We start from the raw sequence: 144,179 nt of genomic DNA, 5'->3' as shown, positions 1-144,179 counted from the left end.
GAGGGTGGGGGGTACAGCAGGGAGGGAACCAGATCTCGGCGACGGGGGTCGGTGACCGGCGGTCAGGTCCGGCGGTCGGCGTCGGTGACCAGCGGTCGGGTCGGCACCGTAGGTCGGCGACGGCGACGGGGCCGGAGGGCCGAGGCGCGGGAGAGAGAGAGGGTACGTCGGTGACCGACGGTAGGGTCGGCACCGTAGGTCGACGACGACGACGGAGCCGAAGACTGGCGACAGTGACGGAGACCCGCGACGAAGCTGGAGACCGGCGACGGAGGTCGACGCCGGGGACCGGTGGTCGGGTCGGGTCGGCGACGGCGCCGAAGGCTGTGGACCGAGAGAGAGAGTCTAGTGAGAGAGAGAGTCTAGTGAGAGAGAGAGCCGTTAGAGATAGTATCCTATTGTACAAAATATGTACAGAATATCAACAGCTGGAAACCCAGAGCACATAAAAAGCCTACAGACAAATTATGAGAGAAAGAGAGCCTAGAGACCATTGTTAGCATGTCTAAGATGATTGATATTAAAATAAGTGTTCTTATCCTCCTTATGTAACCACATGTTATCTCTCTCCTTGACAAAGTCAAGAAAATAAATATGGCAAAACCACAAAAAAAAGAAAAGATTAAGTACTTCTATGACTTTCCTAGAGAAGCTTTAAACACTAATCGAAATCAATCAACTGATAAGAGAAAAAAAGTTGGGATAAATTACACATTAGCAAGAAACCTGTTGCCCCAGAAACCAATTATGTATTGATTGACACCCGCCACCTCTACAGTACCAACCACATTCCATCTCGTCAGCATCCCATGACAGAACAGTTGTACGCAAAGCTACCTGATTGCTTTTGGCCGAGCAAATTCCATTCTTGAGGTCCTTCACTATTTACCACGAATTCACCTCAATAAATCCTTTCTTTGTTATGCTTTTCATACTTCCTAACCAGCATTTCTGCATAGTCAGCAGCGTAAATTGATTATTTACAGCAGCTACCAATGGAGGCGCTGCAGATGTAGCAGGTATGCCATTCTTAAGGTTAGGTGCTGTCACGACCCGAACCGAGGCCCTGGCCGTGATGAGTATCCCGAACCGTGAAGGCCGGGAACACCCTTCTCTATCTGATAATCATGCACAACATTCATGTAATAGAAGATAATGCGGAAATATAAGTAACAACAGAACCATGGTCATCAGTCTAACATAAATCAATAGTGGAAAAGGAAATCCAACTCCATCTATCAACACCTGGAAACCGTCTGCGAAATCTCTACTACATGACTAAGGCATCAACTGTCTGAAAACTGGGACAAGGCCCCCAGTAGACCAAAACCATACTGAATAATGAATGTCTAAGAGGCTAGGCCTTCCGAAGCAAAGAAGGCTTACCAACTGAACTCTGCGAACTTTGTCTGAAGACTCTACTGAGTATCTGGACCCTAGACTGTGCCTCAGAACCTGAAAGGAGGGGGGTCAACACAAATGTGCTGGCACGCAGAGTAATCCAAAAACAAATAGTGATTTTTATACAAAATAAATGAGAGCCGTCATAAAACATATTATTGCAAAATGGTTCAAAGCGACATAGGCATAGTATAATGAATTTTCAACAATAATGCAACATTGCTGAGCTAGGTGGTACACCCTACAATTTTCACCAACTGTCAAATCCCGATTGCCGTCAAGACTTGAGTATCAGTGAAGAGAGAAGAAAACAAGGTCACACAGCAGGGTGCCTTCATCGAAATCAAATTCGTGTGTCAGGGTTGGGCTCAAAATCACAAAGCAGGGCTCCTAACCACTTGTCCCGAATAGGGAAGACACAATACTAGGCATACAAGATCACACAACATGGTACCAAGTTTCCCGTGTCGGCAATCCACGATTTCCAGCATAGATTCATTTGGCTTGTGCTTTCTTCAGGTAACCACCTATCTCACCTAAAATCAATCACATATCATACTCTGTGGGGTATCATCATACCCGACTTGCAAGTCATCGGTATCACATCAATTCTTCAACTTCTCATGTCATTTACATCATGCACATATACAAGACTTTCACCCATAATAATACATGCATAATGATTTCTCAACATATAATAGTTCAAGAAGTTTTATCATTTATGTGTAACATCATATCAATTGTAAAACTCCTGCTCTCAATAGTTTAACATAAGTATAATATGGGGTATAATACATTATCATGGGGGATTTAAAGAAATCACAATTCATACACATCACACCCTTTTGAAGTTTGGATCACATGTTCACAATTCAACCATTAGAATACATTCAAACAAACAACCCCCCGATATTTCAATATTTCTTTCAAAATCATATCTCAAAACATGTTATTCATATCAAACGAAAACCCCACTTGTAAAAACATATATATGCTTGTATAAGTTTAAAGCCTTGCATAAATTATTTTCAAAACATGCCCATGAAATTTAGGACAACCCCACGTACCTTTATATATGAAATTAGCGGGTGGTTCTTGAAGCCTACGATCTGGGGATTCCAAATCTCCAATTTGTTACGAATTCCCACGGTTGAATATTGAGTTACTTGAGATTGTTGTTTGAAGCCCTAGAGAGAGTTCTTGATACTTTTGGTGAAAAATAGGGTTATGTTTCTCAAACATACCCTAAATCTATTGTTTGAACATTTTAAGGGGTTTGGAAAAGTCAAGAATACACCTATTAAGTTCTGTACGATGCTGAAAAAAATTAAAATGGAAGACGATTTAACGGGCCACCACGATGCGCCACTATCGCGGTGGCTTGCTGGAAAAAGACGAATGGGAATTTGATGGCCTCCGCAACGTGGAGCCATTGCGTGTCCCACTGGATGGGACATGGAACTTCTCCGTGATGTGCCACTATTGCGGAGTCCCACTGGAATTTGAAAATTATAAATTAAGCCCTCGCCGCGATGCGCCAAAAGCCAGAATGGCGGTGATTTACGACTAGAACTTAAATTAGTCATAACTTCTTGCCCGGTCATCCGATTTAGGCAAATCTTACATCGTTAGAAAGCTAATTCAGTCTCTACAAAATAAAAAGTTGAAATCAAAGTAATTCCATAGGAATTAGATATAAATCATTCTAGAAGCTAAGGCTTGGCATTTTAGGGACGAAATTTAGCTAGGAAAAACTTTGGGGTGTTACAGTCGCACAGGAGACATGTTCGGAATTTTAGTCCACGTTCCCGTTGCCAGATCATACTCCCCTTCTCATGTCAACATCTTTGAGTCGGCTCCTCCAACGCCTCCTAGAACGTAAAACTTTCCATCCATGAATACACTAGAACACATCTTACGTGGCTTATTCATGCTTCTCAAAGTCCTCCATGTGGCTGTCTCCGAATCGTAAAGTTCAGCGGAGCTATGGATTTTACCTTGTAAGTCACAACCGCCAGAAAAAATGGCAATTTCCCCAAGGCTTTTACCAAAAAAACATCGTGGCACATTCATCTGCATCCCAGTTGACCACGTATTTGTCAGTAAGCTGTACTGAGAAATGATGTGGGCAAACACATCCTTTCTGAAAACAAGAAGCTCCGTACCAATTGCCAAAGATTCCTTATTGGAGAACACGAAACAATAATTGGGAGTCTTTCTCGGCAGATGCATCCAACTCAGCCTAGCAGGGTCAAAAGCTTCCCCTCAGGCTGTTGACAGGAGAAATACACCCAGTGCTCCATCACACCATTTCGTTGCTGCACTGTATAAAGTTCACCGCTCCTAATTATTTAGAAGAAGTTGCGGTTCAAAGATGCTATGGCACCATAATGTGACCTAGAGAAATGAAGACCTAGAGCAATGAATGAGAAAAGTGATGGAGCTGTCACAGTTGATGGCAGGAAAAGACGTGCTCCTATCAGAATTATCCCCAGCATGATTCTGATTGTTAGCTTGCTCATCATGGACCTGACTGTCAGCATGCTCATCAGGGGATGCTGAAGAACCCCCAAGGAAAGATCCACTTCCACTAGGTTGGAATCATCAGACTGCTTTTGCAACCTGCATTGCACATTTTTAACCTCCTGGTCATCTTCCAATGGCCTTTTTCCATTCTGGATTTCAATCTTATTGACTGATAACTCATGCAAGCCGTCCAGTTACTTTCTGTACGATAATCCTTTGTAACCACACAGGACGGTACTTCTGACAAATCTTCCAGATTGAACCCTAAGATAAACACCAGTTCCGCTGCCTTGCTCTGATATGGATCCACAACCCCGTGTCTTCCTGATTAGACTGATTTAATTGAACAAAATTCGTTTGGGGTTATACACAAACACTTTTTCTTGCTTATCGGTTTAGCAATCAAAAGGTTCTAAATAGTCTACTTTCTTGATTCAAACTTTCAAGAAAAAATGGAAAGAAAAACAGTGATCAGTACCAAGAAACTTATCAAAATGGTTAGGAGATGGCAGAAGTTTACAACCATGAAGAGGAAGAGAATGTCACTTACAAGAAATGGTAGTGATGCAGACAGTTGTAGTACGTCTTCACCCTCAATAATCAGAATAGGTCATTTTGTAATGTATACAATTGATCAGACGCACTGCACGATTCCCTTGGATTATCTTGAAAATGAGGTCATCAGACAACTTTTAATCTTATCCGAAGAAGAATTTGGCCTGTCAAGTGCTGGCCCCATTATAGTACTTTGCGATTCATCCTTTATGGACTATATTATTTTGCTTATCAAGAAGGGTGTAGCTGCAGGAGATTGTTGGTTTAAAACCGTTAAAGGGAAATAACAAGAATTTAATTAGTCAAAAGTTGACTGCTGAAACCAAGATGGAGTTTGAAGAGAATATGCAGAGAGACAAATTATTTTCTTGAACGTCTGTTATTGATCATCAACTTAGTAACTTAAATAGTTGCTATTACAACTAAAAATAGGATAAAGAAACAACCTATTTCTACCAAAATTAAATAACTAATTAGTTTCCTACCAAAGATAGGACTCTCCTAATTTAAATAGGATTGTACGTAAAAAATTGGAGAAAAAAGAAAAAAATAACTACATTCTTAAAGCAACTTTCAACACTCCTCCTTGGTTTATGAAATGCCAACACCAATTCTTTGCGTTGGAAGCTCGAACATGCATAACGACCTTAGATGTAACAGCATAGCTCCCACCATTCCTGGTACACTTGCCAGTGTTTCCAACATCATTGCACGATAACCGTATCTTTTCTTAAAAAATAAATCAGTTAAAATCTTGAGAAGTTTCACTGTTCAATAAGAAACCTTATCAAGGAATGTCTTCGGCAAATGGTGCTTTCTTAGATCAATCGACAAGTCAGCCTAATATGTCTCACATGGAGATGCGAAATGGTTAACGTCTCTATGATGAGCTTCATCAGTACGGATGACAGTAACAACATCTTTTAGAATCACATCCTTAGGCAGTCTTCAGTGGTCAATTGCTATCGCAGGAGCAGGGACATTTTCAATTTTACTAAGATCAATATCATTAAGATACAAAGTATATAAGTGTATAGCCTCCTCTTCCAGATAACAAACAACTCTGTGTGCAAACTTGTGGGACAACAAGTAAAGCACAAAGTAAAAATTGAAAAACGCTCCCTGCATGGCAATAACTAACAACTTCTCAAATTGCCTTTTGGAAGAGACAAGAGGGCTCACATACTGCATAAGATATGACAACTCATTCTTTAGTAAATTCCTTTAACCTTTGCCAACTTTAGCTTTTTCCTCTTGGGAAGCCGAATTAGGCATAATTTTATCTACTGAACTAAAAACTCCTTGCTCATCACCTCGTAACCTGTTAGTATCAACTATCAAACTAAAATCCTCAGAGTCGGATATAAAATTATAGCTTAAACATTTTGTTTTAACCAACTCATCCTTATCTAGATCATCAAGATTAAAGTCATCATCTTCCGAGTCTTCAGAAGAAAGCCCCAAGATCCCATCATCTTTAGGAGGGGCTTCTGCCAAGTCTTCAGATATTGAGAAAAAATTAGATTCATCATAACTGGCCTCAGCTTCAAAATTATTTTTTTCTACATCTGGATTTTCAGTGTTGTAGTCATCATCCTCTGAGCCATCCGATGGAAGTCCAGAAATATCATGTAGCTTCTCCTCAGACGCAACAATAGTTTCCTTGGAGTATACTTTCTCCCAGCTGTCAGTGGCAGAAAAGTCTATTCCTTGAAGATTATTAAGCAAGTCAATGCAGTCAAATTTACAATCGTAACCAAGACAAAGCCATCCTTCATCTTCAGGTCGAATGTCTTTTTTTAGCAGAGGTGAATCCACACACAACTGGTGAAATCTACGCTCTTCTTCCAATGGATTTACTGAGAAACTTCTGCCTCTCATTTTGATTTTAAATGGGTCTTGTCCAGATGCTTCCTTGATCAAGCAGTGATTATCTTTGAAATACAATTTGAAACCTTTTTCTAATAACTGACCACCAGTCAATAAGTTCTGGTCAAAATCGGGTACATAAAGAACATCAGAAATTGTTTTAGTGCCTGATTGTGTTTCAATTGTAATGGTTCCCATTCCTTTTGCTGGAATATAACCACCATGGACAATTATAAATTTTGTAACTTTAGTAGGCCTCAAATCTTTAAAATTATCTTTATCACAAGTCATATAATATGTGCATCCGCTATCGATCAGCCACAACTCGCTTGAGACACTGCTTGTAAAATATGATGCGACAAAGAGTTGATCTTCTTCCTGTTCATCAATAACCCGATCCTCTGCATCTTGCTGTTGATTTTTTTTCTTGTAGATGATTGCTTCATGCCCAAGCTGATTGCACTTAGTGCACTTAGCATCAGACCTCTTCCAACACTTGAAAGGTGTATGTCCGAGCTTGCCGCAATGCTTACAAGGAGGGTAGTTTCCTTTAAAACCACCTATTTTGTTTTTGTTGTTGTGCACTGCACCTTCTTTATCAGTTGTTTGGTACTTATTCTTCTTCTTCTTCATAGAATGTCCATCATCGTGATGCTTGGCTGGTAAGGCACCTTCGACAGCTCCTTCTTGTCTCATAACACGCCGTTGCTCTTGCGCTTGAAAAGCACTTAAGAGCTCTGCAAGTGTGATCTTAGACAAGTCCTTAGTATTTTCTAAAGTTGTTATGGTAGACTCAAATCTTTCAGGTACCGTTACTAGGATTTTTTGAATGATCCTTGAATAATGAAAGTGAAACCCAACAATCTGATACGATTTGCTAAATTAAGAAGTCTGTCAAAGTTCTCCTTTATGGTTTCACTTTCTTTCATTCTTTGCATCTCAAAATCACGTACCAGATTCATCACTTGCATCCCTTAAATCCTTTCATCTCCTTCATACTCAGTCTTGAGATAATCCCATACCTCTTTCTCTTATTGTAGAGACATGATACGAGTCAAGATATTAGATGAAATTGTAGTAAATAAGCATGCCATTTCCTTTTATTTCCTAGTTTTCCTCTCCTTGTGAGTCTTAATTTGTGACACCACGGGATTGTCGGAAAGGGAGCTATCTCATATTCTTCTTCAATAGCTTCCCAGAGATCCAAAGCTTGCAGATATATCCGCATTCTAATTGCCTAGATTGATAAATTTCTCCATCGAAAGTTGGTGGTGCCATTGAAGAAAAATTTGTTTCTCCATTCATGATATCCACTGGATCAGGTTGATGCAAACACTCACAGGTCTTTTAAGATTAAAGCTCTGATACCAATTATTGGTTTAAAACTGTTAAAGGGAAATAACGGGAATTTACTTAGTCAAAAGTTGGCCACTGAAACAGAGATGGAGTTTGAAGAGAATATGCAGAGAGACATATTAGTTTTTGAACGTCTATTATTGATTATCAACTTAGCAACTTAAATAGTTGCTATTACAACTAAACATAGGAAAAAGAAACAACCTATTTCTACCAAAATTAAAATAACTAATTAGTTTCCTACCAAAGATAGAACTCCAAATTTAACTAGGATTGTACGTAAAAAAACTGGAGAAAAAAGAAAAAAAATAGCTGCATTCTTAAAGCAACTTTCAACAGAGATCTTCAAAAGGTGTTGCTCCTCTCAATTCCTTCGTGTTACTGTTCTTCAGAGAAGTGCCAAATGAAATAAATAAAGAAAATCAGTTTTGGAGACGTTTGCAATGCAAATAACTTGGAATATTGAAATGGACCACATATACATATAGACAGTTGTTCCACTACAATTCAAAAGCATCCACAACAGTAAAAGTTGTTCTAAACCAAATTATCGCAGAGACATATGAGGAAAGCATAATACCTCGAGGAAGTAAGACAAACTAAATATCTAAACTATCTCAGCTTTTATTCGGATAGACATTTGAGACTTGAAAGTTGCCCCCCACAACAGTTTTGAGTGAGTAAAAACTTGGAAGATATCTAGTCGCTACAGTTGCGATATCTTAAAAATCTCGTCTTTTGGGTTGTAAGAAAATAGCTGTGAGCCTTTTTTTCCTTGCATCGAGATTTCTCCATCTTTCCAGATTAGGATTGGTAAATATTTATGATAACAAATATCAAGCCCAAGACCAGCCGGCCCCAAGCAAGTCAAAATGTGTTCTCTAGTCCAAATTTTGGCTATTCCATACTCTTTCATCCACCATATATCAATATACCCAAAAATGCTACCACTATCATCAGTTAAACATGGACAATTCCCCAACTCTACTAGCGTCAAACACAAGGGTGGACATGTAGATCTCTGCAACTTTGCTTGGGTTAAATACTTGAATGGAGATACTAGACCAGGTGGACCTGGCAGAAACTTGAGCTTTTCAGTCTCAATATCGAGGAGTAAATGCTGTCCTTATTGACGGGATCCATCCAATGAAGAGCCCCATTCACAGAAACCTGGCAAAAATCATACCATACAGGATATGGAACTTGACCCAAATTTATCCATTTCTCATCAAACCCAAGAGTATAAATATCCAATTCTGATACTTCATGATTATCCCTAAACCTTCTAGTCATTGATCTCACTAGCTTATGCTTTCCAGAGACTTCACTAAAGTAAAATCTGTAAGTAACACTGCAATCACTTTTCTCTAATTGGGGCAACTTAAGTTTGAAATACTCACCCAAAAGAGCATTACTAATGTAAACTGAAGTATTTATATCATATATATTAGTCATCAAACCAATAAATCCATTACGTGAACCAATTAATCTCGACATTGGGTAATCCTCAACTGGAATGTCCATTCCCCGTTTCACTGGAGTGTTAAGCTCGGGGCAGCTCAATAAAATAGGTCTGTTACGGAGTTTAGAAGAATCATCATCGCAACACGGATCAAGTTCAAGAAGCCGACTTATACCGTGATCACGTGAAAACAAAATGCAGGGAGGAGGTGATCTTGATCTATACATGGTAAGAAATAAAAGATTAGAAAAAAGATTATACCAGAGTTTGCAAACATGCCTAGAGCTTAAAATGGACGCGATTGGCAATTTTGAGAGTATTTGCACCATAATCTCCCTTGGAAAATCTATAAATCTGGTTTTCTATGATTAGGCTTGAAGAAGTTTAGTATTGGATCAAAGAAAATTAAAAACTTAGAGCTTCTAGGTCTAGGGTTCTTGGCCTTCATTTCTCTCTGTGTACAAGCAAGCGTTTTTTCCTAAGATATATGTTCGACAGAAGCAAGAAAATAAGCTTCTTAGTCAAAGTACTTTAACTTTATACACAAAATATATACTCCCTCCATTTTGTATTTTTTGACCCCATGAAAGTTAGATCCGGAACCTAAATGAACCCCAAATAGTTAAAAGTGACTGAAATAGGACATTAAATTAAAGTGATACCAAAAGGGCTTAGCGCACTATTTTATAAAGCGCTATGCTGCCTTTTTAAAAGTTAACCCGTTAACTTGTGGGATGCTTAAAATATAGCCTATTTTGGTATCACTTTAACTTAGTGTCCTTTTTTGAAACGAGCCACTACTAGTTTGTTGAATCAACTGTCATAAGTTCTGCAACAGATATTTGATACTCAACGTGTACAACATATTGTTATCTACTAATTAATCAGAAGTCCATAGTTGAACCTCGAAATTGTTCTATACTTTAATAATTTAGGAAAATATGATATAGTTTCTGGTAAAGGCTATTCATATCTAAATGTTCAAATTACAGAACCATATAGAGTGTAGTAACAAAGCTCAGTGGTTAGTCCTATGGCACACGAATCGGGCTTCCACTTTGATTCATATTTCTGGTAAAGGTCATTCATGTCCAAATGTACAAATGGATCCCACAAGTTTATCTCAGGCCACAATACCAGAGCTCGCCTTGAGAGATGGAGACACCATCACAGATATGTCAAGATATTTATATTTGTAGTTTCAACTAGCTTATAACTCAGATATAAACAAGTCATAATATCAGGATATGTTGCAAGACAAACTACCTATAGAGAACAAGTGGTTTAGCAAGTTTTAATGAATTAGGAAAACTTTATATTTCACATATCTGTAGACTTATAAAACCACGGTCTACAATATGCTTAGATGGAACTGGAGCAAAGCAGCCTCAAGTTTAAATGAATGGTGGAGCGCCTTTACAATAGCTTATCTTGCCAATGAAAGAGAACTTGATATCTTTGTAGAACAACAAACATTTCGGTTGCTTCTATGATAGGAGATATTGGATGCTTAAATTCAAAAATTCAGACAGAAAATGTAGCAAAAGAAACTAAGCTGAACATGCCATTTTCTCAAATTGAACTCACAATCATGTAATTTCACATCTCTTTTCCAATTCTACAAGACACGGTATGAAGTTCACCTGCATAGAAGCATGCCCTTCAGATTTATCATTTTCAAAGAATGGAGTTTTTAGTTGTTAGATTACTTTATTTTAGCCTAGCTGTTGGCTAACAATGAAATAGATTGACTGACATGTTTCAAACTAACTAAAACAGTAAGTAAATAACATAGTGAATTTTCATGTGGAAAACTGATACGAATCGACTCACGAGGACTCGAATCTAGATGCGGAAAAGTAAAGATAGAAGGATAAGATAACGATGATAGAAACATAGATACAAAATTGATAATGAAAGGGAGATCAAAGGGTGTTTCAAACCCTAAAACCTCCGTTAATAACAATCAATAAGCACCTAACTCTTACGTGACTGCAATGGGGATTAGATCGCCCTTACAACCAACGTTTCTAAGAAAGGTTCAACATCGTCTTTTCGAAGCCCTCATCACTCCCATGGAGTTCTCATGAATACATTATGTAATTTAATCAAGAAAAACTTACTAATGAAATGACTAAGACAAGTATTTATAGTACTTGCCTTTGCACAACTAGCCTATTACAAAAATAGCCCAAAAGTGTCTATTTCGAAAATAACCCACAAGGGCTCTCTTTATTCCTGGACCTTGGCTTTCCTCGGCTGCAAGATATCATCCAAACATGACATTGCTTTATTAGGTGCTTGAAGAAGGGCCTTCAAGAAAATTCTTGGATCCTTAGGGAGATCAAGGCTTGGACCTCCTTATGTTTGCCTCAAGTTGTGTGATCAAAAGCGTTGACGCCCATTTGACTTGAAGACAATACTCCTCAATTATTTTATACTTCACTGAGGCTAGAAATAGATAAAAAGTACAACTCAAGAACCAACCAAATACATAAAATCCAGAACTCCTTATCTTTTAGTAATAGGAACAAATCCAACTATGACTCCTTCAAGCTTTGGGACTGCTGAGATAATTTGTCGATGGATTTTATCTTTGTAAGTATGTGCGTAAAAGTCAGTGTCACCTTCTTTATTTAACAACCACTCTTCAAAGAGTCCTTTGTTTCATTAATCTTCTATCTCCAGTTGGACTCTCCAACTCAGATGTAACACCTCACATTTTGGGCTAGAATGAAAATCGTCAGTTTAGTGCTTGGCGCGTTGTGGAGGGGGTCTATTTAGCAATTGTCAAATTATAGTAGCCTATCATGATTGTGGCGCATCGCACTGAAGTTCCAAGTCCCAACCAGTGGGACAACGCGATTGCTCCACGTCGCGGTGACTCCAAGAATCCTATTCGTCAATTTCCAGTGAGCCACCGCGATAGTGTCGCATCACGGTGGCTCATACAATTGAGCTCCCAGTTATATTTTTCCAGTTACGTTAAGGGTTAAAAAGAGAGTATTTTGGAAAATTACCCTATCCCCAATCCGTCTATAAATATTCAATCAATGCTATAATAAAAGCACTTTATGCCCAAATCTTCATTCTCTACAAACCAAAAACCCTAAGCATCCAAAAACCTCTTCCAGGAATCTCAAGATTCAACTGTGGGTTTTCAAAATTGATTGAAGATTTAGAATCCCTAAACCGTAGACTTCAAGAATCAGTCTCTGATTTCTTATTTGAGGTACATGGGGTTTATCCTAAAAATACATGAGCTTGTTGAAAATACTAAAATATGATTTTAAAATATCAAGCATCAATTTTGTAAAGGGGTTTGAAATCCATGATTTTATTATGCTTTATGCATGTTAATGATATTGTTGTTTTGGCCTTTAGGCCTTATCCTCTTAAATTGATTTACACATATAAGTATATGTATGAAACTTGAAATTGAAGATTTGTTTGAGAGCACAAATAATGAAAATCTCTCTCTTGTGATAACCTTATATTTATGATCTTGAAATGCATAATTTATGGCTTGAAAATAGTTTACTCAAATATCATAGTATTTTGAGCATGATTTAGAGATTTAAGAGAGGGAGTTTCTTGATGTAAATATATTTTGTTAAAAGAGAAAGATTTGTATGAGATTAAGAGTTTTGACATGGCCACCTTGCATCATTGAAAGTTTGACAAAGAGAGTTGCATATATGTGTTTAGATGAGTTTTAGAGAAAGAGTTCTTTGAAATGATTTATTGATATGGTGGTTACGAATTTATATTTTGAAAATAAAGATTTTAATATGATAATAATGGCTTAAAGATGTGACTCAATGGTATGACGATACCATAAGTATGTATGCCATAACAAATAAGATATTTTAGAGTATTTTTTCAGAAGATGCATGAATTTAAAAGAGTTAAAAATGGGCTTAAAGAGGGTTAGGTGGTTACTCAAAGAGGGCTTGAGTTCAAGTAACTCTTAGCCTAAAACCGTATTTGCCGATAGGGTAGATTATTATTGTATGCTGGCGACGATCGGGTGGCATAGTAGATTCATAGACTCTGACCTTTGTGGCACACTTAGGTTGGGGCCTTGGATGCTAAGTTAATGACAGCTTCCATATAGCCTATAGAATTTCAGAGTTATAGGGTATACCACCTAGCGCAGAAGTAAAACAAAGAATGTCTCAGAGTTCAGATGGTTTTACAGAGTCTTTTGAAAATTCCTTTATGATTTCTTATCATATGATATGTTTATGAACTATTTTAAATTGCTCTCATATATGTTGAATATAAATTATTATTTTGAATTTGCTCTGTGTACCAGTACATTTGTATTGACCCCCTACCTCTCAGTGTGTAAAGATCAGTTTAGAGGTCCTGCTAAATAGTAGAGTTTTCAAACATCAATGAAGTGTGAAGTTAGTGAGCCTTCTTAATTCTAGAATTCCTGTGTCTTTCAGATTATATTTTTTATTTTGGTTTAGGTCCGCTGAGGGACTTGTCCCAATTTTCAAAATAGTTTTGAGATGTAGTAGAGATTTCACAGACTATTCTAAATATTGTTTAGTTGATTTTGGATTTCATTCCTTATTGTTAAACTAAATCAAAAGTATGACCATGTTTCCGTATCAGATTATATTTTTGCATCTTCTTTTATCATATGAATATTGTGTATGATTACCAAATAGAGTCGAACACCCGAAACTTCATGATTTAGGATGTCCATCATGGCCAGGCCCTAGTTCGGGTCATGACAAACTTTGTATCAAAGCACAGTTCATGGTCCTAGGGTATCTATAAAATCTCATTGGGTCGAGTTTTGTTTATGGGTGTGTAGCGCGCCACACTTATAGGCAGGAGGCTACTAGGCATTTAGGAATATTTCCATTTCTTCATGTTCTAGTTTGTGCTATGGAGTCAAAATGTTCCTGTTTCATACTTGAACTCATGCTATGGTGTTGCCCATACGAAAGTGAAGCTATCCCAATTCTTTCTTTACTTTGATGTGCTCAGATATGTCTCATTATTGAGGTAAGTCAAGTCCAGAAGTTTAGAATTTAATTGGTATGGTCCTTTCTAATTGAGCCAAATAAGATTTTAAAATTGTGCAAGGGCTTGAGAAGAGTCTGTTAGTGCTTCAGAGTGTATTGACTCTAGTGTGAACCATGATCTTGATGAAATCGTACTTTTCAGCCTGCAGTATTAAGTGTATTCAGTTCTTTTCAAAATTTATGTTGCAGATGTCATGCCTAAAAAGGGGAATGATGTGTAGCAAAATTTTGGAACTGTATTTCCACCTGATAGTAGTATAAGTTAATGTATTGTTGTCACAACCTATTGGTAGTGAGATTAGACCAAGAAGCTGGTGATATGAAGTCACAAGGTTAGAAGTCAGAGTAAGGGTGACTTTTATGTAAATAAATATTTTAATTGAATAATCGATGTTTGAGGATGATTTACCCCTTTATAGTGATAGACTAATATGGTAGCTAGTAGCATATGTGGATTGTATGGTAGTCTGTGGGGGAAGTGTTTGAGTCAGATTTTTATTCATACAAAGTAAGATACGTATTCTTATTTCATTGATTATTGTGTATCAAGTTTTTATCTCTTGTAATCTTGTTATCATTGTGTTGTTGAAACTCAAAGTCTAGTGAAGTCATGTGAGGCTTATTTTGATTCACTAGCAACTTGTTGTTCATCTTGTTTTTCTTATGTTGGTTGGAACTGGGAGTTTAGAGATGTAATGGCAGGAAAAGTGGTAAGGGCGATTTATTGAATGTATGTATAGCCGAATCTTTTGGCATGAGATTGAGTTGGTATTAAAGTGATACATCCTTGTGTGTTAGTTTAGTAGAATGTAGAGAAGGAGTTATTAGCTAAGGTGAGTTGTTGTTTGCTCGAAGTATGAAAATGGCTAGATTAGCCAGTAAGTTATAATTATAGACACAAGGCTATTTGTAGAATTTACAGGTAGTCTAAATGTACGCTTGGGTAAGTAAGTGTGATGTGAGAAAGCCGTATAAGTAGATAAGATTGTATGGGGTTATAATATAAGATTAAGTTTGACCATGTCTATTATGTGACTCTACCCCCTTGACCTTCTTTTCTTTGGTAGTTGTAAACTAGTACTACTTGTGAAAAGGTATGTAGTATATTTTGCGGCATAGCAGTGATGTCATGAAGGTGGATGTAGTTATTTCTTGGTTAATGATGCTAGTTTTATGAAAGAGATCTAATAGGCTTGAATAGTGCATGCAAGAGCTTAAGTTTATTTGATTTGTAATGAAGTATGATGTTGTATTTATGAAGTAGAAGTATGCCAAGGTGATATGAGATTGTGGTATTTTTATAAGGCTATTACATGTTGTGTGGGGCTAGTGGTGCCGTTAAGTTTCTAGGTAGAGAAAGACCAGTTAGATGGTATATGGTGTTCTAAATAGCCCTGTTAAGGAGTTTTGATTGATGATGTTGAGCGTTTTGATATAATCTTGACTCTCATTGTTTAGAAATATAAGTTTGCAGGCATGATGCTGGTAGACTATGATAGAAGTGGTATGGTCCGTTAAAGGTTTATAGATATCTATGTTTAGTGTTAGGAGAACCTAAGTTGGTGAATGTTTAAGCTGTTATATGATGACTTTTAGGTCTATAGAAACCTAAGGGTTAAATCTTAGAAGGAGGTATTAGCATTGGTTGCTATACATAAAGATATCATCTTATAGGGTAAGTTTAGTTTTATTTGTATTGTTATATCCCTGACTCTAGAGTGAAGTTATTTCAGTTTATACCAGAGTGTATATAGTGGTTCACAGACTTAGAGTAGGGGCTTAAATCTAAGGGGGAGATAATAGAACGAGTAACCAAGTCAAGTTTTCAGATGATAATAGATGTGCTGGTAAGTTGTAAAATTGGCTGTGAGAAATAATAATGCTCAATCCATTCTTATTTGAGCAGTTTACTTCAGTTATTCCGATACATACTCATACTTTATGTTTCAGCTTCATGATCATAGCTAGTGTTCACGCATATGATAAGGAATCATGTCCTCTCCTAGTTCCTAGTATGATGAGTTCCTAGTTTGTTCAGCAGTCAGAATCACTTTCCATAAGTTATGAATTCCAAAAGCAGTTCATGACTCTTGTGCACATGTGATACTTTTAACGATTAGTGAAAATTTAGATTTTTATCAGGTACGTCCTCAGATTAGATCTCTTTAATGAGTCCATGCCATGAGTGCTCTATTCCTCATGCCTCGATAGGGTATCAAGTTATGCTTAGTACTCTCCTCATGTTCCGGATTCTGGTATTCCAATTTTTCAGTGACCTTTTCCCCTTAGGTCGAGATAGTGATGATGAATAGTTGTTTAGATGGGAAAGAGTAAACATTTATTTTTGATAAAACATGGTAATATGCTTATTTGAGTTAAGACGGTAATTGTGGAGTAAGTTTGAGGCCGAGTCTTTGATACGTGTCAAATTTAGTTGAAGTTTTATGTGTTATATTTTGGAAAAATTGTTGTGTGCTTGTTTTATGTAAGTCCTTAAGTTAAAAGAATTTTGAGGTGATGTTTCTTGTATGGCCTAGTTAATTGAGAATATTTTATGTGTATTATCTGAATAGTGCAGGGAAGTTGTTATGGATAGAAGTATTAGAGAATATGAGAAATATGCTTTATTGGTTGTTTAGAAGTGCATATGTCGGTATGAAGGTAGCGTTGAATGTCATGTTTGTGTGCATATAGATGGATGCCTTGAGTGTTTGTAAATGTCTAATACGAAGTTGAAGATGGTTGCTGGAGTGGCAATAAGAATTATGCATGAGATAAGGAATTATGAAAGGCAGGGTGTATTGAATTCATGATTCAGACTAGTACTACTGTATTATGTGGTGCATCTTATGATTTTGAGTTAGGCTTGAAGATGGTGAGGGGATTGTAACGCTCCGCATTTTAGGCTACAATATAGACCATGATTTCGATGCATTGATAATCCCGAAGCATAAAATCCTATGCCAATACAACATGTTAATTATTTGTGTAGCATGTGAATCCATTCAAGTTTGAATTTAGACCATAGAGGTCCTTCAACTCATGAACGATTTGAAACTATTTCTATCGACTAAGTTTTAGTGGATGTTGTAAAGTGTGTCAGCTTCTATCGACCATAACTCTCTGTATATGTCGAATTAGAAAGCCTACTATGTGTCAAATGATAGTTATTCGAGTTAGCTTTCCAATGATACCAATTTTGCTAAAATTCGAAACCTAAGCAAGAAGTTATGGCCTTTCAAAGTGATATGTGTCGCCTAACCAATCGCCAATGGCCATTGGAAAGCATAGGCAATAGCCTAGGCGGCGTATATGTAAACATAGGTGATAGCCTAGGCGGCGCCTATGTAATCATAGGCAATGGGATGGGCGGCGCCTATGTAAAGAATTCAAGTGACTTAAACACTTCGTTTTAGGGACAAAGTTGTCCTTTTCCACCCTTACTTAGCCCTAAAACACGAAATTCAGTTCCAAGGACCCCAAAATACACCTCCATTCATCAAAAGCGCTCAAATATTCTTCTTAGGGTTTCAAAATAAAAAACTAAATAGTTCAAGATTCGACCGTAGGTTTTCAAAGATAATTATATATTTGGAATCACCAATCCGCAAGCTTCAAGAAACATCTATTATCCTTGGAAATAGAGGTACGTGGGGTTATCCTAAAATCTCATGGGTGTAGTTTTTATGAACATGCATGCTTTTAAATGGGGGTTTTCAATCAAATGCTAATAACTTGCTTTCAATATGATTTCTAAGTCATTTTTCTTTATGTCATGGGAATTGTTTGCCTATATACTTTAATGGTTGAAACCTTGCATATGTGATTTGAGATTTTCCATGGATGTTTGATAAATATGAATGATAAATTGCTTTCAAATTCCCATGATAATGTCTTGATACCCCATATCATATTGTGACCAACAAAAGAGAGCATGAATTTGAAATAATTATTGTTCACCACTTGTAAATGATGAAGCACCTTGGTTTTTAAATGATAATGGATATGTGAAAGTGATATTGATGACTTGAAAGTCAGGTATGACGATAACCTACAAAATATGATATGTGATTGAATCAGATGAAATTCAAATGCATTGATTTTACATGAGATAGGTGGATGCCCGAAGAAGGCGTTTGAGTCTAAGGGCTCCTCGCTAGAATACGTGTTTGCCGACAAGGAGATTTGGTACCAGACTAACTGATCTTGTGTACTTGACTTTATGTCATTACCAAATTGGGAATATAGGTAGGATCCTGGGCTAAGTGATCTTAGGCACTACCATTGGCTCGAGACACCCTGCTATGTGATCTTGTGTGTCTCTCCCTCACTTATACTCTATTCTCGGTGGTAACCGAGGTTAGACAGTTAGTGTAAATTATGTAGGGTATTCCACCTAGCTCAGTTGCATTTCATTGTTGTTGAGAAACTATTGCATTACGCCCATGTGTTTTCAAATGATTTGATACGAAATTTCTTTATAATGGCTCTCAACTATATTTTGTAAAAATATTATGTTTTGTTTTGATATCTCTGCATGCCAGTACTTTTGTGCTGACCCCTTCCCCTTTCCAACCTCTCAGGTTCAGAGGCCCAGTCTAGGTGTCAAGAGAATCAGTAGATCATTCAGACAGAGTTGCAGAGACAAGTGGTGATCCTTCTATGTTTCGGAAGGTCTTATGTCCTGCAGTCCTTTTATCTTATATTCAGTTTTGGGGTCTACTGGGGGCCTTGTCCCAGTTCATATACAATTACTTGACTCATTCATTTGTTAGAGATTTTTACAGACAGTTGTTTAGAGGTTTATTGATGTTGGGGGAAACCTTATTTTCCCGTTAATGTTCCTTTTCATATTTATAACCAGGTTTCCGAATTATTGTTTTTCTTCCGCATTACTTTGATCATATGAATTAGGTGCATGATGACCATATAGATAGGGGTGTTTCGGGCCTTCATGGTTCAAAATGCTTGTCATGGCCAGGCCCTGGTTCGGGTCGTGACAAGGATTTAGTTCCCTTTAGACATTAGTAGATGGAAATATCAGCGGCTATGTGAGAAAAATATGTAGAATTAATGAGCATAGTGTTTAAGGGAAAAATATAGTTGAGAGAGTATTTTAGAAATATGGCTAACCTTGAAAGTAAGAAGTTGCATTGCCTAAGGCCCAGAAATTCTATCCTAGCTTATGAGTTAAATGTCTATATTCCATGCAATAGAGTAGTGCCAAGGTTGTGATTCCTTAGTTGGATGTCTTGCATAAATCATGCCTAAGATTTCTTGATCCCTAATGCTACCAGGACTTTTTTAGAAAGAGTGATGAAGAGATACTCTAGTTAAGTAAAAGTGTTAAGTATAATTCATTTTATGTAGCCAGTAATTCAGTTTAACAGTCCGGTAGACAAGTTACTGTGGTTTTTCAACCTTTTCACCCAGTCGTACTATCTGAAGTCCAATGTGTATGACCATTCCAAAAGATAATCTATTCTATCCGTGTAAGTTGTGAATTCAGTTCAGTCCAAGTATCATGTTTCAGATTCAGTTATTTAGTCATGACTCAGTTCATAAGAGTTTAACACATAATCTTAATTTTTTCCAGCTATTTTAGCTCAGACAGAGGGGGGAATCCTAAACTCTCAGCATGAATCAGCTTCTTAAAACAAGTAAGGGCAAGTCAGCTAAGAATTTAGTTTCATGATAGAAGTTTAAATGTTTCAGATCAGTTATATCCTTTCTTAGAAGACGCATCATAGCTGTGTTATTCTATACCTTTAATATTTAATGTTCCTACCTATCATTCGGGTATGAATGATCCCAAGGGGGAGATAATGTAACACTCTGCATTTTGGGATAGAACGAAAACCCTTATTTTAATGCTTAGCGCATCACGGAGGTGGTCTATTTAGAAATGTCAAATTCCAGTAGCGTAGCACGATTGTGGTGCGTCGAGCTAAATTCAATGGCTCCACATCGTGATGACCCCACAAATCCCATTCGTCAATTTCCAGTGAGCCACCGCGATAGTGGCGCATCGTGGTGGCCCATAAAATTGGGCTCCCAGTTATATTTTTCTGGTTACATTATAGGTTAAAAGGGGGGTATTTTGAGAAATTACCATACCCCCAATCCGTCTATAAACATACAATCAATGGCATAATAAAAGCACTTTATGCCCAAATCTTCATTCTCTACAAACCAAAAACCCTAAACATCCCAAAACCTCTTCCAAGAATCTCAAGATTCAACCGTGAATTTTTAAAACTGATTGATGATTTGAAATCCCCAAACCATGAGCTTCTAAAATCAGTCTCTGATTTTCTATTTGAGGTACGTAAGGTTTATCCTAAAATTAAATGGGCTTGTTTAAAATACTCAAATATGATTTAAAGATTATCAAGCATGAATTTGTTAAAGGGGTTTGAAATCCATGATTTTATGATGCTTTATGCATGATAATGATATTGTTGTTTTGGCCTTTAATCCTTATCGCCTTAAATTTATTTACACATATAAGTAAATGTACGAAAATTGAAATTGAAGATTTGTTTGAGATCACAAATAATGAAAATCTCTCTCTTGTAATAACCTTATGTTTATGATCTTATGGTGATTGATTGAAATGCATGATTTATAGCTTGAAAATAGTTTACTCAAATACCATAGTATTTTAAAGATGATTTAGAGACTTAAGAGGGGGAGTTTCTTGATGTAAATATATTTTCTTAGAAGAGAAAGATTTGCATGAGATTAAGTGTTATGACATGGCCACCTTGCATCATTGAAAGTTTGACAAAGAGAGTTGAATACATGTGTTTAGATGAGTTTTAGAGAAAGAGTTCTTTGAAATGATTTATTGATATGGTGGTCGCAAATTTATGTTTTGAAAACAGAGATTGTAATATGATAATAATGGCTCAGAGATGTGACTTGCAAGTCAATGGTATGATGATACCATAAGTATGTATGCCATAGCAGATAAGACATTTCAAAGAATGTTTTCAGAAGATGCATGATTTTAAAAGAGTTAAAAATGGGCTTAAAGAGGGTTAGGTGGTTACTCAAAAAGGGATATAGTTCAAGTAACTCTTAGCCTAAAACCATATTTACTGATACGTGTAGATTATTATTGTACGCTGGCGACGACAGTGTGGCATAGTAGATTCAGAGATTCCGACCCTTGCAACCCACTTGGGTTGGGGGCTTGACTCACTTTCTCACAATTTCTCTCAAAAACAATCTTTAGGGTTTTCAATTCAAGATTCAAATATAAAAAATTTTACTATTAATCTTCTGAAAATCAAGTATCAAGGTATGTGAAGTTTCATCCAAGGGCACCTTCCACCCTTGGAGTTCAAGAATCTATTTTTAAAATTAAATTGTATGAATTTCATGAATTCCATGTTGGGTTTGATAATATTCATGTTAATAATGATTAATTGGGTTCAAATCCATATTTTATGATAAGTTTCATGCGGGGTTAATTGAGTTATATGTGTTATCATGTGAAATCATGATAAAGCTTTCAAATTTATGAATTTGGTATATGAAGTTGTGTGCTCACATGTTTATTAGTATTATGTGCATGTTCCATGCCTTTCAAGTGTTTGTTAAACTAATCATGTGAGTTAAATAGTGAAGTTATATCATGATTAGTATGTGTACAAGTTCATGTCATGCAAGTGTTTGTTAAAATGCCCCAATGAATGAATGATGATCAAGTACTTAGCCTACATATTTCAAGGTTGTGCCATGTCTCTTATTTTATGCTATCGAGTCCTGGGGGTACTTGTCTCGACAAATTAGCTGCTTACCTAGAGCCATGGTCAGTCATATAACAATGTCAGTCACGCCACAATCAGTAGTACTCTCAGTTAGTTACAAAACTTAGGAAAACTCAGTATACTAAGTAGTAGTCCAGTCTAGTTCAATACTATCTCAAAACTCAGTAGCACCCTACGCTCAGTCAGCTAATAAAATTCAGTAGTATTCTGTCAGTCTACAGAATCCACTAAACTAAGTTTAGTTTAGTTAAACGATAATATCAGTAATAACTCAGTCCAGCCTAGTATAGAATAGAAATTTGTTCTATGTCTATTCAGTTGGGAGTAGGATTCAGCACTGAGTTAACTCAGGGATGAGGGTATTCCAGTCAGCAGAGGGTTTGACCCTTAGTAGCAATTCCTGCATTATAGAACTACGTAGCTAGCATAGCTTGAGATATCTTCCTGCCAGATATTATAAGGGTTAATACATATCACTCACTCAGTGAGGGTTGGCATAAGAGATTCTTGTCAAAAAGGGTTAACTCATAGTTTGTCCTTACCTATGGCATGGTATTGACACCCTTCCAAATGGGGTTACAGGTTGACCTCAAATCAGTTCTAGAAGGGACATGTCGATTAGATGATTTCCTACCACAGTTTCAGTTATAGATTCAATCTCAGTATAGAACTCAATCTAGTTCTACGGATTTAGGAATATCATATATAGTCACTCAGCTCAGTATGGAACTCAGTATTGTTCCACAAAAGTCAGGACTTTCAAATACAGTAATTCAGATATCAGCAATATAGTGTCAGTAAACTTAGTAATCAGTCAATTAGTACTTAAACTCAGTATTTAGTATTATCACAATCTCAGTTACAGTTTATGTATTCATGCATGTACTCTTATTTAGTCATATTCATGTTATTTAGTTAGTATTGTTCATGCATATAAACCCATGCATACCATCCTACCTCACTGAGCATACCAATACATTCAAAGTACTAACACATTCTTTCTTTTGCGCTATGATGTCTTATATCATAGGTTCAGACTCATGAGCTGCATATCATCCTTAGTAGATCAGATTCCCAACATTTAGAGTAGTGGCGAGTCCTCATAGTTTGAGGACATAATTTTTTTTCGTAGTCAGAGTTGGTTGGGGGTTTGTCCAATCAACTCCTCAGTTCAAAGGCTTCCTAGACTAGAGTATTTTTAGACAGTATTCCAGTCCTTTAGTATTTATGCTTCAGTTTTGGTATTTTGATACTATATTCAGTAGGATTATTTAGTTTTGAACCTTATGGGAGATGTTCCATCTATATTCTACAAATTAGTATAGTATTATTATTCAGTTACTACAGCAGGTACCAGACATGGGTTAGCCTATGGTCCTTTGCGATTATGAGCACCGTGTAGCATTCGAGGTACAGACTTGAGGTGTTACAAATTGGCGGTCCATCAAATGAGAGAAATCAACCAGCAACACAGAGTGGAGATAATTTAGGAGCACATCCAGTGGCAGCGGTGCCTAGGGTAGATACTTCACCAGCACTAGTAGTACCACAATCGGTAGTAGCGCAGCCAGTAATGTCTTCAGTGGAGCAGAATATGTTGGGCCAATTTTTGAGATTGAAACCACCCAGGTTTGTTGGGACTCCAGGAGAGGATAATAATGAGTTTCAATCCAGTTTCGAGGAGAGATTGTGAAATTTGGGGTTGGTTGAGGCTCGAGGAGTGGACTTTGTTGCTTATCAATTAGACACAACATTGAGGAGATGGTGGGGAGGGGGGTTATCTTTGATTCCAGGCTATTTGGATCTCCACCGGTGACTTGGACTTAGTTCTCCGAGGCTTTCTTAGGGAAATATATGCCTCGCAGAACCTATCAGCATCTTTGGGATGAGTTTATAATATAGAGACAGGGTTCTATGTCTGTGGCTGAGTATAAGGAAAGATTCCATGAGTTAGCCAGGCTTTCCACAATTATTCTGCCTACGGAGTATGAGTGAATTCGATGCTTCCTTAGGGGATTGAGATTATCACTTCTAGGGCTACACAGAGTTTAGTGACTTCAGGAAAGTCTTTTTCTGAGATAGCTGAGCATACTTATCCTATAGAGAAGATGAATTGTGAGGCCTAAAGGGGCAGCGATAAGAGATCACATTACCAGGGCTACTACAATGATTAACAGTTCACAGGAGGATTTCACTATAGGTATCCCTAATAACTTCCTTCTCAGTATCAGCATTAGCCTAGTTAGCTAGTCCAAGCATCGCTTCAGATATCAAATAGGGGTCATCCTAATTTTAGTAGTTCTTGTGGTTAGAGAAGCATCCATCCATAGAGGCATGTTTAGTCTGGATAGTCGAGTTAAGCTAGCCATTTCAGATTCACTGGATCTTCTAGACAGAGAGGGGTGCTCAGGGTATGTTATAGATGTGGGGTGGTTGGTCACATTGCTCGTAAGTGTCCTCAGCGTAGGATGGTTGAGCCTTTAATTTTGATAGCATAACCGATCAGGTTAGTGCCGCCATTAGGTAGGGGTGATATGCAAAGTCGTTGGGATGGTCCTCAAGATTCTATAAATGGACGAATAGACACCCAGTGCAGTAGGGGACAGGGTGATTTGTGTGTTGTATTAGGTAGATCTGAGACTGAGGCTTCGGACGCTTTGATCACAGGTAAGATTTTTGTATGCCATAAGCCATCTTCTTTTTTTGATCCTAATTACATATTCTCATATGTTTCTACTTCTTTTACGTCATGGTTGGGTTTATGTTTTGAGTCTTTATCTGTGCCATTAGGTATCGCTATCTCTGTGGGTGATTCTTTAGTAGTGGATTGGTTATATATCTTGTTTGGTAACCTTTCGAGAGTTTGATACTCAGATTTATCTCATTGTCCTAGATACGGTAGATTTCTAAGATCGTTTCTTTAGCCTTTCCTTGCGTACCCCTGGTTGTATGGCAAGGTTCTATTAGCTGCGCGGCGATGGGGATTATTTCTTATATTCAGGCTAGGAGATTGATATTGAGGGGTTGTGAGTTATGTCTGTCATATGTTTGGGATGTTACTGATGAGAGTCAATTTCTTGACTCTATCCTTTTGGTTCTTGAGTTTCCTGATGTGGTTTTGACTAACCTACCCGGCCTCCCTCCCAGGCATGATATGTGCACCTAGTATCCCTACCTGTTTAAGTCCTTAAGTATGTCCTTATGTTTTACTTTCGCTGACGAAAGTCCTTTTAGTAGTGGATTTTGTAATGATCCTCATGGTTATTTGTCTGTATTTTCATACATTTTTGGTATTAAGGAATTTTCTATAACTGTACCAAGATATTTATGACTTTCTGGCACTGATAGTTTGTTTTTCAGGCAGTTCATCTGATTAATTTTAGTAATATTAGTATATTGTGGAATATTTAATTTAAATTGAAATTTGATAGAAATATAATTTATTGCCTTCGAAAATATTTTTGATATTCACTAAATTCCTCAAGTTATGTTATATTTATATCACTTTATAGTAGCTTTTATAGTCTATTAACATTTTAAGTGGAGATAGTAAATCTAGAAATGTTAAAATGTTATTATATAATAGAGATTTTGTTAGAAATAATTTTCTATTAATTATGATATATTCAAAATATTATAATTATTTTACCACGAGCCTACTCAATATCCGATTATATAAGTAATGAAATTAAATTTGTGAATATGGTTGTAACCCCACCACGTGGAAGACGAATAGGGTAGGCAGCATATAGCTAAGGCATGCTGCCACTTCAAATTTAAGTTACCACTTAAGGTAACAACAGTTACAATTTTAAGAATGTGTTGGCATGCACTAATGATAATAAATATATATATATATATATATATATATATATATTGTATTGGAGCTTTATTTCCTTTGTTTTTTCTCACATATGAACCTGCCTACAATTTTCTACATAAGACCATATCTACCATTATTCTCGCTCTTACTACTTCTCTCTCTCTATATATATGTACGTATGTGAGTTGTGAATGAATTTAAGGGAAAAATTAATTATCTACTCAAGTTATTCAAGTCTGATTCTACTAAGGCACTATCCTGAGGCTTTACGAAGAGATATTTTAACTTTTGCATCTAAGTAGGTTAGGCTTACCCTACCTTTTGATTGAGCTTATTTACTGAAATTATGGACTATTATGCTAATTCAAGACAATTACTATTATTACGCCCCGAGCCGAGGCCCTAGACATGGCACGTACCATATACTATTGCTAGTACGAGTGAACGTTTTGGCATATCACATGAGGATACAGCTAACATAATGAATAGAGAGGAAACAAAATAGAATAAGAGTTCTTAAAGGATAGTCTTTCATCAATGTTCACTAATATCACAACGTCTGAAGATACAATAGTCATGACAAATAATACTAAAAATTACAAGACCTGTCTAGCAACAAAATCAGTTTGTGATGCCTCTCATAAGTACCAATACTAAAAGGAAAGAAAATATAACGAAGTCATCATATCCCATACAACCTCCTGATAGAAAAGAGGCTCACCAATAGAAGAAGATAGAGATCCTAATGAGGCGCCTAGCCACAAATATGAGAGCCAGAACCTACATCATAAAATGATGTAGCTCCAAAGGCGGTCAATATGTAGAATGTATTGGTATGAAAAATCATTTTAGGAGGGTAGTACATCAAGAGATTAGAAGTGACAATAAAATTCAAACGTAAAAGAAGTCAACTGGAAAGGAACAAGAATATAAGCTAAATTTATAATTGACCAGGTAAAGTACATTTAATTTCTTTGATTATTTATGGGAGAAAGTAGTGAACGGTGATAAACCACCATGTAAGCGCATGGAGTCTGATCTCGGCCGGATCAACTAAGTTATCCTATACCTTACCGAGCATAGGACGTGACATGGCATAATTTTCTAGCAAGTATGCATTGTTATTCCCTTTTCGGGACACATAAAAAAAGAGTCATCCAACTTGTGAAATAGACTCTATCCTATATCGGCAAACATAGTTTCGGGCATTTGTCATTTCAACCTATGCCTTCACGATCAGCTAACTAACTCCCTTATGCTCATCACGTTATCTTATTTATCTGATTAGGTTTTGACCAAAAATATTAGTCTTGTTGTGTTCATGTTCATAGTTTAAACTTTTTAGGCTCATGCTCATGGTTTAGCCTCTTTAGGCTCAAAATTATGTATAACCAATTTAGGCTCATATTGAGAGTTAACCGTTATAGATTCATATTCATGATTTGACACTATTAATATTTGAGAGTCATGATTGGTAATTTCATGGTTCAATATGATATAATTCATGAACATGATTGGAACCATTCTTGTAAAAATATTCATATTAATATTATTAATTATCTATTAACTAGGTCAATGGAAAAATTCCTTAGAAATTGGTATTATTATACTAGGGCTTGCAATTTCATAATGTATAGTTCATAGTGCAAAGAGTTTTAGGCATGTTGCGAGAATGTGACGTTCTTATGGATTATGGAATTGGAATCATACTTTAAGAGTTTCATAAAATTTTATCGTATAGCTTTAATAGAAACATTCACATAATGGCATGACTGAGATTTTGACATGGAGGGTTGGCTAGATATTGTATTACAAATCATCTAAAACCATAGATTTTGCAAAACAGATTAACATGAGATCCCAGTAGAAGATAAAGCAGTCCTTCCTACTTGTTAAACTTAAAGAATTTCAGCATGCTAGCATATACTCAAATGGGATCGAACATTAATTTAAGAGATAAAAGGGATGTTCTTAATGTTAGTTAATCCTAATGTCTTTTAAGGAATTTAGAAATAGAAAATACTTGTTGAAGACTATTTAGAACACCATATTATTGACTGGACAAGATTCAGGTTCTAGATTTTGGCCAAACAAGTCCTTACATTATGAATACATAAGCACTTGTTAAGACTCCAAGTGGAAATAAAACTTGTGAGGTTGATTTGTTTTTAATCTAACTGCTGAATACAAACACCTAGACACCATCTGTTTGGAAAGGATATTACAAAACAGATTTGGAGAATAAGAAAACATAATGAAACATGAGAAAAAGATGGTTCTATGTACCTCAAAATATTTGAAGAACTTGAGATCTGGAGAAGGAATTAGACTTGTTTTATTGAATGAATTTCATCAGATTCTTGAGATTTGAGTTTTAGAGGAGGAATACGGATGTTTATTTATGTTTATCGTATGAAAAACTGATGGGGAAAAGTGAGGTTTTATCCTGTGAAACTTGAAGAAGGCAGGGAGATTTGTATTGTAACGTGTAATTGATGGATAGTAACTCTAGGAGTCTTAATGTATAAAATTAATAGAGGAGTAGGTTTTAATAACTTGGGGTTAATGTAAAAAGGAAAGGACGAAATTAGACCTCCAAGAATATGAAAAGAAAAGAAAAAAATAAAATTTTCGTCTGGTTTAGTTCTTTGTAAAACATACGTAACTTTTTACTCAAGTATCAGGTTAATGAGTTACTGGTGGTGTTGGAAAGAAGACTCAAAAATCTTTAATTTGATAGGTAATGGGTCACAAAACCCTAAATATTCTAGGAGAAATGCTTCTTTAAATTTGGTTCTTGTGTGAACCTATATGAATACTTAATCATCAAAGGACCTTTCACTCAAATTTGTTTTAGAGATTTCTTATGCCCTTAATTCATACCCAATGCCCCTACGAAACTTAAGACTGGATCTTTGCACCTAGATACAATAAAATTTCTAGATTCTGGTCAAAGTACATATGAAGAGAGGTCCAATTGATTTTTATTTTATCTTGAACGTTCAGGGTGTTACAATATCTCCCCCTTGGGATTATTCATCCTCGAATGATGGTCATGGATGAGTACCTTACATTGGAATACTTGAATAGTCTAGTCTTTCTTGAAATATTTCTTAATGACATGAACTTTCCTAACATGTGAAGCTTCGTAACAAGCCATAGAAGAAACATGGAAGCACGTGTCATGCAATGCATTAGACTTAACATAGGCATCTCATAGGACATGTGTTTCGTGGGAAATGAACATAACAACGTAAGATATGAATTTAGGTATGAGCTATAGGGGTATCTTTGTTATCTAAATAGGGATTATAGAGCATGAATGGAATGATGAAGACTAGAACTTAAGTCTCATTTGATCTGAAGTTAGATAACATAAAATAGGGGTGCATTAGACATAGGAATACATGTATTTTCACCTCTAATACCGGTAGCATTAGATCTTAGCAACACCTTTTGAACCTACCTTTTTCCCGTAATATTACATTTCATTATTTCCAAAGTCCAATTCTCACATGGGCACACACAAGTACTAGTCTGATTCTAACACACTTTTACCATGTTCAAGCCTACTCAGAGGTATAAGTTGGCACACCTAAAATACTCATGCCCATCTAAATTTTAGGATCCCATATTCTATTTCCCTTTAGGAACCTTCATCTTTATTGTTGACTTGTTCTTAGGTTAGTTCTAAAACTCAAAAAGGTCTCTCCTTGATCTATAGGTATACCCAGGGACACTATTTTTTCTTATCATGAAAACATCCATCCTCGAACTCTAATCAAGCAGTCATAAATTTCATAGTATATTTTAGCCACATGATATCTAAGCTCATCACTGTAACAACTTCATGGTTTCTTCCCAGTTAATAAGAAAAATATTCTCCATCCACCCTAGAACCTCTATGAACCGTAATTTTAGGTACTCCTACCAGGGGACTCCTCATATGAATTCATCCAACTATTGCATATAGCTAATTTTCATCTCGCACTTCATCCATGCTTATGATCTTAGATGAAATAGTACACTGCCACCATCATAACTAGGAACATCTAGTCACTTCTATCCAACCATTACTCAGCTAATATTACACCACAGTCATGTCATAAAGAATACCATCGAAGGACTAGAATATGAGCATCAGGAATATAAGAGATACTGCTCAATCACTACTAATACTTATCGTCATGACCTTGCTAATAAAGATATGTCCCGGGAATAATGTATAATAGGCATGAATATTTCATATATCAAATACATAAAGAACAACTGAAGAATCATTCTGGATATAGATAATGACATAACATGAGTTCGAAACATATAAAAAAGTGTGAGTTCATAGGACTGGGCATACTGAAATTCATGGATTCATGGAATAAGTTTGGGATCATTGAGTTAAGCTTATTTTCATTCTAGGAACTTAGCATGAACGTGACTCAGTATGAAGTTCATAAACATAGATCATGGGCATGATGTTAATCGGGGACATGAGTTGAGTGTCATAGTGACTGAAGTACAAGGGATATTTTAGGATAAGCATGGATCACTTTCTCATTCTAGCTCTTTTTTTGAACTCATTACATTACTATTTGTATTCAAAGATATGACTTTGTTCTTCACCCAATCATCTTCCCCTTAGATAATTTAGTGTCCTAAGATTGTGGACCTATTATCTAAACCTGATCTATCATTACTTTACTCTGCATGGTCGGGGTATCACTATACAAATGAATGCTAAACTCTTTTTAATAGACTATATTTGTAGATACTTAATCTTTGCTAGGACTTCTTTCTGAGATACTTTTCTAAACCTTTTCTTGCCTCTACGACCATCATTCTATAATTTATGCCCCTATTGGTATACATGCCCACTTCCTCAAAAACTTAACAGGCTGGTCTTTTCTTATTAGTTTACAATCATCACACCTCTAAATTTATATCCACCCAAAATTATAGAATTAAAACTTATATTAAGAGACTTAACATTATACTTTCTTATTTATAATCCCCTGATTAAGACCGAAGGATTACCATATAATTCATACTTAGAATCTCTCCACCATACACAATATCAAGAATAATAATCTAGGAACACACCACACTTAGGATCTTAGAATCTCATCTACGATATGTATCTCTTCTGGAGCACACATCTTTCCTTATAATTCTTAAGATTTCCTCATCATCAAATGTTTTACCCTTCATTCACTTATTCATCTAGAGCCCAAATATATCACACTTACACTTTCACAGTTTTCATAAGTTAACATCTTTATTTCTCGCATACGTTTTGTCAATCCCACTATATCTAATCCTGACTAACATTATCATTCTCATGCTATCCTTCTTCTTACCATGACGATCATCTAAGGTTAAGCTTTACGGTCTAGTACTAAACATAGATGGCAACACTCATCCAATTATTCTACTTAGAATTATTGCTACCAAAGATAATTAAGAAACACTAGGTCATTGAGGGCTCATGAAAAAATAGTAAATTTTTAATCTAGTCTCATAGCCTATCTAATTGAAATCTATCAGTGTATTTTATCGCACAGCGCTATTGTCAATTTTCTGCTGAATACCTCTCAATATTGAGAGTGTTTTCATTAAATAGAAAATATTCAATGATTATATCCCTAAAGATCCGTCTTCCTATCCCTCAAGATCAGCTTTTCTATTCCTCTAAATTCGCTATTCTATCCCACCAAATCTGCTCTTACTAAAGTCACTATTATTATCTTTAACTACCAAATCAAATCTATGTAATTACACCAATATACAATAATATATTATTACATTAATCTACAATATTTACATCATGCTAACCTCCCCCTCAAATTGATGCTGGTAGATCAAGAAGTATCAATTTGCCGATGAGAAAGTGATGTCGTTGTCGTACCATTGATTTTGTTAATGCATCAGATATTTAAAGATAACTGGACATGTGCGGAAGAGTAATGACACCTTTATCTACAGCTTCTCGTATATAATGACAGTCTACTTTGATGTGTTTGGTCTGCTCATGATAAACCGGATTAGTAGCAATCTGAATAGCACTTGTATTGTCATCATGGAGAGGAGTAGGATTAGTTTGAGGAAATCCAATCTATGCCAATAATCCACAAAGCCACACAATCTCAGAGAAAGCAGTAGACATTGCTCGATATTCAGTCTCTGTTGAAGATTTTGACACGCGTTCTTGCTTTTTACTATTCCAAGATATCAAACTCTCCAAGAAGCATGCACAACCAGTAACCGAACGATGAGTTTCGGAGCATCCCGCCCAATCAGAATCACTAAAAGCATTAAGATGAATAGGTGAACCACTAGGAAAGAATAATTCACGATTAGATGTTCCTCAGAGGTATTGAATGATGCGATGGACAGCCACCAAATGAAGATGATGGGTGATGTGCTAGATTTTTGTGGCACATTTAAGACTTTTTAACTTGAAATAGTTGTAAGTTCTTAAGTAATTATTGGTGTTTTTGATGTTATTTCTTAAGATTTTGTAGGAAAGTCAAGGATTGGAGGAAAACATAGGAAAGATGAACAAAATAAGTTAAATCTAGTACAAGTGAGATGATATAAATCGGATAGAATTTCTTGCAAGACGTCAGAGATGAGGTAAGCTACCAGAAAAAGGTGTTAGGAAGAATAGTGAAGAAGAGTTTCTGAATGAAGGTGACAACATTCTCAATATGTCGTCACAAGTATGGTAAGCCGTCAGAAGATGCCATCAAGTGGGATAGACCATGGTGAAATAAGCTGAAGGTCTGACGACATTTGCTACACGCCGTCACTCATCTAGTAAACCGTCGGAGGACATCATCAGAGTGAGGCAGAATAGGTTAAGAAGGTACGGCTTCTCACGACATATCTGAGACGCCGTCAGAATCCTGACGATCAATACCAATATGCCGTCACCTAAATCCAAGCCCAGCTGTGATTTTATTATTTTATTACCTTAATTATGATTTAGTATAAATAGTAATTTTGAGGGTTTTTAAATTATCAAGTTTTCATTATTCAGAACAAGAACTTTGGAGAGAGAAACACGTATATGGTTCTCTTTCATCAATTATTCTTAGTTTTCTTTCTTATCAACTATTCTTAGGTTTCTAACTTGGGATTTAATTGAAGAAATTGCTTGTTTTTTTTTTCTATCTATACGTAATTTGATTATTATCATCATGAATTCATCTTATGATTTCTTTCATCAAATCATGAGCAGCTAATTCCCTTAGCTGGGGTTATGGGATCCAAGGATTAGGGTTTGATATGATGCTAGGTGTTTAACGGATTCAAAGAGTAGTAGAACATCTTGAAATTCTGTGGTTTTAACTGAAATCTAGCGGTTGCAAACATTAGATTATGCCTTAGATTTTATTTGCTTCTAACAGAGAAATAGACTAGAGGATGAGAATTATCAATAGGGACTCGGAAGCTACCAACCTTCTGTTTAATGATTAATGCCGTACTAGATTAATCTACCTGAGAGATAAGTCAGATAGTATCATATTCAGGGATATTCTGTTATTCTACTCATTCCGAGGGTCTCTAGTATTACCTAGTATCTGTGAATACCCAAAACCTTTGGTGATCATAACTCTGGTTTTCCATTTATATAGATTACAAACACTAATGCTAAAAACCTATTTTATATTTTTGTATCATTTGTTTGAATTTAACTTGTAGCTATAATTTCAAACTATTTTAATTGCCACTCACATAGTTCCCTGTGGATTCGACCCCAACTCCAAAGTTGGGTAAATATATTGATGATGACCGCCTTACACTAATTTGAGGTGTAAGTTAAGCGTTATCAAAAATGGCGCCGTTGCCGGGGAACAATTTGGTGTATTGAGTTGGTTTGAAATTTTACCTTACTTGCTTGAATTCGAACTTGTAAATACTTGTTTGTGATTTCCTTTATTTCGTGTGTTAGGTAGATTTTCTTTATTTTTGATTATTTCCTACTATGGCATCATGGAATGAATGTGAGTTTGATGGTTGTAAATTTTATCTGGATGATCCATGTCCATATTGTGATGGACCCCACTTTTGGTATGACTGTAGATATGCTCCCCGGAGAGAGATGTGTGCACTATCTCCATCCTACCGGGAGTATAATTGTTATTTATGTGGTGGTCAAGATAAACATTGGAGTGATTTCTCAAATGTCCCCTCCCCCTATTGTGCTAACCCAAGTTCTAGTTCTTCTTATAAGTATGACAGGTCTTATGGTCAAGAAAAGAAAGAACGCAGCACTGGAAAGAGTGACATTGAAGCTATTAATCAACTAATGTTGGATCATATAGATATAATGAATGATACAATATGTGACATATAACAAGACATTAGGGCATTTAACTAGGAAGAAGAAAGGATAGAAGAGATGGATATCGAGGTCAATCATCCAAAACACTTTTCTATGTTATGTTTAGATGATATCTTGTCTATGAAATAATTTAAAATAATGGAAGAGTGTGACGATGAAGATCAAGATTCCTATACTGATGATGATCTTGGTGTTGATCAACCCTTGGAGATTTCCCAACCAACTAAGCCAACCATAAGGGATGATGCCAATATTGAGGAAATAATGCTAGAGGCAAAAGAAGAAGCCAAGCCAATCTCTTATGAAGACTCTAGCCCAATTCAAAGTAAAAATGTTGAGAAGATGAATAAAAATGAGTGTGTAGAGGATAGTGTAAATTTTGAAGTAGGATTTGTTGGGCCACACTCGAAGCATTTTTCCATATTATGTTTGGATGATATCTTGTCTGTGGAATCATCTAAAATAGTGGAAGACTGTGAAGATGAGGAACAAGAATCTTATATTCTTTATTTTACACTTGATAAGCAACACAAAAACATACCTCACTTTAAACTTGACTTGTTTACCATGCATCAACCATTACTAGGCTTCTTAATATTTGTACTACCTCCTTATGAGTGAGGCAAGAAGATGGACTCTAAGTTGGGGGTGAAGTTCATATCCTCAAGATGGAGGAAAAAGATGAGTTGAGTCGTGCTGCGATACTAAATTAGGTGCTTCTTGGGAGGCAACCCAAGGTATTTTGTTGTTTCTATTTGTATTGTGTGATTGCCATCAGATCTTCGCACCCTCGGTGCCATAGGTATGTTTCTAACTCTCTTGTTTTGGATAGATGCGTTGGGAACACTGCATGATATTAAGTTGAGGGTGGGGCTACTTATGGGTGTGATGTCCTCCTGGGATTTTTGTTGTCATACCTCTTTTCCCTGTAGTCTTGTTCCTAGTAGAGCCAACATATTTAGGCGTATTATTTTTGTGTTGTAATGTGTTGTGGTTAACTTGGAGAAAAATAAGTATCTACGGCAGTTGACATATTTTTGTTGATATTTCTTGGAACGATAAATACTTCTCCAATTGTTTATCTATTAAGTGTGTGATGTGCATCTATATGCGAATATTGTGAATCTTTTTATGGCAGTAGTACTGGGGATATGATAATCATGCTAACAATTATATGAATTGGATGAGTAGTAGCTGGTAATATACTTGTGTTCCATGTGTGGGAGAGATCTTACTCAATTCCTTGTGTGTGTTGAATCTAGAACTTGCCCAGTTAGTCTTACCTTGGTTGAAAGATAGGAAAGGATCATAGGCTGTTTTGATTTTTAGGTCACTTTTTTTTTGCCTAAATGACCTTCCCTGTATGCATGATATCTCTTAATCCCTATTTTGAGCCTGAATTGACCATTTCTTTCTATGACACCTATCACCTTCCCGTTTAGATCATAATGAACCTGTTTTGGCCTTGGTTCTCCTTGGACACTGTGTACCTTGACTTGTGAAAATAACCTAAGTTGAGGGTGTGTAGAAAGAAAGGTAGAATAAAAGAAAAAGAATAAGTGAAAAGGAATAAAAAGTTGAGTGGTGTGGAAGAAGAATAAGAAAAGAAAAAGAATGAAAAAGAAAAGCCACATCTATCCTGAATAATGTGTGATCAAGAAATGGAGAAAAAGAAGAAAAAGATTAATAAGTGAACCCCAAAATTTAAGTTAGTGCCAAGGAGGCTTCGTCACTCTAAATGCCATTGAATATCATACCAGCCTTTAGCCTACATTTCAAGCTGAAGAAAAGAACTATAGTGATCCTAACTTACCTGTCTGGACACCTTGGTAATGAAAATAAGGGCAAGCATATGGTATTTGACATGCATTGATTGGAATTTCTTATTGAGAGTGAGTGTCTCTTGATCATCCCTACATTGACATGCTTGAGTTCATATATGAGTGAGGAGGGACTTCTTTGTTATAAGGGCACATCGGTTGCATCGCTAGCTATTTACTTGTTTGGGTAGTTTAACTTGTACATATGCATTGTTATTGTTGCTAAATTGATGCTATATCTTGATTCCTTAGGGTCACATTGTTAATCATCATTGATATGCACAATTGGATTTATAAGTAATTGAACGTGGAGAGTGGCATAAGTTTTGAGCTAAACTTGATAATCAACTGTGATAGGTATCTTATGTGTCTCTTGGTTAAGCATCATAGTATGGTGTTATGTAGTTTCTTGAGGACAAGCAATTGTTTTAAGTTGAGGGCGTTAATGTGCTAGATTTTTGTAGCACATTTAAGATTTTTTAACTTGAAATAATTGTAAGTTCTTAAGTAATTATTGGTGTTTTTGATGTTATTTCTTAAGATTTTGTAGGAAAGTCAAGGATGGGAGGAAAACATAGGAAAGATGAACAAAATATGTAAAATCTGGTACAAGTGAGCTGATATGAGTCTGACGGCATTTCTTGCAAGCCGTCAGAGATGTGGTAAGCTACCAGAAAAAGGCGTCAGGAAGAACAGTGAAAAAGAGTTGTTGGATAAAGGTGACGACATTCTCAATATGTCATTACAAGTACGGTAAGCCTTCAGAAGAAGCCGTCAAGTGGGACAGAACATGGTGAAGTAAGCTGAAGGTCTGATGATATTTGCTACACGCCGTCACTCCTCTGGTAAGCCGTCGGAGGACATCGTCAGAGTGAGGTAGAACAGGTTAAGAAGGCACTACTTCTGATGACATATCTGAGACACCGTTAGAAGCCTGACGATGAACACCAATATGCCGTCACCTAAATCTGAGCCCAACTGTGATTTTGTTATTTTATTACCTTAATTAGGCTTTAGTATAAATATCAATTTTGAGGATTTTTAAATTATCAAGTTTTCATTATTCAGAATAAGAACTTTAGAGAGAGAAACACGTACATGGTTCTCTTTCGTCAATTATTCTTAGTTTTCTTTCTTATCAACTATTCTTGGGTTTCTAACTTGGGATTTAATTAAAGAAATTGCTTGTTTTTTTCCATCTATACGTAAGTTGATTATTATCATCATGAATTCAACTTATGATTTCTTTCATCAAATCATGAGCGGCTAATTCCATTAGTCGGGGTTATAGGATTCAAGGATTAGGGTTTGATATGATGCTAGGTGTTTAACGGATTCAAGGAGTAGTAGAACATCTTGAAATTCTGTGGTTTTAACTGAAATCTAGTGGTTGTAAACATTAGATTATGCCTTAGGTTTTATTTGCTTCTAATGGAGAAATAGACTAGAGGACAATAATTATCAACAGGGACTCAGACTCTACCAACCTTCTGTTTAATGATTAATGCCGTAACTGGATTAATCTACCTAAGATAACATCCGTTTGGATATAGATAAATTATCTAAGTTCGAGAGAATTAGATAATAAATTGTCTGGTGAGTTTGAGAGATAAGTCAGATAGTATCATAGTTAGGGATATTCTGTTGTTCTACTTATTCCGAGGGTCTCTAGCATTACCTAGTATCTGTGAATACCCAAAGCCTTTGGTGATCATAACTCTGGTTTTCCATTTATATTGATCATAAACATTAATACTAAAACCCCATTTTATATTTTTGTATCATTCGTTTGAATTTAACTTGTAACTATAATTTCAAACTAGTTTAATCGCCACTCACATTGTTCCCTGTGGATTCGACCCCGACTCCAAAGTTGGATAAATATATTAAGGACGACCACCTTACACTAATTTGAGGTGTAAGTTGAGCGTTATCAATGGGGAGCTTGCATGAACTGATTAACTTGTTGATATGCAAAAGAGATACTAGGCCTGGTAATAGTAAGGTAATTTAAGCTCCCAACTAATTGCTGAAATATAGTTGGATCAGGAAGAAGATAGCCTTCCACTCAGCGATACTTTACATTCAATTCTAATGAAGTATCCATAGAGGAGGAATCCTGCCAAAGAAATCAAATTTTGGGTATATTTGTGTTGATTTAGAAACACACCGGATGAATTACGATGAACTTCCAAACCCAAGAAATATGTAAGAATACCAAGATCTTTCATATGAAAATAATCCTTAAGTTGTTGTTGCAGGCTAGTAATTAGTGAAGAATCAATTCCTGTAATAATAATGTCATCGACATATACCAAAATAAGAACACAACATGTGGATGTTTTCCGAAGAAGAAAAGATGAGTCATAGTTGCTCTGCTCAAAAGAGAATTGTATCAAAGTAGACCAAAATTTGACAAACCAAGCTCTGGGAGCTTGTTTTAATCCATACAGAGACCGGTTCAACTTGAATACATCTGATGTAGGTAATGAGAACAAACCTGGTGGAGGTTTCATGTAAATATCCTCTTTGAGATCACCATGAAGAAAAGCATTCTTGACATCCATTTGATGAAGCGTCCAGTTTTGTGAAGCAGCAATGGCAATAATAGTTCTCACCATTGTCATTTTTACTACCGGTGTAAAAGTCTCTTTATAGTTCACACCATACTCCTGCTTGTTACCAAGAACAACCAACCGAGATTTGTACCAATCAAGAGTTCCATCATAATGAAGTTTAATTGTATAAACCCATTTACATCCAATTGGATGGACATTTAAAGGACATGAAAAAATATCCCATGTGTCATTTTCTTTAAGAGCTAAAAGTTCTTCCTCCATTGCCTTCTGCCAACATTCATTCTTGGAAGCTTGTGAGTAATAAGCTGGAACAGAAATGGTAGATAATGTAGATGTAAAACCATACCAATTAGGATGACAAGATACTCTCGTAGATCGCCGAGGGGGCTCAAGAGGAGCTGGCCTTGAAGAATTATCAGATTCTAGTTGTGTAGCAGTTTCAGGTGGTGGATCAATATTAGGATGGGATAAAGTTGGGCACCGATGTTCATACATAAATCTAAGTTTGAACCTATTAGAAGAAGATAAAAAATCCTCAAAAGTAGGAAGAAGAAGAGAAGCAGAAGATGACTCAACATGAGTAGGAAAAAAATACTGATTCTCAAAGAAAACAACATTTCTAGAAACATAAAATTTATTAGAACATCGATCATAACAGAGAAAACTTTTCTGTGAAGTACTATAACCCATAAAAACACATTTAGTAGACTGAGCGGAAAGTTTATTAAGATGAGAAGGAGGAAGATGCACAAAACAAATACAACCAAATGTATGAAAATTATCATAGCTTGGATTTTTGTGATAAAGACGAAAATATGGAGATTCAAGATTTAAGACTTTAGATGGTAGTCTATTAATTGAGTAAACAACAGTAGACAAAGCTTCCACACAATACTTAGTTGAAACAGAGGACTCAATCAGTAAAGTACGAGTGACATCTAAAAGATGACGATTTTTACGTTCAGCAACCCCATTTTGTTGTGGTGTATATAGATAAGAGCATTGTGAGACAATTCCTTTTTCAAGCAAAAATTTTTTGAACTCATAAGACATATATTCTCCACCAGAATCAGATCTTAATAATTTGATGCAAGTAGAAAATTGAGTCTCAATATAGGCCAAAAATGTCTTGAATATGGAAAATACCTTAGATTTGGAATGAAGAAAATATACCAATGAAATTGACTATAATCATCTATAAATGTCACAAAGTACTTGAAATGAGCATGAGAAACAATTGGTGAAATTCCCCAAACATCACTATGAATGACTTCAAAGAACTTTGTAGCACGACTACAAAAATTAGGAAACGGAAGAATTTTACTCTTGCCTAATTTACAAGTGGAACAATCAAAGGAAGAATTGGAAAATTGATTTTTTTCCCCAAAAAACCCAAAATTTGATAAATTAGATAACACAATAGAATTTGGATGTCCCAAGTTCTTATGCCATACCTCAGTCTTACTAGGTGTAGAAGTACAAGAAAATGATAGAACATGAGCAATGGAAAAGTGTATAGGAAACAATCGTCCAACTTTAGGCCCCTTCGCAATTATTGTCCCCGACACCTGATCCTGCACAAGACAACCATTACAAGAAAAATTCACATCACAATTGTTATCTACCAATTGTCCAACTAAAATAAGACTAGTGGAGAGCTTTGGTGACAAAAAAAATATTATTGAAAGTTTTAGTAATATCCCCAACCTTGGTAATGGGTAAATTACTACCACTGGCAACTTGAATTTGTGATGCACCATGATACTTACGAACATTTTTTAGCATACTAGATGAGTTGGTCATATTATTGGAAGCTCCAGAATCAAAAATACAAAAATTAGATGCAAGATCATTACTTTGTAGCCCTAAAGCTGAAAAAGATGACATGATCATTTGTCTTACCATTTTAGGAGTAAGAACTTGTCCCGAAGATGAGTTCTCAGTAGTGAAACCATTTGTCCCAGCTTGAAAAGCATTAACGTTACAGTTTTGAGGGCGTGTGAGACACTCTATGATAATGTGTCCTTGTTGTTTGCAATAATTACAAAACTTCCTGCCACAATTGCTAGCAATATGACCATATCCTTTGTAACTATAGCATTGAGTTCTAGTCATATCCCTACCCTTTTATTTACCTTGGAAGAAAATGGAACAACAATATCATCAACTTGCTTGAAAGCATTTTATGTGACAAAACACTGCTCTTCTAGAAGTAATTTCCTTAAACAAACATCCAAGGAGGGACACGGGTCATGATTCATCAAGTGGGAGAGAATAGTCTCAAACTCAGAGCGTAACTTCATCAAAAATTGATCTCGCTTGCTTTGCTTATGAACTTGTTGAACTACGGAGAGAGATTCGGCCGGTATTTTGGCATAAAAATATCTGTAAATTCAGCCCATAAGTTCTAAAATCCAGAAAAATAATCCTGAAAAGAAAGATCTTCTTGAGAGTAATTAGCAATTTCATACTCTAAGTGACAGCGTCGGGCACTATTATTTTTTTTGTAAAACCTTTGTAAATAATCCCACATGGCTTTAGCTGTCTTGTAAGGCCTAAGATTAAGAATAATAAGAGGGTCAATTGACCCTAAAAGCCATGTCATCACCCAAGCATCTCTAATCTTCCATTCACCTAACTTTGTAGGATCAGTAGGAGCAGGATCGGCTCCATCTATATGGCCCCATAGTTCTTTTTCAGTGACAAATAACTAAAATTGAAACTCCCATGACAAGAAATTCTTTCTAGTGAAACGAACACTGAGTGATTCAAACTGATATGAAGTCATTTTTATGAAAACTAGAAACACTGACTCAAAAAGAATAACCAAAAAGACCAAGATAGAAATCCAAGGTGTTAATTGCCGAGGAATAATCAACAAAAACGAAAATTTTCCAAAAAGATTGAAAGAAACCACAAATGAGCTTTATGAAACGAGGCAACCAAGAGAAGGCTCTGATACCATGTCAATTTTCTGCTGAATACCTCTCAATATTGAGAGTCTTGTAATTAAATAGAAAATATTCAATGATTACATCCTTAAAGATCCATCTTCCTATTCCTAAAGATCAGCTTTTCTATCCCTCTAAATTCGTTATTCTATCCCACCAAATCTGCTCTTACTAAAGTCACTATTATTCTCTTTAACTACTAAATCAATTCTATGTAATTACACCAATATACAACAATATATGATTACATTAATATACAATATTTACATCATGCTAATAGCTACTACTTATTCAATGAATTTCTTAAACTACATTCATATCTCTAAAGAACAAGTGGGGGTACTCTCTTTAAAACACAAGGGGTAGCTTAAATTTGTCAATTCCTGACCACTCTATCCTCCTGTTCACATCATAGACTTAATATTTACTAACACCAACGCATGTCGTCCTAACTTGCTTCCTAGTTCAAGTATACTTCTAAGTCATTGTATCCAACAATCCTTGTTCTACTTGCAACCATAGAATCTATACCAAACTTATCACACCTTAGATAACACCTAAAGACATATCACCCCATCAGTCACTTAATAGGTACATGACTCTAGCTATATACTTCGATCAATTTACTAACTTCACTCTTAGGCCACTACACTTTGACTTCATATGTCTAGCTCTCGAATTTGTTCTACTGCTTATGACTTACAACAACCCAAGCTACACTATCTCTCAGGTGATAATACTATCAGAACTGAAATACATAACTTCTGGCTAAAGGTGTCATTTGTAACAAGGTTTAAAAAAAGTAAAGAAAATCTGAGAGTACATCTTAGTTTGGCATAGACGCACGATTAAAATGAAAAAGTGTGCATTCTTATGAATCAATGGGCTTAAATGCACTAATAATCTCTGCTTAATCTCTCGTGAAGTCTCCTATTTTTTTTGTTCGCTCTATCTGAGAGAACTACATCGATAGGAATCTGACCTATAATGTTTTTACCACCTCAAAGGTGAGGCATAGTAAGAGGAATTGGAACATCACACAAATTCACATAAGATTCTTAAGGCAGCTCTGTGGCACGATCTAGAATATAAAAGAAAAGAGACATTTCCTAAATGTCCTGCAGCCTCTAAATTATAAGTATGGTGAACTTCACACCCATAATTAGAACTCTACTAGACATGGCTTCACAGACACCCTAGGACACTTTAATTATGCGTTCTAATTCCAAGTTTGTCACGCACCGAGTCGAGGCCCTATACGTGGCACACACCCGATACTATTGCTAGTACGAGCGAATGTTTTGGCATATCACATGAGCATACAGCTAACATAATGCATAGAGAGGAAACAAAATAGAATAAGATTTCTTAAAGGATAGTCTTTCATCAATGTTCACTAATATCACTTAACGTCTGAAGATACAATAGTCATAACAAGTAATACTAAAAATTACAAGACCTGTCTGGCAACTAAATTAGTCTGTGAAGCCTCTAATAAGTACCAATACTAAAAGGAAAGAAAATATAATAAAGTCAACATATCCCATCCAACTGAAGATAGAGATCCTAATGAGGCGCCTGACCAAGGATATGAGAGCCAAAACCTACATCATGAAATGATGTAGCACCAAAGGTGGTCAATACGTGGAATGTATTGGTATGGAAAATCATTTCAGGAGGGTAGTACATCAAGAGATTAGAAATGACAATAAAATTCAAACGTAAAAGAAGACTACTGGAAAGGAACAAGAAGATAAGCTAAATTTATAATTGACCAAGTAAAGTAGATTTAATTCCTTTGATTAGTTATGGGAGAAAGTAGTGAACCGTCAAAACCACCATGTGAGCGCATGGAGTCTGATCTCGGCTCGATCAGCTTAGCCGTCCTATGCCTTGCCGGGCATAGGACGTGACATCCATGGTTAGTCCCTTTTCAGGACACATAAAAAAAGAGTCATCCGACTTGCAAAATAATCTATATCCTATGTTGGCAAACATAGTTTTGGGCATTTGTCTTTTCAACCTATGCCTTCACGGTCAGCTAACTAACTCCCTTATGCTCATCACGTTATCTTATTTATCTTATTAGTTCTTGACCAAAAATGTTAGTCTTGTTACGTTCATGCTCATAGTTTAGCCTTTTTAGGCTCATGGTTTAGCCTCTTTAGGCTCATAATTATGTATAACCACTTTAGGCTTATATTGAGAGTTAACCGTAATAGGTTCATATTCATGAGTTAACACTATCAATATTGGAGAGTCATGATAGGTAATTTCATGGTTCAACATGATATAATTCATTAACATGATTGGAACCATTCTTGTAAAAATATTCATATTAATATTATTAAGTATCTATTAACTAGGTCAATGGGAAAATTCCTTAGAAATTGGTATTATTATACTAGGGCTTGCAATTTCATAATGTATAGTTCATAGTGCAAAGACTTTTAGGCATGTTGAGAGAAGGTGACTTTCTTATGGATTATGGAATTGGAATCATACTTTAAGAGTTTCATAAAATTTTATCTGATAACTTTAATAGAAACATTCACATGATGGCATGACTGAAATTTTGACATGGAGGGTTGGCTAGATATTGTATTACAAATCATCTACAACCAGAGATTTTGGAAAACAGATTAACATGAGATCCCAGTAGAAGACAAAGTAGTCCTTCCTACTTGTTAAACTTAAAGAATTTTAGCATGCTAGCATATACTCAAACGGGATCGGACATTAATTTAAGAGATAAAAGGGATGTTCTTTATGTTAATTAATCCTAACAACTTTCAAGAAATTTAGAAATAGAAAATACTTGTTGAAGATTATTTAGACCACCATATTATTGACTGGACAAGGTTCAGGTTCTAGATTTAGGAAAAACTAGTCCTTACATTATGAATACATAAGCACTTGTTAAGACGTCAAGAGGAAATAGAACTTGAGATGTTACTCTAACTGCTGAATACAAACACCTAGACACCATCTGTTTGGAAAGGAGATTACAGAACAGATTTGGTGAATAAGAAAACATAATGAAACGTGAGCAAAAGATGGTTCTATGTACCTCAAAACGTTTGAAGAACTTGAGATCTGGAGAAGGGATTAGACTTGTTTTCTTGAATGAATTTCATCAGATTCTTGAGATTTGAGTTTTATAGGAGGAATACGGATGTTTATTTATGGATATCGTATGAAAAACAGATGGGGAAAAGTGAGGTTTTATCCTGTGAAACTTGAAGAAGGCAGGGAGGTTTGTATTGTAACGTGTAACTGATGGATAGTAAGTCTAGGAGTCTTAACGTATAAAATTAATGGAGAAATAAGTTTTAATAACTTGGGGTTAGTGTAAAAAGGAAAGGACAAAATTACCCTCCAAGAATATGAAAAGAAAAGAAAAAAAAATAAAATTTTCGTTTGGTGTAGTTCTTAGTAAAACATACGTAACTTTTTACTCAGGTCTCGGATTAATGAGTTGTTGGTGGCGTTGGAAAGAAGACTCAAAAATATTTAATTTGATATGTAATGGGTCACGTAACTCTAAATATTCTAGGAGAAATGCTTGTTTAAATTTGGTCCTTGTGTGAACCTATATGAATACTTAATCATTAAAGGACTTTTCACTCAAATTTGTTGTAGAGATTTCTTATGCCCTCAATTCATACCTAATACCCCTACGAAACTTAAGACTTGACCTTTGCACCTAGATACTATAAAATTTCTAGATTCTGGTCAAAGTACATATGAAGAGAGGTCCAATTGATTTTTATTTTAGCTCGAACGTTCAGGGTGTTACACGTACCATATACATATATAACATGCCTTATTTATCCGGATTAGTACCCCGTTTTAGTAGATTTTGGTATTTTGTCTTTCAATATATTAATTTATCGTTTTAGGATCTGAAATTAAATAGCAAACCTTGAATCTGCCCCTTTAAAATTAAGACATGCATATGGTAATTAGAGGTGTTTTAGCTTCTGTTCAGGTTTAATAAATACTTTATTTCTAGCATTGATTGTGAAATTTTGTACCACGTTGACTTTGTTGTGGTATGGTATGAATTTTAATATGGGGTATGGTTATTATGAGTTCTGGTTCGAGTCCGACATCTGATTATGATTGTGGTTTCTTTGAGTTCCAGTTCGAGTTCGGTATCTGATTATGGTTGTAGTTCGACTGAGTTCCGGTTCGAGTCCGACATCGGATTATGAGTTCTGTTGTATATTATATAAGTGGCCACTCATTATTACCCACTATGTCCCGTTTGAATCCGTCACGTATCCTCTTGATATATTATCCATCACTACCGGTTTGAGTCCGGTTTTTGGCCTCTCGTTTCTACCCATTGGTGCCGGTTCAAGTCCGGTGCACATCTAGAGGACTACTACGATTTCATGGGATTGGTTCAGTTATAGGATCATGCTGGAGATAATTCAGGAGCTTACTTTTTCCTGCCATTGACCGTGACAACTCCATCAATACTCTCATTTGTTGCTCTAGGTCAGATTATGGCACTATAGCACCTTTTAACTGCAACTTCCGCTCATTAATTAGGAGTGGTGAACTTTATACAGCGCGGTGACGAAATGGTGTGGTGGAGCACTGGGTGTATTTCTCCAGCTAGCAACCTAAGTTGGAAGCTTTTGACCCTGCTAAACTGCATTGGATTCTTCTGCCGAGAATGACTCCCAATAATTGTTTCGTGCAGTTCTCCGAGAAGGAATCATTGGGGATTGGTATGGAGCTTCTTGTTTGTGGAAAGGATGTGTGGCCTATGTCATTTATCGGTACAACTTACTGACAAAAATCGTAGTCAACTGGGATGCAGATGAATACGTCATGATGTTTGATTGGTAAAGCAAGCATTGGGGAAATTGCCATTTTTTCTGATAGTTGTGACTCACAATGTGAAATCCTTAGCTCTGCTGAACTTTACAATTCGGAGACATGCACGTGGAGGACTTTGCGAAGCATGAATAAGCAATGTAAGATGTGTTCTGGAGAATTCATGGATGGAAAGTTTTATGTGATAGGAGGCATTGGAGGAGCCGACTCAAAGTTGTTGACATGTGCGGAGGAGTATGATCTGGAAATGGGAACATGAACTGAAATATCTCGAACATTCTCCTGTGCGACCTAACCTGAGGAATGACATACCTGCTACATCTGCAGCGTCTACAGCAGTAGCTATTGTAAATAATCGATTTTACGCTGCTGACTATGCTGAAATGCCGGTTAGGAAGTATGAAAAGCATAACAAAACAAGGGTTAGATGGGTTACGCAAGCCAAGATGCCAACAAACAACCAACATTGCAGACCCTTATTTCTCTCCTCGACAAAGTCAAGAAAATAAAGATGGCAAAACCAGAAAAAAGAAAAAGATTAAGTACTTCTATGACTTTCTAGAGAATCTTTAAACACTAATCGAAAACTATCAACTGATAAGAGAAAAACGTTGGGATAAATTACGCATTATCAAGAAACCTGTTGCCCCAGAAACCAATTATGTATTGATTGACTGCCACCACCTCTACAGTACAACCAGCGATATTCCATCTCTTCAGCATACCATGACAGAACAGTATACACAAAGCTACCTGATTGCATTCGGTCGAGCAAGTTCCATTCTTGAGGTCCTTCACTAGGTACCACGAATTCACCTCAATAAATCCATTCTTTGTTATGCTTTTCATACTTCCTAACCGACATTTCAGCATAGTCAGCAGTGTAAATTATTTATTTACAACAGCTACCAATGGAGGCACTGCAGATGTAGCAGGTATGCCATTCCTAAGGTTAGGACGCACAGGAGACATGTTCTGGATTTCAGTTCACGTTCCCCATTGCCAGATCATGCTCCTCTGCTCATGTCAACAGCTTTGAGCCAGCTCCTCCAATGCCTCCTATCACGTAAAACTTTCAATCTTTGAATATACCAGAACACATCTTACGTGGCTTATTCATGCTTCTCAAGTCCTCCACGTGCGTGTCTCCGAATTGTAAAGTTCAGCGGAGCTAAGGATTTTACCTTGTGAGTCACAACCACCAGCAAAAATGGCAATTTCCCCAAGACTTTCTTTACCAAACAAACATCGTGGCACATTCATCTGCATCCCAGTTGACCACGTATTTGTCAGTAAGCTGTACTCATAAATGACATGGGCAAACACATCCTTTCTGAAAACAAGAAGCTCCATACCAACGGCCAAAGATTCCTTATCGGAGAACACGAAACAATTATTGCGAGTCATTCTCGGAAGATGCATCCAACACAGCCTAGCAGGGTCAAAAGCTTCCCACTCAGGCTGTTGGCAGGAGAAATACACCCAGTGCTCCACAACACCATTTCGTCACCGTGTTGTATAAAGTTCACCGCTCCTAATTAATTAGCGGAAGTTACGGTTCAAAGATGCTATGGCACCATAATGTGACCTAGTGCAACAAATGAGAGAATTGATGCAGCTGTCACGGTTAATGGCCGGAAAAAGCATGCCCCTATCAGAATTATCCCCAGCATGATTCTGGTTGTCATCTTGCTCATCATGGTCCTGACTGTCAGCATGCTCATCAGGGTATGCTGAAGAACTCCACAAGGAAATATCCACTTCCACTAGGTTGGAACCATCAGACTGCTTTTGCAACCTGCATTGCACATTTTCAACCTCCTGGTCATTTTCCAATGGCCTTTTGCCATACTGGACTTCAATCCTATCGATCGATAACTCATTCAAGCTGTCCAGTTACTTTCTGTCCGACAATCCCTTGTAACAATACAGGACGATTCTTCTGACAAATCTTCCAGATTGAACCCTAAAATAAACACCAGTTCCGCTGTCTTGCTCTGATATGGATCCTAAACCCTGTGTCTTCCTGATAAGACTGATTTAAGTGAACATAATTTGTTTGGGGTTCTCCACACACATTTTTCTTGCTTATCGTTTTAGTAATCAAAAGGTTCTAAATAGTCTACTTTCTTGCTTCAAAACTTTCAAGAAAAAATGGAAAGAAAAATAATGATCAGTACCAAAACTTATCAAAATGGCTAGGAGATGGCAGAAGTTTGCAGCCATGCAGGGGAAGAGAATGTCACTTACAAGAAATGGTAGTGATGCAGATAGTTGTAGTACATCTTTACCCTCAATAGTCAGAAAAGGTCATTTTGTAATGTATACAACTGATCAAACGCACTTCGTGATTCCCTTGGATTATCTGGAAAATGAGATCATCATACAACTTTTAATCTTATCTGAAGAAGAGTTTGGCCTGCCAAGTGCTGGCCCCATTATAGTACTCTGCGATTCATCCTTCAAGAAGGGTTTAGCCGCAGGAGATCTTCACAAGGCGTTCATTATCTCAATTCCTTCATGTTGCTGTTCTTCAGACAAGTTCCAAATGTAATGAATAAAGAAAATGCAGTTTTAGAGACTTTTGCAATGCAAATAACTTAGAATATGAAATGGACAACATATACATACAGAGTTGTTCCACCACAATTCAAAAACATCCACAACAGTAAAAGTTGTTCTAAACCAAATTACCACATAGACAAACTAGCAAAGCATAATACCTGGAGGAAATAAGACAAACTAAATATCTTAACTATCTCAGCTTTTATTCAGATAGACATTTGAGTCTTGAAAGTTGCCCCCCACAGGAGTTTTAAGTGAGTAAAAATTTGGAAGATATCTAGTCGCTACAGGTGCAATATCACCCTAAAAATCTCGTCTTTTGGGTTGTAAGTGATAGAGAAATGAGCAGAGAAACCAAGATTTTTTGAATAGCAACTTGTATCTGTAACATCCCACATTTTCGAGCTAGAAATCGAACCGTCGTAAGATCTAATTCCATGGTTTTTATTTAAATTCATGTGTCATGATCTCTCTCCAAGTATATGAAGTGATTATGAGGTGAAAAATGCTCGTGTAAATGGCCTATAGCAAAGTTGAGCTAATAACCCGTCATTCATCCAAACTTTGATATTCGATTCTACAAGAGTCATCTTTGAATGAGTATAAGTTTTTGTATATATTGAATTTTGCATATGAAGACCCACTAAATTGTAGATAATCTAATTAGCTTTCCAACGATACCAATTTCGCCAAAATCCGATACTCGAGCAAAAAGTTATAGTCATTTTTGTGAAAAGGCAGTAAGCCGAGGCGATAAGTCAGCGGCCCCCTGGCCATTCTGGCCCGTGTATTTTTCTGTAGTCAACTCCACGTTTTCCAGGGGCATTTGGGTCAATTCCACCTATATTAATTCAGCCTAAACACCGAATTTTAACCCCAAAACAGCACTTTAGACACCCAAATTCACGTTCTCTCCAAAATTGAAATCATCCATCCCCAAGAACAAAACCCTAATCCTTTCCCTCAAGATAAAGAATCAAGATCTTATGTTCAAGATTTCATGAAAAGGATCAAGATCCGGGTTTTATCTTTCAAATCTTATAATCTAAGGTACGTAGGGTTTTCCTAAAACTACATGGGCATAGTAAACTCTTATTAATTATGTTGAAGATTTAGAAATCATGTTTTCACAAAGGGGTTTGAATTCACAATTACAATTATGAATCTTGAAACCTTTTGATAAGATTTCTTTGGTCTTTAGGCCTTCCCCTTGAAATTGATTTGTTAGTATATATGTATATATGTTATGGAAATTTTGAAAAATGAATTAAGAGGTTATCCTGTCAACATCAGCATCAGCCTAGTTAGCCAGTATAAGCATCGCTTCAGATATCAGATAGGGGTTATCCTGGTTTTAGTAGTTCTAGTGGTTGGAGTAGCAGCCAGCGGCAGAGGTATTCAGTCAGGATCATTGAGTCAGGGTAACCATTCCAGATTCACTGGATCATCTAGACAAAGTTGGTGCCCGAGGCATGTTATGGCTGAAGGGTGGTTAGTTACTTTACCCGTAAGTGTCCTTAACATAGGATGGTTAAGCCTTCAGTTTTGACTGTACAACCGATTAGGTTAGTTCCTCCATAATGTAGGGGTGATGCACAGAGTCGCAGGGATGGTCCTGATGATTCAGGGTCATTTGTATGCTATATTACGTAGATCTGAGGTTGAGGCTTCGTATGCTTTGATCACAGGTAAGGTTTCCATATGCCATCAACCAACTTCTACTTTGTTTGATCCTAATTACATATTTTGTTGTGTTTTTACTTATTTTGCATCGTGGTTGGGTTTATGTTTTGAGTCTTTATCTGTGCCATTGCGTATAGCTACCCCCGTGGGTGATTCTTTAGTAGTGGATTGGTTATATGACTTGTTTGGTGACTGTTCGAGAGTTTAATACTCAAATTTATCTCATTGTCCTAGATATGATACATTTTGATGTAATTCTACGAATAGATTGGCTATCTCCTGACCATGTAGTCTTGTATTATTTTTCTAAGACCGTTTCTTTAGCCTTGCCTGGCGTACCCCTGGTTGTATGGCAAGTTTCTATTAGGTACGTGATAATGGGGATTATTTCTTATATTCGGGCTAGTAGACTGATATTGAGGGGTTGTGAGTCATGTCTTGCGTATGTATGGGATGTTATTGCTGAGAGTTCATCGCTTGACTCCATTCCTGTGGTTCAAGAGTTTCCTGATGTGCTTTTGACTGGCCTACCTGACCTCGCTCCCTAGCATGATATGTGCAGCTAGTATCCCTACCTGTTTAAGTCCTCTGGTACGTCCTTATGCTTTACTTTCGCGGACGAAATTCCTTTTAGTAATGGATGTTGTAATGACCCTCACGGACATTTGTCTATATTTCCATACATTTTCAGTATCCAGGGATTTTCTATAACTGTCCTAAGTTATTTATGACTTTTTGGGACTGATAGTAGGCGGTTCTTTTGGTTAATTTTAGTAATATCAAGAATATTGTGGAACATTTAATTTAAATTGACATTTGGTAGATATATAATTTATTGCATGCTAAGATATTTTTGATATTCACTAAATTCTTTTAGTTATATTATATTTATATGACTTTATAGTGGCTTTTATAGTCTATTAACATTTTAAGTGGAGATAGTAAATCTAGAAATATAAAAATAATATTATTATACAATAGAGATTTTGTTAGAAATAATTTTGTATTAATTATGGTATATTCAAAATATTATAATTATTTTAGCATGCGTCTAAGCAATATCCGAGTATATAAGTAATGGAATTAAATTTGTGAATATGGTTGTCACCCACCACGTGGAAGTCGAATAGGGTAGGCAGGATATAGCTAAGGCATGCTGCCACTTCAAATTTAAGTTACCACCTAAGCTAACAAATATTACAATTTAAAGAATGTGCTGGCATGAACGAATGATAATAAATATGTATGTATGTACATATCTATATATATGTATGTGTTGTATTGCAGCTTTATTTCCTTTGTTTTTACTCACATATGAACCTGCCTATAATTTTTGTTATAAGACCATATCTACCATTATTGTCGCTCTTACTACTTCTCTCTCTCTCACTATATATATATATATATATATATATATGAGTAGTGAAAGAATTTAAGGAAAAAATTTATTATCTGCATCAAGTTATTTAGGCCTGAATTCTAGTATGGCACTACCCAGCGGCTTCATAAAGAGATATTTTATCTTTGGCATCCAAGTAGGCTAGGCTTACCCTACCTTTAGATTGAGATTATTTACTGAAATTGTGGACTATTATGCTAGTTCTAGATAATTACTTGTAGTTGCATACCATTATACATATGTAGCATAGCTTATTTATCCACATTATTACCCCGTTTTAGTATATTTTGGTATTTTTTCTTTCAATATAATATAACATCTATCACTTTAGGATGTGAAATTAAATAGCAAACCTTGAATCTGTCCTTTTAGAATTAAGACATGCGTACGGTAATTAGACGTATTTTAGCTTCTGTTCAGGTTCAGTAAATACTTTATTTCTATCATTGATTGTGAAGTTATTTACCATGTTGACATTGTTATGGTATGATATGAATTTTAATATTACATTAGGGTATGGTTACTATGAGATCTAGTTCGAGTTCAGCATCTGATTATGGTTGTGGTTCCTTTGAAATCCGAGTTGAGCCCGACATCTGACTATGGTTGTGGTTCCTCTGAGTTTCGGTTCAAGTCCGGCTTCCGATTATGGTTGTGGTTCCTTTGAGTTTCGGTTGGAGTCCGGCATCTGATTATAATTGTGGTTCCTTTGAGTTTCGGTTCGAGTCCGACATCTGATTATGAGTTCTGTTGTATACTATATATGTGGGGGTCCAGTTAGGTTATGTTTGTATGCCTTGCGGGCTTATGGGGTACAGGTTAGGTTATGTTTGATTTGTCAGTAATTACTGCGTTATTTATTTTCTATACCGCTTGTATTTATTCCTTTATCTTATTGGCATAGCTTGGCAGTTGTTTATGGGGTCCAGTTGTTTGTCAGTATTCCATTATGTTTGATTTATTGAGTTGAGCTCAGTCGACCGATGATGCCTACTGAATTCCTGTTGCTATGGAACTCATACTACACTTTTGCAACTTTTTCTGGATGCAGATCCGAGTCATTGCAGCCGACATTGGCATGATTCCTACCTTCCAGTACTGATTCTGAGAAGAGTGAGCTTACTGTCGTTCTAGGCTGATCCTCCTCTACCTACTCTGGTTTAGTTTTTTTTAGTCTTTTGTACTCGAGACAACTTGTGTATATTGGGTATATTTTGGATTCTGTCTAGTACTCTGGGTATATTTTAGTTGTGGCTCTCTTACCAAACTTACCAGCTCTTAAGAGGTATTCTTTTGTATATTTGGTCCTTTCCATTCCCTCATTTTAGTATATGAGAAATGTTTAGTTTCATTTTGTTACTCTTTATTATTATTGCTAACATTATAAGCGATCTTTTCTGATTCCTGCCTATTAGCCCTTTACCGAATATTCTGGGCTATGATTTGGCTTGTCTACTAGGGAATAATATAGTTGCCATCACGACTTGAAAAAATGAGTTGTGACATGAAATCTCTCCTTCAAATCTATGCACACACTATGAGCATTAGAAGCATAGATAATGTTGCTCAAAAGATCATTTCGTACTGAATGCATGATCCATGACAACACCACAACATTCACTCTATCCCCTTGATCATGCATGGACTCATCAAAGTGAGATTTAGGATAACGTCCATCAACAATCCCAACCTTATTCTACCCTATAAGACTAAAAGTCATAGATCGACTCCACAGGGCATAATTATCGGTAAGAGGAATAGATATCAGGGAGCTACCTTGAGTGTCATCATAGTACAAATATAAGGGATGGATTATGGTCAATTTCAATTATACTAGATCGTGCAAAAACATTTGCAGGTGTAGCTACTGTTTGTGTAGGTTCTGCAATAGAATTACATGTGATCACCATGGTTGTAGCCTTCAAGGTGAGATGAGCTAAACCATTGCAGAGTTCTCTACTCATTGCGTGTTATCAATGATCTCAAGCACCAATCACAACCTTGAATAAGTGGTTGTTGGCTCGGATACCATGTTAAAACTTCTAAATGAGCTAAGAAAACCAACGGAAAAGAAGAATCTAGAAGGGAGCTATTTCAGTAACTTGACAAGTTTTGGTAAAATGAGCTGCCACGACATGCTATTTTTAGACTAATTTGGCTCCTTGTGACAGCTGTACTATGACAACTGTCACTTCCAACTAACCTCTTACTAACAAACAACGCATGCTTATAGTGTGCACTAACAAGCCTCAACTCCCATCAACTTGATAACCAACTTTCTTATCTCAGCAATAGGGAGGGTCAAGAGGGTTGAGAACCCGCAGACATTACCTCTACCTCAAAGTTAGAGAGGCTATTTTCGATAGACTCGCCATATTCAAAAAAATATCAAGATATTTACAAGTATTTATTTCAATTAGACTATGACTAGGATGTAAAAAAGTCATATATCAAGATGAACCAGCTGTTAAAATAAAGTGGTTTAGCAAGTTATAATGAATCATGAAGATTTTCAGTAGTGCATTTATATAGAGTGACAGCACCATGGTCTATAATATGCTTAGTGGAATGAAGAGTAAAGTAGCATTAATTTTAAACTTGTCATTAATCAAGCAGTGCTATACTTCTTGATCACAGTAATGGAGAATGAATACCAGATTAAGAAGAAGAAGAAGTAGTAAGTTATAAGGAAAAAAGAGAGATCATTAGAGGAGTAACTTTGTTGTATTTTTCATTATTCAGAAATGTACACAAGCATCTACATTTAGAGGCTTGTGAATGTACCAACTAACTAACTAGCCGTTAGAGTAACTACCTACTAGACAGTTATAACTGATTTTTGAACTAGTCTATTTTTAGTCTTTTCTTAGTTCTGCTTCCTCTTCATATTTCACAACATTTCAGCACTTCTCCATTATTCTCGTCATACTTCAACACTCCCTCTCAAGCTAGGAAGGTGATACAATAAAGACAAGGAAACACGAAACAAACACCAAAATCAGTCAACTAGCCAAGAAACCGAGGACCTCTTTCGGTGACCACTCTTGGATTCGCTACCAACAAGAAGAATACAAGGCACAATGGCATAATAGCACCAAAAAAGTAGCAACAAAACAAGAACAAGATGAAAAATAGACTAATTTCGAATTCCAAATTAACAACACAAACACACGGTTACAACATCAACACTACTACACGATTACAAAGAAACAAAAGGATAGATAGTTAGAAAACTTGAAGGTATAATATTAACAACCCAAAAGCCTATTACACTCTTGGACCTTTAACATAACACACATCAAATACCTAAATCTTATGTTGGTACAAGAGTGACCCCGATCTCCTAAGCATCCAATATTTCCAAGCTTGAATCCAATACGAGCGATTCCACACTCAAGTTGATTTCCCTAGTTACAATTTTGGGTTGGTGGTCTTCTCTCCTTAGAGAGGAAATTTTTAGGTGTTATAAACTCATAATATTCATCAAAATCTCTCGAACTAAACCCTACATTATTCTATTCATAGTGTTTTACAAATAATAGGTAAAATGACCAAAACGTCCCTTAGTGAAGGGGCACCCCTCTAGTATATGTAGTGGACTGATTTGTCCCTTTTAGTGTATGTAGTGGACTATTTTGGTTTCCATTTAGGTGATCATTTTCACTTCATTGCACACACCAAGCCTCGGGTCTAACGTACACCCTCATAAGTCTATCTACATGATCATACTCATATCAGAAGGTGTGAAGATGTCATAGATACCCAGCTTGGCATTAATACGAACTTGTTGTGCTATTATCAGCCCCTTAGTTAACATGTCTGTGGGCTGATCTTGATTTGCAACGTAATGAGTTCTGATCATCCTTCGAACAATCTTTTACCTGATAAAGAATCAGTCAATGTCAATATGTTTTGTTCTCTCATGGTATATTGGATTTGCTTCTATTTACAAAGTAGATTTGCTATCACTAAATACATCCACAGGTAGAACCACCATATTCCCAAATTTCTTCATTAATCCTAGGATCCATACTAACTCTACAGTTACTGCTGCAAGACTTCTAACTCAGCTTCAGCTGAACTCTTGGAAACAATAGTTTGCTTCTTTGATTTCCATTAAAATATTGATTCTCGAACCTTCACAAATTAGCCTGTTATAGACCTTCTAGTTTGAGCACATGGTGCCCAGTCTGTATCATAATAAACACTTAATCTGTCATTTGCATTGCTAGAAAATAGTACACCTTGGCCTGGTTTGTTTTTAACATATTTAACAACTTTGAGTGCCGCTTCTATGTGAGACTTCTTAGGATCTTGAAGGAACTGGCTCAATGTTTGAACACAAAAGGCTATGTCTGCCTTGTCATGGTTAGGTACAACAGTTTACCAATTAGTTTCTGGCAAGAAATTTGATCTGCTGGTGGATCATCAGGAGACTTCCTTTGCTTGACATGCTCATCAAACTATTTAGATGTCAGTTTGATATTGTAATCCATAGGAGTGGTTGCAGGTTTGGCTGCTGTTAAAACTAGCTGATATAGTAGTTCGAATGAATACTTTCACCGGTGCATCAGAATCTTTTTGTTAGATCTTGAAATATTTTATTCCAAGGAAGAATCTCAGCTCACCTAGATCTTTCATCTTGAAGTTCTGATGTAGGATTTCCTTGGTTTCTTCTATCAATTTTAGACTATCTCCAGTGATCTGTATGTTATCAATATATACCAGTACCAATGTGACTCCTTGTATTGTCTTCTTGATGTATAATGATGGATCATATTGAATTTGAGTGAATTGATACCTTAACAACACTTCTGATAGCTTTGTATTCTTCATCCTTGGTTCTTGCTTTAGTCCATATAGGGATTTTAGTAGTCTGCATACTACATTCTCTACCTTACTAGTAAATCCCTGAGGTAGGTCCATGTAGACTTCATCATTGAGATCACCATTCAAGAATGCATTATAGACTTTCATTTAATGTATAAACCATTGCTTCCTAGCTACAGCAGCAAGTACAGTCCTTACTGTCTCATCTTTATAACAAGAGAAAGGGTCTCTTTATAATTAATTCCTTCTCTTTGTCCATAACCTTTTGCTACAAGCCTAGCCTTAAATCTTTCAACATCACCTATAGCCTTATACTTCACTTTGTAGATCCATATGTAACCAATAGCTTTCTTTCCTTTAGGTAAAAGAACAATCTCCCAAGTGTTATTGGAATTCAGTGCATCTATCTCATTTTTCATTGCTTCCACCCATCTAGGATCTTTACAGGCCTCATTGTAATTTGTAGGATCAGTGACACAAGAGGTTTTCAACACATAGTCTTTATATGCAGAGAAGAGTTTATCATATGACACATGATTAGCAAGAGCATGAGGTAACTTCTTTGCTGTCTTGGTAACAAAATCATTCATCCATACTGGTGTATTTCTACCTCTAGTTTAATTTCTTTGCTCCATAGTACCTGTAGATAGAAGGAGCTCTAGTTGACCATTTTTGATATACTTTAGTTATGGACTGTGCAGGACTAGGAGTATCCTGCTGTAGCTGTTCTTGTTGGCTCACTTGACTGGCACCCCTTGTGATGCCATGGTTACTGGGATCTATATAACTGTCGCTTCACCAACTAGTATTTGGTATTTTTCTTCCAAGGGGAAGATATTGTGTGGTGATTGAGTTTGATGTTTGAGAAGTTTGAATGGAAATACATCTTCTCTGAAAGACACATCTCTACTCATAGAGAAGATGTTAGTTGATATATCATATACCAAGTATCCCTTTTGAGTGCTAGAGTATCCCATCATGACACTTGTTTTTTCTCTAGTAATGAGTTTATCATGCTTATTTAGTACCTTGACATAGCATAGACACCCCATTACACTTAGATGATCATGGTTTGGTCTCTTAACGTACAATTTCTCATAAGGAGTTAAGAACTTAATAACTGAGCTAGGCATTTTATTGATGAGATACACTGCAGTTAAAACACAATATCCCAAGAACCTTATTGGAATTTCATCATGAAGCCTTAGAGCTCTTGTTACCTTTAAGATGTGTCTATGTTTTCTCCCAGCCAAACCATTCTGATGAGGAGAATATGGGCATCTTATTTGATGGATTATACCACTATCTTGAAACAGCTTCTGGCATAATGAGTTAACAAACTCCCTTCCATTATCAGTTCTGATCACCTTAACTGTCTTCTCAAACTATGTCTTGACATAAATAAGAAACTGTTTTATTTGAAAGAAAACATCTGACTTAAGCTTGATCAGAAACACCCAAATAAATCTTGAGAAATTATCAACAACTGTTAGAAAATAGTTGTTGTCATTCATAGTTGGTACTTTGTATGGTCCCTACAAATCCATGTGCACAAGATCAAAACAACAAGTACTTTAAATATTAGTTGACAGAAATGGTAATCTAGTCTGTTTAGCACTAGGAAAGTTGCTACACTACTTTATTCTATCTTCTATCCCTTGTGCGCCTCAACCTACAATCCTCCTTAACACTCTTGTTGAAGCATGTGCCAACCTTTGGTGCCACAGATCTACTTCAGCTTGTGTCTTTTCCATAGTTATTTTAGTATTTTCTTTATTTAGTACTACAAATCCGTTCGTTGATTGATCTTTAAGTAGATATAAGATTCCATCAAGCTTCCTAATCCCCTTCACCTTTCCAGTACAAAGATCCTTCAGGGAAGAAGTTCACTAAACAAGGCTATTCCTTAGTCACTTGTGATACTGATAGGAGACTACATGAAAACTATGGGATATGATAGACATTTGTTATGGTATTTCCTACTGATAGACAACTGGTTCCCACATGTGTAACCTTGGTAGTATCACCATTTGGAAGATATACTTTCTTTGGATTTTGTAATTCTGTAACTGTCTTGTTAAGTAACAACTCTGAATTGCTAACCATGTGATTTGTAGTACCTGTATCTATAATCCATTTTTGTGAACCAAAATAAGCTAAGCAAGCAGAAGTACCTGTGTCTAGCTGAGTTGACAGAGTTGTTCTTGTTTATCAGTTGCAAGATTTGCTCATATTGATCCTTGGTGAATACTACATTTCCAATTTGACTTAGTTGAGTCAATTGATTGCTTGGACTTACTGATTGACCTGCATCTTTAGTATAACATCCCAGTTGATCCACTTGATACTCATGAGAACCCAAGGCTACATTATAAGCTGTGTTAGATCCTTCATGCTTGGTCTTCTTCTTAGCCTTATAATATTGAGGATAACTAACCAAATTCCAACAATTTTCTTTGGTATGTCCCTTGAGTTTACAGAAGTCACATTTCACCTGCACATTACTCTTGAATTTGTGACCTTGGCTTCCACCTACTCCATTTATGCCTAGAATTTCTGCCTAACTTGCAATGGATTTGTGGCTTTCATCACTCATTAACATTGCATACGCTTGCTTAACACTTGGGAGGAGGGCCATAAGCAAGATTTGGATCCTTGTTTGTGTGTAAGACTTATTCAGACCCATAAGAAACTGGAACAACTTTAGTTTTTGCAGATGTAAGACATAGTCCTTTGATTTATCACAATCACATCCACGTGCTGGTACAAGAGCTTCAAACTGTTCCCATAAATCTTTAAGTTTAGAGAAGTACACAGACACTGAAGCTGTATCTTGAGATAATGTAGCAATTTCCTTGTGCAGATTGAATGTTCTGGCTCCATCCATGTTGTTAAAGCTTTCAAACAATTCATTCTAAACAACACTAGCCACAGATGCATACATAATTCTACCAAGCAAATCTTTAGAAACAGAGTTCATGGACCATGACAGAATAATTGCATTTACTCTCTCCAGTGATTGCTAAGTTCAGTAGAGAACTTGTCTTTAGAGCATGTTTCATCCACCATGCCCAACTTATTCTTCCCTAGTAAGTTATTCGCATTGATCTAAACAAAATTGAGAAATTCTCAACACCTGTTAACTAGAAGAATATGATTTGAATGCCACTCACATCAGTGGGACTAAGGAAGAGAGGATGATTGTAATCCAATGTGCTTGGAGTAACCCTGGAAGCTTCAACAGAATCTACAACAAAATTTTCATTCACCATTGTTGAAGACAAGCAGTTCTTGATTCAAGACTTATTGATTTTACTATAAAGCAACTAATACACCAGAAGTAATGGAGAATGAATAACAGATTAAAATGAAGAAGAAGAAGAAGAAGAAGAAGAAGAAGAAGGTAATAAGGAAGAAAGAGAGATCATTAGAGAAGGAGTAACTTTGTTGTATTTTTTATTATTCAGAAATGTACACAGGCATCTACATTTATAGGCTTGTGAATTTACCAACTAACTAACTAACTAGCCGTTAGAGTAACTACCTACTAGACCGTTATAATAGATTTTTGAACTAGTCTATTTTTAGTCTTTTCTCAGTTCTGTTTCCTCTTAATATTTAACAACATTTCAGCACTTCCCCATTCTTCTCTTCATACTTCAACAAAGCCAGTTATGAAGAGCCTTCACTACGGTGTATTATGTCAAGGAAACCAAATTTGGTATATTTGTAGAGAAAAATACCTTTCTCTTGCTTCTCTTCTAGAATCAATGGTAGCTTAAGTTTAGAAATTAAGACGGAAGAAAAAGCAAAAGAAAGTATCAAATTCTGCAATTCCCTAATTCCAGATATTCAGGTGAAGAAACTAAACTGAACTCACAATCATGTGATTTCAAAATTCTTTTTTCTCTTCTATTAGACACGATAAGGAGTTTACCTGCACAGATGCATGTTCAAATTTTCTTTTTATCTGGAGATTTGGAGTTGGTAGAATTAGGAATTCTAACATACAGTCACATAAAGAAGGATCGAAGATCAGTAAGTAGTGATCGTTGCAATAAATTGCTGGTGTCAATAAAGCCAGCTGCGTAGCCGGGAAAAAAATCAACTGACTACTGAATGAGGAAACATGAAAGGGTAAAAGGTTTGAGTCTTCTAATAAGCTGACTATAAAATAATTGCTTAAATAATTATTTGCTATATCTTTATTAGCAGAAAATCCTTCTTTCCTTCTTCTATGCAAAATGGTTAAGAAAAAACAAGGAATTGATTTCTTTCTTTGTCAAGTCCAACTCATATGGAAGTGACCTATTTACTATATCTCATCTTTTTCGTTTCTAATCCTATTGCTTTACAAAATTTCATGGTCCTTCTTATAATCTCCTCAAGCGGGAAGTAAGATCAATGAATACATCCTCTTTGCAAAGTATTGTAAGACCGCCGCTCGGATGATCAAAGCCAAACTCTTCTTCAGCATAAGCTAACAAGTTTTTAAATGATGGTTGGTTCAAGTATGATACTGGAACGACAAGTCTCTTCTTTTGACTCTTTCCTATGTATACTACACAATGACCTTTTGGAACACCTCCTGATGTTGAATACCTCCTTAGGATTCCCATTATCACAAGGTATATTTGGTAAACTCTAAATGGTCTCGGAAAGAAAACAAAAACAAGAATTTGGAGAATTGCACAGAAAATGGATTTCATATTAACATCTAGTACTTGTGTTTTGCTCAATCCTTCGCGTCCGAGTATATATAAGTTAATGGCAAGTTTCATACCCAATCACGAGGCATAAACATTTTGTTGCGCGGCCATCGCACGTCCTGGACAGTGTCTCACTAAAATGCCCGCAACCTCTTACTCCAAACTCGTATTGACTAACGGAAAGTGGTGTTGGAAATAAGACTCGAAGGGTTTTAATTTGATATATAGTAGGCCATATAAATTGTTATATTCTAAGAGAAATGATCGTTGGAAGTTGACCCAAGTAAAATCAGATACTAAAACTCAATAGGTAGGAAAGTTCTCAACTCAACTTTGAGCTAGGAAATATTTATTACTTCAGTCCATCTCCAAAGATGTTCCCACCCTAAAGAATTGTTATTCATACTTGTATGTAAATAGAAACCATTGGGTTCAGGTCTACACACGTTAGATGAACGGTTCAAATTCTAGCCCAAATATGTGGGGTGTAACAGAGTGACTCTATCCTTAGGGAGTTCTTCAGCATCCCCTGATTAGGAAGCCGACAATAAGGATCATGCTGGGGAAAATTCTGATAGGAGCACACTTTTTCCTGCCATTGTCCGTGACAACTCCATCAATAATCTCATTTGTTGCTCTAGGTCAGAGTATGACACCATAGCATCTTTGAACCACAACTTCCGCTCATTAATTCGGAGTGGTGAACTATATACAGCGCGGCGACGAATTGGTGTGGTGGAGCATTGGGTGTATTTCTCCTGCCAGCAGCCTGAGTGGGAACCTTTTGACCCTGTTAGACTGCATAGGATGCTTCTGCCAACAATGACTCCCAATGATTGTTTCGTGCAGTTCTCCGACAAAGAATCAATAGGGATTGGTATGGAGCTTCTTGTTTATGGAAAGGATGTGTGGCCCATGTCATTTATTGGTACAGGTTACTGACAAAATACATGGTCAAGGATGCAGATGAATGTGCCATGATGTTTGTTTGGTAAAGCAAGCCTTGGGGAAATTGCCATTTTTTCTGGTAGTTGTGACTCAGAAGGTAAAATCCTTTGCTCTGCTGAACTTTACAATTCGGAGACAGGCACGTGGAGGACTTTGCAAAGCATGAATAAGCAACGTAAGATGTGTTCTGGTGTATTCATGGATGGAAAGTTTTATGTGATAGGAGGCATTGGAGGAGCCAACTCAAAGCTGTTGCCATGTGCGGAGGAGTATGATCTGGTAACGGGAACATGAACTGAAATCTCGAACATGTCTCCTGTGCGACCTAACCTTAGGAATGACATACCTGCTACATCTGCAACGTCTCCAGCAGTAGCTGTTGTAAATAATCGATTTTACGCTATTGACTATGCTGAAAAGCCGGTTAGGAAGTATGAAAAGCATAACAAAGCATGGGTTACATGGGTTACACAAGACAAGATGCCAACAAACAACCAACATTGCAAACCCTTATTTCTCTCCTCGACAAGGTCAAGAAAATAAAGATGGCAAAACCAGAAAAAAGAAAAAGATTAAGTACTTCTATGACTTACCTAGAGAAGCTTTAAACACTAATCGAAATCAATCAACAGATAAGAGAAAAAAGCTGGGATAAATTACACATTAGCAAGAAACCTGTTGCCCCAGAAACCAATTACGTATTGATTGACACCCGTCAACTCTACAATACCAGCCACATTCCATCTCTTCAGCATCCCATGACAGAACAGTTGTACACAAAGCTACCTGATTGCTTTTGGCCAAGCAAGTTCCATTCTTGAGGTCCTTCACTATGTACCGTGAATTCACCTCAATAAATCCATTCTTTGTAATGCTTTTCATACTTCCTAACTTACATTTCAGCATAGTCAGCAGCGTAAATTGATTATGTACAGCAGCTACCAATGGAGGCGCTGCAGATGTAGCAGGTATGCCATTCCTAAGTTTAGGTCGCACAGGAGACTTGTTCGGGATTTCAGTCCACGTTCCCGTTGCCAGATCATACTCCTCTGCTCATGTCAACAGCTTTGAGTCGGCTCCTCCAATGCCTCCTATCACGTAAAACTTTCCATCCATAGATACACCAGAATACATCTTACGTGGCTTATTCATGCTTCTCAAAGTCCTCCATGTGCCTGTCTCCGAATTGTAAAGTTCAGCGGAGCTAAGGATTTTACCTTGTGAGACACAACCACCAGCGAAAATGGCGATTTCCTCAGGGCTTTCTTTACCAAACAAACATCGTGGCACATTCATCTGCATCCCAGTTGACCACGTATTTTTCAGTAAGCTGTACTGATAAATGACCTGGGCAAACACATCCTTACTGAAAACAAGAAGCTCCATACCAACTGCTAATGGGGATCACCCTAAAAATCTCGTCTTTTGGTTGTAAGAAAATGACTGTGAGCCTTTTTTTTTCTTGCATCAAGATTTTTCCATCTTTCTAGATCAGGATTGGTAAATATTTATGATAACAAATATCAAGCCCAAAACCAGCCGGCCCCAAACAAGTCAAAATGTGTTCTTTAGTCCAAGATTTGGCTATTCCATACTCTTTCATCCACCATATATCAATATGCCAAAAAATGCTACCCCTATCATTCCCCAACTCTACTAGCTTCAAACACGAGGGTGGACATGTAGATCTGAAATAAAGTAGGAATAGTTATTTGTAGTAGTTTTAAATTATTAGAGTCCTATGTGACATAGGAATTAGTTATTCCTTTGTTATTTTAATTAGGAATTAGTTATCCTTTTTTAAATTGAAGTGTAGTTAGAAATTTAACTATAAATATATGTTTTGAGTTATTAATAAAATAATTCCCTTTGACAATACCATATTTTTATCTCTCCAACTCTTTCTTTGTTATTTCTTTAATTTCAAAGCCAAAAACTGGCGATTGGTATCAAGAGCAAATTTCTTGGGTGTCAATGAATTATGAAATATTTTTCCCAAATAGCTCTTCTTGCATTTGATGGTGAGAATTACCATCTTTGGGCAGTAAGAATAAAAACTTATTTTGAGTCTTTAGATCTTTGGGACGTCGTGGAGGAGGATTATGAGGTTCTTCTGCAGCCCGATAATCCCACGGTGGCCCATATCAAAAGTCAAAAGGAAAAGAAAATCAGAAAATCAAAGGCAAAAATAACTTTATTTGCTAGTCTCTCTCCAATAATTTTCATGAGAATTATAACTCTTAAATCAGCAAAAGCATTTGGGAGTATCTGAAAGAAGAATATACAGGAGATGAAAGAATACGTGTCATGAAGATGTTGAATTTAATAAGGGAATTCAAAGTGTAAAAGATGAAGGAATCTGAGATTGCCAAAGAGTACTCAGACCGTCTTTTTGGCATTGTTAACAAGGTAAGATTGCTTGGCACAAAATTTAAAGATTCAAGAATTGTTGAAAAATTCTTGTTACGGTACGTGAAATGTAAACTGACGCGAAACAAGAAGTATATGCAGAAAGTAAAGGAATAAAGATAGAGTCAACACACTGAATTTAATGACACTATGTTGACTGTTAATCAGTCAAAAGACTGCTGATTTTCTAGGCAGAAAGACGTAACAAAATAAACCAAAAAACTGGAGCGACTAACTAAGATAACTCCTAAAAATTAGGAAATAAATTCACAATAAACTACTCTACTAAAGACTAGGACAAATTTGTAAATAGGAATTTATTTGCTGACTTTATTTACTAAAACTCTCCCTTAAACGGAAAGCTCACGAGCTTCAGGTTAACAATAGCTAGTTGAATGCTTCCATCGTGCCAATATCCATCGACCTCCTCAGCTTTTGGAAAGGGACAAACCAGAGAGGTTTAGATAAAATGTCCGCCAACTAACCTTCGCTTCGGCAATACTGAAGCTCTATTGTTCCTTCATTGTTGAGATCTCGCAGGAAATAATAATTCACATCAATGTGCTTGCTTCTTCCTTGGTTCACAGGATTCTTTGACAACTTGATTGCAGAATTATTGTCACAAAATATTATAGTAGCATTTTTCATCTTGCATTCCAGTTGTTTAAGGATTCTCCTAATCCAAATAGCTTGACAAGCACAAGCTATTGCATCTACAAATTCAGCTTCTGTACTTGCTAATGTGACTACAATTTGCTTTTTTGAGGACCACGATACAACCCCTATGCCTAGCAGAAAGATATAACTTGAAATGCTCTTTCTACCATCTTGATCTCCTGCATAATCGCTATTAGTAAAGTCAATCAAATCTTCCATTTCTTCCTTCATGTAGAAAATTTAAAAATCCTTAGTTCCTTGTAAGTAACGAACAATTCTCTTCGTAGCTAAGAGATGCATTTCAGTTAGGCACTCCATATATCTACTTACAAGACTAATAGCATACATAATGTCTGTTCTTGTAGCAGTTAGGTACATTCAAATACCCACAATTTGCTTGTAAAAAGTGCTATCCATCTTCTTTCTGCTCCCAGCTTTGGTTAGTTTCAAGCAAAACTTGGTACAAGGCAAATGGACATCTATGCTTTTAAAGACGTAATTGGATCCCAACGCATAAAGACTCAATACTTGGTCACACTGAGGACACAAGAACATGCATGTAGGACCCGTTTTGAGCATGACATAAGGTACGTGTGTGGAAGATTACGTGGGGGCTTACCTTTGATGCTAACCCGAGACTACAAGTGTTGAAGAATGACCCTACGGTTGTGGAGCATTGAAGAAGAACCCTTCATTAAGGGTGTTTTGGGGAACACATTTTGTTAGAAAGACACTTCATGGCCACCCCTTTCATTAAGGGTATTGTGGTCATTTTTGTTATGTAATAAGCTAGCCTCTATATAGTCTTCTATTAAGTCATTTGCTCTTTAGTTTTGGAAGGATAAATATGTGAAAGACTTCTTCTCTCTTTGAGAGTGTAACACCCTTAGTGTAGGGCTTGGAAAAGCCAATATTGTGCTTTGCTTGGAAATGGTGGATCTTGAGGTGAGTTGATTCCCTTGGCGGCTACCATAAGAACTTGGTACTTGTTAACTTGTTTTGTAGAGGTTTTATAGTTTCGATACACTCTTTAGTTGCTACCTAATGGGTTCTCTTTGTGTCAAGTTAGCTATCTTTCACTCATTTTAAGTTTATGTTTGCTTTTTGTATCATGTTGTTGTCTTGTTGTTGCAGGTAAAGGCTTGTGATTGTGGGTTGTTTGCGGACAGTTTTGGTGTTGTAGATACCGTTTGGTATCATTTGGTATCATATCCATCATTGATTTCATTCCTACGAGTTCAATCTTGGGCTTTCTATCTTGAAAATCACAAAAATATTATTGAAAAAACTGAAAAACACAAAAAAAAGTAATCTGTCCCGTTTTTGTGTTTGGGCCAAGATTTGAGGCTTGGTTTTCTTGTAATTTTTTGTGTGTTTTATTGTTTCTAGTGTTAGTCCCTTCTTTACTTACACTTAAAGAGTATAGATCTAAATTTTGAGTCGTTTATGAGTTGTTTTTGAACTTTGAAGGTTGCTGTTTTTTTTAGGATTGTTGGCTTGAAAGAGTGTTATTGAAGTTTGTTGTTGAAATTGTGGCTGAAAAATGTTTTGTTGATGTTGTTGTTGAGGGTTGGATCTTGAAAAATGTGTTGTTGATGTGTGCGATCCAATTTGAACCATAAAACTCCAAGATTCAAAAGTTGTGTTCTTGGTGTTCTTCACCATCTTGATATTTTGTTGAAGAGAAAATGGTTGTTTGATCTTAGAAATTGAAGTAAGAGAGTGTGTCTAGTTGTTAATCTTGAAATACACAACTATAAGACATCCAAAGGGGAAAGGGGACAAAAGGGTTTCAAAAGTTGTCTTTCCAAAGGGAGAAAGTCCAACTACCAAGACTTACAAAAAGGTAAAGAGCCAAAAGTCTTTCAAAAAGGTGTTTAGCCAAAAAGGTGCAAAAAAGTGAAACACTTTTTGAACTTGAAAAAAAGATCTCCAAAATCTTGTTGTTACCCTCCCATAGACGAAATTCCACCAATTCCCCACTTGGAAATTGATCAATACAATTTGAAGACAAGAAAATTTCTCAATCTTTCAACAATTTTAACATCCAATAGGTGGTTGCCATGTCATCACCCTAAAAAACAACCCTTAGGCTCAAAATTTCAAAAGTTTCATTTCTTGTTTCTTTAGTTTCAATTTTCTTGATCCTAGTACTAATAGACAAACTAGTAATCACCTACTAGGTTGTTAATTAGTTTTTGAATACGTTTCTTTCGTGTCTTCGTGATTTGTGTGCTTTTCTCATTTGTAACTCATAGTAACTTCTTTATTTAAAGTTAGCAAGTAAACTTTGTTTTTTGTCTTGAATCAATAAAAACAAGAATCCATTCCGGCCGCCAAGTAGGATTGACATCTTATTGACTACCGGAGTATAAGCAACTTTCAATATTCGTTGCTCCAATTGTGAGAATCACAAAGGTGAGTGTATTGAGTGTTGGTAACGATCTTTTACTACTAATCTTGTTTGTTGTTGTCTTTTTTTTTTAGGTATCATGGCTGCCGATAATTTTAAGGCCACATGTAATCGCATCCATGATGATCTTGAAGATATGCAATGGCACATTGAAATTATACGCCAATTGTTACCCAAACTCTTCCCTCAAAATCCAATTATCCAAACAACTTGCGATGAGAGCTTGCCGAAGGATGTTGCATCCCAAGCTTGTGATGGACTTTCACAACGAGGTAAAGACAAAAACACTCATGAACATCAAGGTAAAATAGCTAACTCTTACACTTTTGTACATGCGAATGATAATTGTGTGGCTAGTGGCCTATTGAGTGTGAGTTGTAGCTTGCCTATATGTAAGTCAATTATTTCTTTACCACTTGATGATGATGTACTTTTTGTGAGTGTGGATACATTAGCTGATCCTATTGATGACCGAATCGACCCTTTTTGTAATATCGATTTATGTCCACCTAGTGTTGAAACCATTGTGTTGAATGAAAGTACATTGTCTTGTGAAATTTATGTTGATCAACTTTTGTGTGAAAATTTCTCAACACTCGAGGATGTGTGTGATGTGATTAATGAATCTCAAGTGTGTGATGATGTTGAAAATGTTGATTAAAGGAATAAGAGTGAACCCGTGAGCTTTCCCTTTGATTTTAATATTTGCTTGGCTTATAGGGATAATCATGTGCTTCAAACATCTTTAAAATTTGATAATGAACTTTTAGAGAGTGAACTTACTTGTTCCAAATCTGCCTGCTGGATAGATCATGCTGTCTTTAGGTATAATTTCTTGTTTTAATATGGTATAATCACTCCCAATGAACCTAGTGGTGAGAATGATGGTATAGCTTGTCTTGAAGTCTATAGCCTATATGCTAACCCACTATGGTGTGACAAAATTCCTCCTAAAGATGGAAATCTCTTTTTGCAAGATGAGAGTACTCTTAAGGGTAAGGAATGTATAGTCCTTCTTGACAACCCGAGGGCAAAGGAGTCATTGATTCTTTGGGGTAATGTTTATAAATGTGCATCCTTGCTTGACACTTTTGCTTAAATTACATGAGTCCCAACTTGTGGATTCCAAGTTGTCTATTTGTTTGAAGAAAAGAGAGTGTATGTGCTTAAATGCTTTGTCTTCACCCGTTCATGTCTTTATACTTGATTCTTTCCTATACAACCTCTTTGCCTATGATGACATCAATGCTAGTTTTGGGTTTGCATTAAGTAGACGTATAGGTTTTGTTCGTTGGCCCACTTGCTTGAATGATAAAGTTATGTGGGATTGGTGGACTTTGATACCAATAGTGGCACCACATTTTATGAGGCCACTTGAAGAGGTAATGAAACAATTGTGCTTTATGGTTCCTAAGACAAGGGTAGCCTTACTTTTTGGACTTAGTGATACCATTAAGACCTTTGTAGCTTCTTTATCTCTTGATACTTGTCATAGCCATTTCCTTAGTAACATTCTTAATAAAATTTTCTTGACTAATACAACGGATTCATGGTTATATCTCAAGTATCTACCACCTTAGCATGATGATGTAATTTGTTGTACTAACCTTAACCCTTATGCCATGAGGAAGTTGTGCTTGTTTGTCCATTCTTTAGTTTTGCAATGTATGGATTCAAGGTCGAATCCTTTTCAAGAAGGGGAGGATGATACGAGCCAAATGGACATCTATGCTTTTGAAGACGTCATTGGATGCCAACGTATAAATTCTCTAAACTTGGTCACCTCAAGGACACAAGAACTTGCATGTAGGACCCGTTTAGAATATGACATAAGGTAAACCAGTGTGTGGAAGATTGCGTGGGGTCTTACCTTTGATGCCAAACCGAGACTACAAGTGTTGAAGAATGACCCTACAGCTGTGGAGCATTGAAGAAGAACCCTTCATTAAGGGTGTTTTGGGGATCACACTTTGTTAGAAAGACACTTCATGGCTACCCCTTTCAATAAGGGTATTGTGGTTATTTTTGTTATGTAATAAGCTAGCCTCTATATAGTCTTTTATTAAGTCATTTGCTCTTTAGTTTTGGAAGGATAAATATGAGAAAGACTTATTCTCTCTTTGAGAGTGTAATACCCTTAGTGTAGGGATTGGATAAGCCATTAGTGTAGGGCTTGGAAAAGCCAATATTGTTCTTTGCTTGGAAACGGTGGATCTTGAGGTGAGTTGATTCCCTTGGTGGTCATTGTAAGAACTTGGTACTTGTTAACTTGTTTTGTAGAGGTTTTAGAGTTTTGATACACTCTTTAGTTTCTACCTAATCGGTTCTCTTTGTGCCAAGTTAGCTATCTTTTACTCTTTTTAAGTTTATTTTGCTTTTCATATCGTGTTGTTGTCTTGTTGTTGTGGGTAAAGGCTAGTGATTGTGGGTTGTTTGCGGACTGTTTTGGTGTTGTAGATACTGTTTGGTATCAAAACTCAACTGGAATGTTGGTTGGATTGCAATTCTGCATCTTAAACCTATTTAAAATCCATCATCAGATTGCACTACTTCTAAACCAAGAAAGTAATGCATCTTACCAAGATCAGACATCTCGAATTCATCGATCATAGGCGTCTTGAAATCATAAAACGTGACTTTATTATTCCCCATGAAGATGAGATCATCGACATATAAAAACCCAATAGGAATTTTCCCATTCTCCCCAATTTTCACAAAAAGTTTAGGCTCGTATAGACACTTTTGAAAACCCATTTTCTGAAAATAAGCCTCAGTGCAACTATACCAAGCCTGTGGGGCTTGTTTTAGTCCATAAACATCTTTCTTTATCGATAAACTTTATGCTCACTTCCAATCTTAACATAAACAGGGGTTTGTTCAATAAATACCTGTTCCTCCAAGTATCCCTGGAGAAAAGGTGATTTGAAATCCAATTGGAAGATCGGCCACGAATTTTATGGTGCCAAGGCAATTAGCATTCTAATAGTGTCATGCCTTGTAGCTTGAGCCAAAACTTTAGTATAATCCACACCATACTCTTGCTTGTATCCCTTAGCCACCAATCACGCCTCATACTTGTCGATTTTGCCATTTTCTTTTATTTTCGCCTTATAGATCCACATGACACCCATAATTTTTTGCTTATCAGGAAGATCAATAAGCTCCCAAATATCATTCCTTTCAATAGCTTCAATTTCATCATCCATCGCCTTTCTCCATTTTTTTTATCTAACAATACTCTCAAAAATAATTGTGTCACAGTCTGCAAACAATGCAATATGGCTAACCGCATCATTATTTGCATTAATTCCTGCTAACTCATAGTCCATCATCCACGCGGGCTTTTTGCGAGCACGACGAAGAGACTGAGTTGCTGCATCCGTTTCTTCTAAAGCTGTTGGTAAAGTTTCAGCAGTTGGTGAACTTTCAGCAAGAGTTGGTAAAATTTTAGAAGTTGCGGGAGTTGAATTCGCTGAACTTTCGGGTATTGCATCTACTTCTTCGGCTCCTGTATCAAATATGATTGGAGTGGAATTCTGCATACTCCAATCCTAAGTGTTTTCTTCATAAAAAATAACATCTCTACTGACTAGAATCTTCTTCGCCAGTGGATTAAGCATTTTATATGCCTTTGATGCTTCACCAACACCGAGAAAGATACATTTTTCACTTTTGTCATCAAGCTTCTTCCTCTTCTTGTCTGGAATATGAGCATAAGAAATGCAACCGAAAATTTGAAAGTGGTCCACAGTTGGTTGTTTTCCATTCCAAGCATTCTCTGGAGTCATGTTTTGAACAACAAATGTTGGACTTCTATTTAACACATGAATGCTCTAATTTACCGCTTCTGGCCAGAAAGTCTTTTCCATTTTTCCTTTGGCCAGCTATCTCCGCACCATATTAAGAATGGTTCTATTCTTCCTCTCCGATATACCACTTTGTTGTGGTGTATAAGCAGTGGTGAGCTCTCTTCGAATTCCACTAGGTTCACAAAAATCTTCAAAGAGTTTTGAGCAATACTTGCCCCCATGATCAGTTTGAAGAGTCTTTATGACCCTTCCAGTTTCATTTTCTATGTGAGCCTTGAAGCTTTTAAATGCCCCAAAAGCATCTAATTTTTCTTGTAGAAAATACACCAAAGTTTTCAGGGAAAAGTCAGCCGTAAAGGTAAGGAAATACCTTTTACCTCCATTAGAAATTGGTTTAATTGGGCCATAGATATTTGAATACACCAGATCCAAAGTACCCTTCGCTCTCCACAACTTCCCTTTTGTAAATTGGGAACGATGTTGTTTGCCAAGAACACATCCTTCACAAACTTTGGAAGGGATGATGATTTCTGGAAGACGTATCACCATATTTTTCTGTTGGAGAGTTTTTAATTCACCAAAACCCAAGCGACCATATCTAAAATGCTACATCCATGAGGGATCTTTTATTTCAACATTTAAACAAGACTGAATACTCTCAATTATCAAGGGAAATAACCTCTTTGAATCCATTTTCGCAATAGCAATAGCTTCTCTAGTAGGACTATAAATCTCACAAACATGTTTCCCGATGAAAATAGAATATCCTTTTTCTTGCAATTGTCCAACACTAAGTTGCTTTTTAAAGCAGTAACATAAAGCACATTTGATATTATTTCTGCAAAACCATTCTTGGCTTTAATGTTAATATCACCTTTTCCCATTGCATCCATAGTGGAGCAATCACCAAAACTAACTGTAGAACGAAAAACTTCATTTAACAAACAAAAACAAGACTTACTCCCACTCATGTGATTACTGCAGCCTGTGTCCAGATACCAAACATCTTGCACGGGTTTTTCTTCTATGTCTATTTCCATCAATAGGGTCTCGGTTTCATTGCTTTCAACAAAATTTGACTTCTCATCCTTGTCACTAGGCAGCCTAGGGTAGCACTCAGACTGATAATGACCAAATTTATAACATCTTTAGCATTCGACTTTTGATTTGTCAAAATTCTCCCCTGCCTTGGCCATCATCATTGGCTCTAAATTTTCTTCCGCCATCTCTATTTCCTCTCCCTCTTCCTCTACCTCTACCCTTTCCTCTAGAATTAGAAGGAACAAAAGTAGAAGCTTTCAAGGCCTGCTCCTCAGAAGTTGAACTGCAGTTCATCTTCTGTTCATGCACCAATAGGGTACTTTGTAATTCATCTATATCTTTTGATTCGTCAATGGAACAAACTACATAATCATACTTCGGCGTCAAAGAGAGCAATATTTTCTCAACAATTGTGACATCAATCATCTTCTCGCTATGAAATTGCATTTTGTTGTTGATCTCCATTGTTCTACCGCAATAACTTATGACGGACTCTCCTCGAAATCCTTCTCAAGGCTTGAAGTTGTGCATGCTTCACTCTAGCAATGCCTTGATACTTCTTTTTTATAGAGTCCCAAATATCGTTAGAAGTTTCTTTGCAAGAATAGTTTCTAGGATGGGACGACCGATAGCATGAAAGAGATAATTATTCGATTTCAAATCTTTCATTTTTTTCGCTTCCAACTATGTTTTTTGAGCATTCGTCAAAATTGCACCTATTGCCGAAGAATCTATGTCGTCTTCCACAATTGGCCAATACTCTTTGGACCATAAGAAATTCTTCATCAGCATGCTCCAATGGTCATAGTGTTAGGATTTTTGCTCTGATTTTCTTACTATATTTAAGTTTTATTTTTTTCTTAGAAGGAAAATAAAAGTTACCATAATTACTTTTACTTTTCCTGAAATAAAAAAATATAATTCTTTTCCATATTTGGGTAACCTATTTCTTGGAGGAAAGGTTTTGGACATCTATAAATAGAAGACCGCCCTTCTCATACCATAACACAAGAGACTCCACAATGTAGTCATTAAAGAGTCTTTGTTTAGGGGGAGATTTCTCCCAATAGGTTTAATGTTTTTCAATATTAGGTTTTATAATATGTAGGACGATTTGCTAAAACATATAATAATTTAATGCTTTTAAGTATTGTGTTCTTTGTCGTCTGATTTATCATCTCATGGTTTGCAAACTTTAAGCTTCCGCATGACTCCCTCTCGATTTCGAACCCAACAAGTGGTATCGAAGCTTATGGTTCAATGGTCCAATGGTGTGGTGAGATGAGAATAAACAGGTTCAACGCGGTTTCAAAATCAAGCTGCAAAGATATATGTCCAAAAGCTATATGTGGAGATAATTGTCAATCATATTTTCAACAATCCTACTGTCACATATTTGAAAATAAAGCTTACTTTTAACCCTGCTAAAGGGCTTCAATGTTTTTAATCCAAAAGGGCTTATATATTTTTAACCAAAAAAGCTTCAATTTTTAAAGCATGTCAAACATTTGTGATATATGAAGAATATATATGAAGAACAAAGATCATGCACAAGAACAAGGTGGATCAAGTGAAGAAAATCAAGCCAAAAAGGGGAGTTTGTTAGGATTTTTCCCCTAATTTTCTTACTATATTTAAGTTTTATTTTTTCTTAGAAGGAAAATTAAAGTTACCATGATTACTTTTACTTTTCCTGAAAGAAAAAAATATAATTCTTTTCCATATTTGGCTAACCTCTTTATTGGAGGAAAGGTTTTGGACATCTATAAATAGAAGAGCCCCCTTCTCATACCATAACACAAGAGACTCCACAATGTAGTCATTAAAGAGTCTTAGTTTAGGGGGAGATTTCTCCTAATAGGTTTAATGTTTTTCAATATTAGGTTTTATAATATGTTGGCCGATTGGCCAAAACATATAAAAATTTAATTCTTTTAAGTATTGTGTTCTTTGTCGTCTGATTTATTACCTCATGGTTTGCAAACTTTAAGCTTCCACATGACCCCCTCTCGATTTTGAACCCAACACATAGTGACTACCAAAGCGAGGAATTGTTGTTTGTACGAAGTTACTATCTGATGCCATGAGTGTTAAAGAATAGAGAAGAGAGATTTAACTGCTGCTACATTTTTTTTCACTGCCGGATCTGACGCTCGCACTAATGCCACTGTAAACATATGCGAAACAGAGAAGTATATGCAGAAAGTAAAGGACTAAAGATAGAGTCAACACACTCAATTTTGATGAAACTATCATGACTGTTATTCATAGCCTGTGACTACTGATTTTATAGGCAGAAAGACCTAACAAAATAAACTAACAAACTGGAACGACTAACTAAGCGTAACACATCGCATTTTGGGCTAGAACATAAACTGTCATTCCTTCGCGTAAAAGTTCAAAAAGCCATAAATCCGGTGAAAATATAGCGTGCTAATCAATTATGTAGTGTGAGAATCTATTTGAGCATTCATTGAGATCATAGAGGTCCCTTAACCCAAGGACGAGTTGAAAATTTTCCTATCGTTTGAGTTTGAGTGAGCGTCAAAACTTTGGTCAACTTCAATCAATAATAACTTTTTTTATATATCGAATTAGAGGGCGTATTATATATCAAATGAAAGATCTTTGAAATATATTTCCAATGATACAAATTTCATATTAGTCCAATACCCGAGAAAAAAGATATGCTTATTTTAGTGAGAGGTATCAAGGGTGTACGATTGGTTAGGCGCTGCCCACTCAGGCGATTGACAAGGTGTCGCCCACACTGGCTTGTGTGATCAACTGGGCACCGCCTAAGTCATTGCCAAGTGCCAAAAACACTATATTTTAACTTATATCAAGAGTGTTGAAGTCATTTCACACCCCTACACCATCCCTAATCACTCAAAATCATTATAAGGGATTTTTAAACACATTATTTACAATCCCTAAGACCTAACTCATCCATGATACGATCCAAATCCCTCCTCCATTCCCAAGAACAATATTCAAGTGCTTTTCACCAGAAATGAAGGAATTCAAGCTTAAAGGTCCAAGCTTTTCACAGTTTCATCATCACTAAGGTACGTGGGGTTTATCCTAAAACTACATGGGCTTGTTGAATCTGTTGAATATAATTTAAAGTTATCAAGCATGAATTTATAAAGGGGTTTTGGATCCTATGTTTTAAGTTATGCATTAGAACCTTTTAATGGTAGAAATATTTTGGCCTTGTGGTTTTTTCCCTTAAATTGATTTATACCTATATGTATATGCATGAAATTAAAGATTTGATTGAGAGCATTATTATTGAAATCCCTGTCTTTTGATGAATTAGAGTTTATGAACTTATTGGGAATAATTTGAAATACATGTTTTATGAATTGAAAGTCGTCTTTTCAATATCCAAGTATTTGATATAATTTAGATATGATGAGAGGGAGTTTCTTGTTATACCTATATGCTTGTTTAAAAGAGAGAATTGGATGTTATTGGATAAATTGACATGAGCACATTATGTTATTGAAATGTTGACAAAGAGAAAGTTCCTTGTATGTGTTTACATGAATTTAAAGAAAGAGTTCTTTGAGCTAATTTATTGATATGGTGGTCCCAAACATATGTTTTGAAAACATAGATTTTAATATGCTAATAATTTCTCAAATATGTGACTTGCAAGTCAATTGTATGATGATACCATATTAATGTATGCCATAACAGAGCTAGAGTTTTCATAGTTTGATTTCAGAGAATACATGTTTTAAAGAGTTAAAAATTGGCTTAAAGAGAGTTAGGTGGTTGCCCAAAGAAGGCTTGAGTTCAAGTAACTCGTAGCCCAAAATTGTGTTTTATCGATATGGGTTCATTATTTCCCCAAGATGGATTATACTCTGGCCTAGTGCCCTGTGGTGTATCGGACACAGAGAATCCAACCCTTGCAGCAAACTCGGGTTGGTGGCTTAGCTGTTGATTTAAGGGAATATTCCATATTTCTTGTGGAATTTCAGAGTTATAGGGTATACCACCTAGCGCAGAAGTAAAATAAAGAGTATGTCACAAAGTTTGGATGATTGTTCAGAGTCTTTTAAAAATGCCCATGTACTTTCATATCTTATGTTATATTTTTGAAATGATTTTGAACTGCTCTTATATATGTTGAATAAAAATTATTATTTTTAGATTTGCTCTGCATACCAGTACAATTGTATTGACCCCCTACCTTTTAGGGTCTGAGGCTCAGTCTAGAGGTCTGCTAAGCCGTAGAGTTTTCAAACAGAAGTGAAGTATGCAGTGGGTGAGCCTTCTTTATTCCGGGAGGCCCATGTCCTTCAGACTTTGTCATTTATTTTGGGTTTAGGTCCATTGGGGGCCTTGACCCAGTTTCAGACAGTTGTTATTTTCGTATGTGGTAGAGATTTCGCAACTGATTCAGATGATGTCTAGATGTTGTTGGATTTCTTTATTTATTGTCAAATTGAACTCAGAGTATGACCATGGTTCTATCATGATTTATATTCCACATCTTTTCTTTATTACATGAATGTACAGAGAAAGGCATCTAGCCGTCATGGTTTGGGATGCTCGTCACGGCCAGGTCCCCAGCTCGGGTCGTGACACTAAGATAACTCCTAATAAATAGGAAACAAATTCACAATAAACTACTTTCCTAAAGACTAGGACAAAGCTAGAAATATGAATTTATTTGCTGACTTTATTAGCTGACATGAAAGATACAAAGTATCAATAACTACCTTGGAAAACGCAAAAGACCTGTCCAAGATTACCTTGGCGGAAATGTTAAATACATTGCAAGAACAAGAGCAAAGGAGGCTTATAAGGCAGGATGGTATGGTTGAAGGAGCTTTGCCAGCCAACCACAAAACTCAAAGCAAGGGCAATAATATTTATTATTTTCCACTTAATGGAGTTGTTAGTTGTTAGAGTATGTGCCCTACTGATTACTTTATTTTATCCTAGATGTTTCCTATCAATGAAATAGATTGACTAACATGTTTCAAACTAGCTAAAACAGCAAGCAAATAACACTGTGAATTTTCAGGTGGAAAACTGAAACGAATCGACTCACGAGGACTCAAATCTCGATGCAAATAAGATAATGATGATAGAAAGATAGATACAAAATTGATAAAAAAAAAAAAAGGGAAATTGAAGGGTGTTTCAAACCCTAAAACCTCTGATAATGACTATCAATAAGAACCTAACTCTTACGTGACTGCAAAGGGGATTAGATCGCCCTTACAACCAATGTTTCTAAACAAGGTTAAACATCGGCTTTTCGAAGCTCTCATAACTCTGTTGAAGTTCTCATGAATGCGTCATATAATTTAATCAACAAAAACTTACTAATAAAATGACAAAGGCAACTATTTATAGTAGTTGCCTTTGCAGAACTAGCCTATTACAAATTTATCCCAAAAGTGTCTGTTTCCTAAATAACCCACAGAGGCTCTCTTTTTTCCTTCGTCATGGCTTTCCTCGGCTCCAAGATATCTTCCAAACACGACATTTATTTATTAGGCGCTTCCAAGAACATTCTTTGATCCTTAGGGATATCAAGGCTTGGACCTCCTCATATTGGCATCAAGTTGTGTGATCAAAAGCGTTGATGCCCATTTGACTTGTATCAAAAGCACCTGGCTCGAAGAGGTATAAAAAACTACAACCCGTACCTCTACAATATTTAAACCCAACTCTTCTAAAACACTTGAGCCTCTTCCATCAACAAATTACAATACTTTTGTAAACTAGGAATTACAAACTTCTAATTCCTACTTCTACAAAATACAAAACTTTCCAAGGTAAGAGTCCCAAGTCTTCGAGTTCCCCAACTTGAAGACAATACTCCGAACTTAGTTTATACTTCACTAAGACTAGAAATATATAAATATTACAACTCAAGAACCAACCAAATGCATAAAATATAGGACTCGTTGTCTCTTAGTAATAGGAACAACTTCAATTATGACCCCTTCAATCTTTGGTACTGTCTACATAATTTGCCGATGGATTCTATCTTTATAAGTGTGTTCATGACTATGAGTGTCACCTTCTCTATTTAATAACCACTATCCAAAGATTCCTTTGTGTCATCAATCTTCTATCTCCTGTTGGACTCTTCAACTCAGTAGAGTTTGTTGTTAAGTCCAAGTCCTTCTTCAAGTCAATCTCATAGTCTCAATAGGACTCCTTCTTCAACTCACTCTCTTCTATATTCAAGTGTTGTTTTGTATTCAACTTCTACTTCTTCTTAATCACACATTATCAACACTTTGAGTATATTAGAATTAGGCTTGAATATCCATTCCTGACTTTAAGCAATCTTGTCTGTATCTCTCAGTTAAACCTTTAATCCATCTTCCTATGCTTTGACCATCTAGAGTAACATGTGTCATTCAAGTGTCAGTCATCAAAACTTCATTGATCCAAAAATTTCCCCCTTTTTGATGATGAAAAACCAGTACCTTTGTACACTCCATTGAATTCCCTAAAACACTGAGTTAAGAGAAAATACTAGAATGAAACAGATTAGCCATTGGGTGATAAATATTTATAGAAATTCATCTTCCTCCTTTTGACATCATCAAAAAACTGGTTCAATATAGACCAAGTATCTCTGCACAAATCAATACTCAATTTAGTCAATTCAGTCAAAAATTCTAGAATTAGGACACCCAACCTAATGTGCAAGACTGAATTACTTAACATTTTTAGCTTAGGCCTAACATAGAATAGGGAATTCTAGTCAATCATTGAAGGGAGTTCATGCAATTTTATTCATTTATCATTCTGATCTTTTCTTTTCAAAGTGCTCAATACCCAATGCTATACTGAAAATATCAGCAATTTGGTCAAAATCCATAAGTTGTTTCTTAATCCACAACAATTGATCTGCAACATACTCAGCCTCAATTGTAGACAAAGCTACTGAGTTTTGTTTGTCAGTGGACCAGGTGATTAAAATGATCCAATTAGCATCAAGAAGTGCTTCATCCACTTTCTTTGGTTCAATCATAAATAAGAAGGCTTTGAAGGATCGCATGCTCCTTAGTCCAAATCTTGTGTTGATTCCTGAGGTAAGGTCAGTGAGAATATTTTCAATAGGATGAGATCCTTTGAACTTGTATCCTTTTTGGAGAAAACCTTGAGAGCTGCTAGGATCACAGTGATTGGTTTGAGCTGGAGTAGTTGTTGGTTCAGTTCCCTCTATCAGTGTTCCTTTAGAATGAGTTCCCCCAATTGAGGTGCCTTTAATTCACCCTATCAGTAAGCTTCTAGGTTGTTACACTAATGGAACAGGTCAACCAACATATTCCCATTGATCATGTACGGACTCATCAAAGTGATATTTAGGATAACGACCATCAACAATCCCAACCTTATTTTTACCTGTAAGGCTATAGTCATAGATCGACTCTACAGGGAATAATTGTAAGTTGAATGGATAGTAGGTAGCTACCTAGGGTTTCATTAGTATGCAAATATAAGGGATGATTATGCTGAATTCCAATTATACCAGATCCTGCATCCATATTTTTAGGTGTAGCTACTGTTTGTGTAGCTTCTGTAGTAGAATTGCTTGTTATCCCCATGGTTGTAGTCATCAAGGTGAGATGAGCTAAACCATTGCAAAGTTCTCTACTTAATACGTGTGATCAACGATATCAAGAATCAATTACAACCTTGAATAAGTAGTAGTTGGCTCTGATATTATGTTAAAACATCTACATGAGCTAACAACACCGAGAGAAAAAAAGAATCTAGAAGGGAGCAATTTAAGTAACTGAATTAGTTTTGGTAAAATGAGCTACTACTATTAGCATGATATAAATATTGTATTTTAATGTAATCATATATTCTTGTATATTAGTGTAATTACATATATTTGATTTTGTATTTAAATAGAGTAATAGTGATTTTAGTAAGAGCAGATTTGGTGGGATAGAATAGCGGATTTAGAGAGATAGAAAAGTTGATATTTAGGGATAGGAAGACAGATCTTTAGGGATGTAATCATAGAATATTTTCTATTTAATGGCAAGACTCTCAATATTAAGAGGCATTAAGCAGAAAATTGACATGGTATCAGAGCCTTCTCTTGGCTGTCTTGTTTCATAGAGTTCATTTGTGCTTTGTTTCAAAATTTATTTTGAAAATTTTGGTTTTGTTGATTGTCCTCGATAATTAACACCTAGGACTTTGATCTTTGTCATTTTGGTTGTTCTTTTTGAGTTAGTGTTTCTAGTTTTCATAATTATGAGTTCATATTACTTTGAAACATTTCGTGTTCGTTTCACTGGAAAGAATTTTTCTTCATGAAAGTTTCAGTTTCAGTTATTTGTCACCGGAAAAGAACTATAGGACCATATAGATGGAGCCTATCCTGCTCCTACTGATCCTACAAAGTTAGGTGAATGGAAGATTAAAGATGCTCAGGTGATGACATGGCTTTTAGGGTCAATTGACCCTCTTATTGTTTCTAATCTCAGGCCTTACAAGATAGCTAAGGCGATGTAAGATTATTTACAAAAGGGTTAAAACCAAGATAATAGTGCTTGGCGCTTTCACTTGGAGTATGAAATTGGTAATTATTCTCTAGGGGGTTTTTCTATTCAGGATTATTATTCTGGATTTCAGAACTTATGGGCTGAATTTATAGTTATTGTTTATACCAAAATACCTTCTAAATCTCTCTCTGTAATTCAGCCAGTTCATGAACAAAACAAGTGAGATCAATTTTTTATGAAGTTAGGCTCTGAGTTTGAGAGTGTTTGCTCTAACTTAATGAATCGTGACCCGTCTCCCTCAATTCGCTGTTGCATTTGCTTCTCAAGGTTAAGGTATGAGTAGGGATATGAATAGAACTCAATGCTACAATTCTAAGGAATATGACCATATTGCTAGAAACTATGGCAAGAAGTTCTTTAATTATTGTAAGCAACAAGGACACATTATCAAAGAGTGTCCCACACGCCCTCAGAATCATAAGGTAAACAATTTTCATGTAGCAATAAATGGTTCCACTCTTGATAACTCATCTTCAGGACCTCCAGGACAAGTTCTTACTCCTGAAATGGTACAACAAATAATCGTATTAGCCTTTTCAGCATTGGGATTACAAGGTATTGATGTTAAATCAAATTTTTGGATTGTTGTTTATGGTGCTTCCAATCATATGACCAACTCAACAAGCATGCTAAAAAATGTTCGTAAGTATCAAGGTTCACCGCAAATACAGGTAGCTAATGGTAGTAATTTACCCATTACCAAGGTTGGGGATATTGCTTTAACTTTCAAGAATGTTTTTATTTCACCGAACCTCTCAACTAGTCTTATTTTAGTTGGACAATTGGTTGATGACAATCGTGATCTAAATTTTCTCATAATGGTTGTCTTGTGCAGGATCAAGTGTCGGGGACGATAATCGCAAAGGGGCCTAAAGTTAGAAGATTGTTTCCTATACAATTTTTCATTCCTCCTGTTATATCCTTTGCTTTTACTTCTACGGCTAATACGACTGAGCTTTGGAATAAGCATCTAGGACATCTAAATTCTATTGTGTTGTCTCAGTTATCAAATTCTGGTTTATTAGAAAGTAAAAATCAATTTACCCCTGCTTCATTTGATTGTTCTACTTGTAAATTTGGCAAAAGTAAAATTCTTCCTTTTCCTATTTTGGGTAGTCATGCTACAAAGTATTTTGATGTTGTTCATAGTGATGTTTGTGCTATTTCACCAATTGTTTCTCATGCTCAGTTCAAGTACTTTGTGACATTCATAGATGATTATAGTCTATTTACGTGGGTGTATTTTCTTCGTATCAAATGTGAAGTATTTTCCAAGTTCAAGATATTTTTGGCTTATATTGAGACTCAATTTTCTACTTGTATCAAATTATTATGATCTGATTATAGTGGAGAATATATGTCAAATGAATTAAAAAAAATTTTGCTTGACAAAGGAATTGTCTCACAATGCTCTTGTCCATATACACCACACCAAAATGGGGTCGCTCAGAGTAAAAATCATCATCTTTTAGATATCACTCATACTTTATTGATTGAGTCCTCTGTCCCATCTAAATATTGGGTTTAAGATTGGTCTACTGCTGTCTATTTAATTAATAGGCTGCCATCTAAAGTGTTAAATCTTGAGTTTCCATATTCTCGTCTTTATCACAAAAATCCAAGCTATGATAACTTTCATACATTTGGTTGTATTTGTTTTGTGCATCTTCCTCCTTCTCAGCGTAATAAACTTTCTGTTCAGTCTACTAAATGTGTTTTTATGGGTTATAGTACTTCACAAAAAGATTTTCTCTGTTATGATCCATGTTCTAATGAATTTCATGTTTCTAGAAATGTTGTTTTCTTTGAGAATCAATATTTTTTTCTTACTCATGTTGAGTCATCTCCTGCTTCTCTTCTTCTTCTTCCTATTTTTGAAGATTTGTCATCTTCTTCTAAGAGGTTCAAACTCGGATTTGTGTACGAACGTCGGAGGCCAACTTTACCCCCTCCTGATATTGATCCGCCACTTAAAACTACACCACAACTAGAATCTGAAAATTCTTCAAGGCCTTCTCCTCTTGAGCCAACTCGATAATCTACGAGAGTATCTCAAACTCCTAATTGGTATGGCTTTTCATATACTTTATCCACCATTTCTATTCCAACTTTTTACTCACAACTAAGCATGAATGTTGGCAGAAGGCAATGGAGGAAGAACTTTTGGCTCTCAAAGAAAATGACACATGGGATATTGTTTCATGTCTTTCAAATGTACATCCAATTGGATGTAAATGGTTTTATACAATTAAATTTCATTCTGATGGAACTCTTGATCGGTACAAAGCTCGTTTGGTTGTTCTTGGTAACAAACAGAAGGATGGTGTGAACTATGAAGAGACTTTTGCAGCGGTAGAAAAATTGATGACGATGAGAACTATTTTTGCCATTGCTGCTTCACAAAACTGGACTCTTCATCAAATGGATGTCAAAAATGTTTTTCTTCATGGTGATCTCAAAGAAGATATTAATATGAAACCTCCACTAGGTTTTTTCTCATTGCCTACATCAGATGTATGCAAGTTGAAGTGGTCTTTGTATGGATTAAAACAAGCTCCCAGAGCTTGGTTTGACAAATTTCGGTCTACTTTGCTACAATCCTTTTTTAAGCTGAGCAACTATGACTCATCTTTGTTTCTTTGGAAAACATCCATAGATTGTGTTCTTATTTTGGTATATGTCGATGACATTATTATTACAAGAACTGATTCTTCACTAATCACTAGCCTACAACAGAAACTTAAGGATTCTTTTCATATGAAAGATCTTGGTACTCTTACATATTTCTTAGGTTTGGAAGTTCATCGTGATTCATCCAATGTTTTTCTAAATCAACACAAATATACCCAAGATTTGATATCTTTGGCAGGTCTTCAGGATTCCTCCTTTGTCGATATTCCATTAGAATTGAATATAAGGTATCGCTGAGAAGAAGGCGATCTTTTCCTGATCCAACTATATTTCGACAATTAGTTGGGAGATTAAATACCTTACTATTACCAGGCCTGATATCTCTTTTGTGGTTCAACAAGTTAGTCAGTTCATGCAAGCTCCCTGTCATTTTTATTTGTGGTTGTCCTTCGCATCATTTGATACCTCCGAGGAATATCTAATCGTGGATTATTCTTTCCTAGTTGTTTTCTTATTCGTCTTAATGCTTTTAGTGATTCTGATTGGGCGAGATATTCTGACACTCATTGTTCGGTTACTGGTTGGTGCATTTTTCTTAGAGAGTCTTTGATATCTTAAAAAAGTAAGAAGCAAGACTGCGTATCAAAATCTTCAATTGAGGCTGAATATCGAGCAACGTCTACTGCTTGCTCCGAGATTGTGTGGCTTAGTGGACTACTTGTTGAGACTGGATTTCCTCAATCTAATCTTACTCCTCTCCATGCTGAAAATACAAGTGCTATTCAGATTGCTACTAATCCGGTTTATCATGAGCGGACCAAACATATCAAAGTAGACTGCCATTATATGCGAGAAGTTGTAGATAAAGCTGTCATTACTCTTTCGCACGTGTCCAGTGATCTTCAAATAGCTTATGCATTTACAAAATCAATGGCATGACAAAGACATCAGTTTCTCGTCGACAAATTGATGCTTCTTGATCTACCAGCATCAATTTGAAGGGGATCTTAGCATAATGTAAATATTGTATATTAATGTAATTATTTATTGTTGTATATTAGTGTAATTACATAGATTTGATTTAGTAGTTAAAGAGAATAGTAGTGACTTTAGTAAGAGCAGATTTGGTGGGATAGAATAGCGGATTTAGAGGGATAGAAACTCATATCTTTAGGAATAGGAAGATGGATATTTAGGGATGTAATCATTGAATATTTTCTATTTAATGGAAAGACTATCAATATTAAGAGGCATTGAGCAGAAAATTGACAGCTACTACATGCTATTTGTAGAGTAATTTGGCTCCTTCTGACAGCTGTATAGTGATGTCACGACCCTAACTGGGCCTGGCCGTGACGAGCATTCCGAACCACGAAACCCCGAAACACCCCTATCTGTCTGATAATCATGCACATAATTCATGACAAAAGAAATATGTAAGATACACAATATAACGGAAACATGGTCAAGAATCATATGAAAACAAAAATGAGGAATAGTGTCCCATAATCTAAATCAACATCTCAAAAATCGTCTGCAAAATCACTACTACATGACTGAAACAATCTCTATCTGAAAACAGGGACGAGGCCCCCAGCAGACCCAAAACTAATAAGTGATAAATGGTTCACCACTTGATTTTGTGATCTGTCGGAAGAAATTTACTGGTTATCGAGACCCCTAGACTGTTCCTCCAAACCTGGAAGGGAAGGGGGTCAATACAAAAGTACTGGTACATAGAGAAATCAAAACAGAAGTATAATATTTTTACACAATATAGGTGAGAGTCATTATAAAGCAGTTTCATATCAAAACATTTGAAAATACATGGGCATAATGTAATTGTTTTCAATAACAATGAAATGCAGCTGAGCTAGATGGAATACCCTACATAATTTACACCAACTATCAAACCCCGATTGCCACCGAGATTAGAGTATACGTGAGGGGAAGACACACAAGATCACACAGCATGGTGTCTCGACCCAATGGTAGTGTCCAAGATCACTTAGCCCGGGATCCTACCTATAATCCTAATTTGGGAATGACATAAAGTAAAGTACTCAAGATCACTTAGCCTGGTACCAAATTCCCGTGTCGGCAAACATTGTTTCCATGATGAACCCTTACAATCAAATTCCTTCTTCAGGCATCCAACTATCTCATGTAAAATCAATGCATTCAAATTTCATCTGATTCAATCACATATCATATTCTGTAGGGTATCGTCATACCCGACTTGCAAGCCATCGATATCACATTATTCTTCTGATTCAACCATTGTATTCAATATGTTTCAACACAAATAACCTTATCGTTTTAAAGTAAAAATCATATCAATTCTCAAAACATTTTATGTCATGCTTTTAAAGATATTTTCAAACAATTTACATCATATGCACATTCAAAACTAATTCACATCAAGAGAGGGATTTCATATAATTCATGCTCTCAAAATATCAACTTTTCGAAATACACACTTATACATATATAATATGTCAAATCGTTCGGAAGTAGGCCTAAAGATCAAATTCAATATTATAGAAATGTTCAAAACATAATTATATTCGTAGTTTCAAAAACCCCATTTGTAAAACATGAATTTAAAGACTCATGAGATTTTTGGATAACCCCATGTACCTCTATATGCGAATATGATAGGTGCTTCTTGATGCCTACATTCTGGGGATTCCAAATATGTAATTGTTTTCAAAAACCCACGGCTAAATCTTGAGTTAATTGGGTTTTTATTTTGAAACCCTAAGGAGTGTTCTAGAGATAATTTGATGAATTTGATAATATTTTGGTGTTTGAAGGATTAATTCCCATGTTGGTGGTATATATAGGGGTAGAAAAGGACAATTTTGCCCCCAAAACAGAGTGTTTAGGTCACTTGAAACCTTTACATAGGCGCTGCCTATGCTATCGCCTATGTTTACATAGGCGCCGCCTATGTTATCACCTTTGTTTACATAGGCGCCGCCTACTACTTTGAAAGGCCATAACTTCTTGCTCAGGCGCCGGATTTTAGCAAAATTGGTATCATTGGAAAGCTAACTCAAAGACCTATCATTTGACACATAGTAAGCTCTCTAATTTAACATATATGGAGAGTTATGGTCGATGTAAGCTGACACAAATTACAACGTCCACTAAAACTTAATCTATCAAAATAATTTCAACTCGTCCTTGAGTTGAAGGACCTCTATGGTCTAAATTCAAGCTTGAATGGATTCACATACTACGCAAATAATTAACATGCCATATTGGCATAGGATTTATGGCTTTGGGATTATCAACGCATCAAAATCATTGCTATATTGAAGCTCGAAATGCGAGGAGTTACAAGAATAATTCAGTTCAGGTCTATATACATAGGAACGACGGTCTAAACTCTAGCCCGAAAATATGGGGTGTTACATTATCTCCCCCTTGGGATCATTCATCCTTAAATGATGGGTAGGAATATATTGAAGCTTAGAGATATGGAATAATGCGGACATGATATGTTTCTCTAAGAAAGAATACACTGATCTGAAACATGACTATAAGACTGGAACTACTGATGTTCTAAATTCCTATACCGGACGTGCATATCTGATGCATGGAATACACAACTGAAGCGACTCATAGGTTGAATTCTCATAAAGAATCATGAATATCTGATGCATGGATTTGTTACTGAGTTGTTATCATGAACGCAGAACTGAATACACTAAGAAGCTGACTTTTCTGTTGAACATGCATTTCTAATGCATGCATATCTAACTGAACTTTCATATTACGTATGACTAAATACGCAATGATAACTTGTGTGAATCTTGTAATAAAAATCTATACATGCAGCTGAATGGGGTATTTCCTCCCCCTTGGGACCCTATGTCCCTCTATGAATGCTCAATTCACTAAGATATTCGGGGAACTGAGGCGATGCACAGGGCACCTACGATTTGAATCATAACTGAACCCTTGGAATTTGAATCTAATGCATGACGCATGAACTGATCTATACTCGCAATTACTAGTATACTCTATCTTGGAATAGTAGCATGTCTGATATTTTGGATAGCATGAATAAATGAAAAGACGAGAAAACAAGCCATGCGAATCTATTTGTTAAACTGACTTACTGACTATACAGACTGAATTATGCTAGACCTTCATACTTAACTGGAGTATTCTCTCTAACACTCTCTCTAAGGAAGTTCTAGAAGAAATAGGAAGCCACGAATCTTGGGTATGGATTACACAAGACACCCACTAAGGAATCACCACAATGACACCACTTTGTAGTCTGTAGACATATAACTCCTAAATTAGGATAGAATTTTCAGACCTTTGGCAATACAATTTCTTACTTTCAGGCTTAGAGCACTTCCCAAATATCCCTTAACTATACTATTCCCAATTAATATCATATTCATTCAACTCGGCTTAAAATTCTCATATGAGCATTGACAAATCTTTCTACTAATGTCAGAAATAACTTAATCCCTTCGCCGTGATCAAGCCTAACTCTAAGTCACAAAAAAAAAATATAAAACAAGACAGACCACGCTATTATTCTAAACCATATGATGCCACCTTATATATCTATTTTAAAGATCACATCCTAAGTATAACATGCCTTACCACTTCAATGACTACTCTGAATTCTTAATATGAAGTCGCTAATGCATATTGCGACCTTCCACTACAGTCCCAAAATGTAATTCAAGCCTAATTTTTAACCACATGTTAACTTCAAGGCAAACACCCATAAATACATACTTTACATAGTTTCTAAACTATTATCAATATAACTCCCACGCGCTACCCTAAGACATACGCACACAAACTTTTCCACTAACCATCACATGTATCAAAAACTTAACCCCAAATCTTACTTCATACTTATGGCCTTATCTAAACAAGCATACTGTGATCTTCTATCAACAAGAACATTTACATCATCACCATTATCATTGCATAGGAAGGGTCACTAAAAGGTTAAAACATAAGACCCTCAAGTGTGAAAAGATCTTTATACGGGACTGAGCACACTATAAAGAGTGAGTACATGCGTCAAGAGTTACACGACCTCAACTAGAGTTCATAACATAAGGAATGTGATTCCGACTACTTGAATGAACTAGAACTCATTATCTTTGAACTAGAAGAGTACGTGACTCTCTATCATATACCGAAATCATGAACTATGATCACGAAACTGAATTGTAGGGCATGAGTAAGCATCCGGATAACTAAAAAAAATACTGAGGTAGGAATTGGTTGAGATCCACCCTCACTTTCTGATGTTCTAAATCATACTGCATCACTACTACAATCTGAGAGCCTTACTTGGTCATTCGTTCTATTATCTCTCCCTCAACTTCACATCATCATCTAGAGTTTCGGAGATCCTTTACCAGATTCTAACTGAAATACACTTATTGCACTCTAGGGCCTAGGAAAAAAATGACAATGCATGCATATCATAGAACTTAACCCAAATGACTACCTTCTGGGATACACTCTATCTTTCCATAGCCACTAATAGTCATAGTATAATGCTTACACACTTATTTCTATCAGTTCAACCTTCAAAACTCAAACTTAGATTCTAACTCTTAACATGGATATCACCAAGCCTTTGATGAACCATATCACTTTCGACACAGCCTAGCACTATTGCGACTCCAAATTTATATCCCTTTACTATGAGAATTAAAATCACATCAAAAGGCTCAACACTAGAACACCATATACCATCTAACTAGTCTTTTTCCAACTAGCAACTCAACGGTACCACTAGTCACACGCAACATGTAATAGTCTTAGAGAAATGCCACAACTCCATATCGCCTTGGGCATATTTACCCACCATACCTAAACATTATACTTCATTATGAATCAACTTAAACTTAAGCGATTTCATACACCGTTCAAGCCTATTAGATCACTTCCATTACCATATAACTAGTGTCATTAACCAAGAAATTATCACATCCACCTTCATGGATATCAACTATTCAAACTTAATATCTAGTGCTATGCATGATTTACAACCCAACCTTACACAAAATTTTCACTTGGAAACTATAAATAAATATCACGAAACACTAGTGCACTAGAACTTCATAACCACAATAATCGATCATGACCTAACGGTTTTCCCTTATCATAATCCATTAGCATGTACTATTTCAGCACCTTAAGCCTACTAACTTAATCCCACAAAACATGCATCATCAAACTCTTGCCACTATTTACCACCACATCCTACATTAGATTCAATCCAATAGTCTAGCATCAATCATCTACCACCAATGACGAGGGCAACATAATATACTAATTTATCAAATTGGAACATTCTATCCCAAATACTTTAAAATTTACTACATACCTTCTCATAAGTAGTACTAGTTTACAACTACCAACAAAAGAAGGTCAAGGGGGTTAAAGCCTCCTAATAGACATGGTCAACCTTATCCTTATATTATAACCACATACAATCGTATCTACTTATACTGCTTTCTCACATTACAATTACTTACGCAAGCGTACATTTACACTACCTTCAAATTCCTCAAACAACCATGAGTCTATAATGATAACTTACTCACTAATATAGCTATTTTCACATTCAAGTAACCAACAAATCACCCTTACAACAACTCCTTCTCTACTTTCTACTAATAACACACAAGGATGAATCACTTCATTACCAACTCTATCTCATGCAAAAAGATTCAGCTATACATATATTCAACCAACACAAGAACCACACATTTAATGACAATCGAAATAGGCCTCACATGGCTTCACTAGTCTTTGATTTTTTTTTGAACAAGAAAATGGGATGAATGACAAGTCAACTATGCTAGTGAATCAAAAGAGCCCCATACGGCTTCACTAGACTTTAATTTATTTTTTCAAAAACACCATGATAACAAGATTACAGATTACAAGGGATAGAAAATTGACACATAATATTTAATGGTCTAAGAATATACATATTATTCTGTATAAATAAAAATCTGAGTAAAACACTTCCTCCATGGACTACCATACCATCCACAAACACTGCTAGCTACCACATTGGTTTATCACTATAAAGGGTTAAATCGTCCTCAAACATCAGTTATTTAACTAAAATATTCATTTACACAAAATCACCCTCACTCTAACTTATAACTTTGTGACTTTACATCACCAACTTCTTGGTCTAATATCACTACCAATAGGTCATGACAAAAATACTTTAACTTATGCTACTATTCAGGTAGAAATACAGTTCTAACATTCTGCTATACATTGTCCACATCTGTAACAAGATTTTGAGAGGGACAAGATACACTTAATACCTTAAGCTGGAATGCACGATTCCATCAGGATCAATATTTACATCAGAATCAACACATATTGATGCACTAATAGACTAGTGTCTCGACCCAATGGTAGTGCCCAAGATCACTTAGCCCGAGCTCCTACCTATAATCCCAACTTGGGAATGACATAAAGTCAAGTACTCAAGATCACATAGTCTTGTACCAAATTCCCCTGTCCGCAAACACGATTTCCAGCGATGAGCCCTTACACTCAAATGCCTTCTTCGGGCATCCACCTATCTCATGTAAAATCAATGCATTCAATTTTCATCTGATTCAATCACATATCATATTCTGTAGGGTATCATCATACCCGACTTGCAAGCCGTTGATATCACATTATTCTTCGCATTCAACCATTGTAATCAATATGTTTTAACACAAATAACCCTATCGTTTTCAAGTCAAAATCATATCAATTCTTAAAACATTTCATGTCATGTTTTTCAAGATATTTCCAACCAATTTACATCATATGCACATTCAAAACAAATTCACATCAAGAGAGGAATTTCATATAATTCATGCTCTCAAAATATCACCTTTTCGAAACACACACTTATACATATATAATATGTCAAATCGTTCGGAAGTAGGCCTAAAGACCAAATTCAATATTATAGAAATGTTCAAAACATAATTATATTCCTAGTTTCAAAACCCCCATTTGTAAAACATGAATTTAAAGACCCATGAGATTTTTGGATAACCCCACGTACCTTTATATGTGAATATGATAGGTGATTCTTGATGCCTACGTTCTGGGGATTCCAAATATGTAATTGGTTGCAAAAAACCACAGCTAAATCTTGAGTTAATTGGGTTTTTATTTTGAAAACCTAAGGAGAGTTCTTGAGATAATTTGATGAATATGAAAATATTTTGGTGTTTGAGGGATTAAATCCCGTCTTGGTGGTATATATAGGGGTGGAAAAGGACCATTTTACCCCCAAAAACGGATTGTTTAAGTCACTTGAAACCTTTACATAGGCGCTTCTATGCTATCGCCTATGTTTACATAGGTGCCACCTATGCTTTTGCCTATGTTTACATAGGCACCACCTACTACTTTGAAAGGCCATAACTTCTTGCTTGGTTACCAGAATTTAGCAAAATTGGTATCGTTGGAAAGCTAACTCGAAGACCTATCATTGGACACATAGTAGTCTCTCTAATTCGACATACTCAAGGAGTTATGGTCGATGGAAGCTGACACAAATTACAACGTCCACTAAAACTTAATCGATCGAAATAGTTTCAAGTCGTCCTTGAGTTGAAGGACCTCTATGGTCTAAATTCAAGCTTGAATGGATTCACATACTATGTAAATAATTAACATGCCATATTGGCATAGGATTTATGGCTTCGGGATTTTCAACGCATCGAAATCATGGTCTATATTGTAGCCCGAAATGCAGGGCGTTACAAGAATAATTCAGTTCGGGTCTATATACGTAGGAACGACGGTCTAAACTCTAGCCCAAAAATACGGGGTGTTACAAGTGACGGCTGTCACTTCCAACTAATCTCTATAACTAACAACACATGCTTATAGGGTGTACTAACAAGCCATAACTCCGATAAACTTTATAACCAACTTTCTTATCTCAACAATAGGGAGGGTTGAGAATACGTAGAAATTACCTCTATCTCGGAGGTAGAGAGGCTATTTCCGATAGACTCGGCATAGTCACAAAAATATCAAGATATTGACAAGTATTTAGTTCAATTAGCTTATGACTCGGATGTAAACAAGTCACATATCAAGATGAACCAGCTGTTAAAATAAAGTGGTTTAGCAAGTTATAATGAATCAAGAAGATTTTCTATAGTGCAATTACATAGAATGAAAACACCATTGTCTACAATATGCTTAGTGGAATGAAGAGTGGAATGAAGATTAAAGTAGCGTTAAGTTTAAACCAGTTATGGAGAGCCTTTACTATGGTGTATTTGGTCAAGGAAACAGAATTTGGTATATTTATAGAGCAAAATACCTTTCTCTTGCTTCTCTTCTAGAATTAGTGGTAACTTAAATTTAGAAATTACGAAGGAAGAATATGCAAAAGAAAGTATCAAATTCTGCAATTCCCTAATTCCAGATATTCAGGTGAAGAAACTAAGCTAATCTCACAATCATGTGATTTCAAAGTTCTTTCTCGCTTCTATTAGACACAATAAGGAGTTTACCTGCACAGATGCATGTTCAAATATAATATGTATCTGGAGATTTGGAGCTTGTAGAATTAGGAATTTTAACATACAGTAACATAAAGAAGGGTCGAAGAGCAGTAAGTAGTGATCATTTTACTTAATTGCTAGTATCATTAAAGCCAGCAGTGTAGCTGGCAAAATATCAACTGATTACTGAATGAGGAAACATGAAATGATAAAAGGTTTCAGTCTTCTATTCAAGTGACTGGAAAAAAATTGCTTAAATCATTATTTGCTATATCTTTACTAGCAGATAATCCTTCTTTACTTCTTCTATACAAAATGGTTGAGAAAAAACAAGGAATTGTTTTCTTTTTTTGTCAAGTCCAACTCATATCAAAATGACCTATTTACTATATCTCATCTTTCTTGATTCTAATCCTATAGCTTTACAAAATTTCATGGGCAGAAGAATTTGCGCCATGGTCCTACTTATAATCTCCTCAAGAAGCAAGTTAAATCAATAAATACATCCTCTTTGCAATGTACTGTAAGACCACCGATTGGATGATCAAAGCCAAACTCTTCTTCAGCTTGAGCTAACAAGTTTTGAAATGATGGTTGGTTCAAGTATGATACTGGCACGACAACTCTCTTCATTTGATTCTCTCCTATGTATACTACACAATAACCTTTTAGAACACCTCCTGATGTTGAAGACCTCGTTAGGATTCCCATTATCACAAGGTATATTTGGTAAACTTTAAATGGTCACCGAAAGAAAAAAAGAACAAGAATTTGGAGAATTGCACAGAAAATGGATTTCTTTTTAACGTCTAGATACTTGTGTTTTTCTCAAAAACTTTGTGTCCGATTATATATAAGTTAATGACAATTTTCATACCCAATCGCGTGGCATAAACATTTCATCGCGCGGCCACCACGCAGCTTGGATAGTGTCTCACTAAAATGCCCACAATTTTTAACTCCAAACTCAGATTTACTAACAGTAAGTGGCATTGGAAAGAAGAATTGAAGGGATTTAATTTGATATATAGTATGATACGGGTGTCATGGTCTCGAGACCATTTACTAGAAGTCAAGCTCGGGAACTATAAAGGCTTCAAGGCGTGTTTATGAAAATGGACGCGGTTGAGCTTGTTGAAAACTCGTCCAAGGGAGTGTGCGTATTGACATGTGGGGCTTGGCATTAGGGTCCCAAAACACATCCCAATTATTCCCCAAACACTCCACTCCCTCCCCTTTCCTTAAGGGCAAACGGGTCCTTTTGCCATCCTTTTTGTAATGACTATTTAAGGTGTTTCTTTAGTCTTGTTCTCTTTAGTTAGCTTATTCTTAAAAATCATTTTTACTATTGAACATAATATTCCTATCAAGAAGAGAGTACACCACCATTTGACATCACAAGAAATGGTTTCTTCTTGTGTTGTGTGTATCGTCTAGAAATGAGGGTGCTTGAGGGAACCGAGTTCCTATTGTGTTCAGTAAGAACGTGGTGCTTATTAACTTGTATTGTAGAGGTTTTAGAGTATTAATACACTCTTTATTTGCTGTATTATGAGTTCTCCTTGCGTCAAGTTGCATATCTTTTCTATCGTTTAAGTTGGTGTTTGTTGTTTCCGTTAAGTGTCTTGTGCGTGTGGACTGTTTGTCTGATTGTGAACTGTTTCGTGCTCTTTTAGATACCGTTTGGTATCATAGATAAGGATGGTCGTGTTCTTACACCACCAATATTGGTCTCTTGTAGTTGAAAATCAAAAAAATAAAAAATAAAAGAGGATGTTATCTGGTGACTAGTGTTTGGCCGAGAAGTGTCTAGATTTAGGTGTTACTTTTCTTGTCTTAGTAGTTTCGTGTGTTAGCTTGTTGTTTACCTAGAACACTTGAGCCTAAGGTTCAATATTTGAGCCTTTGTTTAGTTGTTGTTGAGGGGTTGGACGGATTAGCTATTGTTGTTGTTCATAAGTATTTCTTGTTGTTGTTCATATTGTTTTTGAGATGAATGTTGGATAAAAGGCTTGTTTGATTTGATATAACGGAAAAGAGAATAAAAGTCTTGTGTTTGTCTTGGAATTAGTTTCAAGACATCACCAAAGGGTAAAGTAACCAAAATACCTCCCAGAAGCTTACTTACCAAAAGAGTGTCAAGCCTTTTTTCGAAAAGAACCAAAAGCGGATAGGGACAAAGCCAAACCAAAAAGGTGTTTTGCCATTTTGGTGCAAGTTGGTGAAAAGTTTATTGACACCTTTATTTTGGCCATTGCAAAAAAGTCCAAGGCCTTGTATGTCACTCTAAAAACCGAAAAATCCTCACCAAACAAAAAAAATTGTATCATTCAAGTTGGACAACATCAAACTTCAACAAAATAACAACACGAAACGGCCAAAATAAAATTGTGGGCCACATCAACAACAAAACTCAAGTCATAGGACCTTTCAAGTTTCTTTCCTTGTCTCTATTAGTTTTCTTTCTATTTAATCCTACACTAGTTGGTAACTATGTAACAACCTACTAAGTTGTGAACTACTTTTTGAGTACGTCTTCGTGTCAACGTTTTTTGTAGTGCTTTGCTCGTTTACCATTCGTAGTTGTTCTTGGTTCAAGTGCGTACGAAACTTACTTGAGTCTTCAAAACCAAAATCCATTCTAACTCAAGAGTAGACTCATTCTTAAGCACTCAAGGATAAGGACCAGTTCCCCAACAAAAGAAAGGGCAAGTTGCTGCCAAGAGGTGACGGTCCATTCCAAGTTCTTGAATAAATCAACGATAATGCTTACAAGATCGACTTGCCACCGGAATACCAAGTGCATAACACGTTCAACGTGTGTGACCTCTCATGGATTGGTACCATTGAAGATGAAGAACACGTGAGTTTGAGGTCAAACTCCTCTCAAGATGAAGTCAATCTCGGGAACTACAAAGGCTTCAAGGCGTGTTTATGAAAATGAACGCGTTTGAGCTTGTTGCAAACTCGTCCAAGGGAGTGTGCATATTTACATGTGGGGGATGACATTAGTGGCCCAAAATACACCCCAAGGCTTCCTCAAACACTCCACACCCTCCCTTTTCATTAAGGGCAAAGGGTTCCTTTTGCCATCCTTTTTGTAAGGACTATTTAAGGTGTTTCTTTAGTCTTGTTCTCTTTAGTTAGGTTATTATTAAGAATCACTTGTACTACTGAACATCATATTCCTCTCAAGAAGAGAGTAGACCACCATTTGACACCACAATAAATGGTTTCTTCTTGTGTTGTGTGTATCGGCTAGAAAAGAGAGTGCTTGAGAGAACCGAGCTCCTCTTGTGTTTCGTAAGAACGCGGTGCTTGTTAACTTGTTTTGTAGAGGTTTTAGAGTATTAATACACTCTTTATTTGATGCATTATGAGTTCTCCTTGCGTCAAGTTACATATCTTTTCTATCGTTTAAGTTGGTGTTTGTTGTTTCCGTTAAGTGTCTTGTGCGTGTGGACTGTTTGTGTGATTGTGGACTGTTTCGTGCTCTTTTAGATACCGTTTGGTATCATAGTTGGCCATATAATTTGTTTTATTCAACGAGAAATGATCGTTGGAAGTTGACCCAAGTAAAATCAAATACTAAAACTCTATAGGTTGGAAAGTTCTCAACTCCACTTTGAGATAGGAAATATTTATGACTTCAATCCATCGCAAAAGATGTTCCCACCCTAAAGAGTTGATATTCAAACTTATATATAAATAGAAACCATTGGGTTCAGGTCTACACAAGTTGGGTGAACGGTTTTGAATTCTAGCCAAAAAATGTGGGGTGTTACAGAGTAATTCTATCCTTGGGATGTCCTTCAGCATCCCCGGATGAGGAAGCGGACAATTAGGATCATGCTGGGGATAATTCTGACAGGAGCACACTTTTTCCTGCCATTGACCTTGACAACTCCATCAATACTCTCATTTGTTGCTCTAGGTCCTCTTTTATAGCAAATCCATTAGGTGAGATGCCCGGGGCAAGTTATATATATATATATAAAGCACAAGCAAGGGGGGCTATGCCTTGCCTTCCTAATACTATTGAGGAATAATGAGACCACTTCTAATTAACATGCATGTAAAAAATAAGAAGAAGAAAGAACTAAATATTCTATGGTCATAACAGAGTTAATAACCAACTCTATGATAATATTACAAATGATAATACTTAAGTAGTGAAAGATTAAAATAAGAAAAAGTGTGGAGTTAGATCCATGTTTCTTTAAAAATTAAAAATCTTGAAGAAGATGTAGCCCTATAAAGATCAGATTCGTCACCTTGTCTTCTTCCTCCAACCAGTCTAAAATATCTTCATATTTCATCAATTCTTCTTGGTCTATTGAATCTTCTTGATATAATTGAACCTAGTATCCTTCTGCTTTGCCACTCTCATTGGTAATTGTCTTAGAATAACCTCTTCAGACACTTTACCAACCCAACTATATTTTCTTTCATGAGTCTTCTTTTTCTTGAATCCTTTCCTTTGTTGCCTAGGTGAAAGATCTCCATCCCTAGCCACTTTAGCAAAGCACTCATTCAATACTTCATCCTCATCTTCTTCGTCAAATATATCAACACCCAAATCACCCTCAAACTCTTCCATTGGAACTTCTAGCAAATCTCCTGGCACATTCCTCTTGGTCTAGAACCCATTGGTAGGATTATCCATAGCATTCAAACGTGTACTTGTTTGAGCCAGAAGCTGTTCCACAGCTAAAGATGGAAGAACCATTTCATAACTTGGCACAAATTCTGAGATTGTTGGACTCAACTTGCTACACGTTGGAGGGGATGAAGCCTGCTTCTCATCCTCTGCCATATCTGCCCAACTCTTTATATTTGTACCTCTTTTTTGGTCACTCTTGGCTTTAACCTTGTTGTTTGAATGCGTCGGAGTTAAGGCCACTACCCTATCCACATCTTGTTCATTCCCCTTGAATAATAATTTATGTCCAAAGTCATCTTATTTCTCTCCAATTGACTCCATAGATGGAGAAGGGATCTTACACGCCGAAGCATCCAATGTAGCCATCAACAGCTTCAAGACAGGTACGGGACAAATCAAGCTTGCAACGTGTTGTTGCATTAGCGTATTTGTCACTTCTGAAAGTGCAATTTGACATTTATGACTGCCCGAATATATTAGTGCTCATTTTTATATAAAAGAGCCTCAAAGGTGTTAGGATCCACAACATCCTTTGTTTCAACGCATTGTTTCTTTTCCACATTATGTTCTTTGCTAGTTTAAGGACTAACAGATTGTTTGCGTGAAACCATTGTCCAGACCTCATCTCCAACATACTCTAGTATTGTTCAACTCCACATCCTGCTTAGAAACCATTAAACTCTAAGTCCTGACACTTTTATCCAAAATACTAGGCAGATTTTGAAGAGCTTTTTTTTCAGCCTGTGCTCTTTCCGATAAGTTTTCGGATACCCTAGCCAAAGTTTTACCTACTGGATATCCCCATGTTAACTCTATTTTTTTGTTTCTTCTTAATATTTAGATAATCATGTGCATCTCCTTGCAATTTTTCAACCGAATCTCCCTCAATTTCCATTGTCATATCATCTTGTTTTTAAAGCACTACTTTTTTTTTTTTCAATTAACAATCAACACTTCTTTTCATCATGACCCTGGTACTTATAGTGGGTGCAATATTGAGGTAAATTATCATATACCACCTCCTCAAACTCCACAATAATTCTACTTGTAACTTTGTCCACACTTTGAAGTTGAATATGATCCGGATGCTTGTCCATTAAGTCAGGGATGACTCTAACCCTAGCCGTGCTCGGTCTTGATCTCACTTCTGTGGCCTTATCCACAACAATAGATTTTCCAAATGCTGAATCAATGGAAAGGAAAGTCCTCTTAGCAAACAAATCTGTCGACAAGTTTGGAAACAAAATCCATACTGCCGGCCGCACGTGAAGTCTCCTCCTTAGGGTTGAATCCAATAGTCCACAGAAAAAACCTAATCTGATGATTTTTGCCGTTGTGCATGAAATAAGTCACACCTCTTTATAATGCAGCCACAAAATCATCATATTGATCCATATGAATAAGAAGTTTCCTTTGAGCAAGCAACCCGACAAGACAATGTCCCTTAATACCGAGAAACTTAGGCAAAATCAATCTTAAAATTGACAAATCTGGTGATCCCATGGATAATTTAACCACTATGGCTCGATGAAGTCCCGCCTCTTTGGAGAAATCGTGTCGCTCATCCAACGTAATTTTTAATGTTGGGATTCCATGAACAACTTCAATAGGTATTAAACTAGTTAGTGAAAGATTAATAGTTGATTGTGTTTGATTTAACTTATTAACATAATTAGAGTTTGTATTGGTGTTTGTAGGTTTGTCTGTAGGGTTTTGGAGAAGCTCTCCCATAAAAGGCTAGGGAGAGGCGGTGGCAGCCATAGCTTCCCTAGTTTCCCATGTCGCCTAGAGAGATAAAAGAAAAGGATAGGGCTTTTGGCGTTTTTTCTTATGATCAAGGAGTGGTATTTAGGAGGTGGGGGATTGTTTTTCTAGGTCATATTATGGCACTATAGCATGATTGAATCGTAACTTCCACTCAATAATTAGGAGTGGAGAACTTTATACAGCGCGGAGATGAAATGGTGTGGTGGAGCATTGGGTGTATCTCTCCTGCCAGCAGCCTGAGTGGGAAGCTTTTGACCCTGCTAGACTGCATTGGATGCTTCTGCCGAGAATGACTCCCAATGAGTGTTTCGTGCAGTTCTCCAACAAGGAATCATTGGGGATTGGTATTGAGCTTCTTGTTTGTAGAAAGGATGTGTGACACATGTCATTTATCGGTACAGCTTACTGACAAAATACGTAGTTAACTGGGATGCAGATGAATGCGCCATGATGTTTGTTTGGTAAAGCAGGCACTGGGAAAATCACCATTTTTTCTGGCAGTTGACTCACAAGTTAAAATCCTTAGCTCTGCTGAACTTTACAATTCGGAGACAGGCACGTGGAAGACTTTGTGAAGCATGAATAAGCAACGTAAGATGTGTTCTGGCGTATTCATGGTTGGAAAGTTTTATGTGATAGGAGGCATTGGAGGAGCCGACTTAAAGCTGTTGACATGTGCGAAGGAGTATGATCTGGCAACGGAAACATGAACTGAAATCTCGAACATGTCTCCTGTGCCACCTAACCTTAGGAATGACATACCTGCTACATCTTCAGTGTCTCCAGCCAGCTGTAGCTGTTGTAAATAATCGATTGTACGCTGCAGACTAAGCTGAAATGTCGGTTAGAAAGTATGAAAAGCATAACAAAGCATGGGTTACACAAGCCAAGATGCCAACAAACAACCAACATTGCAGACCCTTATTTCTCTCCTCGACAAAGTCAAGAAAATAAAGATCGCAAAACAAGAAAAAGAAAAAGATTAAGTACTTCTATGACTTTCCTCGAGAAGCTTTAAAAACTAATTGAAATCTATCAACTGTTAAGAGGAAAAAGTTGGGATAAATTACGCATTAGCAAAAAAACTTGTTGCCCCAGAAACCAATTATGTATTGATTGACATCCACCACCTCTACAGTACAACCAGCCACATTCCATCTCTTCAGCATCCCATGACAGAACTTGTTATACACAAAGCTACCTGATTGCTTTTAGCCGGGCAAGTTCCATTCTTGAGATCCTTCACTAGGTACCACGAATTCACCTCAATAAATCCATTATTTGTTATGCTTTTCATACTTCCTAACCGACATTTCAGCATAGTCAGCAGCGTAAATTGATTACTTTCAACAGCTACCAATGGAGGCGCTGCAGATGTAGCAGGTATGCCATTCCTAAGGTTAGGTCGCACAGGAGACAGGTTCGGGATTTCAGTCCAATGCCTCCTATCACGTAAAACTTTCCATCCATGAATACAACAGAACACCTTACATGGCTTATTCATGCTTCTCAAAGTCCTCCACGTGCCTGTCTCCAAATTGTAAAGTTCAGCCGAGCTAAGGATTTTACCTTGTGAGTCACAGCCGGAAGCAAAAATGGCGATTTCCCCAAGGCTTTCTTTACCAAACAAACATCGTGGCACATTTACCTGCATCCCAGTTGACCAAATATTTGTCAGTTAGTGTACTGGTAAATGACATGGGCAAACACATCCTTTCCGAAAACAAGAAGCTCCATATCAACCGCCAAAGATTCCTTATCGGAGAACACGAAACAATCATTGGGAGTCATTCTCGGCAGATGCATCAAACAAAGCCTAGCAGGGTCAAAAGCGTCCCACTCAGGCTGTTGGCAGGATAAATACACCCAGTGCTCTACCACACCATTTCGTCGCCGCGCTGTATAAAGTTCACTGCTCCTAACTAATTAGCGGAAGTTGCGATTCAAAGCTGCTATGGCGCCATAATGTGATCTAGAGCAACGAATGAGAGAATTGATGGAGCTGTCACGGTTGATGGAAGGAAAAGGTGTGCTCCAATCAGAATTATCCCCAGCATGATTCTGATTGTCAGCTTGCTCATCATGGTCCTGACTGTCAGCTTGCTCATCAGGGGATGCTGAAGAACTCCCCAAGGAAAGATCCACTTCCACTAGGTTGGAACCATCTGACTGCTTTTGCAACCTGCATTTCACATTTTCAACCTCCTTGTCATCTTCCAATGGCCTTTTCCCATGCTAGACTTCAATCCTATCGGCCGATAGCTCATGCTAGCCGTCCAGTTACTTTCTTTCCGACAATCCTTTGTAAGCACACAGGACTGTTCTTCTGACAAATCTTCCAGATTCAACCCTAAAATAAACACCAGTTCCGCCGCCTTGCTCTGATATGGATTCTAATCCCTGTGTCTTCCTGATAAGACTGATTTAATTGAACAAAATTCGTTTGGGGTTATACACACACACTTTTTCTTGATTATCACTTTAGCAATCAAAAGGTTCTATATAGTCTACTTTCTTGCTTCAAAACTTTCAAGAAAAAATGGAAAGAAAAACAATGATCAGTACCTAGAAACTTATCAAAATGGGTAGGAGATGGCAGAAATTTGCAGCCATGCAGAGGAAGAGAATGTCACTAACAAGAAATGGTAGTGATGCAGAGATTTGTAGTACGTCTTCACCCTCAATAGTCAGGAAAGGTCATTTTGTCATGTATACAATTGATCAAACGCACTTCGTGATACCCTTGGATTATCTTGAAAATGCGGTCATCAGACAACTTATAATCTTATCCGAAGAAGAGTTTAGCCTGTCAAGTGCTGGCCCCATTACAGTACTCTGCGATTCATCCTTCATGGTCTATATTATTTTGCTTATCAAGAAAGGTGTAGCTGCAGGAGATCTTCACAAGGCGTTGCTCCTCTCAATTCCTTCGTGTTGCTGTTCTTCAGACAAGTGCCAAATGAAATGAATAAAGAAAATGCAGTTTTGGAGACTTTTGCAATGTAAATAACTTGGAATATTCAAATGGACAACATAAACATACAGAAAGTTGTTCCACCACAATTCAAAAGCATCCACAACAGTAATAGTTGTTCTAAACCAAATTACCGCAGAGACATACTAGCAAAGCATAATACCTGGAGGAAATAAGACAAATGAAATATCTCAACTATCTCAGCTTTTATTCGGATAAACATTTGAGACTTGAAAGTCGCCCCCCACAGCAGTTTTGAGTTAGGAAAAACTTGGAAGATATCTAGTCGCTACAGTTCCAATATCCTGCTAATGGGGATCACCCTAAAAATCTCGTCTTTTGGATTGTACGAAAATAGCTGTGAGCCTTTTTTTCCTTGCATCAAGATTTCTCCATCTTTCCAGATTAGGATTGGTAAATATTTATGATAACAAATATCAATCCCAAAACCAGCTGGCACCAAACAAGTCAAAATGTGATCTTTAGTCCAAGATTCAGCTATTCCATACTCTTTCATCCACCATGTAGCAATATGACCAAAAAATGCTACCACTAAACACAGACAGTTCCCCAACTCTACTAGCATCAAACACAAGGTGGACATGTAGATCTCTGCAACTCTGCTTGGGTCAAATACTTGAATGGACATACCAGACCAGGTGAACCTGGCACAGACTTGAGCTTTTCAGTCTCAATATCGAAGGAGTAAATGCTGTCCTTATTGACGGGATCCATCCAATGAAGGGCTCCATTCATCCAAACCTGGCCAAAATCATGCCATACAAGATATGGAACTTGGCCCAAATTTCTCCATTTCTCATCACCCCCAAGATTACAAACCTCCAATTCTGACACTTCATGATGATTGTTGGTTTTTGGCTTTGAGTTCAGAGAAATAACAGAGAAAAAGTTGGAGAGGAAAAAATACTGCAATTGTCTTGTCAAAGTGAATTATTTTATTAATAACTCAAAACATATATTTATAGCTAAATTTCTAACTACACTTCAATTTAAATTGGGATAACTAATTCCTATTCAAATAAGAAAGGGACAACTAATTCCTAAGTCACATAGGAATCTAATAATTTAAAACTACTAAAATTATCTATTCCTACTTTATTTCTGAGACTTAGTTTCAGCACTCTCCTTGGATCAGAAATTGTCTCGGCTTCGGCTGAATTTGACCTCTTGAATAAATTTGCCAATTCATATTTGTTCTTGCATGACTTATGTGCATCTTCCGTTGGATTAAATAAGAATCTTTTGCCTTTCATATCAATTTGTAAAATCTCAAGATTATTGGAATCAAAGATTCGACAATATTTATCTCCAAACAATAGTTTAAATCCGTCTTCCATTAGCTGGCCTACACTTAACAATCTTTTATTGATATCGGGAACATAAAGGACATTTGAAATTATTTTTTTAACTGAAACTGTTTGATTGCAACATTCCCTTTTCCTTCTACAGGAATATAGTCACCATTCTCAATTCTGATTTTGTTATATTCCAAAGGCAAAAACTCTTTAAAAAGAGTTTTGTTATATGTCTTGTAATTTGTACAACCATTGTCAATCATCCAAAAATCAAATTTCATGGTTGAAGATGTCGCCACAAATAAGTGATCTTCTTCTTCTTTGATGACTTGGGCTTCTGCTTTATATTTTTTAAACTTGTTTTTGCAAATCACAGCTTCATGACCCAGTTGATTGCAAATCTTGTATTGTGCATCTGGTCTCTTCCAACATTTAAATGAAGGATGACCTATTTTACACAGTTCTTGCAAGGTAGGTAATTTTTCCTTGAATTATTACCTTTCTTTGATTCTTGTAGTTGGTTTCCAAAGATCCTTCAACCATACCATCCTGCCTCAGTAGCCTCCCTTGCTCTTGTGCCTGCAATGTATTTAACAATTCTGCCAAGGTAATCTTGGACGTGTCTTTTGTGTTTTCCAAGGTAGTTATTGATACATCGTATCTTTCAGTCACAATAACAAGAATTTTTTCAACAATTCTTGAATCTTTAAATTTTGTGCCAAGCAATCTTATCTTGTTAACAATGCTAAGAAGTCGATCTGAGTACTCTTTGACGATCTCCAATTCCTTCATCTTTTGCAATTTGAATTTCCTTATTAGATTCAACACCTTCATGCCTCGTATTCTTTCATATCCTTATATTCTTCCTTCAGATAATTCTAAATTCCTTTTGCTAATGTAAGGGTCATAATTTGATACAAGATCTATAAGGAAGACACGAAAACATAAATCAAAATAGTCAACGATTTGAAGAATCGAGTATCCCCTTTGATGACCTCTCCCGGATTCACAATAAGAATAAGAAAGGAAATGCTATCAAGAGTAAAACACACTAAAAACAATAAAAACAACACTTGATGAACAAGATGCAATAACAACAACACACGGTTACAAGACAAGAACACAAATGGATTACACTAGATATAGACAAATAATTATAAAAAAGTAAAGATAGATAAATAAACAAATGAAGATGTAATATTAACAATCCAAAAGCTTATTCCACTTTTGAACCTTTAATATCACACACAACCTAAATCTATCTCTTGCGTGACCTCAAGGGAACCGGAATATCCAAGAAATCTTCGTTTCTAAGCAAATCATCAACACAAGGATTCCACCTTGCCCAAGGATTCCACCTTGAAAGAGGCTCTCAAAAGCGGCTACAAATATGTCATCTCAAACATCTAAAATCTCCCCTTAAAATGAAGGCAAACTAGTTATTTATAGGCCATGGGTCTTTATTACAAAATGGGCCCAAAAGTTACCCTAAAAGCTATTGGCCCCAAAAGTGACCCAAAGCCCAAAATAATGTCATGGGCGTCCATGCTCTCTCGAATCCCATGCTATGTTCCAAACACGTTGTGGCTCAATGCTCCCATGGATGACATCATGAAATGTAGCTTCTCCCGTGCTCCAAGTTATAATCCACACATGTATTTTTTCCCCTAAAATAACCAAATCTTTGATCCATAAATGTGATCCTTGAAGCATCGATCCCAAAGAAGTGGAGCCCATTGATCTTGTATAATCCTCTTTTTCTTGAAGAGGATTCATCCTAGAATCCACTCCTTTATCAACTTGTCATTGCACCTTTCAAGTTTGGAATTCTTTGGTAAGAACTCCGTTAGGCTTTCAAGCTCATTTTCATATGGCATTCCTCTTGCATCCTTCTTTGATATTATTTGTTCATGAACCTGCACAAATGAAGGAGTGATGCTAGGTAAAATGCTAGCATCATGGTTAGCGAGTAACAAAGGTTCCATGTTAGAATTGTTCTTCTCAATTTGGATTTCGGTTGGATGAACATTGTTGTCGGGAACTTGGTTTGTAATGGGAACATGTTCTTGAAGTAGAATCGGATGTGGTCTTTGGTAATGAAGTGTTTGTTGGTGGAATTGTGGTGGTTGGGGTACATTTGGTGGGTTTTGGGTAGTAAGACATGTCACCTTTTCTATGTTCAATTTCAAATATGACTCATCCTTCTTCCAACTATTCAATTCTTATCACCAATCCATGAGAGCTTTCATTATCACCGCTTTTGAGATAGGTGGGATCTCATCTCCCAAAGCCATGGTACTTATAAATTACGCACTCAAAAAATTTTTTTATTCAATTTTGCGTATCAAACACCACGTTTTGAAAATAATTCAAGATGAAGGTTTGAATCTTCTCAAGAACACTCAACAACACCAAGAACTTCAAAAATCTCTAACTCTTAAACCGAAGATCGGAATGCAATGAAATTTTGAACCAAGCCCATTTTCAACCTTCTAAACACATTCCAAACATCAATTTTTTTTCAGTCTCTCAACCCAAAATTTCAGATCTTGAACCCACCTCTCTTTCTTTAAGTTTAAGCACACATCAAGGGTAGAACACTCAAATCAACTCCGATTTGGCTCAAATTCGAAACCTAGACTCCTATAGTGTTAGAGAACAAGAATCTAACACTTAAAATACAAGAAAATAACAAAATCAAAGACTCAAATTTTGACCTAGGGTTAAAAACGGGAATAGTACTTTTTTTTTTTGAAATTTTTGATTTTGACACTTTTTTTTTTTTTTTGCAATTTTCAAGATAACAAAACCAAGATTGACTTCGTAGGAACAAAATAAAGATTGACTTTGATACCAAATGATACAATATTGACAAGGAAGACACAAAAACATACACCAAAATAGTCAATGATTTGAAGAATCGAGGAACCCCTTTGATGACCGCTCTCGGATTCACTAGAAGAACAAGAAAGGAAATGATATCAAGAGTAAAACACACTAAAAAAAACAACACTTGATGAACAAGATGCAACAACAACAACACACGGTTACAAGACAAGAACACAAATGGATTATACTAGATATAGACAAACGATTATAAGAAAGTAAAGATAGATAGATAGACAAATGAAGATGTAATATTAACAATCCAAAAACTTATTCCAATTTCGGACCTTTAATATTGCACACAACCTAAACCTATCTCTTACGTGACCTCAAGGGAGCCGGAATACCCAAGCAATCTTCGTTTCCAAGCAAATCATCAACAGAAGGATTCCACCTTGCCCAAGGATTCCACCTTGAAAGAGACTCTCAAAAGTGGCTACAAATATGTCATCTAAAATCTCTAAAATCTCCCCTTAAAATGAAGGCAAACTAGCTATTTTAGGCCATGGGTCTTTATTACACAATATGCCCAAAAGTGACCCTAAAAGCTATTGGCCCCAAAAGTGACCCAAAGCCCAAAATAATATCATGGGTTTCCATGCTCTCTCGAATCCCACGCTATCTTCAAAACACGTCGTGGCTCATACAGAGAATTCACTGAAGCAAAATCTATAAACAACACCACAATCACTTTTCTCTAATTGGGGCAACTTAAGTTTAAAATACTCACCCAAAAGAGAATTACTAATGTAAACTGAAGTATTTATATCATATATATTAGTTATCAAACCAATAAATCCATTACATGAACCAATTAATCTCAACATTGGGTAATCCTCAACTAGAATGTCCTTTCCCCGTTTCACTGGTGTGTTAAGCCCGGGACGACTCATTAAAATAGGTCTGTTATGGAGTCTAGAAGAATAATCATCGCAACACAGATCAAGTTCAAAAAGCTGACTTATACCATGATCACGTGAAAACAAAATGCAGGGAGAAGGTAATCTTGATCTATACATGGTAAGAAATAAAGGGTCAGAAAAAAGATTATACCAGAGTTTGCAAACACGCCTAGAGCTTAAAATGGACGCGATTGGCAATTTTGAGAGTATTTCCACCATAATCACCCTTGGAAGATCTATAAATCTGGTTTCTCTATGATTAGGCTTGAAGAAGCTTAGTATTGGATTAAAGAAAGTTAAAAGATTAGAGCTTTTAGGTCTAGGGTTCTTCTCCTTCATCTCTCTCATTGCACAAACAAGTATTTTTTCCTAAGATATATGTTCGGCAAAAGCAAGAAAATGAGCTTCTGTAGTGAAAGTACTTTAACTTTATACAACAAATTTATACTCCCTCCGTCTTGTATTAATTGACCCCATGAAAGTTAGATCTGGAGCCTATATGAACCCCAGATAGTTATACATGACTGAAATAGGACATGAAGTTAAAGTGATACCAAAATGGCTTAGCGAACTATTTTAGCATAGCCTTTTTAAAAGTTAACCCGTTAACTTGAGAGATCTTAAAATATAGCCTATTTTTGTGTCACTTTAACTTCGTGTCCTTTTTTGAAACATGCAATTGCTAGTTTGTTGAATCAACTATCATAAGTTCTGCAATAGATATATGATACTCAACAAGTGTACAACATATTGTTATTTACTTATAAATCAGAAATCCATAGCCGGGCCTCCAAATTGTTTTATTCTTTAATAATTTAGGAAAATCTGATATATTTTCTGCTAAAGGCCATTCATATCGAAATGTTTAAATTACAACAACCATTTAGATGTAGTAACAAAGCTCAGTGGTTAGTCCTATGGCACACGAATCGGGCTTCCACTTTGATTCTGGTTTCTGGTAAAGGTCATTGATGTCCAAATGTACAAACGAATCCCACAAGTTTATCTCAGGCCACAATACCAGAGCTCGCCTTGAGAGATGGAGACACCGTCACAAATATGTCAAGATATTTACATTTGTAGTTTCAACTAGCTTATACTCAGATGTAAACAAGTCATAATATCAGGATATGTTGCAAGACAAACTACCTATAGAGAAAAGTGGTTTAGCAAGTCTTAATGAATTAGGAAGACTTTATATAGCACATACCTGTAGACTTATAAGACCGTGGTCTACAATATGCTTAGATAGAACTGGAGAAAAGTAGCTTCAAGTTTAAATGAATGATGGAGCACCTTTACAATAGCCTATCTTGCCAATGAAACAGAACTTGGTATCTTTGTAGAAGAACAAACATTTTTGTTGCTTCTCTGATAGGAGATATTGGATGCTTAAATTCAGAAATTCAGACAGAAAACGTAGGAAAAGAAACTAAGCTAAACATGACATTTTCTCAAATTGAACTCACAATCATGTAATTTCACATCTATTTTCCGATTCTACCAGACACGGTATGAAGTTCACATAGAAGCATGATCTCCAGATTTATTATTCTCCACTGAATGGAGTTGTTAGTTTTTGAAGTACGTGCCCTACTGATTACTTTATTTTAGCCTAGCTGTTGCCTATCAATTAAATAGACTGATTAACATGTTTCAAACTAGCAAAAACAGTAAGTAAATAACACAGTGAATTTTCACGTGGAAAACTGATATGAATCAACTCATGAGGAATCGAATCTTGATGCAGAAGAGTAAAGATAGAAGGATAAGATAACGATGATAGAAAGATAGATATAAATAACGATGATAGAAAGATAGATATAAAACTGATAACTAAAGGACAATTGAAGGGTGTTTCAAACCCTAAAACCTCCGTTAATGAATATCAATAAGCACCTAACTATTACGTGACCACAAAATGGATTAGATCTCCCTTACAACCAACGTTTCTAAGCAAGGTTCAACATCGGCTTTTCAAAGCCCTTATCACTCCCATAGGGTTCTCATGAATACATCATGTAATTTAATCAACAAAAACTTACTAATGAAATGTCTAAGGCACCTATTTATAATAGTTTCCTTTGCACAACTAGCCTATTACAAAAATAGCCCAAAAGTGGCTATTTTTGAAATAGCCCAAAAGGGCTCTCTTTATTCCTTCGCCATGGATTTCTTCTACTGCAAGCTATCTTTCAAACATGACATTGCTTTATTATGAGCTCAAAGAAGGGTCTCCAAGAACATTCTTGGATCCTTACGGCGATCAAGGCTTGGACCTCCTCATGTTGGCCTCGAGTTATGTGATTAAAAGCGTTGATGCCCCATTTGACTTGTATCAAAAATACCCCGCTTGAAGAGGTATAAAAAACCAGACCCCTACCTCTACAGGATTTATCCTCAACTCTACTAAAACATTTGAGCCTCAAAAATCATCAAATTACAAGACTTTTGTAAACAAGGAATTACAAACTTCTAATTCCTACTTCTACAAAACACAAACCTTTGAAGTGTAGAGAGCAAGTCCCACAAGCTCCAAAACTGTTCACTGTTCATCCGCGTTCACTGTTCATCTGCCCATTACAAGGGTTTTTTAGTCATTTATAATAAGTTGACCTAGGTATAAATAGAACCTCATTAGGTCATTTTTGGGAGATTTTTGGAGAATATGTTTTGTAGACTCTTTGAGAGTCTTTAGCAAGGTGGAATCCTTGTGTTGATCATTTGCTTAGAAACAGAGATTGCTTGGGAATATCAGTTCCCTTGAGGTCACGTAAGAGATAGTTTTAGGTTGTGTGTGATATTAAAGGTCAAAAAGTGGAAAAAGCTTTTGGGTTGTTAATATTATACCGTCCCTTTGTCTATCTATCTATCTTTACTTTCTTGTACTCGTTTGTCTATATCTAGTGTAATCCGTTTGTGTTCTTGTCTTGTAACCGTGTGTTGTTGTTATTGCATCTTGTTGATCAAGTGTTGTTTTTGTTTTAGTGTGTTTTACTCTTGATATCACTTCCCTTCTTGTTCTTCTTGCGAATCCGAGAGAAGTCATCAAAAGGGTCCATAGTTCTTGAACTAGTAGACTGATTTTGGTGTTTGTGTTGTTGTGTTATTGGGGATTTTGGTATCATTTGGCATAAAATCAAGGCTGGTTATAATATTGGGTTCTCTTGGACGAAAATTCAAAAAAAAACAGCTGAAAACTGAAAAAAATTCTAAAAAAGTGCAAATCTGTCCATTTTGTGTTCTTGGCCGAAAATTGTGTAGTTGTTATCTTGGCAAATATTTGTTTGTTGTGTGTCTAGAACTTGTAGTATTTTGTTTTTTTAGAGTTTTTATAGTGTTGGTTTCTTTCTCATCAACACTAAAAAGTGTCCAAATCTAAGATTGAACTTGAACTTCTTGAAGTTGTTGATGTGAACAAGGTGTGGTTGAGTAGGATGTTGTTGTTACCTAAACCTTGGCCGATTTGATGGTCTTGTTGTAGTGGAGTCAGAAACTGAAATTTTTTTTCTTCTTGGATTTGTTGTTGTGTTCTTAAGGTTCTTCACCCTGTCATCATCTTGTTAATCCTTAAATTGCAAACTAGATCTATAAAGGTGAAAGACAAACTTGTAGTAGTTGTTAGTGAAAGACTTGTCCCTATAACTTCAAAGTCTTTTCATCTAATTTTCCATGATTTAATGACCTTGTTTCAAGGAGAAAGTTAAAAGAAGTCAAGTTTTGCTTTTGAAATTTGAAAAAAAAGGCTCAAAGACCACTTTTCCCTCCATTAACCAAATCCACCAATTCCAAATTGTATATTGATCAAGACTTGAAATTGGAAAATAAAATTTTGATAAAACTCGAGACCAATAGTGGACTTCCACGTCACAAAAGTACTGTTCATGCAACATTTTTGAGTTCAAATTTTATATTTCTTAGTTTCATTTTATTGTTACCTAGTTTTGTTTGTTTGCTCGACACTAATTGAAAACCTAGTAATACCCTACTAGCCTTTAAGTTAGTACATTACTTATTTGAGTCCTTTCAAACAAGAATATACTCCGACCTCGAACCACAATTGGGACCAAGTAACCTCATTGGAGTATAAGTGAGTTATCAATATTTGTAAGGCCAATCGAGTGAAAAATCCAAAGTGTGAAAGTGAGGAATTGTGGACTATTTTGAGACGCATTGTGGACTGTTTTGTGATGAATTGTGGACTGATTTTTGCTCATCTTTAATGTATTTTTTGTTTTCGTGTTTTTTTCTTAGTAGCTCTTGATGGGTACAATGGCGAATGAAGCTGAAATGCCTAGTTGGGTTAAATCCACCATGGCAAGGCTTGATGCCATAGATAGGCAAATAATGGACAGAATGGAAGGAAGATTGGAAGGGACAGAAGGCTCTCTGTGGAAGAAGTTAGATAACTTGATGGACCATCCAAGCCTTCCTAACCAAATTACCATGAGTGGACATGCTCCACTTGAGCTACAAGGTAATCAAACTAACTTCTGCACTCTAGTGAATGAGGATAATAGCCAACTAAGTTTGAATGATAGTTTGTCTTTATGTTAGCCAAATGTGCCTTCATTTTGTGATGATAATGTACAACTTGAGATTGTGGATACACTAGTTGATTCACCTAGTCTTGAATACATTGTGGAAAGTGGTATTATATTTTCCTATGGAATTCATGAAGACCAACTTGTGTATGAAAATGATGATGTTGAACATGTTGGCTGAATGACTAAGGATGACTCTCTAGGTTGTTATTGACCATGATAGTATAGAGGGGAGATTTGGTCATTATTGTAGTAGTATTGGGGTAAGGAAGTGTATTCCCAACCTGGAATGTATGGCTTTCCTCTCTAGGCTTTCAAGTCTAATTATTGTTCTAAGAAGAGTCTATGTTTTCCACTTGATAAGCAATTCTTGTTCCTTGTTTCTTGTCACACTTATGTGGATAAACTAGTTGATTCTCCCTTGGTAGGGTATTCGAGTAAGAGGGATGTTTGGGTCTATGTGAAGTTTGAGCCACCTTGGCATGATGCTATGATTGATTACACTAATCCTAACCCTCGTACCTTGAGGAACTTTTGTTTGCTTGTCCTTCATATTATTTTCCAAGGTTCAGATTCGAGGACAAATCCTTTCTAAAGAGGGGAAGATTATACAGGTACGATCATGATCGGAGGCTAATGCATCAAGACTCAAGCTCGGGGGGATGCCTATCCAAGGAACAAGCTTTGAAGTGTAGAGAACAAGTCCCACAAGATCTAAAACTGTTCACTGTTCATCCACCCTTTGCAAGGGTTCTTTAGTCATTTGAAATAAGTTAACCTTGGTATAAATAGAACCTCATTAGGTTATTTTTGGGAGATTTTTGGAGAATATATTTTGTAGCCTCTTTGAGAGTCTTTAGCAAGGTGGAATCCTTGTGTTGATTATTTGCTTTGAAACGGAGATTGCTTAGGAATTTCAGTTCCTTTGAGGTCACAAAGACATAGGTTTAGGTTGTGTGTGATATTAAAGGTCCAAAAGTGGAATAAGCTTTTGGGTTGTTAATATTATACCATCCCTTTGTCTATCTATCTATCTTTACTTTCTTGTAAGCGTTTGTCTATATCTAGTGTAATCCGTTAGTGTTTTTTTCTTGTAACCATGTGTTGTTGTTGTTGCATCTTGTTCATCAAGTGTTGTTGCTGTTGTAGTGTGTTTTACTCTTGATATCACTTCCTTTCTTGTTCTTCTTGCGAATCCGAGAGAGGTCATCAAAAGGGTCCATAGTTCTTGAACTAGTGGACTGATTTTGGTGTTTGTGTTGTTGTGTTCTTGGGGAGTTTGGTATCAAAGACTAAAAATATATGGCTAATAATTCATCTCCACTGGGCTATCACTAAGACAATCATAACATTAAGGAAAAGACAAAAATTGCATTAAAATATGGAAAGACTGAATTTACAGAGAAAAAGTAGTCATTTTATTAATAGTAGTCATTTTATTAATCTGTCAAAATATGATAACATGTAATCATTTCAAAAAGGCAAAATGCTCTATTGGACCCTTGTACTATGTCAGTTTTATAAGTTAAACATTTCTACTTACATGTTTTTCATCTGTACCCTTGAACCCATCAAAAACCAACATTTCACACCCTTTGACCATTGACTTTGCCTATGTGGCAACATCATGGTGACTAGGACAAAGAGAGTGTAATCATTTCCTAGGGGTGCGAGTGGGGTCAATTTTTGGCCAACTTTACATTAAAATAATATTAAAATTAAAAAAAAATTAAAACGGGTCCATTTTTTTCCTCCATCTTTTTAAATTTAAAAATATTTTTAAAAATGTAAAAATAATTTTAAAATATTTTTAAAAATATAAAATTTTAAAATAAAATTAGAAATATTTTAAAATTTAAAATAAAATTAAAAAGGATCCCTTTTTTCCCTCCATCTTTCTTAATTTAAAATATTTTAACAATATTTTAAAAGTACTTTAAAAATATTTTAAAAAAATAAAATATCATTTTAAAAATTTACAAAAAAATATTTTTTTCCCTTCCCATCCCACCCCAGCCCTTCCCGACCCCCACACCCCCCAGCTTGTCATTTTTTTCCTCCATTATTTTTAATTTAAAAATATTTTTAAAAAGTTCAAAAAAAATTTCCACCCCACCCCTTTCTCCAGTCCCTCCCCATCCCACCCAGCCTCCCCCCCATACCCCTCAACCCCTACTTTTTTAATTTAAAAATATTTTAAAAAATTTAAACATATTTTTAAAAATTTAAAAATAATAAATTTAAAATTTTTTCCTACCTCACCCCTTCTCCAGCCCCCCCCCACCCCACCCATCCCTTCCCCCCCCCTCCCCCCTCCCCAGCTCCCACCCCACCCCACCCATCTCCATCCCACCTAGCCCTACGTAACCCCTTCCCTAGCCCCCACATCACCCAACCCCCTTCCTCCATCCCCCCACCCCACTCAACCCCTCCCCCAGCCCTCGACCCCACCTAGCCCCATGCAACCCCCTCCCCTAGCCCCCAGCCCCTCCCCCCATAATAAATTTAAATTAAATATTTTAAATATGTAAATCATATTTAAATTAATTAATTATTTAAGTAAAAATTATTTAAATTAAATAATAATTTTAAATTTGATAAATTAATTAATTTAAAATTTAATTAATTTAAATAAATTAATTAGTTAAGAATTTTAATTAATTATGTTTTACTAATTTAAATTAATTAATTAAATTAATTTTAATATTTAATATGTTATGTAGCATTTTAAAAATGACTTGAAATTTAATGTAATCCTTTTTTTAAATGACGTGACAGGTGACATGGCATGTGTGGCAGATGACATGGCACACGTGACAGCTGATGTGGTAGCTGACATGGGAAAGTATGTTACTCTCTCCAAAAAAGTATTTAAAATGTAGTTTTTTCATGGGTTCAGGGGTCCAGATGACAAATATGTAAGTAGAAGTGTTCAACTTACAAAACTGACATAGTACGGGGTCCAATAGAGAATTTTGCCTTTCAAAAATAACAAGATGAAACAACTATGGCCACACATGGGAAAAAAATAGTCCTAAGGCTGTAAGAGTTGGACGAGGTAGAGGAAACAAATTGTATATACTAAGTCAGCAGCACAGTATGAGCATTTTCAGATCTTTCTCATTCCAGATTAGCTTGAAGAGTAGTAATTCGAGCAAGGAGTTCCATTTTTTTTAACATTATGAGCAACCTAAACATGTTTCAATTCACTTGGGAAGCTTCCAAGTCAGTAGCCTGAGCATTTTTATATATTTCTCATTCTTGGTCAACTTCCAAGTCGAATTATTCAAGAATTTTTCTCAACCGTTGTATAGGATTATCAACACTTCTCATTGAAATAATTAGTTCCATACAACTCGCTGACCCTATAACTTCTTTGGTGGTTTGTATAGACCACACTTGAACTAGCATCTAATAATCCTCAAACATAGAGGCAAGCCAAAATTCATAGAGAAGGGCATGTCCTTTTGTATCTTTGACAAGAACCCTTTGCATATGCTTAACAATAAGCCTAGGCAGGTTAATCGTTACTTCATTATCCAACAGCTCCATGAGTGTCAGATCAAGAAAATTTCCCTTAGTCCTTCTTTCTTTCTTAAGAGTGACCATATTATGGAAAACATCAAAATAGAGCTAATGAAAAGGAGACATATCCCTCTTAATAACCTGACGGTTATGTAGAAGCTGAGGATTACAGAAAATTGCCTAGAAATGTAAAGGGCAGAAGTAAGATTGTCAAGAGAAGGCCAATCAAACATCACATAGTAACACCAACCACCCATAGGAATGTGCAGGATTCTTGCAATATCAGCAACTACTAGGTTAATAAGGATCCCTCTCACAGTAGTAGAAAATAGTTCACCATGTGCAAACCTATTAGAGTAGAATTCATACAGCTTTGTTTTCCCAAATTTTTGTTGTAGATTACCTTGAAGAAACAAATGTGACCATCCTTGCATCTCCAATTTGGGTAATAAGATATCTATTGCAGGGTTACCAAAAACCAGTAACTACTCTTCCACGAGTGAGCTTTTTCTTCTGAAAGTAAAGAACATAACCCACTTGAATATTAAGGGTATTAGTCAGTTCCTCAATCTTAAAGTTTGTATCCTGCTCAGTAGGGGCATCCTGAGTTGCCTCAGAATTTGAGGAATATGAAGAAACAGGTTTTGGAACCTATTTCTTGGAATGAGAGAAAGATTTTGGCTAAGAGAATTTGGAAGTGAATGAAGATTTTGAAGTGACTTTGGAATTGGGGGTGGGAGAGGGAGGATGAAAACTAAGGATTTAGAAATAGGACATTTTACTGATTGGCCCTTTCTCACAGAACAAACCCATGCATCTGGAAAAGAAGAGGTAGGAGTAGGAACAGGTGTTGCAACACACTTTTTTTGCTGGCATGAAGTGCTTTAGGAGGAGATTCCTCCTCTTGTTGCTTTTTTACGGTGAGTGTGAGGATTTTGAGGAGAGGCAGTAAAATGCCATAGTTCATCAAGAAACCGAATCTCATCGACAACAATAGAAGTAGAAAATTAGTTTCTTTTTGGCTGGGATCTGACCTTTCTAGGAACAAGATTAACAATAGAAACATTATCAGGGTCGATGATTTGACAAGAACAATATCAGTAACCTCATAAGTTGAGGTGTTAGGACTAGTAGAGAATTTTGAGAATGGGTTTTGGTAGTTTGTCCAGGTAGAAAAATTTGATAACTTATCTGGGATTGTTGGAGGAATGTGAATTATGGTGTTAGCAGTAGCTTAAAGCACCAATTAGGTAAAGTTACATTCACTGGGTGGTTTGGATTTGGTCGTATCAGAAGATAATGAAGAGGAATCCATTGAGTAAGTGGAGAAACACACTTTTCATAAGATATATATATAGTGTGTATGTTGATTTTTGGGTGAGGCAATTTGTGGTATTGAAGGTGAGAAGTTTTAGAAGATGACATGTAAAGGTAGAGGTATATTTGTAGTTGAAATAGAGTCTAATATGAATAGGTTGGCTAGCTATGATGGGAAGGCTGTGGCAGCCTTTTTGAAAAGGATGGACTCTTGGGACTTGGCGATTACAGACATAACTAATTGAGGGACCAAGTGAACTTAGATGTTTCATCTAGATGATTTTAGAAAATATTAATGTAAGATCATATAGGAAGGTTTTAAAAGCATAGACAAATATACTTGTATGACCCAGTATCTCAGCACAAATTAAGATACAATTTAATCAATTTAGTCCAAAATTTTGGAATTAGGACACACAACATAATGTGTAAGACTGACTTACTCAACATTTTAGCTTAGGCCTAACAAAGAATGGGGAATTCTAGTAAATCATTGAAGGGCGTTCATGCAATCTTAATCATCCCTAATTCTAATATATTCTTTTCAAAGTTCTCTTTACCCAATGCTTTAGTGCAAATATATCCAAGAGTTGTTGCTTAATCCAACACAATTGAGCTGTAAAATACTCAGCCTCAACAATAGACAAAGCTACTGAGTTTTGTATCTCAGTGGACCAGGTGATTAAATATGATCCAATCAGCATCAAGAAGTACTTCATCCACTTTGTCTGGTTCAGTCACAAACAACAAGGCTTTGAAAGAACACATGCTCCTCAGTCCAAATCTTGTGTTGATTCCTGAGGTGAGGTCAATAAGAACATTTTTAGTAGGATGGGATCCTTGGCACTTGTATCCTCTTGGGACTATACCTTGAGAGCTGCTAGGATCACTATGATTGGATTGAGCTGGAGTGGTTGTTGGTTCTGTTCCCGCTATCGGTGTGCCTTTAGAATGAGTTCCCTCAGTTGAGGTTCCTCCAATTCCCTCTATTAGTAAGCTTCCAGGTTTTTCCATTGATGGAACATGTCAAGCAAAATTTTCCCATTAATCACGTACAGACTCATCAAAATGAGATTTAGGATAACGACCATCAACAATCCCAACCTTATTCTTCCCTATAAGACTAATTGTCACAAATCGACTCCACAGGGCATAATTGTAAGGTTAATGGATATCAGGGATCTACCTAGAGTGTCATTAGCATGCATATATAAGGGATGATTATTGTCAATTTCAATTATACTAGATTGTGCATCCATATTTACAGGTGTAGCTGCAGTTTGTGTAGCTTCTGCAGTAAACTTGCATGTGATCGCTATGGTTGTAGTCTTCAAGGTGAGATGAGCTAAACCATTGCAGAGTTCTCTACTGATTGCATGTGATCAATGATCTCAAGCATCAATCATAGCCTTGAATAAGTGGTTGTTAGCTCTGATACCATGTTAAAACTTCTACATGAGCTAAGAACACTAAGAGAAAAGAAGAATCTAAAAGGGTGCAATTTCAGTAACTAAATTAGTTTGGGTAAAATGAGCTGCTATTACATTCTATTTGTAGAGTAATTTGGCTCCTTGTGGCAACTGTATAGTGAGAACTGTCACTTCCAACTTACCTCTAACTAACTAACAACACATGTTAATAGTATGTACTAACAAGCCTCAACTCCCATCAACTTGTGGGTTCATAATAATGAAAGTGTGTTGAATGGAAAATGAAGAAATCAAGTAGAAGGGGAAAAAAATTAAGTTAACACCAAAAATGGAAAGTGTACTCAATTTTGGCAAGTTTACTCTTTCTCCCACATTGGTGGAAGAAGAGAACTTTTTAGTGTTTATATTGTGAAACACTTACTCCACATGGTAATTGAGGCAAGGAAATAGAGATACCTTACACCGTCGTCATCGTCTCTCACTCGGCTCGGCTTCGGATTTGGATTTGGAAAATGATCGATCGATGAGTTCTTTCTTTTTGGACAAATTTTAATTGACAAAATTTGAACAATGATGAAAAACGTAGGAAATATTTCTGAGTTTTAATCCTCCATTTACATGCAGTAACAATGACATGATGCTACTGTTTTACGTAAACAGTGACGCGTGAACAGTGACACAGAACAGTTGCACTGCTTCGGAAATGTTGCATTGCTTCAGAACAGGTGCACTATTTTATGTTACTTAACTAAACTGATGCACTGGTTGAATAAACAGATGCAACCATTCTGCAAAATACACACTGACTCATAGAAATATATGACTGTTCAGGAAAGGATGCAATCTTTGATGAACAGACATGAATTTACAGCAAAGGTGCAACCTTTAGAGTGAACCATTTCCTCCTTTCTGAAGAGGCATCTTGTGGCTATAAATAACCTAGTTTTCATCCACAGGTTAAAGATAGAAAATACAAAAAATTTCAAATTAAAAACTTCTTCTTCTTGTCTTAAAAATACTCTAAGTGTGATCATTCAAACCGTGAGTGTGTTCGAAGAATCCGCCTATTTGAGGTACCACTATAGTCGGATTGAAGGACATTTTATCCTGGGAGGAAAATTCCATAACCTCGGGTACAGTGAGGGGAATTATTCCTTAAGGAAAATCCGTGAATTGGGACTACTTGGACTTAATCATTTCTAGTTCATCTTTATTTTCTAAAAGAATAAATATACCTCTTTGAAAGGTCATTTTGATCTTGTGTTAAGGGTACTTGATACTTCATTGTGTTCTTGTTCTTACTTGAACTTGAGTTGAAGTTGTTGTTGCAATATACAGATTCTGCATACCCGAATATATTGTGGAAATAACAATCTTAAGGAAAAACCCTTACAGAATCAATATTACTTATTTTTGGAGATTAAAGCTTAAGCTTTCTACTCCGATTGAATTTAACTAGTGATTAGAATATATAAAATCTTCATCACAAGTTAAGATTCACTTGGTTGACGATTCGAAGTAATAAAAACTTCATCGTTAACTAGAAACAAGAAGAAGAAGAGTTTAAAGTTATTTAACTTTATTAATAGTATTATGAAAAATACTAATTTTCTGTCTTGTGGTGACAGGAAAAATGACATCTGAAAGTCAAATGACGGATGCGAAAACGTCTATGGGGGCAAATAATATTGCCACATCAACTCGCACAAATTCTCCTCCAACGATGGCGCCGGCGGAGAAACCTGAAAAATTTTCTGGCATCGACTTCAAGTGGTGGCATCAAAAGATGTTCTTTTACCTCACCACTTTATTTCTACAACGGTTCACTAGATAAGACGCTCCCGAGGTGCCCGAGGGAACCTCGAACAAGGACTGCTTTGTTATTATAGAATCTTGGAAATATTCGAATTTCCTTTACAGGAACTATATTCTAAGTGGTCTCCAAGACGACCTCTATAATGTCTATAGTGGAACCAAGACATCAAAAGAACTGTGGGGGGAACTTGAATGGAAATATAGAACAAAAGATGCGGGAATTAAGAAATTCCTTGTTGCACGGTTCCTGGATTTCAAAATAATTGATAGCAAAGTTGTTGTCTCTCAAGTACAGGAGTTGCAAGTCATCATACATGATCTCCTAGAAGAAGGTATATTTTTGAAAAATACCTTAGTCGAACAAATTAAAAATGTTCATAATACTCACATAAACTGTTTTGTAGGTTTAATTGTGAATGATGCTTTCCAAGTAGCAGCAATAGTTGAGAAGCTACCACCTTTGTGGAAAGATATCAAAAACTACTTAAAGCATAAGCGCAAGGAGATGTACATTGAAGATCTTATCATCCATCTTCGTATTGAACTGGAAAATAAAGATATTGAAAGAAGGTCAAAGGGAAATTCTACAATGAGTGAAGCACATATTGTAGAAGATAGCCAAAACAACTCGAAGAAAAGAAAGAAAGTTGAACATGGAAGCAATCAACCCAATACAAAGTTCAAGGAAAAATGCTTCAATTGTGGCAAAATTGGCCACAAGTCCACAGATTGTCAAGCCCCGAAGAAAGGCAAGAAAAAGGACCAAGCGAATATGATTGAGTCCAACCAAGAATATAATGATTTGTGTGCTATGTTCACGGAATGAAACTTGGTGGGGAATCCACGCGAATGGTGGATGGATTTAGGTGCCACACGCCATATTTGCGCAAATAAAGAGTTGTTCTCGTCATTTGCTCTAGCTCAAGTAGAAGAAATGCTTTACATGGCCAACTCCGCTACTGCTAAAGTGGAGGAAATAGAAAAAATTTGCCTAAAGATGACTTCCAGCAAGGTCTTGACACTGAACAATGTGTTATATGTTCCGGAGTTACGTAGGAATTTAATTTTTGTTTCACTCTTAGATAAGAATGGATTCAAATGTGTAACCATTTCTGGAAAAACTATAGTGAGCAAAGGAGAAATGTATGTAGGAAAAGGCTATCTCACGGAGGGCCTTTATAGGATGAATGTAATGCCTGTTGAAATGAATAAAAGTTCAAATTCGTCATATTTGCTTGAGTCTTATGATTTATGACATAAACGTTTAGGCCATGTTAATTATAAAATGTTATGAAAACTGATTAACTTAGAATTTTTGCCAAACTTTGAGTGCAATAAATAAAATTATCAAACGTGTGTGGAATCGAAGTATGCAAGTATCCTTATAAGTCCGTTGAAAGGAATTTGAATCCCTTAGACTTAATACACACTGACATTTGTGATATAAAGTCAACACTATCTTGTGGTAGGAAGAAGTATTTCATAACTTTTATTGACGATTGCACTAGATATTGTTATGTCTACTTGCAAAATAGTAAGGATGAAGCAATAGATGCGTTTAGGCAATATAAAACTGAAGTTGAAAATCAGTTATATAAGAAGATCAAAATGATAAGAAGTGATAGGGGTAGAGAATATGAATCTCCCTTTGCACAAATATGTGTAGAGAATGGAATAATCCATCAAACTACGGCGTTGTATTCACCTCAATCTAATGGAATTGCAGAAAGAAAAAACTGAACTTTGAAGGAAATGATGAATGCCTTACTTATAAGTTGTGGTTTACCGCAAAACATATAGGGGGAGGCTATCCTTACGGCCAATCATATACTCGATAGACTTTCCCATAGTAAGACACAATCAATTTCTTACAAAAAATGGAAAGGAAGGAAACCTAACTTGAAATATTTCAAAGTGTGGGTAATTGAATCAGACAATGCTGAATTTTTTGAAAACATTTACCCATATAAAATTAGACATGAACAGTCTAGTGGAGGATCTAAACGACCTCGAGATGAACCAAGTGATAATGTACATAATGAAGAAAATACAAGATGTAGTACACATTAAAGAACGTCAACTTCGTTTGGATCGGATTTTGTAATATTTCTCTTAGAAAATGAGCCTCAAACATTTAAAGAAGAGACGCCGGCTTCAGACTCATCCTTTTGGAAAGAAGCAGTCAATAGTACGATTGATTCAATATTAAACAACCATACATGGGAATTGGTTGACATTCCTCCCGAAAATAAACGTTTAGGTTCTAAATGGATCTTCAAAAGGAAAATAAAGGCGGATCGTACTATTGACAAATACAAGGCAAGACTTGTAGTAAAAAGCTTCAAACAGAAGGAAGGCCTTTATTACTTTGATACATACTCGAATGTTAATTTCCTTGGTGGTGGTATATGATCTTTAAATCCATCAAATGGATGTAAAAACGGCATTCCTAAATAGAGATTTGGAGGAAGAAATTTACATGGAACAACCTGAGGGTTTTGTGGTTCTAGGAAAGGAAAACAAGGTGTGTAAACTTATCAAGTCATTACATGGACTAAATCAAGCACAAAAATAATGGCATATGCAGTTTGACCAAACCATGTTGACAAATAGATTCAAAATAAATGAATGTGATAAATATGTCTATATTAAAGACACTCCAAATCACCAAGTCATTATATGTTTATATGTGGATGATATGTTGATCATCAGTAGAGATATTTCTAACATAAATACAACAAAATAAATGCTCGAGAGCAAGTTTGATATGAAGGACCTTGGAGTTGCAGATGTCATCTTAGGTATAAGAATCCATCGAACTCCACAAGTGTTGGCATTGTCACAATCTCATTATATCGAAAAGGTACTTGACAAGTTCAAGTATATGGAATTCGGTATTGCCAAGACTCCATTGGATGCTAGTTTTGCACTTTGAAAGAATGAAGGTAAAAGTGACTCGCAATTGGAGTACGCAAGAGTATTGGGATATTTAATATATATAATAAACTGTACACGACCATACATAGCATGCGCTATAAGTAAATTTAGTCGGTACATGAGTAATCCCAACAAAACTCACTGGATAGCAATGAAAAAAGTTTTGGGGGTATGTTAAATACACTCAAAATTATACTTTGCTTTATAATAAATATCCTGCGGTACTTGAAGTATATAGTTATGCAAATTGGATCACCGGATTAAATGAAGTAAAATCCACAAGTGGATATGTATTTACTATTGGTGGAGGAGCAATTTCTTGGAAATCATCCAACCAGACTTGTATCGCTCGCTCTACAATAGAATCTAAATTTATCGCATTAGATAAAGCTGATGAAGAAGAAGAATGGCTCTGGAATTTCTTGGAAGATACTCCGTATTGGCCCAAGCCAGTGGCACCAGTATGTATACACTGTGATAGCTAAGCGGCAATAGGTAGGGCAGGGAGCGTGATGCATAACGGTAAATCTCATCATATAAGACGAAGACATAATAACGTAAGAGAACTTCTCTCTAGTAGAATTATCACTGTAGACTATGTAAAGTCAAAGGATAATGTTTCGGATCCACTTACAAAAGGCCTATCTAGAGGAGTAGAAAGGACATCCAAGGGAATGAGTTTAAGGACTAGGATGAGTCAGCATGGCGGTAACTCTACCTAGAAGACTGGAGATCTCAAGATCTAGGTTCAAGGAGATCAAACAAAGTTGTGTCTGATAGGTTCAACATTGTCAATTACCCAGCCCATTCTCCTGATGTAGACAATGTATAGTAAACAAAGATAAGACTTAAGGTGAAAAGTCTTTTAATGATTATCTAAATTTGGTAGATTTGACCAAATAGTTTAATCTATAGGATTGAACGTTTAGAAATCACCTATGTGTGGGCCAAATGGAAGACGCTTCAAAGAGAATTTTAGTAAAGGCCTATTCTCTAAGCTCTCATGAAAATCGGGACGTGTTCATGGCTGAAAAGAACAAAACCGTAAGAACCATAAATGGTAAAAGGCTGGTTGTGTGACATGTGTTGTCTAGGTGTACATTAAAGCTCGACGGTTCAAAGATATTAAATCTACCAATTGACCGAATGCATCCGATGCATGTTCATTACGGAAAGTTCAAAGGGAAACCCACTTATCTAGATGCAATCAGTCTTTGCTTGATAATCACATACTTATCCGTAAAAGTTTTATGAAAAATAGCCATTCCCCATTCATGTGGCGGATTTTTGGGTTCATAGTAATGAATGTGTGTTGAACGGAAAATGGAGAAATCAAGTGGAAGGGGAAAAAAAATTAAGTTAACACCAAAAATGAAAAGTGTACTCAATTTTGGCAAGTTTACTCTTTCTCCCACATTGGTGGAAGAAGAGAACTTTTTAGTGCTCATATTGTGAAAAACTTACTCCACATGGTAAGTGAGGCAAGGAAATAGAGATGCCTCAGGCCGTCGTCGTCGTCACTCGCTCGGCTCGGCCTCGGGTTCATATTTGGATTTGAAAAATGATCGATCGATGAGATCTTTATTTTTGGACAAATTTTATTTGACAAAATCTAAACAATGATGAAAAACACAGGAAATATTTCAGTTTTAATCCTCCATTTACATGCAGTGTTACTGACACGATGCTGCTGTTTTACGTGAATAGTGACACAAAACAGTTGCACTGCTTCGGAAATGTTGCATTGCTTCAGAACAGGTGCACTATTTTATGTTACTTAACTGAACTGATGCACTGGTTGAATAAATAGATGCAACCATTCAGCAAAAGACACACTGAATCATAGAAAGATATGACTGTTTAGGAAAGGATGCAATCTTTGATGAAACTTTTGGAGTAAACCATTGCCTCCTTTCTAAAGAGGCATCTTGTGGCTATAAATAACCTAGTTTTCATACACAGGTTAAAGATAGAAAATACAGAAATTTTCAAATTAAAAACTTCTTCTTCTTGTCTTAAAAATACTCTAAGTGTGATCATTCAAACCGTGAGTGTTTTCGAAGAATCTGCCTATTTTTGAGGTACCGCTATAGTCAGACATAGAAAGGGGAATTATTCCTTAAGGAAAATCCGTGAATTCGTACTACATGGCTTTAATCATTTCTGTTTCATCTTTATTTTCTGAAAAAATAAATATACCTCTTGGAAAGGTCATTTTGATCTTGTGTTGAGGGTATTTATACTTCATTGTGTTCTTGTTCATACTTGAACTCGAGTTGAAGTAGCTGTTGCAATATACAAATTCTGATACCCAAATGTATTGTGGAAATAACACAACTTTATAACCAACTTTCTAATCTCAACAATAGGGAGGGTCGAGAGGGTTGAGAATACGCTGACATTACCTCTATCTCGGAGGTAGAGAGGTTATTTTCAATAGACTTGCCATAGTCACACAAATATCAAGATATTTGTAAGTATTTATTTCAATTAGCTTATGACTCGGATGTAAACAAGACACATATCAAGATGAAGGAACTGTTAAAATAAAGTGGTTGAGCAAGTTATAACGAATCATGAAGATTTTCAGTAGTGCATTTATATTGAGTGACAATACCATGGTCTACAATATGCTTAGTGGAATGAACAGTGGAATGAAGAGTAAAGTATCTTTAAGTTTAAACCAGTTATGGAAAGCCTCTACTATGGTGTATTTGGTCAACGAAACCGAATTTGGTATATTTGTAAAGAAAAATACCTTTCTCTTGCTTCTCTGCTAGAATCAATGGTAGCTTAAGCCTAGAAATTAAGACGGAAGAAAAAGCAAAAGAAAGTATCAAATTCTGCAATTCCCTAATTCCAGATAAGGAGTTTACCTGCACAGATGCATGTTCAAATATACTTTGTATCTGTAGATTTGGGGATTGTAGAATTAGGAATTATAACGTACAGTCAAACAAAGAAGGGTCGAAGAGCAGTAAGTAGTGATCGTTATACTTAATTGCTTGTGTCATTAAAGCCAGCAGTGTATCCGGCAAAATATCAACTGATTACTGAATGAGGAAACAGAAAGGATAAAAGATTTGAGTCTTCAAATCAAGTGACTGGAAAAAATTTGCTTAAATCATTATTTACTATATGTTTACTAGCAGAAAATCCTTCTTTACTTCTTCTATACAAAATGGTTGAGCGAAAACACGGAATTGTTTTCTTTCTTTGTCAAGTACAATTCATATGGAAGTGACCTAATTACTACATTTCATCTTTCTCGTTTCTAATCCTATTGCATTACAAAATTTCATGGGCTGAAGAAGTTGCGCCATGGTCCTACTTATAATCTCCTCAAGCGGGAAGTGAGATCAATGAATACATCCTCTCTGCAATGTATTGTAAGACCGCCGATTGGATTATCAAAGCCAAACTCTTCTTCAGCTTGAGCTAACAAGTTTTGAAATGATGGTTGGTTCAAGTATGATACTGGCACGAAAAGTGTCTTCTTTTAACTCTCTCCTACGCATACTACACAATGACCTTTTGGAAAACCTCCTGATGTTGATGACCTCCTTATGATTCACATTATCACAAGGTATATTTGGTAATCTCTAAATGGTGACGGAAATAAAAAAAGAACAAAAATTTGGAGAATTGCACAGAAAATGGATTTCTTTTTAATGTCTAGATAATTGTGTTTTGCTCAAATCCTTCATGTCCGAGTATATATAAGTTAATGGTAAGTTTAATACCCAATCCCGCCGCATAAACATTTCGTTGCGCGTCCATCGCACAGCCTGGACAGTGTCTCACTAAAATGTCCACAACTTTTTACTCCAAACTCAGATTGACTAACGATAAGTGGAGTTGGAAAGAATACTCGATGGGATTTAATTTGATATATAGTAGGCTATATATGTTGCTATATTCTAGGAGAAATGGTCTTTGGAAGTTGACCCAATACTAAATCTCAATAGGTAGGAAAGTTCTTTGAGCTAGGAAATATTTATGACTTCAATCCATCTCCAATGATGTTCCCACCCTTAAGAATTGATATTTACACTTATATATAAATAGAAACCATTAGGTTCAGGTCTACACACGTTGGATGAACAGTTCAAATTCTAGCCCAAAATTGTGGGGTGTTACAGAGTGACTCTATCCTTAGGGAGTTCTTCAGCATCCCTTGATGAGGAAGCCGACCATCTGGATCATGCTGGGGTTAATTCTGACAGGAGCACAATTTTTCCTGCCATTGACAGTGACAACTCCATCAATACTCTCATTTGTTGCTCTAGATAAGATTATGGAACCATAGCATCTTTGAACCGCAACTTCCCCTCATTAATTAGGAGTGGTGAACTTTATACAAGGCGGCGACGAAATGGTGTGGTTGAGCATTGCGTGTGTTTCTCCTGCCAGCAGCCTGAGTGGGAATCTTTTGACTTTGATAGACTGCATTGGATGCATCTTCCGATAATGACTCCCAATGATTATTTCGTGTTGTTCTCCGACAAGGTATCATTGGGGATTGGTATGGAGCTTCTTGTTTGTGGAAAGGATGTGTGGCCCATGTCATTTGTCGGTACAGCTTACTGATAAAATACGTGGTCAACTGGGATGCAGCTGAATGCGTCGTGATGTTTGTTTGGTAAAGCAAGCCTTGGGGAAGTGGCCATTTTTTCTGGCAGTTGTGACTCACAAATTAAAATCCTTAGCTGATCTGCTGAACTTATCAATTCAAAAACAGGCATGTGGAGGACTTTGCAAAGCATGAATAGGCAACGTAAGATGTGATCTGGCATATTCATGGATGGAAAATTTTATGTTATAGTAGGCATTGGAGGAGCCGACTCAAAGCTGTTGACATGTGCGGAGGAGTATGATCTGGCAATGGGAACATGGACTGAAATCTCGAACATGTCTCTAACCTTAGGAATGACATATCTGCTACATCTGCAGTGTATCAAGTAGTCGTTGTTGTAAATAATCAACTAGTATACGTATCCGCGCGATGCGCGGGGAAAAAGTATATTATTTAAAATAATTATAGATTGGAATGTTGTATTCTACTACGATATAAGTAATTGTAAATTTAAGTATAGGTGTAATCTATTTAAATATTTGTTATTGACTAAGAAATAATTGGGTAACAGTTGTAATTAAAATTTTTTGTTGAAATTTAAGATACAAAAGTGATCATTGAGTTTTTACTCTATTGTTCTATTCATTTATGGCACTAAAGACATTTTATTATATAAAATAGCGTTATTATACTATTCGTTAAAGATAATGACATGAATAATTAAAATTATTTATAAAAGTGACGTGAATGTTCATATTTTTAATATAACACATATAATATAAAATTTTATAATTCAAATGACAAATTTTTGTCTTTCTTATTAAAACAAAAGTTTTTATTATCCATATGAACTTAATTTATTATGTAAAATTAATTACATTGAAAATTAATTTCTAAAAATAGCTGTAATAATGACCAAATAATTTATATAGAGTTGTGTTTGGGCCATGGAAATATTAGTTTGTAAAACAAATACAATGTGTTATCTGTTTAGTTTAAGTATAAATAACATAAATATCAATCATTTTGAAAATAATTGTACTCTCTTCTTCTTTTTAATTTATTTTACTCTCTCTATTAATATATACATAACATAGCCGACGTATAAATAACTTTCTATGTATATGTTGGAATTTTTGTAATATATTTAGGGAGTTGGGATTTTTTGTAATATTGAAAATATAAGTTGTGTATTTGTGTAAGTTTTAGTTATTGATTTTTGTTAAGAAAAATGGATCTAACCGATTAAATGTAAAATCCAGCACAAAGTAAAAAATGAAATAGAGGTCCAGCCCAAAAGTTAAAAAATATCTTAAAAAAATACTTATTTATATTTAAATAGAATAATCTAGAAATAAGTAGTACTATTGTAAGCTTTTCTTGTCTGAACAACAAAAAATTTTCTTTTCCTTTCGAACGTTATCACAAACACTCCATATTCTAAATTATTTTGTAAGAAAAAAATATTTCTCTATTTGAAAAAATGAAAGCCGAAAGGACGAAGAAGCTCTATATATTTGTTATTAGTTTCTTTAATAAATTTCCAGCTATTTGAAAATAAGCTCCATTTTTCAAGTTGATATATCATTTTGATGTCTTGGTAATGTATGGTAAGCTATCAATTTTTGTGATTATTGATTTCTTTATTTAGATCTGTACATGCAAGTGAAATGGATGATTTAGTTTTTGTGAATTTGTAGCAGATGTTGGAAATTAATCTTTTTTTTTCTTGTCTTTAGATCTGATTTTGTGATCTTTTAATTTTTGGTAGGCTCTCCTCTTCATGTGATGTTATTTTTCATTTTTGATTGTGAACATGCAAGTGAAAATCGTGATTTTTTGGAATATCTTCTATGTTTTATGTTTGCCTTAGGTTCACCGGAGCATACATTTAAGTTTTTTTGCTATATTGTGGACAATTCAAAAATATTTACAGGTGCGTGTTCAAATCTCAAAAGTAGTATATTTTTTATAATATGAAAAGGATTGTGACATCGAAATCGAAGAGTATGTGTGACTTAGATCTTTTGTATTGTATCTACATTCTTGTCTTTATCATTTTCTTTCATATTATTATATAGCTCGTGACGAACCTTATTTCTTTTGGTTAACCTATGTTATGTACATTAGAACAAAACTTTGCTTTTGAAGTTTTCTTGGGTGGCTGAACATTTTTGTCAAAAGCTGTGATGATACCTTAATTCTAAAGCTATAAATGTGTTTTTATTTGTTTTGAAATGTCTGATTTGGAATGTAAAATAGTAGTACATCACACTTAACATCTTTGCCCAACATCAAAATATGGTGAATTCTTTCACATTATGAACAACTTCATTTATAAATCATAGCAGGGACGTTGATAGGTACGTGATAAAGTGTGACATAATAGGTAAATTTTTCCTTACACCATTGCGGAACATGCTGATGTATTAATTTTTCAGATAAATATAGACCTTCAAGCCTTGTCTATTTTGTGGATTGTGTCTATAAGTGTTTTGGGGTTAAACGAAGGAAAGCATGCTGAAAGATTTGTTGCATGTTTTTTTATTAGATGGTATATCAGTGATAGACATACATGTTATCTCTAGCGAGCATGATTTCACTCTTCATTTTAATTGCTTCTTGTCCTTAATTTAGACTATTAACACTGCTTGCACAATATAAATTTCAAATGCAGAGGCTTCAGTCGAACACATCCTTCTTTACATTTATAGCTTCCATATTAAATTGAATTGCTACATGACTTAGTTTTTAACAATTAATGAGCAACCAACTCAGATGCATCCGTCTTACTCATTGCAGTAATTGAAGTAATATAATGAAAACATAAATATGTAATTTGAAATGAGATTTGATCAAATTGCAGATAAGTATATCGTATATGGTTATAATGAAAATGTACTGTTATCATAGTTTCATAATCTATACATAGACAATGTCGTGGTTTACACATTGATGTATGCAATCGGCGAGTTTCCAACAAACCTTCGTGATTTTTAATCATGAAAGTTTTTGTTACTGCTACTATGTGCAATGGTATGAAAAGCTTTCATAAACTAATAAGTATTAAAAAAAAAACTATGATAAACTCATTTGGGGTATGAGAAAGCTTCCATAACAGTTGCCCTGTTGTCACATTTTGGTAATTTTTTTTCTTATCTAATAATTTAATTGTGTTGTGTTAGAGTACGAGTCCTACTACTTTTAATATTAAACTCTACTGATTGCATATCTATGGAACAAGTAAGTAAACGTGGATCACAGAAGTAAAAGATGAACATAGTGTTTTTACGTGGAAAACACCCGACTCAAGAAAGGTGTAAAAAACCACGACTTGTGCCTCTACAAGATTTAACCCCAACTTCACTATAACTCTTGAGCCTCAACAATCAACAAAATTACAAGACTTCTTCTAAACTAGGAATTAAAACTTCTAACTCCTATAACTACAAAAACACAAATCTTCCCAAGATAAGTATTCCCAAGTCTTCGAGTTCCCTAACTTGAAGACACAACTCCTAACTCATTTTATAGATCACTGAGACTAGAACAATGGCTCAATACAACTCAAAGAATCTTCATACTACAAAAAGTCTAAGACTTTCTAAGTAAGGAACCAGGTTCTTCTTCAAGTAAGTGAAATACTTTGCTGATTGTTGATTATATTATCAGTGCATGAGTGAGAGCTTTTGATTTCATTTGTTATATTTAAGCCAACATTTCATAAATTCCTTCAATACTTTGCTGATTGTTGATTATATTATCAGTGCATGAGTGAGAGCTTTTGATTTCATTTGTTATATTTAAGCCAACATTTCATAAATTCCTTCAATTTATATAATCTTATATGTTAATTAGGACTCCAGGAAGTTTTTTTTTTTGTTTTTATTATTGTTGCGCCTCTCACACTTCTTTTTTTAATAGGACTCTTCTTTTATGTCTGTAAGACCTCTCGTTCAATTCAACTTCTTGTTCAACCTATCTCCTTATGTTATGAGTGTTGTCCACTCCTGTAGTAATTTTTGTTCAACTCAACTCCTGATGTGATGAGTGTTATCTACTCCTGTTTTCACACAGAGTTATCATATCAATAACCTGTCCGCAGCTAAGCTTTGTTCACTTGGATGGACCAACTTTCATGACATGTTTCATTCATATGTATATCTTTAAAGCTCCACATGCCCTAACAAATTCTCCCTTTTTGATGATAACAAATATAGCAGCACAACACTACAAAAACCTTACATATTCACTTAAGGAATTTAGTACAAGAGAATGAAACACAGGTTAGTTAATTGGGTTATAAGCACTGTATAATCTATTTCCGCTCTTTTAACAGCATCAAAAAGTTGGACCAATAAGTGAAAAAAGCTTAATAATTAATGGCCACTAGGCTATCACTAAAACAATGATGACTTTAGAGCCAAAAAAAGCAATGCATTAATGACACAGAAGTGAACCACATAATGAGTTAAAAGAATAGGATTTTATAAGAATTTTCTAACAATATCAAGAGTTGAAGGAAGGTTATCAAGAGGAGGCCAATCTACTTTCACATAATGACCCCAACCCCCAGTAGAAACATGTAATATTCGACTCAGATCAGCAGGGTAAAAATTAATGGTTTTACCATGGACAGTGGAGAATATCTCTCCGATAACAACACCATTTGTATAAAATTCATATACTTCATATTTCCCAAATTTCCTTTGATTATCACCTTGAAAAAATAGGTGTGACCACCCCCGAGCTCTCAATTTGGTGAGTAACACATCTATATTAGGTCCCCCAAAACCAGTGGCAACTTTACCCCTAGCCAACTTATATTTTTGCAAGTGGCAAACATAAGTTGACTGAGAACCTATGTCAGCTGGAGTATCAAAAGCAATATCATAGGCAAGATCTGGATCAGGGTCAGTACAGGGAGCAGGAGGAGTATCAAGAATAAAATTAGAATCTGAGTCAGATGAAGCAGAAAGAATAGGTTTGGATACTTGTTTCTTCAGACGGGAAGAGGACTTTGAAGAACCTCTGGTAGAAGGGGAGCCTTTGGCAGTGGAGGCTTTCTCAGTAGAGGCTTTCAAAGTAGATTTTGAGGATGCAGAAGATTTGGAAGTAGGTTGGGATATGGAGGTAGGAGTGACCAAGGATTTTGGGGTCTTGGCAATGATGTGCTTCAGTTTTCTTTTAGAAAGAAGGAGAATATCAGGGGGAGCACTAGGCGGTGGAGAAGCAGAATGAGCAACCCGTTTCTTTTTATTTGCATAAAGTTCTTCTTCCAAAGAACCATCTTGCCATTGTTTCTTTCCTCGATTATGAGGAATTTGAGGAGAAGTTACCATAGGAGAAGGCTTAACTGAAGCAGCTGTATCTGCATCAATGACAACAAATGAGGGTTTTCGTTTTAGAGTAGATCTTGACCTTCGAGGGATGATATTTGGATCGGTTTCATCATCAGGGTCAATAATTTAAAGTGTGGCTGGTAGAGAAAGTGAAGGGTTGGGATGGGATGAGGCAGTGGAAGAAAATTGGGTAAAAAGGTTTGGGATGTATCTGAACACAACAAAATTAGAGACTTTTTTGGAGATTTAAGGAGGGATTAATGGAGTAATCTTATATATAGTTGAATGACAATGGAGGTGAAGGTGTTGTGGTAGATTCAGGTGAAGAGGATAAAGAAGATGACGAGGAATCCATGACTGTGGAAATAAAAAGTTAGTGATTTATCGTAGAGAGGGTGTAGAAGGAATAAGAAAGAGAGTAGAAGAAGGATGCGTATTTAAAAGGGATTAAGGGAAGATGAATCATGTGAGGAATGTTTTTTATAGAAATGTAATGATGAAGGGGTCTGCACTGATGGGAAAGTGCTGGCAGCTTTTTGAAGGAGATGGCTTTTGGATTTTTTGCGATTTAAGTGTAACGAAAAGGACCTAGTGAACAACTTTTCTCTCTCTTATGCTATCATGAACATGTGAAAATCATACTTGAACTGTGGAAAAAGAATGGACAAAATTGGCCTTGATGGTTCAACCTATCTGCTAAATCAACACATAGCTAAGTTAATTTACTCTAAAACCATGGAATTAGGATACACAATTAAATTAATCCACAATCACTTAAGTACAATTTTTTCTAATCAATCATTAAGGGAGATTTATACAAGTTTAATCATCCCAAATGCTAACCTGTTCCTTTCAAAGTGTTTTCTACTCAAAGCCTTAGTAAATGTGTCAGCAATTTATTCCTCAGTTGGACAAAAAATAATTTATATATGACCTGTTTCAACATTATCTCTAAGAAAGTGATGTCTACTATTAATATGCTTGGTCCTTTTATATTGAACAAGATTTTTAGCTATGTTAATTGCACTTGTATTATCATAAAAAATGGGAACACAACCAACATCTATAACAAAATCCATAAGTTGTTTCTTAATCCATAGCAATTGAGCACAACAAGAACTTGCAACAGCATATTCATCTTCAGTAGTAGATAAAGCAACTAGATTTTGCTTCTTAGTAGACCTGGTAATCAAACATGATCTAAGGAAGTGATCCATGCTTGTAGTTCTTTTTCTGTCTACAAAATATCCTACATAATTAGCATCAGAGTAACCTACCAGATTAAAGTTACTACATTTGGGATACAATAAGCCAAGAACACTGGTTCCCTTCAAGTATCTAAAGATTCTCTTCAAAGATTTAAGATGTTTTTCTTTGGATTTTGCTTGAAACCTAGCACATAGCCCTACACTGAACACAATATTTGGCCTGCTAGCTGTGAGGTACAATAATGAGACTATCATACCCCTATACATCTTTTGCTCTACATCTGGACCTGGTTTATCCAGATCAAGCTTTGTGGTAGTGGCAATGAGAGTACTAATTTCTTTAGCCTCTTCCATGGAGAATATTTTGAGAAGCTCTTTGGCATACTTCTGTTGATGGATCATTGTCCCTAATGCTGACTGTTTTATTTGCAAACCCAAGAAGTAATTGAACTCCCCCATCATGCTCATCTCAAATTCATAACTCATGAGTTTGTCAAACTCATGATTTATATTCATGTTGGTTTAGCCAAATATAATGTCATCCATATAAACCTACACAACTAACAAATCTTTTTTATTAGTTTTTAAGAAAAGTGTGTTGTCAATTTTACCTCTGGTATGCCAATGCTCTAGTATAATATTTTATTATCTCTAATACCATGACTTTGGTGCTTTTTTCAACCCATACAAGGCCTTATCCTGTTTATACACATGATCAGGAAACTCCTTACTTTCAAATTCTGAAGGTTGCTTAACATAAACTTCTTCCTTGAGAATACCATTTAGGAATGCACTCTTCATATCCATCTGATAGAGAATAAACTCCACATAAGTAGCAAATACAACTAGTAATCTTATAGCTTCAAGTCTTGCTACAGGAGCAAAAGTCTCATCAAAATCAATTACTTCTTTTATTGTATCCTTGAACCACCAATGTTGCCTTGTTTTTTTGTAATTGTTTCATGCTCATTCACTTTATTCTTGTACACCCACTAAGTCCTAATTACTGATCTATCTTATAGGAGAGGAACTAAGTGTCATACTTGGCTTATCTCAAACTAATTCAACTCTTTTTGCATAGCTATAATCCAATCATCATCAACCAATGCTTCAATTACCTTCTTTGGATCAATTTCTAATAGAAATGCCTTGAAGGCACACATACTCCTCAGTCAAGACCTTATGATGATCCCAGATGTGAGATTAGTAAGAACTTTATTAATGGGGTGTGATCCTTGATACTTGTATCCTTTTGGGATCAAGCCTAGTGAGCTACTAGGATCAGATGTTCTGAGCTGGGGTAGTTGGTGGCTCAGTTTCCCCTATCATTCTATCTTCAGCTTCAGTTCCACCTATTAAAGTGCCTCCATATTTGATAGCTTAATTAAATGAACCAAGTTTTGTAACCTGTTCTCAGAGTCACTTCCTTCCCGCCGGTTAGTCTTAACACAGAATTCATCAAAGATCACATGTATGCTTTCTTCAACATAGTTAGTTCTATTGTTTAAAACCCTATAAGCCTTACTATTAAGTGAATAACCTAAGAATATTCTCTCTTAACTTTTATCATCAAATTTTCCCAGATTATCCTTTCCATTATTGTGTATGGATCATTTACAACCAAAGGTTCTAAAGTGAGAAATGTTAGGCTTTCTTCCTTTTAGTAATTCATAGGGAGTTTTATCTAAAATAGGTCTAATCATGCATCTATTTATGTTATATACTGCTGTACTTATTGTCTCAGCCCACAAGTTTTTGGAATATTTGCTGTAAGCATCATTGTTCTAGCCATATCTTCCAAAGTTCTAGTTTTTCTCTCCACTACTCTATTTTGTTGTGGTGTTCTAGGAGCTGAGAAGTTATGATCTATACTATTTGCTTAATAGAATTCCAAGAACTTTACATTCTCAAATTCTGTACCATGGTTAGAACTCATGGAAACTAATGATTTTCCCAGTTTCTTTTCAATTTTCTTAATAAAAATTTCAAAGAAATCAAAGGGATGTTCTTTGGAGGTTAGAAACAAGGTCCAGGTGAACCTGAAATAATCATCAACAATCACAAAAACATACCTTTTTCCACCTCTTCTTTGAAGTCTCATTGGTCCACACAAGTTCTTATGAACTATGTCAAGGCACTTGGTGGTGGTAACATTGTACTTTGACTTAAAAGAAGATCTTATCTACTTCCTCTTTATACATGCACTACATAACTTTTCTTCCTTAAATTTTTTGTGGGTAATCCCAATACCATGTCTTTGGAGGAAAGCATGTTTAGTTATTTCAGACTTCCATGACCAAGTCTCATATGCCAATGGAGGGGACCATTTTCTATGGCACTTAGACAAGTCAGCTCAGGTCCTGGTAGTGCCATGACGTCAACTTTGTATACATTTCTATATCTTCTTGTATGGACCATAATCTTTTTGGTGTCCATCCTTTTGACTTTGACTCTTGTAACTGTAAATGCAACTTTATTACCTTTGTCACACAGTTGTGAGATGCTCAGCAGGTTATGCTTTAATCCTCCTACAAAATAGACATCCTCTAATGCTTTTGACTCAGATGAGCCAATTTTTCCAACTTCTATAATGATTCCCTATTTTCCATCACCAAGAAAAACTCCTCTGCCATCTATTTTGGAGAGTGAAAGAAACTTTTTCTTATCACCAGTTACATTCCTTGAGCAAGCACTGTCTAAGTACCAGTGCTTTTTGCTTCCTTTCAACTTTTCCTGCAAAAGAAATCAATGGTCAGAATTAGGAACCCAGAGAAGCTTGTGTCCTATTTTATGAGTGTAACGACAAAACAAGTTTCTTATAGTCCATGCAGGCAACATATAGTGCAACATGTTTCTCAAACCAGAACTAGTCCTTTTCTTTTTGGTCTGAGAAAATCTGTTAGCCAGGTTTTAACTATTTGATCAGCTTCTTGCAGCCTCAGGACATTCAGTAGTGGGATGTCCAAGGTTCCCACAGATGTAGCATAAATATTTTGGCTCATCAACACTTTTGTAAAATCCCAAACTGCCTTTTCATTATAATTTCTTTCCCTCAATTTGTGAATAATTATTGAGGAGTTTGTCCACCTATTTTACCTTCCAAGATTAAGTCTCAGCTTATTCATCTTTTTAGTTAAATTATGGCATTCTTGTTTATATTTAACTAGCTCAAGTTCAGTATTTTCTTGTTCTTTACTCATGGCCTTTTCCCCATTTTTAGTGAGAGTTAATTTGAGAATTTCTGACTTAAGATCATTGTTTGAAATCTCAAGTTCTTCAACCTTTTTCTTGAGAGTGCAGTTTTCCTTATGAACTGTACCTGTGCAAGACTTTAAATCAATTAGATCAAATTTAAGGGTTGCAAGACTATTGAACAATTTATCCTTATAAGAGGTTAACTCTTGGAAATTATCAATCAATGCACTCATCAAGGAAACAAGTTTAGGTTTTGAAAATAGTTGTAGTTTTTCTTTAAGTTCAAGTATAATTACCTCAGAACCATCATCTTCTTCATCTAAGTATGAATTTTCAAGAATCATGAATGCAGTTTAATCAACTTCATCTTCATCGGAATCAGATCCCAAGTTTCTATCATTACGTGTTCCTCCTTCTTTTTTGCCTTCAGTTCTGTTTTAGCCATTTCCTTCTACCATTCTATTTCCCAGACTGAACAGCCTCTGATCTGATGATCAGTTTTGCCACACTTGTAGCAGCCATTTGGATTGTCATTGCAATGTTTCTTAGTACCTGTTTCCTTCTCCTTCTTAAAGAATTTGCTGAAATTCTTAGTTATGAAAGCAACTTGCTCCTTATCAAGTTAAAATTCCTCATCACTATCAGAGACTTTTAATGCCAAGACTTTCTTAGGAGCTTCTTGTTCTTTGATTCCATCTACTTCCATTTCATAAGTCCTTAAGTTCCTTACTAGTTCATCTAGGGTCATAGCTGCAAGATCCTTATTTTTCTATCTGACTATAGTTACCTTAACATTTTATTTTGATTTAGGTAATACCCTCAGTACCTTTTCAACTTGTTCCTCCTCAGAGATGACTTTTCCTAAGGAAGTCAGCTCATTTTTTAAGGTAGTAAGCCTTGCCATCATTTCATGCAGGGTTTTATTTTCCTTCATTTTGAATTCCTCACACTCAGTGAAAAGTAAAGAGATCCTGAATTTTTTTACTTGAGAGGTACCTTCATGAACATTCACTAGTGCATCCCAAATATGCTTAGCAGTAGCGTAGGTTGATACCCTATTGTATTTAGCTCGTCCTAATCAACAATCCAAGATGTTCTTAGCCTTTGCATTTTGTTTCAAGTCCAACAGGTCATCAGGAGTAAATTCACTCCTTAGTTTCTTGACTTGTTCACCATAAACCAACTTCATTGGAATAATTGGATCATCAGTAATCCTCTCCCATAATTCATACTCTTCAACTTGGATGAACATCTCCATCCTTTCTTTCCACTAGATAAAGTGAGATCCATCCAAAAGTGGAGGTCTAGTAGTTGACTGACCATCACTGTGAACAGTAGGAGGTACAGAATTCATCATGTTGATCTTTTCTTAGGTGCTAGACTTATTTAAGACAACTCTCTCTAATATCACTTGTTAGAGTACGAGCCCTACTACTTTTAATATTAAACTCTACTGATTGCCTATCTGTGGAACAAGTAAGTAAACGTGGTTTACAGAAGTAAAAAATTGAACACAGTATTTTTACGTGAAAAACAGCTGGTTCAAGAAAGTTGTAAAAAACCATGACCTGTACCTTTATAGGATTTCACCCCAACTTTACTATAACTATTGAGCCTTAATAATCAAAAAAATTATAAGACTTCTTGTAAACTAAAAATTAAAACCTCTAACTCCTATAACTAAAAAAACAAAAATCTTCCCAAGGTAAGTGTTCCCATGTCTTCAAGTTCCCTAACTTGAATACACAACTCCTAACTTAGTTTATAGATCACTGAGACTAGAACAATGACTCCATACAACTCAAAGAATCTTCCTACTACAAAAAGTATAAGACTTGCTAAGTAAGGAACTAGGTTCTTCTTCAAGTAAGTGAACTGCTTTGTTGATTGTTGATTATTTTATCAGTGCATGAGTGAGAGATTTTGATTTTGTTTCTTGTATTTAAGACAAGATCTCGTGGAGTCCGTCAGTTGATGTATTATTCTATGTTCCTTAGGACTCCAGGTAGTTTTTTTTCTACTATTATTGTTGTGCCTCTCACACTTCTTTTTTGAATAGGACTCTTCTTTTATCTCTGCAGGACCTCTTATTCAATTCAACTTCTATTAGACTTCTTGTTCAACTCATCTCCTGATATGATGAGTGTTATCCACTCCTGTTTACATGTAGAGTTATCTTATCAATAACTTGTCTGCAGCTAAGCTTTGTTCAGTTGGTTGGACCAGCTTTCACGACATGTTTTAATCATATGTCTATCATCAAAACTCCATATGCCCTAACATGTTGTTCTATTGATATGAATGGGTGAGGTTTATTTTCTGGGAGCTGGATGAAGGATGTCGTGAATAGGTCTAATATATATGGTTTACTTTTAGCTCATATTAGTAAGTGGGGTTTCACTGTAGTGAAGCAAAGGCTGAAACCTCCTATTGATTTTGTCAATATGTATGAGTATGTCTTTATATCTGTTTTATTGCAGGTCATTATTTTTGGTATATCTCCGACATAAATCACCGTATAAATAAAGCTTATTAATTCATAATATAGTTGAAATGACAATACTTCATGCATGTTACAATTGAGCAGCAACTTCAGAACTTATAATTGGTTAAAGTGAAACTTCTGGTGCACTGGTTAGTTCTTATTCTTGAAATTAATTATTTCACAAGTATTCATATTATTGCAAGCATTGATATATTCCTTTGTTATTGAATTTCACAAGTATTGATATTTTCCTTAGATAAAATTTAATAATAAAAGCTTGTTGGTTGCACAAATTTTTTATATTCATATTGATAGTGTGACATATATATTATGTAATAAATGATTGAAACTCGTGTTTCAAGATCACAGAGTAGAGATGGAATGTAAAAAACACTTAATTATATGTAATAAAAAAAGGTGTAAAATGTATACCCTTAACAGGATATAAATAACTTATGATAAATGTAACTAATCCTAAGAAACTGCTAGATTAATATAAAAGTATTATACTACAGAAATAACTTTAGAGAAAGTCATTTAGAGGCGGCGGATGGAGATTTCATTTTCTTTTTAGTGCCTTTATGGATCTTGTTGCTTGATTGGATACAATGGAAATCTTCATCAACTATGGTAGATTTATCCTTTTTGGAAGATCTTTTCCTCTTTGCATAAGTTTTCAATGGAGTAAAAATGAAACTGTCTTTGGTGGATTCCTATAAAATTTTAAAAGAAATCAATTTAAAATATAAAAGTTAGATAAAAAATATATTATTAAAATTCGTAACATACATTTACTGATCACCATATATAGATAAAGATATGTAAATATCTTGTATGTTATATATATGTAGATAATATGAAGTGGAAAAATTTAATTACCTTGTAATCTTTCTCACCATAAAATTCTTGAGAATTGGTGAAGTCATGCACTACAAGAAAAAGGGCCATTAGGGACGAGAAAAATGATCCCTAAAAGTCTATTTCTGGTTCCTTAATGTTAATAGGGACGGGAAAATTTTTGTCACCACCCATCCCTACAGGCTCCGCCGCTAAAGATCAATTGCAACGACATTTAATTTCCGGTCGATAACGAGTATTTGCAACCAGAAAATTTTCGATCCTTAGAATGCTTTTAAGGACCATATTTCTGGTCCCTAAACATACTAATTCAGTGGGGCATACATTATTCAGGGACAAGCTCAACTGGTCCTTAAAGGTCTGATGCGACAAAAATATTGGTCCTTAAAGATGGAAAGAAATTCTGGTCCCTAAAGCTATGTTTTCAATCTAAGCAAAAGTGAAGTAGTATTAAAGAATATTTTGCTAAGATATTATACCATTTTTAAGATAGATAATCTCAAATGCACATATAAACAGAGTTATCACTTGTATTGATTACAAAATATGTATTATCACCGCAGAGAACCAATGCTACAGACAAATGATCAAGGAACAATACTATTACACAAGTCATTATCCCAAAAAGGCTAACATCCTTCGTACATATTATAATGCTTTGTTCAACAATCTTAGAAAAATGATCAAAAATTTGTCAACTTGTTTGAAATCATCATAATTTCATCTCAGCTTGTAAACTGAAGCTATAAATCCTGTAAAATGTATAAAATAAAATGTTTAACGAAATGAAAATATGTGCACCACTAAATCACACAAATTTTTAGCTCACAAAAACCAGAGTTCTTCTACAGTTTCAGCTCTGAGTTACTTTGCCATCTACTTGGACAAAAAATATAATCGTACCACAAAAGAGCATTGAATAACTAAATTGGACTAATTCAACTAGTTTCCAGGCCATACAAAAGATAAAACAAGATAATTTAAATTATCTCCATGTTGTCTTTGAGTGTTTGTTATGCATACATCACTGCATAACGTGAAAAATCACTAACCCTCGTATATTTCAAGAATAAATCAATCAGGCAACTATGTCACACCCCTTTTTCTAACCCCAAAAAAGATTCGGTTTTAAGTTTCGAAAGAGTTTTTATTATTACGTGACAAAATAAAATAATTTGTTTCGAAGAAGGATTGTTTTTACATTTGAAATCAGAGTCACCACTTGGCATAATCTGGTGTGCCAAGTCAACATTGGAAAATTCTTTTCAAAACCATTTGACTCTTTAAACTGGTTTGTGAACAGAGATTCCAGCTAAGGAATTCTGTTGGACGAGGGGAAGGTGTTGGGCACCCCTCGATCCCGTGGTTCGACTACGGTCGCTTGGTGGACTGTATCGGATAATTTTGACGCTACAAATGTACAACCCACACAAAACACGTAAAACAATCAAACAAACAAACAAAACAAAAAGAATCAATAGTACAGTGTCCAGTCCAATTTATACAGTCCAAAAATAAAAATGCAAAAATAAATCCTATCTAACCTACACTAATACTAACTACACTCTGTGCTTTACACGACGCCTCGGGCCTTCATCACGAACATCCTTCGAGTACAAAATACCTCAGGACATTCCCCGGGGAATAAAGATATACAGATACTTTGGGACATTCCCCGGCCAAATAGTACAATTGATCCAAAAGTGATAAAACAAAACTATTCAACACACATTTTAACATTTATCGCATTGAATCAACACCTCACTCCTAACTTTTGCCTACCCGCACCTAAATATTTTTGCCTATCCAATTCGACCTATCAGGATTCTATCAAACTCGATATCAATGAGTAAAATCAACAAAATCATTTTTATCAACTTTTAACTTCCGCCCCACAACAATCAATTTTAATTCTCAAATGAGATATAATTTCATGACACACCTTATAATCAACCAACACATTGGATTCAATTCAAAGCATAGAACACAATAAATAAGAAAATATAGAAGAGAAGGAATAGAATTAAACCTCGATAGAACGTTCTTGTATGATAATAAAGAAATACGAAGGCCAAACTACTTGAACGAAAAACCTCAAACCCAAATCTCCCTGAATCCGAACTCGGCGTCAAAAATTAAAACCCAAGATTAGTGGCCACAAACAGGTTAAGACAAATAGAACCACCAATGAATCCCTAAAACCCGATATGGCGATGAAAGACAAAGCTTAGACGAACCCAAACCCCGATATGTGACGGACTCACAAAAATAACTTATCTCGAGCTTCGATTATCTTAGACTAGCATAAACGGACAGAAACAAATAAGAATCCGGTGCACTTGACCTTTCTAGTGGAATCTCAAACCTAGTACCTGAATCTGATCGAAATCCAACAAAGCAAAGAGATTCTGGTGAGAGCAACGATGGGTGAAAATTGACTAGATGGTCAGCTCTCCGGTGATTTTCGATGTTCTTTAGCTAGAGTCACCTGAACTATTTAGGAATAGACAAATCTGGCAAACAGGTCTTTGGAAAAAAAACTTGACCCACCAGATTCTTTGTGATTTTTGTCCGCCTCTCTCTTCTCACTCTCTAACTCTATTTCTGACCATCTCTCCCTCAATCTCTCCTCTGTGTCGAGAGTCTCTCTCTTACTTCCCAGCCCTCTTCTCTCTCGCCTTAGTTTCCTGTATGTGTGTGTGTAAATCATGGTGTGCCCAAAAAAAGCAAATTAAAGGAAGGAAAAGAATCGAAATTCGCCTTCATCACCAACTCTCGTATATGTGTGCGATGCTCGATGTGAGAGAGATGCGTCTGTATCTATGGTGAGGGTGACGATGGAAAAAAAAAGGACCAGTTGTCCT

At 36.0% G+C, this 144,179-nt stretch overlaps 1 long non-coding RNA gene and 5 pseudogenes across 1 annotated transcript; 4 read left to right on the top strand and 2 right to left on the bottom strand.

The window, feature by feature from the left end:
* Positions 1–45,630: 45,630 nt before the first annotated feature.
* Positions 45,631–46,869, top strand: LOC107846649 (annotated as a pseudogene).
* A 122-nt stretch (positions 46,870–46,991) lies between these two features.
* On the bottom strand, positions 46,992–57,427 carry LOC124888829 (annotated as a pseudogene).
* Positions 57,428–60,204: 2,777 nt separating this feature from the next.
* Positions 60,205–63,037, top strand: LOC107846638 (annotated as a pseudogene).
* Positions 63,038–63,125: 88 nt separating this feature from the next.
* On the bottom strand, positions 63,126–104,337 carry LOC107846645 (annotated as a pseudogene).
* On the top strand, positions 97,347–100,959 carry LOC107846069 (annotated as a pseudogene).
* A 25,291-nt stretch (positions 104,338–129,628) lies between the features above and the next one.
* Positions 129,629–140,600, top strand: LOC107846973. The gene is made up of 3 exons (XR_001667225.2): positions 129,629–129,837; positions 130,101–130,163; positions 140,054–140,600. It is a non-coding gene; the product is annotated as an uncharacterized LOC107846973 (long non-coding RNA).
* Positions 140,601–144,179: the final 3,579 nt, after the last annotated feature.

The sequence above is a fragment of the Capsicum annuum genome, chromosome 11 (genome assembly GCF_002878395.1).
Source record: "Capsicum annuum cultivar UCD-10X-F1 chromosome 11, UCD10Xv1.1, whole genome shotgun sequence".
In the NCBI taxonomy this organism is placed as follows: domain Eukaryota; kingdom Viridiplantae; phylum Streptophyta; class Magnoliopsida; order Solanales; family Solanaceae; genus Capsicum; species Capsicum annuum.
The sequence above is the reverse complement of the archived record's forward strand: the minus strand, read 5'-3'. Positions and strand labels throughout refer to the sequence as shown.